The sequence below is a fragment of the Pisolithus orientalis genome (genome assembly GCF_024613125.1).
Source record: "Pisolithus orientalis strain OTSU chromosome Unknown F5J12scaffold_32, whole genome shotgun sequence".
Lineage (NCBI taxonomy): Eukaryota > Fungi > Basidiomycota > Agaricomycetes > Boletales > Pisolithaceae > Pisolithus > Pisolithus orientalis.
The window spans coordinates 299,253-437,143 of NW_026260813.1; the positions used below are offsets into that span (position 1 = coordinate 299,253).

Below are 137,891 nucleotides of genomic sequence, written 5' to 3' on the forward strand. Positions count from 1 at the left end.
TATCCAGAGTGGGCTATGCTTCATGCAGAAACTGGTAAATCCATCAGAAAATTCATCTTTGAACAGATCTTGTGCCACTGGGGTGCAGTTGCAGAGATTGTTACAGATAATGGTGGACCCTATGTCCTCACCCTTGACTGGCTTTCCAAGACCTCCAGAATTCGCCACATTTGTATCTCCCCCTATAACTCACAAGCTAATGGAGTTGTTGAGTGATGGCATTTCAATGTGAGGGAGGCATTGGTGAGAAGTTGTGGAGGAGAGGTGTCAAAGTGGTCAGAAGTTGCTCCTGTGGTATTCTGGGCAGAGAGGGTTATGATTCACAAGGCAACCAGGTTTTCTCCATTCTACATGGCTCATGGTGTCAAACCTAGACTCCCTTTTGACCTTGCTGAGGTGACATTCTTAGCCCCTTTTGAGGCAGAATTGTTCTCAATGACAGAACTCATCACTCACCATGCTCATCAACTTCAGAAATGTCCAGAAGACCTCACCTGCATTCATGATCTAGTGCTTAAATCCCACTTTGCCTCTGTCAAAGATTTTGTCACTCACTTCGAACATACAATCAAAGACTTCAACTTTGAACCAGGGTCACTCATCCATGTGTGGAATTCATGTATCAAGTGAGAGCTTGATCACAAGACCAAACCGCAGTACCTAGGCCAAATGATTGTCATCCATTGCACTAAAGGAGGCTTGTACATCCTTGTGGAATTAGATGGTGCTGTGTCCAAATTCCATTTTGCCACCTTCCATCTTTACCCCTATTTCCCATGGAACACCTCTTGTATCAAAGTCATGCAGTTGCCTGGAATTTCTGCATGCAACTTGGATCGCCTGGAAGATGATTTGCTACCAGACCCCACACTCACTGGCATCCCTGTGGATGAGTCAGATGAGTAGCATATCTCTCTCTACCCTTTTTGTTTCTTTTCTTTTCTCTCTCTTTTTCCATCTTTGTCTCATATAAAGCAAAACTGTCTCCACTCACAAGAAAACAGTCATCTATCCAAAAAAAAATTCTGCTCATCTCTCTCTTGTCTCTTGTCTCTCACCGATTCATTCTCTTGTCCTGCTCCTTGTCAAGTCTGGGCCTACTCCGACCAACTCTGATGCTGGATGAGGTCTGGGGAGAGGTTCAGAAGCAAGTCCAACAGAAGGAACTGAACTCTGACTGGTGAAGTGTTGGCAGGAATGGAGTCCACTGAGATAAGGGCAGAGAAAAGTGAGGGCATTGGGTTTAGCTCATGTGCTACCCCCTTGCATGATCTCAGCCCTCATATTTCAGAGGGAGAGTACAGATGGACAGATGGAGGTAACTCTGACAGACAGAAGACAGAGACAGAGGGAGTAGGAACTAAGTTGATATTTGTACTGAAGAACAGTGGAGTATGGTACATGCTTTTATACTACTACAGAGGTACAGTAACTGGAATCAGAACTGACATATGGAGACTCATAAAACTTCAAGTAAAATTTCCTAGACAACAAATGAAGGGTAGATGGAGGACATATGAATATCCCAAAGAGGAAACAGTCCAGGCACTGGACCATGCAGTGCACATGCTGCAGAGTCCCTGACCACACACTGTCAGGGAGAAGTCCAAAGGGTAGTCACATGACTCCTCAGAGAATGGCCTGCATGGTCCAGTAGGAGAGCAGTACAAGTCTGACAGCAGTTGGAGCAGAGATGACTTGCAAATGTCAGGGGGCAGGCAGAGTTGGTGCAGAGTGAGCAAATGACTGGCAGAAAGGGGTGCAGAGTGAGTGAGGACTTAGGATGAACACACAGTCATGACAGTACCCCCCCCCTTAGGGCCTGATCCCCTGAAGGCCACATGTACGAGACAAGATCAACATGAGTTGATCATTTGAAACTATTTTGATGCCTCAAGGATAATGGCTTTAGCTGCAGTGGAGCTTCATTGGAGTTTGAAGTACTGCTTAAAAAACATGTGTCAGGATACTGAACATTTGTCCTTTCCTCCCATCATCATGCCTTCCCAGTGCCAGAGCAAAACCCTCCAACCAACCCCTGGTCACATCTGTGACTATTCCCAAGTCACAGATGAAGAGCTGGTCATCCTGACCAATGACTCCACCAACACTGAGCAAGAGAAGTCCACAGAGAAGGCACACTGATGAGAGGAGGCTGAGCAGAGGGAGAAAGAGTGCAAGGCAGAACACAAGGCCAAGCATGAGGAGGCCAAGAGGCAGGAGGCAGAGGAGGAGAGACTGGAGGCAGAGTGGAGGAAGAGAGCAGAGGAGGAAGAGGAGGCTCAAAGGATGAAGGTGGCAGAGGAGGAGGCAGAAAGACAGAGGCAGAGGGTCCAGGCTTGGCAGGATGAGGCCACACAGAGGTGAGTAGCAGACTACTGCAAGTCAGGTGGAGCTGACTTGTACTTGTTACTTTATCTTCACTTTAGATTAAGTGGCATGGTGTATGATGTCAACACCACCCAGAAGGTCCCTGGGACCTCTGTGGTGGTCACTGTGACCAGGTGGCCCCCCTGCACTCACTGCATAGTGAGTCTGATGGCAGGACAGTGAAAACCAGGACAGGGCAAGACCAGGGCCTGTGTGCTCTGCCACAAGAAGAAAAAGGTGTGTAGCTGGACAAGGGAGGATGCAGTGGCAGGACTGTTGCAGAAGAGAGTGGGGACAGGGAGTTCCTGAGGGGAGAAGAAGAAGCTGCAAGGGAAGGGGAAGGAGAGAGCAACAGAGACCAAAGAGGTGGATGATGAGTGGGAGGTAGGTGGAGAAGATGATGAGGAGCCAGAGACACCATGTGAGGAACCCTCAGGAGTGGGGGTCTCCTCCTGGTGGGCAGAGTGAGAGTGGGAGCAGGAGTGGCAGCTGCAGGCTGCAGAGAGGTATGTAGAGGCGCATGAGAAGGCTGTGACAGCCTTCGAGAGGATGGCAAGGGCAGCAGAGTGGATGGTGGAGGCTGCAGAGTGGACAGCCCATGAGTGGGGGCTGTACTGTGAGTGGGCAGAATGGGCAGAGATGAGGAGGAGGGAGGATGCACATGAGGCCAGGATGGCTGAGTTCGAGTGCACAGGAGGAGGATGGAAGAGGCCTCAGTTGGAGGTGGCAGAGGACAGGAACAAGGAAGTGGATGAGGGCATGGAGGGGGACAATGAGGAGGAGGAAGAAGTCAGAGGAGAGCAGGCAGGTGGCAGAGAACAAGCAATGGAAGAGTAGGGTAGTTTTCTTTTTTTTTTTGTCTTTTTGTTTTTTAGTTTGTATATTTTTGTACTACTACAAAATAGACTTGTGACCTTGTTTGTGATTCTGAGAAGTGAAATGGATAAGTGGAGAAAACTCTAAAGTACTTAAGGTAGTTCAGTAAGGGGCAGAGTTGGCCCACAGAGGAAGGTTGTATGGGCAGAGTACCATGGCAGAGGTTGATACAGGCCAGGTTTGTGCAGATATCATTTGTGGAAAGCAGAGACTATGTTGGAAGCATGACCTAGCTCAGTTGCAAGCAACCAAGAGGTTTCTTTGTTGGTGTTCTCATAACCAGCCCAGTGGACTAGATACAAGAGTTGACAGTGGTGGTGATGGCAGTCCACCTTAGAGTTGAGTATCTCTGATACTTCATACTCAAGGTCACCATCAACATCCACCAGCAGAGGTGGAGGTTGTTGTTGGTTTGGGAAAGGGTTAGCTGCTGTGGCTTCCAGTTGTGAGACATGGAAGACTGGATGTACTGAGCACATAGAATGAGGGAGCTTAAGGGTGATGGAGTGCATACCTGGCCTGGCCAAGATGGTGAACAGACCTAAGTACTTTTTAGAGAGTTTTTCCAAAGGACAAGCAGAGCAGAAGTACTTGGCTTTGACATAGGCTTGTTCTCCAACCTTAAACTCAGGTGGAGGTATGTGTCTGGCATCTGCTGGACCCTGGTAGCACTGCTGAGCAGCAGACATTTTGGAGCAGAGGAAGTCATGAAGGGTGGAGAGCTCAACAACATAGTCATGAGCCCTTGGAGAGGTGAAGTCTTGGTCAGGGACCACAGACAGGTTTGGGTGGTATCCTTTGTTAGTGAAGAAGGGAGAAACTCCAGTTGTCACACTTGGTGCATTGTTGAAAGTGAACTCTGCTAGAGGTAACAGCTCAGCCCAGTTGTCTTGTTGGTAGTTGCAGTAGACACAAAGTTACTGCTCGAGGGTCTGGTTCATTTGCTCAGTCTGGCCATTGCCTTCTGGGTGGTAACCCAAAGTGAAGTGAAGATGCACATCAAGGGCCTTTCCTAGAGAGCAGAAGAAGTGTGAGATGAACTCAGGACCTCTGTCAGAGGTGACATTAGCTGGCACTCCATGCTTGGAGAAGACATGGGTAAGGAAGAGCTTAGCAAGTTTGGCAGAGGTGATGGAGTCATGGGTGGGGATGAACATGGCTTGCTTTGAGAGGCAGTCCACTACCATGAGTATGGTGGAGTATCCATTGGAGTTGGGGAGGTGTTTGATGAAGTCCATGGAGATGGAGTTCCAAGGTCTCTCTGGGATAGGGAGTTGCTTCAGTAGAGCATAAGGGTGGTGATGTGGAGTTTTGCTCTGTCCACAGGCAGTGCAGGACCTGACATATTCTTTCACATCGGAGCAGAGCTTAGGTCACATGTAATCCCTGTGGACAAGTTCTAGGGTGCAGTTTTGCCTGAAATGGCCTGCTAGAGGATGGTCATGCTTGAACCAAAGCACTCAAAGGTGGAGGTCATCAATGTCAGGGACAAAGATGTGACCATCAAGGTGGAGTAGACCATCAGAGTCCAGGGACCACTGAGGCTTAGTCAGAGTTGGAAGATGGCTGGCAGAGACAGGGTTGGATGGTAGGGAGGAGATGATGTCAGAGTGCAAGCACTCAACATCGAAGACCATGGCAGCACAGAGCATGGGTGCCATGAGGGTAGTGGTATGGAGGGACAATGCAAGTTGCTCCTGTGTAAACATAGGGCAGAGATTGTGAGGATTTACCTGCACATAGTCCCTATCCCCCCTTTTTGGGTAGACATCCCAACATTGCATAAGTGTGTCAGGTTTGGCTCCCAGGCAGCCAGGTCAGAAGTGGATGGAAAGGTTAAACTGTGAAAGGTACTCCAACCAGCAGGCCTGTCAATGAGTGAGCACCTTAGAGGTGGAGAAATACTCAAAGTTTTTGTGGTCCATCACCATGTTGACAGGTAAGGCAGAACCCTCTAGGTAATGCTGCCAATGGCAGAAGGCCTCAAAGATAGCCAACAGCTCCTTGTCATGGGTATTGTAGTTGAGTTCTGGCATGGTCATGGTACAGGAGTAGAAAGTGACTGGGTGGAGTTCACTGTCAGAGCAGGTGATTGACAAAATGCCAGCAATGGCATAGTTGGAGGTATCAGTTTCAACTGTAAGTGGAGCATCAGGAACCCAGTGTGTGAGGACAGGAGCAGAGCTGAAGGCATCCTTCAGGTGGAGCAAGGCAGAGCAACACTCCTCAGAAAAGTTCCAAGGAGCACCCTTTTGCATGAGGTGAGTGAGTGGAATGACGATGTCAGAGTAGTTATTAAGGAATCATCTGTAGAAGTTTGTGAAGCCAAGGAAAGATTGGATGTCTCACACCTTCCACAGCTCAGGCCAGTCACAGACTGCCTGATCCTTCTCAGCAGACATGGTGAGACTGGAGGGAGAAAGAACATAACCAAGGTACTCAATGGAGTTGGAGTGAAACTTGCACTTCTCCAGCTTGGCATAAAGACCATGCTTTTGAAGGTGGTGGAGTACCTCTTTTACATGTTCACAGTGCAACTCCACATCCTGCAAATAAATTAGGATGTCATTGAGGTATACCATGATGCAGACATTGAGCATGTCTGCAACAATGCTATTAATGAATCACTGGAAAGCCACAGGCACATTAGTCAGACTGAATGGCATTGCCTGCCACTCGTAAGAACCATAATGAGTGTGGAAAGCCATTTTCCATTCATCTCCATCTGTGATGTGGACTAGATGATAGGCATGGTGGAGGTTGATCTTGGTGTAGACTTTAGTGTGGCTTGGGGAGTCAAGTAGGTCAGAGATGAGTGGCAGTGGATAGCAATCTTTTTTCATGATTTTATTGAGTCCTTGATAGTCTACACAGAGGTGGAGTGAACCATCCTTCTTCTTTACAAAGAGGACAGGGGCACCATGAGTGGAGGTGGACTGCTTGATGAAACTGTAGCCAAGGTGCTTGTCAATGAAGGTGTGGAGAGCTTCAAGCTCTGGCAGAGACAGAGAGTAGATTGTGCCAATGGGAAGAGAAGCTCCTTCCTTGAGGTCAATCTTAAGATTGAACAAGCACTTCAGGTAACCAATTTCCATAAGCATTTAGGCTGAAGTTTTTCTATAAATCATCCAAGCTAAAAGCCACTCAGACCAGGTCATCCCAGGGACATCTGGCCATGTCCCAGGGCTATTTGCAGTGTGCAGGACCTGGGATGTCCCATAATCACAGCCCCCTGGTAATATATTTTGGGCTGTCCCATGGCTGCCTTAGGTGTCAGGGGTCCTCAACTGCAAAAGTGCAGCTCACACCCACATTGGAATGCCAGCTTTCAATCACAAACACATTGCTGTTATGATCATCATCCAGACAATGAGCATACCTATCAAACTGGGGGGATGGATGAAAACATTACCCTCCCAAAAAAACACTTGCTATACATATTAAGTGATATATGAAGACTACTGGGCAATGAGCATGTTTGTGTGATGCCATCTGCAGAATTGTGCAATGTGAATGAAGGTGAACCTGTCAATTACTAAAGGTTAATGGATTCAGAATCCCCCCAATAGTATTGTAAGTTCTTGCATTTGTTACAACAGTCACTCCTTACTAGGATCACTACTTTTGTTTCCAACTTACAGTTGAGGTGCATACATACATACATACATAGTATCAAAATGATTCTATTGTGGGGGATGAGCATGTGAGTGCCCCACTGGCATAGGATGCTATATGATCTAATTGGCATGGGGCCCCATGCCCAGGACAGTGGGATGCCCCTTGATAGCTTTGGAGGCCACTGTGAGACATCCCCCCCCTTCCATAGGCCAGTGGGATGTCCCATGATAGCTTCAGAGGCTACTGTAGGACATCCAACCCCCCTTCCATAGGCCAATGGGATGGCCCATGGTAGCTTTGGAAGCTACTGTGGGACATTCCACCCCCCCTTCCAGAGGTCAGTGGGATGTCCCATGATAGCTTCAGAGGCTACTGTGGGACATCCCATCCCCCTTCCATAGGCCAATGGGATGTCCCATAGTAGCTTTGGAAGCTACAGTGGGATGTCCTATGATAGCTTCAGAGGCTACCATGGGACATCCCATCCCCCTTCCATAGGCCAATGGGATGTCCCATGGTAGCTTTGGAAGCTACTGTGGGATGTCCAGTGAAAGCTTCAGAGGCTACTGTGGGACATCCCACCCCCTTTCTTGAGGCCAGTAGCATGTTTCATCATTTGGAGGTTACTTGGGGCCATCCCCCCAATTCTGCATACTCCTGGTATATTAAAATACCTCAGACACCATGGGAACTCATCTAATGAATTTTTCAGAGACATACAAGACTAGCTTTACTACCTATGTGGTCTTTTACTTGGAGATGATGGGAGATCCATATCTAATACATCTAATTCCCAGTCATCTGCCCATGAAAACTCTGTCAATGACATCTCACTGAACTGTTGGTGATATTCATCTGCAAGAGCAAATTCCTCAGCAACACACAACAAGTCATCATCAAGCACTTCATCATCCCCATCATCATTTTCAGATTCCAAGTCCTCCCATCCCACCTCTTCATTTCTGTCCATGTCCATGATGAGTGGTGCATAATCCATATTCCTCCATTCTTCAACCCTTGCCTCCCAGCTCTCATCAGCACCTCCTGGAAAGTCCCTCAATTTTTCCTGCCACAGGAGACTCAGACTTGCTAATGCTGAAGCCCTGCAGTCCAGTTCATATGCAAGATCTGCACCTGATTTTCATTCAATTGTCTTAATACATTCAATGACACAACAGCTCTCTTACCTGCATCCACTCTGCATTTCTCCAGCCATCTCCATTCTTTTGAGTGCCATTCCATCAAGCTTTTTCTTTCATACAGGAGCCTCCTTTCCTCCTCCTCACACCTCTTCAGCTCAAGGAGTGACCTGATCCCCAAGCACACCCTTTCATCAGCTAACCAAGCTGGTGGCAATCCCACAGAATCATCCTGAAGACCAATATCCTGCCAGATATCATCATCCACATCTAGTTTGAACAAACCATCCCTTTGGATCAGTATAGGTGCTATGGCCCCTTGAGGGGCTCTCCCCTGGTGGATGAGAGCTACCAACTGCAAACACAAATTATTGTAGGAGGTAGAAAGCTTGACAATTCCAGGTTCTTGTCGCTGGACAGATCCTTCCACATGGATTTGAAGTTTTTGTTCTTCAAAGCAGTCAACCACAAGAGGCAAATGCTTAAGAGCACCACTTACCACTAACTGTCTGGTGGTAAGACAATTCTAGTCTCTCTAATTCAAACTTTCATTGACACAGATGGTCTCAGATATGCTTCTTGATTGCCAATGTATGCATACACAGCTGAATGCTTTGAATTCAATCAACTTATAAATCTAGAAGAGGAAGAACCACCAGCCTGAAGAAAAGAACTATTCTGGAGCCTGGAAAGCTCTGAAAACCCATCTATTCCAAGGCTTGCCCTCTGTCTTTGTGAAGCTTGTTTGAAATGCATAATCTTTTTGTGACACTTGGCTATCTGTATATTTAAATTTGTCATATCAGCTCCTCCTTGGAGAAGACCCTTCTCCAGTTCATCTAGTCTGGCATCATAAGTTTCCAGTGATTTCTGAGTTGCCATCATTTGCATTATAAAATTTTCTGTGGCTTTTGCAGAGTACCCTTAATTTACTGTCAGCTCACAGCAAGAGGAATCACTTATACAGGAAGCTTATGAGATGCTGGCTTGGTTTGTACTGAAACCTGAGCCTCCCATTCAGCTTGAAGTGTCTGAATATTGATTCCAGATTTTCTTAGACCCTTTTTTGCAGAAGCCTTTTTTTCTTGACAGTGGTTCCAGTGCTGCAAAAGCCACTGGCCAAGACCAGTAAGACTCTTCATGTCAAGATAGTGCACCTAGGAGTCAATGACAAAGAGGTGTTGATGATACTGAATAAAATATTAGCCTGCATTTTGTGACACAACTAACTGCATACCCCAGAAACTTGCAGAGATGGTATTAGTGGCTTAATTGAACTCCACAATCACTCACAACCCTCTCCATCAGAAAGTCCAAACCCTTCTCATTTCCAAGGGTGATAGATGAGCTGGCAAGCCCATTGATGACCAAAGGCATGAAAGACTGATATAGCAAAAGAAATTCAGGGCAGAAATGGCCCAAGGTAGCCCCACTTTCTGCAGCTCTGTTCAAGCTGACAGCCTATGTCATATAACAGCCCAATGTGAAAATCATCAGGGAGGTGACTGAATAATGATTTGATAAGGGCAAGTGCATAGTGTTGCTTCTCCCCTGCTGAAGTCATGTTGGCAAGGTGAATAACACAATCATGATGACAGAGTAGGGCCATAACTCCAGTATCTGAAAAGAATTGGGTACTTGCCTATACCACCATCAGAATATTGCAGACAGGTTAAATGATTAAGCTCACTTTCTGATGTCTCTCATCAGCTGCAGTGAAGGATTCATTACAACCCTTGAGGACTGATGGTGGTATCCTCATGCCCTGCTCAAATCTATCCTCATCTCCACAATTCTTCTTAGAAGACTGACCACTCCTCTTTTGCATTGATTCCTTTGTCCTTCTCAAACCTTCAACCTCACATTCCATAGTATCAATGTCTTCTTGTGACAGAAAAACTGAACCTGTAGGGTTTACTGGATCATCCTGTTGACTTCTTCTATGTTTCTGGGTAAAGCAAGCATCAATGCAAACAATTGCATCAGGATCAGAGGAGCTAGGACCCAAGACTATTTAGTAACATAGGATTATGTATGTGCACCAAGAAACATACCTATTATTATTTTTCCAGTTGTGACTACCAAAGCACAATGGACAATGCTTTTGTAGGTATTCTGAAGGCCATGTCCTTGAGCTTGAGACATCTGGAGGGTGGTGAGAGGATGATGGAACTGCAGGGAGGATGTCAGCTGGTGGGGTTGCAGCACTTTCCAGGTGTTGTTGAACATATTCATCAACTGAGATTTCCAGGATGCAATACCAGTGGTATGCATTACTAAACCTTCGACATATACCTTCCTGTAAGTATCATTAGCAAAAATCATTAATAGATATGGATGGAAATAGTTAAAAGCATGCATTGACTTAATAAACACAGCACAAGATCAGATCTGCAGACATGTGCACATTCATACAACCACAGTGCAATCATTCATTAGACACAAACAACAAAGTCCCAATAGGTTAGACATACACAAAACTGTAGTCTCATAATCACAACATAAATGAAAACAGTGGATACAGATAATATAATCATTGGGACAGAATTCAGACACAAACCTTTATGTCTATCTTGTAGCCCATGCTAGCAAGATATGCTTCAAGGGACTTGCACCATGCAGAAATGTTTGGGGGCATGCACATAAAGACCTGCCTGACCAGACTCAGAAGCTGTAAACTGACAGCAAGGGTTGGCCCCAGTGGCGCAGATGGAAAGTACCCCATCTGCAGGAGCTGAAGTGCTGCCAGTGCACATGGACAGACAGCAAGATCAACCATTTGCAAACCTGGCACAAGACATATGTCTAAGTAGAGAGGAACACATGCAATAAAATCTTACCATTGAAACTAACACAAAGAACCTTCAACTGTCAAGAAATGCAACTACACTCTGGTTGCTCATAGTCAATGTGGTGCTGGAAATCTCTAGAGAGCCATTGATATGCCAAGATAGGGCTTGATAAGTGAGGGGATGGTTTCAGACAACCACCACTGCCATTGTCTCATTTTCTTGTGAGCATTGCAGGACAGCGAGGATGGTGGGACAAAAAAGTCATCATGACTGACATGTAGCCCCTCCATTAGACAATACAAATGGGCAGGGGCAAACTCATCCTCAGATGGGAGGCAAGCTCCTGTGAGGGGAGGGGAGTTCATAGCAGAAGCAGTGCAGAGGGCTGAAGTCCCATGAGGTGGCTGTGTTAAACTGCAATGCCCAGGCAAAGTGACCAGATGTTCAATGGGAAGGTAAAAATTGGCTGTGCCCAGCATGCAGTGTGGCAGCTCAACCTGGTCATGGTCAACAAGTACTGCTTGACCCCCAGAGGAATGCAAGTCAGAGACTGGTATGGGGGGAGGATGACTCCCAGAGGCACACAAGTCAGAGGTCATGGGAATTGAGGAACAGTAATTCCAAAACTTCCTTGGGCAATGAAATGACATCTGGAATGTTGATCAGTTCTCTAGCCAGGGAGAGACGACAATCCAGCAACACCAAGTTGGAGGACTGTGACCAGAACACCTAATTCTAGTCCACTGGTCATCAGCACCAAGCCTGCCATGAGCATGTCTGGTTAGCTGGCAGTGATAGATGAAAGCTGACCTTTTGATACATGATAGGCAAGAACAATGACACAGACAAGGGGTGAAAATGATGCAGATTTTACAGTAACTACAAGTACATAGCCACATAATTATGCTTGTGGGGGACAGGGGGGAAGTGTGGATGATGATGCAGATGATAATGCAGATGATGACAGGAATAAGTGGCTATTGCCCAAGCTGCAAATACTGCGAGGATTTTTCGGAATAAGATGGAGGATGATAGGGAAATGACCAAAGTTATCAAAGAATGACTGCATGTAAAATAATGCAAGCCATTTTTCCACTGCATAAACATGCACTGGTGAGGCTGATGATGGAAGTGAGGTTCCCAAATCTGGCAGAAACCCTGGCCACAAAGTGAGCAACATCCAGAACCTCTCAACATATTCCAGCTTCATTTGGGGTTCTAGTGAGGCCAGACCTCGATCCTTAACCAGGAAGGGTTCAGCAAACATGGTAAGCTCCAAATCTCCTGGGAAGATCTGCATAAAAATTTAGTAAATGGATTCTTTTGAGGTGCAAGGAAAAAACTTACCTGACAGACTTGGTCCAGCTGCTCAGATTCCACACTTGACCAGAGGGTGGGCACCAGCAGACAGTCCAGGGCGACCAGCTCAAAGCAGAAATTGTGCTTGTACAGGTCCCAGAGAATCTTGCCCATTGTTGCTGAGTCAATGGTAGTGAGGTCTGTGAGATCAATTGTAATGTTGCAGAACTGCACATGACTCAGTACATCATGCTGAACCTTCATGATCTCTGGACCAAAGATATCAGCAGCTTCATGTATTTGGTTCCCAGAAAAACTGATTGAAATACAGTCAGGAATTGTGTTAACACACCACAAATGGGGAATGACAGGGGATGCATCCAGATCAGCAAGTCACATGATCCAACCTGCTTGGGCCACCAACCAATTCCAGAGGTACCTCTGCCTCCACTCCAAGGACTTGCCTCTCATAAACTGGCATGAATTCTCTTGGGGTCCTTGTTGACATCAGTAAGTGCAGCATTCCACAAGTAAATGTGAGTGGGGAAGGCAGGATCATCAAAATCCTGTGTCAAGTCGACATTTGGAGCAGTGGAAGTCTTGGCCTTCTTTGAACCTGCAGAATTATCTGAGCAAATGGTTGTAAGCATAAAGATCTTGATCAGTAACAAAACACCCACAAGGACCACTGTGATGTTTAGCCCTATCTGTTCTGACAACTCCTGAGGCAGAGCCTGGCATGCTGGAACTTGCAGTATTCAAGGCCACTGAGCCAGAGGTTGTGGAAGTCGACACCATGGGAATTGGGTCTGGCCAAGGCACTGCAAATTGCTCAAGACCCACTACTGGAGCTTCATGGGTGTGGACATGCATAGGATTGCCAGGGTAATACCACCTAGCATTCCACTTGAGCATTTGGCTGACCTCAAACTCATCTGGGGTAGTGATAATGCCCTCTTGGCATGTAATGTCAACCTCATGATGTATCTTCATATCCTTTGGCACTAACTCTGGCTTCCAGACTAGCCATATGGGGATGCATGCTTCAAAGAGTCACTTGCAGACATCAGGATCTGTGGTAAATGCACCCATCCAACACTGTCTTGCATTAAAAAATGGGCCAGAAGGGGGGGTAATTTTTATCTCAAGGGAGTCTACCATAGTGTAAATATCCAGACAAAGATGTTGGAAGAGTGCAACTAGGACCACCATATCATGGTGAATGGGAGTTGCTATGGAATTGTCAACTATTGAAATATCAGACAATGAGATATCATACCTTCAGACGCATGAGAGACCTTCAACATTGCCTAATCCATATGTGCACCCAGAGAGGTCCTTCATCATCAGGGTTCTTTGGTGGCCAGTTCTTTGCCTGCTCTTCTAGTCACTTATACATGATTTCCAGATGCTTCCACTTGTCTGGATGAACCCTACCAACCCTGAATTCTGATCCTCTCTCCAAGGCGAAGTCTTCCAGCACATTCCTAATGTTCTGCCACATCCAAGACCATGTCAGGTCATCCTGATAGACCGCATGTCGAGGGATACATCCAGCCCACATATAATGCTCAGCATATAGTTGAGGCCACTGGAAACAGTTGATGTGGCCAAATCAGCTGTCATGGCAGAGTGTGATTGTCCTCCCCTTGAAGAGAAATGGTTTGGGAATGAAGTCAGCATTAGGAGAGGTGATCCAGTGGTCATTATATTTCGCAAGAATGCATGCATTGAAGGCACCATAATTCCCTGAAAGAGAATGCATTGGTTATGAGCCACATTAGGTTAAATAATAGAGCACACCATCACCCAGTTGGGTTGCTGCTGTGACCTGTTGAGTGTGTTCTTGAGGCATATCAATCCTATAAATGAAATAAGAACTGAAATATGCAGCATCTTAGTACAGATTCCACTACAGGGTCAATAAAAATGTGCCCAGGAGATAAGAGGCATTTGAAGGGGGGAGGAGATAAATAAAGCAATATGGCTATAGTAGAATTGTTGAAGCATGCCCTGGCACCAAGTCAGAGTACCAGCCACAACATGGAGTCACATCATCCAACATTCCTCTGACAACACTAGCATTGCTGGTATCTGTGAGACTGTCAAGGGGGAGATAAATGAGAAAACAAGTGGATCACGCATCTACATGGTATATAGAACCTTGCACCCAATGAAGATTTCATGCACAGATGCTGGGCACACAGTCTTCAATGCCCTGAGTTGTGCTATGCAAGGTAGTGCCTCCACAAAATGGAGTCTCATCCATGTGACTGGTACCACAAGCATGCCAAGTTTACTGAGATAGGCACCAAACCTATCTCAGCACTCAAAGGGCACCAAACCCTTCGAATCCTGGTGGAGGAATGCACCAAACATTCCTCTCTGCAACATGAATTGATAAAAAGAAAGAAGAAAGAAGAACTCACCTTAGACAGTAGCATGAAGGTGGTCATGGATTAAGACACATGGATCATTTGAAGGGCTTGCAAAAGAAGTGCAACAAGTGCAGTGAGCATGTGATCATTACTGCATTAAGTCAGAGCTGACTTAGCATGAAAAATTTGCTGTCAGTGTGTGTGGACTATTTGGTGGTGGCAGTGCCATGGCAATGTTACAATGCTGCCAGTATGCAGTCAGGTTCATGCATGTGGGGCAGGCTCATTGGTGCCTGAACCTAATATATAACATATGTTGTAATGCCCCCATGTTCAATTCACAGAGTCCCAGAGGAAATACCGACAAATTAATTGTCATAGGTGTGTACTTAGTAACCAAACATACACGATGTTGACATGTTCACACACTTCTTTCCCTTCTCTACTCTCCACTCTCCACTCTCATTATCAATCCTACACCAGGGGAACACTTGGTGCCCTTGATGGCTCTCAAAGGCTTGGAGCCTTTGAGAGTCATCTTGGTATGGATTGGCTGTTGGTTGTGCAGACAAGACTCCATCTCATGGAGGCACTACTTTGTATAGTGCAACTCAGGGTGTTGAAGACTGCCAGCTTTCCTTGGCTACCCTGGAGTCCATCTTTTACTTCCCAAATGAGACTCAGCTGTTCATGTTACCTGCTGGTGAGTTCGAGGCTTGCATCTCCCTTAGACATTAATCAAGTTTCTCTTCACTTTCTCAAACTTCCTGATCAACACTACATTCTCTCCATCATCTGTTAAGGTTGACATTTGTCCTTGGCTGCCCCCATCTCTGCCTTCTCCTTCTCAGACAAGACTCTGTTCACTTTGCCCATTGGTGAGTTCAAGGTTTGCATCTCCCTTCCTTGGCTGATTTCCAATTGTCTTTGTATAGGGACACCAATCAGGTTTCTCTTGCTTACTTTCTTACTTTCCTGGTTAAGGCAGCATTCTCTCTGTCATCTATTAAGGCCAATAGTTTTCCATGGCTACCCCCAGCTCTGCCTTGTCCATCTGAGACAAGACTCCTTCACTTTTCCTGCTGGTGAGTTTGAGGCTTGCATCTCCCCCTTCCTTTGCTGATCTCTGATCATCTTTGTATAGGGATGCTAATCAGGTTTCTCTTTCTCGCTTTCTTACTTTCTTGGTTAATGCAGCATTCTCTCCATTATCTATTAAGGCTGATGGTTTGCTGTGGCTACCCCCAGTTCTGTCTTCTCCTTCCAATACTAGAGTCTTTTCAATTTGCCCACCAGTGAGTTCGAGGCTTGCATCTCCCTTCCTTCACTGAGCTCCAACCACCTTTGTGTGGAGATGCTAATCAGGTTTCTCTTCTTTGCTTTCTTACTTTCATGGTCAACAGTATGTTCTCTTCAACATCTATTATGCCAGGGGAACATTTGGTGCATCCCCCACCAAGTGCCAGGGGCTTGGTGCCCTTGGCAGCTCTCAAAGGCTTGGAGCTTTTGAAAGTCATCTCAGTATGGATATACCCTAAACTCTACCTTTTCATTTCCCAAGGATATTCTGTTCATTTTACAAGCTGGTGAGTTCGAGGCTCACTTGTTTCCTCAGTTCCTGATCCCCAATTACACCTGTGTAGGGATGCTAATTAAGTCTTCCTGTCCTTCCTAGTCTTGTCTCTGCTTCCATCATAGGAGCCATGAACGAGTAAGTGTTTAGCCTTTGCATCTATTCTGTTAGTTATATTCTTTACCTGGGGCACACAATGATCCATTTAATGAGAGTGTAATTATGACATCTCTACAGACCATGCATGCAGGATTCATTGAGGTGGATCCTATGTGTTATTCCATGGCTGCTAACAAATGGGGAAGAAGAACCTTCTGTTGGAGATCTGCCTATTGACTTGCAATATTGTCTGTGTTTCTCTCCCTCTCCCTTCCAACCCTCATCTCACAATGTGCCAGCCACCCTCACTTGATAATGGGTGAAGCATGAGCACCATCAACCTAAGTGCATGATTTTCTAACCACTGTCTGATAGCTAATGTTCAAGGGTTATGCAGGCACTCTAATCACTATTGTTTCGCATCTTGAACTGAGCACAGTCGATGCTGCAACCCTTGCCAACATCCTACTTTCAAGATCCCAGTGTGAAGGTGGGCAATTTTCCAAGATTTTTGTTCCTTGACAGTAATCATCTCCCATAGCACCATCATTTCCATCGAGTTTGGCTCCCTCAACATCGTCATCCTGTCAGGAGGGCACTGCTGCGGTCCCTTTCCTCCCCTTTTCCCCCATCAGACTGGAGGCCCCCACTCCCCCTGTATCAATCCATCTAACATCTGCTGACACCCCTGACTCTGCCACTGTTCTTGTCCATGGACATCTGGACATGGAACCAAGGGATCCATCCCTGGCAGATGAGTGTTGGCATACTTCAACTGGAGTATTTTTCATGGTGACCCTGTAAACATACCTGTTTTGTATAAAGCTTTGCTTTTTATTTTTAATTCTTAATTTGGCTCAAGTGTAACCAACAACATGACTACTAACAGATTTTCCACCTAGTGCAGGTAAGTGGAGATATCGCAAATACAAAGGTTTCAAGATTGGGATTTGTTCATGGATGTGTTGTTACTGACCTCCATCCATTCTTGCCCCGACCATTTGGCATTGGTTGTCCACAAGAGTTGAGGGCTTGGTGCCCTTGGGGGTTTGGAGCCTTCGAAGGCTCTCATCAATTGCATCTATGAGACCCTTGGGAACAGAGTCATGGCATCATCCAAGCCTTTCCATTCACCATCATCACATGTGTATCATATTACTAAGTGGTACATATTCCCTGTGTCTTGGTTGTTGCATCTTCCTTACTGTTCTCTTGCTGTTCTGGCATTTACTGATGTTTCATTGTCAATTGCACACATGAAACCCACACAAACAGAGCTCATCTTCTGAGGCTCTCCATTTACTGCCATTGCACATGTATTCCATTACCAAGTGGCATTTATTCCCTCTGTTTTGGGCCTTCAGGGGTTCGAGTCTCTGCTTATTAGCAATGTATTTCCTCTGTTTTCATTATTACATCTTCCATTCTGCTCACTACCATTGCATGCATATGTTATTACGAAGTGGTACATACTCTTTCTGTATTGGTTGTTGTATATTCCTTATGGTTTGTTCCACCTGGTATTTATCACGATATGGCATGACACCAATCTTCTTTTCTGATATTTTCCTTTTGTTCCACTCACTACTCATGTAATAACCACAAGCATCATTATTCCATCCCAACAACCTGCCATTTTACTGAATAACTCCATGGGTTTTTTTATGTCAGGTAAGGCATGACTTTACTTAAATACCTCATCTGACCACTTTTCCCCTCCTCCCCCATCATTCTTGACATGCCTCACATGCCAAAAGGTGTTGACCAAGTCATGGATGACTCTATGGATTTGCACACCTGGGTTCTTTGAAACCACAAAATCCCCACCACAAAGATGGCCCCTCCACCAGAGGTAAGTTAGTTATCTTGTCACCATCGATCCCATCTGACCTCTGCCTTCACAGATCAAAAAAGACAAGCCCAAGCCCTGGCACACAGTACAACTGCCTGAAGGATGGAAAGAACATATGTTCAGTCTCCACTGACAGGAGGAGATCACTCACTCCTAGTGTCTCTGTGTCCTCCCAAAATTCCACTACCCCGATCTTGCAGGAAGACCAGGTCAAGGGTGCTCCAATGGAGGAGGATGCTGGTGAGGCTGAGGCCAAGGAGGTTGAGGTCAACATTCAAGCTGATGAGGGCAGTCAATGTCCTGATGATGGGGCTAGTCAACTTCTGGATGATGAAGGTTCTTTTTTTTTTGAATATTTTCTCATTCTCTCACAGTTCTGTAGATGTTGCATTGTTATATCCTTGACTCTGGGGTTTGGTGCCCCCCACTTCTCTCATCTGACTGTGGGTTCAGTGCCCAATGGTCTAAAGCTAGGCGCTTTGGATCCTCATGAGAGTTGCCAAGTGTCCTGTGTCATTTTCACTTTTTTTTCTAGACACTTTGTTATCCTTTGATGTGTCTTTTGTCACACTTCAATGTATTCTCTTCTGATATTGATGTGCTCATAGTAGATGAGGACAGTTCTGAATCATCACTTCCTCCATCTTTGCCACCAGCTGAAAACTCCAGTTCTGATGCCAAGGATGAGTTTCCCCCCACATTGTCCTGGTCACTGTGTGGAACACAAACCTAAAAGCAAGGGCAAAAGTAGGGCTATGGATGTTGACAACAGTGATATAGTGAGTCAGGATGATCATGAACCCACCCAGAACACAAAATTTAAGAAGACTGGGAACTTGTCCTGTGCTGCTCTTGATGAGATACATGACTCTGTGGCCAAAGTCAAGGCAAAAGCAGAAGAACTTGGATGTAGACATGGCAAGTCTCCTCATGACATCCTTGTTGCTGCTGGGCTCAGTGTCAAACCATCTCACACAAAGCTCAATGAGGCCAATCTCTTCTGCTTGTGGTATTGGGCCACCCAACCAAAACCTGATGGTGGTATGCATGCCCTTGTCACAGATTTTCTTTTATAACATTCTTCCCAGCCAACTGAAACACAGTCAACAATATCATTACAGTGGAGTACAACCAACTCATGAAAGATATCCCCAAAGATGACACTGCAGCAAGAAAGGAGAAGTTGAAGGCTGTTTATGAATGTAGCAAGAGCTCCTCAGCAGTGCCCACTAACAAATCAGTCAAGTCCATTGCAGTCAGAGTCCACAATGCGAAGATGCAGTTCTCCAGATTGGTAAGTGGTTGTAAGTGGGTGGATGGGGGGCAGATCTTACTGTCAAGCAGGCTGAAGTGTGGTGAGCTCTTGAAGAAATCAAAATTGCCAGAGTTGTGATGTACATTGGACAAGACCCTGCAGGATGCCAGACCTCTGGCATATTTGGTGGTTCCGAATATCATATGAAAGTACATCAATGATTGTGCCATTGATGTTTGGGGACTTATGAACAAGTACACTGCAATATTTAAGTAAGTGATGTTACACATATCTTACTTGGACTCATTGCAATTAGGTGTCTCTGAGATGGTAATGGTACTGAAGCTGGGTTATTAGGGGCGAGTGCTTCTGCCAGTTCAGCTGTGGCATTGGAGTTGCATTGTTGAATGAAGGAGATGCCAAGAGATTGCAACTGCTGGGTATTTGGATCTATGATAAAGGAGAAGTTGATAATGGTGCTCAAAGATCTACACAGTATGTATTTCTAATATTCTGTATATTCTCTTCTAATTGTCTTCCCATAAGTGACACATGGGGTCAAAGTTGGTGATCCCCAGAAAATCATTTGGCAGTGGCTTCTTGAGTTTGTTAGGAGGAACTCTCTCATCATAATCAACTGGCTGCTTGGGGTGCCTCCACCAGGCCCTGGTTTTGAGTACAAGAAACTCAAAGCTGACACTCTCCACCAACTTGTGGTACCTTATCTGCAGAGAAAGCTAGGCTCGATGTACAATGGACAATCTGATGATGACGATGACAAGAAAAATGATCATCTGGATGGTGTGCTGGAGGTCAAAATCAAACCCTGGAATGAAGGTATTGTGTACATTTTTTGTCTAACTGATCACTGACCATTTTTGCAGATGTCATCAGCATAGGGGATGCACACCCATTAAAGGGAGAGATTGCACTGGTCAAGGCTCCTGATGGCACAGTTTTGTGCAAGGTGTCTGATGATCCTGAGTGGCAGAAGTCTCATGAAGAAGGGGATCCAGGTATGGTGGCACCTCATGCACTGAGCAGAATCCTGTTTCCATCACACAAGTGGCCTTGTGTGGAGGTGATGGATAATGACACAGTTCCTCATGAGGTGAGTCAATCCACTCAACCTTTGGTGTCTACTAATGTTCCCCAAGGCTTCACACTCTGACCACCAAATGCCCCTGCATGAAAAAGGCAGGGATGCATGCCCCATCACTGGTGACCATGGTGTAGTGGTTTACCCTGCTGCATTTTGGTCAAAACTAACAGGTGACATGCACAGGATGCACTTCATGACCCACCAGCACACACAAGCTGCAAGAACACTCGAGAGTCTGGTCAATCTGAGTGCCCCTTGCCAGCTCAGTGCTATGGGGTGAGGTCTGGACATACCAGTTGGTTAAAAGACTAATGGAGGACTGCACAGGATCTGCATCATGATGCTGTCCCAAGCCATTCACACCTGCAGGACCCTGGCCCTTCTCAGCAGTTTCCACTATCTTGACATTATGAGGTGAGTATCCCAGGCATTCTGCTTCTTGAAGGAGACCAATAGGATGTCCTGCAGGACCCTCATTATGACTGTGCCAACTATCATGATCCTGGCCCCTCCAATGTTCCCTACAATGTTTGTGATTTGATCCTTCATTGTCACATTTTGTTTAGCTTCTCTATAGGTATTACCACCTGCCTGTCATGGTTCAGGGCATTTCCCTCCATCCTGTCAGACATATCACATACCATCTCACCCTGACCATCATATTTACCATGATGCTCCATATATCTCTGACTACTACCCTGCAGCCCAGCCCACAGCACAGCAATGGGTTGACAGAGGTAGTGCTGCACAGTATGAGGACGAATTTCCTGAGGATTACTTAGATTATTAGTCTCCTCAGTATTTTCTTTAGAAATACATGTTTGTTTTTCCATGATAGGGTGAGCAATGAATGAATGAAATCTCTCAGTTCTCTGTCATTTTGAATGCAAGAGCATTTGTGTCTGCTTGACTGTTATTTTGTTACCTCCTGTGGCCACACTGCCATATTGCTGCTCACTTGATCTACCAATGAATTTTCTACTGATCGACATTCTACAGGGAAGATGCATCTACTCAAAATACTGTACTCTTGTTTGAAGAGTTTGAGCTGCAGGGAGCTGGGTCAAAAGGACATTTGTGGTGAAGCTTGGAGGCCACACCTACAGATAAAGGGGCCTCCAGCAATGGGGAGGGGATATGGTGACATTAAGCAAGTGTTGATGTGGTGATCACTGACTGACAACTCTCCTAGTGTCACTGTGTCCAATGGCCAGGGGCTCCGGTGAATTCTGCAGCCTGTTTTCCTGTGTACTTTATCTATATTTTATTACTGTGATCAAGTAAGTGTTTTTCCCTGGTGAGTTGAGGGAACTGAGTGGAATTCAAATGGAATTGACATGATTATCTTGATATTGCCCAAGTCCCTTTAATCTGAAGTACTGCTAACCTTGCCTCAACACCACTTTCAATCCTTGCTTTCCAACCTTCCCACCCCCCTCACCATGTGGAAAAACCCTACCTGTCAAACTTGAAGGAAATTGAGTTTTGAGTGTTTTTATTCCCCTCAAAATTCAGGCCATCTACCCATTATTTCAGGGAAACATCTTATGCTTACTAATCAGGTGTTGTTATCATCATCAGGATACTACAGTTCTATGTTACATGCAAGCAGTGTAGAGCTGCAGAGGCTGACTTCTGGATTTATTTTGGTCTTGTCTGGGTTCTCTCATTAACTTTGCCCCATAAACATTGTTCAATGCTTTTTCTAAGAGCCTATTTTTGTGTTGAGAATTAATCTACCTGCATTGCTACTAAAACAGGTCTATCTTTTATCAGACCCACCATGTTGTTACCATTTGCAGCTGCACAATTTGCCCCCATTTAATCTGTGACATTGGCCCTTCACTGTGCTCTGTGAGTTAGTATGAAAAGTAGATAACATTACCTGTGCAATATGTCAATACAGACCTGCATGGTGGATCTGGTTGTCTTGAAGCTGCCACAAAATTGATTTGAGAGCATTTTGGTATTCTGACATATGTATAGTACATGGACATCCTACTGGCCTCTATGGAGAAGGGTGGAATGTCCAACTGGCCTTCAGAGGGGGGAGTGGGATGTCCCACAGTAGCTTCCAAAGCTACCATGGGACATTCCATTGGCCTATGGAAGGGGGGGTGGGATGTCCCACAGTATCCTCCAAAGCTATCATGGGACATCCCACTGGCCTCCAGAGAGGGGGGGGGATGTCCCACAGTAGCCTCCAAAGCTATCATGGGATGTCCAATAGTAGTCTCCAAAGCTATCATGGGACATCCCACTGTCTATGGAAAGGGGGTTGGGATGTCCCATAGTAGCCTCCAAAGCTAGCATGGGACATCCCACTGGCCTCCAGAAGAGGAGGGTGGGATGTCCCACAGTAGCCTCCAAAGCTATCATGGGACATCCCACTGTCTATGGAAAGGGGGTTGGGATGTCCCATAGTAGCCTCCAAAGCCAGCATGGGACATCCCACTGACCTCCAGAGAGGAGGGTGAGATGTCCCACAGTAGCCTCCAAAGCTATCATGGAACATCCCACTGACCTCTGGAATGAGGGTTGGGATGTTTCACAGTAGCTTCAGAAGCTATCATGGGACATACCACTGGCCTCCAGAGAAGGGGGTGGCATGTCCCATGGTAGCATCTGATGCTCTCATGGGACATCTCACTGACCTCCACAGAGGGGGTTGGGATGTCCCAAAGTAGCCTCCAAAGCTATCATGGGGCATCCCACTGGCCTCCAGAGAGGAGGATGGGATGTCCCACAGTAGCCTCCAAAGCTATCATGGGACATCCCACTGGCCTCCAGAGAGGGGGGTGGGATGTCCCACAGTAGCCTCCAAAGCTATCATGGGACCTCCCACTGGCCTTCAAAAATGGGGGGTGGATGTCCCATCATTGCCTCTTGGTTGTTCTACATAGATGACCTTGATGAACATGTGACTAAAGGTGGGATTGAACCAGCACTCTCCTGGGTGTTGACCTTGTGGTTTAATCACTGAGCTATATGGTTTGAGTACTAATGTCAGTTGCTTTGGGGTTAGATCAGAACTTTGGGAATAATTGTCCATGAAGAGTAATGCACAGAATGCACCATCTCCAACAGACTTCAGTGGCCTTTGGCAACACAAGTCCACCCTTCCTTTGAGAATCAACAAAGTTCAGTTTTCTGCCCATCCTGGCTGGATAGGTACTTGAAGCACATGGTGGTCCACTGGAGGGCCTTACAGCCCAGGGTCATAATGGGACAGTAGGGTTCTCACATGCTTGTGCCCCACAATTGTGTCATGTATTGTGCTACAATCTATTCCTTGGCTGGGAAGGTCTTCCACTCATCCTCATTCAATGCATTTAGTATGATCTTATTAATGTGTACTCCTTCTATAAGCAATGGAACTTACTCATAGGACAGTGCTGAATCTGTTAAAATTTATACAATGATGCAAGGCTCACATCCAGAAGTATTGTATGATTCTGGAGATGACACCTCACAATTGCACTGATTTCCCACCTCAAATCTGTGCATAATAAGTGTACCAAATGGTTTTGGAAAATCAGTGGCTGCCACATACATAGGCCCCTACTTTTCCAGGTATTTTCATCATCCTAGATGATTGTGATAGCTATGGTTTCTTGGTCAGAAGTGGGATTTCAGTGTGAATATGAGCTGCACTTTTGCAGTTGAGGACCCCTGGCACCTAAGGCAGCCATGGGACAGCCCAAAATATATTACCAGGGGGCTGGGATTATGGGACATCCCAGGTCCTGCGCACTGCAAATAGCCCTGGGACATGGCCAGATGTCCTTGGGATGACCTGGTCTGAGTGGCTTTTAGCTTGGATGATTTGTAGAAAAACTTCAGCCTAAATGCTTATGAAAATTGGTTACCTGAAGTGGAATGAGCAGTGTGGCAGAAGTTCAGTAGCCTTGTCTTTACTAAAGACATTGGCAAACTTGTGATACTCAGGAGGGCCAAGGAGAGGTCAGGAGACAGAGAAGAAGCAGAGGACACACAAAGCTTCACATCATCAGCAGAGAGCTGTAAGCAGAACTGTCTAGAGCCAGGGAGAGCACAGGCTCTGACATACACAGCAGCATTGATGAGTGAGACAAGCAGAGCAGAGTGTGGTGAGTCTGTCAGAGGTGCAGACAGAACTGCAGATGGAGTGGAGGTCACAGCAGAAGGTGATGAAGGCACCTGGGGTGTTGGCATTCCCTGTAATGATGGTTTGAACAATATACTGCCCAGTACCCAGTCAATCAACAGATTGAAGTGGGTGAGCCAGTTGTGTCCTAATACCAGCAAACATGAAGAATCCAACAGAGTAACATAAAATGAAACAGAGTTGACATTGCCAGAAGGAAAGTGGAGGGAAAGATCTACTTCTTGGGAAATGACAGCATTTGTACTACCATCAAACAAGCAGAGCAGAACTGGTGGAGAAATGGAGGAAACAGGAATAGCATATTTTTTGATTATGGATGGGTCTACAAAACAATGAGAAAAGCCAGAATCAATCAATGCAGAAAAAGTATCAACAGAGTAATCAAGAAGAGTTACAGATGGAAGTAATGAATTGGGACTAGAGAGAGCAGACACATTGAGTCAGATGTCCAGTTGTGCACAGTTGGGATCAACACTTCCTCCAGGCTGTGCGAGCTCCCTGGAGGAGCAGACTAATTTTTTGGCTCTGCCTTCCCCATGGGGGGAGGAGGCAGAATTCCAGCCATAGCTGCATGCACTTTGGCTGTGTGAGAGGTAGACTTGGGACAGTCCTTAGCAGAGTGGCCAGCCTCACCACAGAAGAGGCAGAGGTTGTTCTTCATCCTATGCTGGCATTCAGCAGAGGTGAGTTTGCCATCCTTGCCCAGAAGATGGGCAATATTGGACTTGGATGCATTGGACTTGGGCAGATCTTTCTGTTTGCCCTTGCCCTTGGTGTCAGACCTTGGAGTGGAGGTGGAGGACAACAATTTAGACTTGTTGTTGGAGCTGGAAGGCTGTGACTTGTCAGTGGTGGACTTGGTGGTGTGCAAGATCTCTGCTTTATGCTCCCAGTAGCATGCATCGATGGTCTGAGCAAGTTTGTGGAGTTATGTGAGGGTAGAAGGTTTTCCTACATGAGCAATCTCATCCTTGATATGGTCTGGAAGTCTGCTATAAAAGCAGTGGCAGAGTGCACTGATACTGTTGTCTTTGACCTGTGAAGCCCAGCAATTGAACTCCATGATATATTTGGTAATTTGAGAACCATCTTTCATAGTGAGGTTTTCAAGTTGTTGGATGGCATCCACTATGGCATCATGCAGACCAAAATTAGTTGTGAGCTCTTGTAAGAACTTGTGATAGTTGTCCATCCAGAGCAGGCAGTCATAATTGTCGGGGTTTAGTAGGTCTGGCTTGAACCAAGCCAGAGCCATACCCTTAAGATAAGACTGAGCAAAGGTAACCTTCACTCTGTCAGAGCAGAATGTGCAGGGGCAGTCTTGGAAGTTCAGCTCACATTGTATGAGGAACTTGTGGAGTTTCTTAGGGTCAGAGCCATCAAAAGTGTCAGGCTCGCAGACTTTGGTTTTCAGAGTGGAGTCCCCAGTGTGTGAACTAGACTGCACAAGTGCATGGACAGCTCTAGCAAGAGCTACAAGGGGATCCTCTGGCAGTTCAGCTGGGTCTTTGGGGATATCCCCATCACTGCTGCCCCTGCCATTGGGATCACCATCAGGGTCATCAGGGTTGGGTCCATCATCTCGGTTACAAGGAGACAGAGTATGGAAAGTGGTTGGATGGAGGTCAGAGTGACCAGCTTGCAAAGCACTTTCACCTTCAGCACAAGAGTGGCATTGAGCAGAGAATGATTGGAACTGTTCAATGATGGAAGGGAGTTGACATGGATTAGCTAGTGCAACAGCGAGGTTCTCAGTGACCTCTCTCTGGGATTGAGCTCGAGTTCTCATAATGGTGTAAGTTTTTTGGAAGACAGAAAATGAGATTGTACAAGTGCAAGTACAAATATACTGTCAAGTCCAGGCCTACTCCCACCAACTCCAATGCTGGATGAGGTCTGGGGAGAGGTTCAGAAGCAAGTCCAACAGAAGGAACTGAACTCAAACTGGCAAAGTGTTGGCAGGAACAAAGTCCACTGAGTTAAGGGCAGAGTGAAGTGAGGGCATCAGGTTTAGCTCATGTGCTACCCCCTTGCATGATCTCAGCCCTTGTATTTCAGAGGGAGAGTACAGACAGACAGACAGAGGTAACTCCAACAGACAGAAGACAGAGATAGAGGGAGTAGGAACTAAGTCAATATTCCTACTGAAGAACAGCAGAGTACAGTACATGCTTTTATACTACTACAGAGGTACAGTAACTGGAATTGGAACTGACATATGGAGACTCATAAAACTTCAAGTAAAATTTCCTAGATGACAAATGAAGGGTAGACAGAGGACATATGAATGGGTAACACAGAATATCCCAAAGAGGAAACAGTCCAGGTGCTAGACCATGCAGTGCATGTGCTGCAGAGTCCCTGACCATGCACTGTCAGGGAGAAGTCCGAAGGGTAGTCACATGACTCCTCAGAGAACAGCCCATGCAGTCTGGTAGGAGAGCAGTACAAGTCCAACAGCAGTCAGAGTGGAGATGACTTGTAAACATCAGGGGGCAGGTGGAGTTGGTGTGGAGTGAGCTAATGACTGGCAGAAAGGGGTGTGGAGTGAGTGAGGACTTAGGATGAACACATGGTCATGACACTCCTTACTTAATGATAATTCTGTTCAAAATACCCAAAGACACATCTAAAACAATTCCACAGTCTGTTTACACTACTGTACATGTACTTACATATCCTTGAGCTGATCCTTCACCCTCTTCAGCTCCTCATGTCACCCCTGAACTGCACCGATCTGCTGCTCTACTTGTGTAGCCAACAGCCCCAGCATCTGATGGATCTGGGTCAGCTTGAACTCTTCATTGTCTGCCCTGTTCTCCAGAAGTCAAATGCACTCAGCAAGAGCCCTGCACATAGTCATATCACCCAGGTTTGTGACTGGTGGAGTTTCTTCGACTGGGGGAACTTTGGACAGGTCCTCTGCACTGACATCAGGTGCAGGTGGATTGTCCAATAATCCAGTCAGTCTACCAAAGAGTCCACCATCACCAAGGTCTCCCAGATTGTCCATAGGTGGCAGAGTTGGCTCAGGGTGAGGTCAAGGTGCAGGGGTTGCTGACAGAAGGAAAAGAGGTGGTCAAGGTGTGGGAGGAGGCAAGTTTGAGGTCAAAGGGGGACTAGCATGAGGTGTTGGGTGCCTGGGAGTTGGTTTGGAGTTTTGCCTAGGGGGTGGTTTGTGAGCAGGGATTCGAAGTTTCAGCCCAGTCATTGCTGGAGTTTCAGTCATCACCATCACTGTTACTGACTTGGTCCATTTGTGCGACAACCCAGCAGCTGTCTCTCCACTACCAGTGTTCTTGTGCTGTGTTATGGTTCAGTGCCCTCATTCTTCATGTCATGATCAGCTTGTACTCACCTTCCTACCCACTCTGAGTAACCAGCTGCACTTCCACTTGGCCTGCCTGCATTGCTCACATGACTCCCCAGGTGGCCCTTTGCACTCTGCATCTACCTTTGTGTACTCCCTGCATGGAAGGTTGGCTTCAGGTGCTGGAGTGCCAGTTTTCAATGGGTCTGGGTTAGGTGGGCAGTCACCTTCATCATTCTCCAGCTCATTGACTTCATCTGTGGCCTGCAGAGTTTTTCTGAATGTTAGCCATCGTTCTTGGAGTCTCCTGGAGGGTAGGATGTACCTTTTCCTTACTCTTCCCCTTGCCTGTACTATCTGTCTGTGGCCTCACTTGTCCTCCAGTCCCCCTTGAAGACTCCCCTGCTCCAGTGTCACTGGGCATGCAGCTTTGACCTTCACCTATTGCCATTGCTGCCTGTCTGCATGTGCACATAGAAGGTTCTCTTGTCAACCTCTCTGCCTCGAGCTGCACCCTCAACTCTACCCTCTCCTGGTAGTCTTCAAAGATGTTGTCAATGTGGATCCAACTCTGCTCCACTGGGCACTGGAGGTCAGTGATGGTGATGGCACCTGGGACTAGAAGGTTTTGGCACATTGCAGATTCCTTGGTGTAGTCATGCATGCACTTGTTGTGAACCTTTGGTATGGAAATTCTGTTGTCATCAATGTATCTCTACCATGAGTGAATGCTGGCCTGCAGAACTCTGTCAAAGCACAACACACTACCATGGAAAGGTTTACTCACCCATGTCTTGTCCCAGTCCTCCACCCATGCATAGATGGTCTCCAAACTCTCCTCTGGCCATGGTGCCACCTTGATCAGGTCCCAGACATGCCCTAGAGCTGCAGCGAGTGCCATGGTTGCCTGGTCCCTCATGCTGAACACAGGGTGCATGTTGTTGACAGAGTAAGCTTGCATGGTAGTTGGGAAAGGAAGCAAGAATCTGAGAGCAGGATGGTGGGGTAACAAGGATGAATCTGATGATGAGACAGTTTCTGGGTGAGTTTTTTTTTCTGCAGGGCTGTTGCTGATGCATTATCCATGTGCAGAGTTTTTGCTCACACATGGTGCATGGCCAAACACGAGCCATCTTTGTCTACATCACCTGCCAAATCTCTGCCACCCTTCTGTCATGACTCAATGACCTCTGACTGAGGACAGTCAGCATTTGAAGACCCTGGGAGGTGTAGGGAAGTGGTATACTCCCTGAGGCCGAAATAGGGATGCCAACACCAAAATTCTGCCATTACCAAAGTTGACCCCTATCAGAGTTCCACATCTGTCATCTTCAGAATTATTGCATCAGCCTTGTGCATCAGCCTTGTGTGCCACCCCACCTGTTGAACCTTCAGAGCTCCCCTGTCCATCAATAACACACACCAGTCATTGTCCCAGAATTCCATGTCAACATCAACCTGACATATGTCTATCCAGAATTCCATAGTCATATTGCCTCATCCTTTGCCTCACCATGTAGCTGGGAAATCATGCAGATCATCAGTAATAAACTCTGGTTACCCCTCTCGTTCCTTTCCCACAAATCTTTCTCTGCAATGCAAGAACCCCTTTGCATCTACAGCCTCTATCCTTCATGTATGCTACTCTATGGTATGTGGTAGGCTTGTTCTGTTGAAAGATACCCATCTTTCCCTTTTGTTTCTCTTAGTTACAGCTTTTCAGTTTGTTTTCACATGATTCTGTAGTGCATTGACATCTGTCATGTCTCCCTTTATTTTTCAGAATTTTTACTTCACCTGCCCCACATTATCCCAATCAGTACCTTACTCTCCATGTACTATATAATTCCACCTCAGCAACAGAAAAATACCACCCATCTTTTGGAGTCACTATCCAAGTCATTTGTGTGTCTAAGTGTTCAAAGTGTCTGCTGCGTCCTCTGTGTCTACTGTGTCATCTGTGTTTCTAGCATCAATCTGCATCTACTGTGTCTTTCGTGTCCCCCATGTATCTGTGTCTTGCCTTTGTGTCTCACAAGTCTCAGAATTACTTCCTCATGCCAAGATCATCACTTGGAATTTTGTAAACAAGTCTATTTGGACCCAAATCATCTACAACACTGCAGAATTAAATTCCATGCCCTACATTCAACTTCCTGATCAACTCTACCATTGCATTCTATGTCTCCTTCCTACTCAGCACCCCTTGGGTCGAGCCTAGGGATTACCCTACAGTTTTCCCCCTAATTGCATGCTACCCAGAGGTAGTGTCCCACATCAGAATAGAACATCATCAGGCAGGGCATCAGTGGGTTGGGTGTCTGCTGGGAAGCAATCTGTGAACTCCACCTTAAGTCACATGTCACATTTGGTCAGTTCTTCGATAGCAGCAAGGGCCTCAATGCAATGTTGTACTGTGCCAATGATATCTACCCCACAGACTGGGGTGGACACTACCTCCACAATTTCACAATACTTTGGCAAAATGCTTTGCAACTCTGTAAGAACCTCACTCTTAATTTTCTTAACAGTCTGGATGGAGGGAGTCACTGGTGGGGGAGAACACACAGAGACTGGTGGGTTTATTAAGTCATAGCCAGTATCTTTACTAATACAAGTATGGAGAGTGTGATTGATAACAAACTCAATATGGGATAGGAATGGAAGGCCCAACAGAAGTGGGGTACACAGCCCAGGTGTGATAATGGCACAAATGGAGTGTGAGCAAAAACATGAATCAGGAGAAAGGCAAGACAGGGTAACATAGCTTCCCAATGACATGACCTCCCTGTCACCAGAAGAAAGGGTGACCAACACATTAAGAGACTTGTGCAATTGATCATGCCAGGGACCAAGCTTCATGGCAAGGGACTCATCAATCAGTACTAGATGAGAACCACTGTCAATAAGCGCTTTTACAGGGAGAGGGAAGGTCACATTAGGTCCTTCAAGAAGACAGGACCAGTGGAGATGGGGGACAGAAAGAGGGGCAACATACTCTTCGCCCAAGTCTGTTCCATCCCCAAGAGTGGCAGAGGGCATGATGACTGCAATAGTGTCCACATCATCTTCCTCTGAGATGTGGGAACACTTCAGAGCTGGTTCATCTTCCACAACTGCCATGATGGGCTTTGCAGCTTCAACATCAGCTTCAACATCAGCAGCAGTCAGCACCTTATAATTCTTCATGTCTGGGAAGTCATTGGGACAGTTGTGTGTGGTGTGGTTCTGGAAAAGATGGTGACACTTGAAACAGCCTGAATTGTCATGGAGAAGCTGATGTTCCTCAATGGTAAGGGCAGGCAGGCACATGTGAGTATGGCCATCTGGCCCCTTCAAGTTTGAAGTTGCAGTATTAACCAAACAGCTTGGCTGGAAGGGTTTCCTCTGGAGGGCTGCATTGAGCTTTGCAGCATCATGGACACATTTCTCATCAAGAAGGTGAACCAGATTGAGCCAGGCTTGGAACTGCTTCTCATGATGAGAACTCATCAAATGATACTCTGCAGTAAGATCAGGATGCATGTGAGACTCTAAATGGAAGTGGAGGTGCTCTTCAGTGAGATGAAACTTGCTTCCTCACAACAAGACATTCAGACTTTCTACTTCAACAGCCCATAGGTGAAAGGCCTTATTACCCTGCATTGATGACAACATCTTTTGCTGGATAGCCTCCGCCCAGTCACTGGGGAGCCAATACAAGCAGACCTCATCCATAAACTCTGAGAAGGTGAGGGCAGTAAGGTGACTGCTGTTGTTGCTGATCCAATCCTGTATGCACAGATCCAGGAGATGGCCAACAACCTTGGTGACTTGGATGTCCTCTGCTATGTTTTTCAACCAGAAGTAATTTTCACAACCCAACTCCCAGCTTCACAACCCTTCTGGGGTGATATCTCCCACTGTCAAGAAGGGAGGAGTCTTGCCAGGAGTGGTGTTTTCACATTGCACTGTCTGAGCCTGTGTTGAGGACATCACAATGGTAGGGAGGACAACAGTAAAACTTGGATGATGAGGAGCTATTCATGGAAGTGGGAGACAGTGGTAACAAGGAGATATGTGAAGGAGAGATGGACAGAGATGGGGTGATGCCAGGTGAGACCATGAGCAGTGATGTAGGTGGCAGGGGAGGAGAGGCAGCAGATGACAGAGACAGCAAAGATGAAGACAGCAGTGATGACAACAGTGTCATGGATGGAGGGTTATTCCCTCAACTATGAGTAGTCAAGGGTATGGGGACAGAGGGGATGCAACAAGATGGCAGTTTGACACCTCTGCTAGGCATTCACATGTGCTATGGCACATTCAAAAAAAGTGGAACTCACCATGGAGAGGTGAGCACACTCAACAGATCACAACAACAACAGAACATGGACAGGCATGTGGATTTGAGCAATCAAGCATATATGCTGATACAAGATGATGGACAGAGAGAGAAGGGGAAGAAAGAGAGATATGACCCATGGACACAGACAGCACCAGTATATATACCCTCAGAGTCCAAACAGTGCAACACAGGAGGGATCTGCATGCCCGGACGAAAGCGTGATAGGAGGTGCGATAGTGTGACATGTTAGCATGAGCGACGTTGGTAAGCATACACTTACACTAATCACACCAATGCGCCGGCCACTTCGTTGCATTACAAGACACTTGGTGTACTCCGTTCACCCGACACATGTAACGTGGATATCAGCAAGGCGATCCCTGTAGGTGGGCTAGTACAGCAACCTTAGTTGCAGTGAATCTGGGAAACCGATAGCTCGTTGAATTGGTCGATATGTCCATCTGGACGACTTGCAACTGGGCGAAGATACTTGCCATAACGCCAGCCCGATGACAGGCAAGTACTATCTCATTCGTCTATCACTCAATTCTCAGATCATCACACCGATTCTGTGGTTTCGTAGGTGATCTATCTTAAGAAATCGAGGAGGCAGCGAGGTAAACCTCGCTGTCAATCTCAACGTCCTTGGCGCCGCAGATCAATTCGTTTTCCTTCCACATAAGATCATCGAAGACCCAGAATCAGCCTTTTTTCCATGTTCTTGACTGTGAGTAATCTGGGGTCGAAGCATCGGTGACACGCTAATCAGACATGACGGAAAGGTCCTTCTTCGGCGTAGAGGGTAAATGCGAAATTGGGGAATTAGGTTAGGATAAATTCACAAGAAAGATGCCTCCTGGTGACGCAAACAGGGAGATGTGAGGAGTTATTTCCAGGTTCCTTTGATGGTTGAATAACGGTGGCAATGAGCTAAGGATGTCTGGAGACAGTGCAGGCGGAGGATCATCCGCCAAGGAGTGCTTGGACACCAATGCCTTTGGAAGACTTAGCGGGGACGATGGGGCTGCAGGGGGAAAAGATGTTAACATGGGCAGGCGATTCTCTCAAGTGAGTTGATAGTGAGGAACTTTTCGTCAAGTTCTGTCCGACGTGCAAAGAGGAACAGGAAGTCGAGGGGCCTGAAGTAGCTGAAGAACATGGCAAATGCCTTGACGAGGGGAGACGGAAGAGTTGGATCCTCTTGATCATGATCATTAATATCCCGCATGTAGCTAATTGCGCGTTGATAATTGTAGTACCCAAATCTGGGACAAACAAGACGCCCGCGACCTCTTGAAGGTGAATCTGGTGCAATAGGAGGTGACTTCCCCGCCGATGCAACAAGAGCGCTGTCACATGTTCTGTGGCGCTTGTCGACCACATCCACACAAATTGGAATGTCGCAGATGAGAGAATCATAGAATGCAGCAGCAGCAGCATCAGCTACAGTGGTTGTGCGAGGCTGGCTATCTGCACTGTAATACTGACGATAGTATGTAGCGGTGAAAAATGCTCCGTCCATGTGTTTTTCACGCCGCACAACTCGGTCGAAGTGTTGAAAATCTGCGTGGGTAGGTGAGGTCGGTGATTTACCTCGTGTGCGTCGATTTGAGGGGGAGGGCCAGGGACACCAGTTGTGTCAATTGAGACGGAGCGATGCACCAAGAACGGAGTAAGAGGCGTTGAATCAGTACATCTCGTAGGCGAGTGCATCCTCCTCTGCAGTCTATAATTGCGTGGTTAGACCATGGGGTGCAATCCTTGTCCCTTTTGGATATTTTAACAGACTGCGGAAGTGAATCTGAATCTGGGTCCGGGTACCGAGTACGTTTTGGTGACGAGGTGAAGCTACCGTGAGCAAGGACCGTGGTCCGTAATGACCACGTACCGCGGGTCGAAGCGGACGATACTTCTCCCGTAAATAGGATCGACACAGCTGCACTCTCAACAGCTACCACAGCTGGCTTAGACATCACAGCCTACGGCAAATGGGTAGGACTGGATGACGTCGGAGAAAAACAGGGAAAACAACAGCTGGGCTTGGTGCTCCATAAGACACTGTTAGGTTGTCATAATCAAACGACTTTGGGATGTCACATTAGCCCCACTTTGCCTCCCAAAGCCAAGCTGTACTTACACGTTATCGGTGGAGGGCAATTGTAGAGCTCCGAGCATATCGTAGGTAGGACCATCCGTGCCATCACAAAACTTTTCTTCCATCTCGTGTTTCATCGTACCATCACGATCCTGTGTCTGCGCCCCGGCCAACTGCGAAGTGGCGAGGCTGCCCTTCCCGTCAACTTCTTTACAAAGGTCGCTGTAACTGGAAGTTCATTTTTCGTTACCCGCGAATTCGCATCTCAGCCTCCGATCCAAGTTCAGCGAGGAAGTCTGGTACATAGGAGAGCTCACTGAGTAGACCTTTGGTCGAAGGGAACATGGTTGCGTGACTATCAGGCATCCTCTTATCTGTAGAGTACGCCCGGGGATCTATGGCACAACCGTAAACAAGGTGGGACGGCGCCGATGTCTTTTAGTGGCATACTTATCGTGCTGATCAGCGTGATGAGCAGAGGGACCTGCCCTGTAGCGTTGTCGATTCATGTCTTCCATATCTTTGCGCAGACTGGCCTACCTGTGCAATCAATATCCTGTGTTTGATGCGGCAGGTCCTTGCGAGTACTTGCCATCATTTCCCCACACGCACATCGAATCTTAGATCCGAGCGCCCTCCCATCAGCCTGGCTCGTGCCAGGTGCATGCAGGTGCACGTTCAGACCACTGCAGAGAAACTTGCAAACGTGACTGTTTTCAGCTGCTTTTCCACAGCCGTTGCCAGAGGCGTTTGGCCTACATACTTTTAGGGCGACTTGTTCAGTTTAATCTTGATGCACTTTCTCATCAACTACTTGATGAACTTGCCGGTGGCGCCCATCCGGTCATGTTTGAAGAGATCTGAGACTCTGCTCGGGTGATTCCACTAACTATTCATTCGTCCAACCCCTCCAATCGCGTGCTTCTTGGTTATCTCCTTCTCGCTCTGTAATATTGCAATCTGTGCTCCTGTTGATGCACGAAAAATTTTCCGACACGCCAATTAACCCTCCGAGTGATAACCCTGCTATCGCAAAACACAAGCTCCAATTCAACATGTCATCAGAATTGTCGTATGGGACCTGGAAACGCAAAGTCCACAACAGAGGGAGCAAGTTTCGCGTCGCAATGTCGCACTTGCCCACTGAAGTGCTCGTTTGACAGAGACTGACATGAATAGATAAGGATACCGTAACCCATTGGATGATGACATGTGTCCCACTTGGTCACTTTTGGGCGCTAATAGGATCCTTATCGGACGACCAGTTTCCCCCGCTATGAAGTCTGCACCTGTGCCAACTAGTTTAAACAAGGCCAGTCCCGATGCTCGTGCAACTCCTTTTAACCCACCCTGAGTCACGTCTCCCACTTCACCACCTTCTCGTTCCGCACTCTCCATGGCTCTTGTCCAGTCCCCTCGGTCCTCCCTCTTCTCACTCCGCGATCCCTCAGTCCGCGATTCGTTCGTGAGTGCCATCGGCAACTGCCAGCCCTGGACTTTAAACTTCTAACTCTGCTCTCGCTTCAGATGTCGTCTGGAAGAGGAGGTTCTGGGAACATCCGTCGCCCGTCAGTGGGGCGCAGCTCACAACCATCCACGGATGCCTCCGACGCCATCTCCTTACGCGAAAAAGAAGGCTCTTCGAGCAGGGTGGGTTCATCCACTTCCGAAGTGCCCACTCTTATAACGGGAACATCCACAGTTTGTTTCTGTCGGTCGGGGCGGGTCCGGAAACATCCAACCACCTTCACCGGACCTAGCGGATCACCCTTTAACCGCCGCCATACTCAGCGAGCATAGGGAGACGGAAAATCGTTATGAACAACAGATTCGCAAACATCACGCAGAGTCGAAGGTGGTGGTGAGTCCGATTTGTGACTACCCTATATGTGATTTTTCTTCATGGAATTATTCTTAGGCATCTTCCGGGAGGGGAGGCATGGGCAACATCAATAACAGCCGTCGCTCAAAGTCAAGACCCCCTTGTTCCACTTCGGGTCGGAAAGGACGCCGCCAATCCTCCGAGCACACGGGTATTGACGCACTGTGAGTTTTTTTTGTGCGATTTCCGCTATTCCCATCGGGTAATCTCGATTTTGACCTTTAATTTCCAGCCATTTAATCAATAGTGAAAGTCTTACGAACGTCACGCTGGACGTCAGGGCCGAGGGGAGTTCGAGGTGTCGTGCTGAGTTCGGAGATAGTGCTCCGTGTTCCCCTACGTCACAAAACTTCCAACAAAGATCTAGGAAAAAGCGGAGCTTTCTCAAAATTTGGAAAAGACCTTCTCATCTGCGACAATTTGTTCCCCCTCTTGAACGCATCGACACCACCAACGATGATGACCAGAAAGATTCAGACTCGTCACTGGACTATCACAGTCTCCCTCTAGCCAGTACGAGTCGTCACTCCGGAGATGGAGCCTCAACAATTTCATCGTATTCTTCCTCCACGTCAAGGAGCATTATCTCAAGTCATATGAGTGTGCAATCCTTGCCGACACTTCCCGAAAATCGCGAGTATGTTTCTTTTTTGGATTTATGATATATACCTCCTGCAGGATCGTTTTCTGCTCTTTTAGTGTATTACTTACTGTATTGCCGTCTGACTATATTGTTGACTGTTCTAAATTGTTTAGGCAGGGTTCGGGTTCGTGGTCTGTTCTTGTTTGAAAGCCGTCTTTCTCAGATCGGCGCTGTGCCGGATCATTTGTAAGACGAGCGCTGTCATTTGTTTGCTATCTATGACGCCCTAGATTTTGTTCCCGCAGATCTGTGGTATCTTGTCCCTTCTCTGGAATTCCCGTTCCGTCTTCTCGACGATACGGACACTAGTATTACCGTCCCTCCGTTTTTTCATCCATCATGTTTCGCGGAGTTGCTGGAGTTCGCCCCATTCACCAGAATTCTTTCCTCATTGCTGCATAACCTCGCACAGCATGGGTGGAAGGTGATTGTGCGACTCTCGGAGCTTGCTATATACCTGTACAGGAAGTGTGCTTCGTACGATTGATGTAATACTGCTCTATGTAAGCGCTGGGCACTGTTATCATCATCATTTATCATACCTGGTTAGCCTCGTTCCCAGCGCAAGGCTCGAAGTGAATAGTTTCTCGCTACCCCAAGTATGGCGAAATGGAAGTGTCTAGGAGCAACATAAATGACGTCTTCGACTGGTCCCACTAACCAGGTATGCACAGTTGGATGGCATGCGGCACTAACTAGTGAACTTGAACAATGAGTAGAGCGTACATAATAATCCCTACAAGTGGAATGAGATCAATTCCGATCGTCTGTGCCTTTACGGTATAGAGGAAAGGATGTCGAAAGATCCTGAGTCATTGGATGATGACTCACGCAATTGCTTGACGCAGGGCCGGCGCAGGTGCCTCATTGAAGTCGTCTTATCTGTCGTGGTTCGTCGGCCCGTGGCGTCACGGTCCCTCCCGGCCATGTCAGGACGGGGTCGGGTGCAGTAAATAGACGCCGATATGCACTCCTATTTTCACGGCGATAACATCCAATATCTGTGGCGGGCTCGACATTCGCCACAAACCTGAATCTCTCAATGATATTGACAGATGCACATGCGTGAACTCTTCGGGATATCCGGGAGGTGATAATATATATGGATTTGCCAAGATCGATAATAGGTGTTATCTCAGAATAAGTGGTGATCGACCGTGCCTTTGAAGTACACCGAGGATCCGGCTTCGAGTTAAGTAGAGGTTCCACGTGGAAGCACCCTAAAGCACCCCACAGCACTAGTGCGGGTGCCGTAAGCGAAGTTTTTTCTCGAGATGTCCCTAGGGTCATCAGGGACTCCCTGAGTCGCGTCGCGAGACCAGGACGTATTAGGATTAACAAGTGGAGACAGACCCTGCCTTTAGAATGAACCGAGACTCCTTCGAGCTGGAGGTTACGTGGAAACACTATAAAGCACTCCACAGTACTAGTGCAGGTGTCATAAGCAAGGGATTCACCGTTATTGGGGAAATTGAGATCTCCCTAGGGTCTTCAGGGACGCATCGCGAGGGCAGAACCACTGTTTCCCTGCATGCAAGGAAGTTTACCAGTGTTAGGAACCACATATATAGTATGTTTACTAAAAGCTTACAAGACCTACGGTCATACCGGGATCATGTTGAGGGTTTAATATTCACACAGTAGCACGACAGGCAACAGCCCAAGTGTGAGGTGCTCCAACTGAATGCTAGGGCACTAACCAGTGCGACAATGTTCTATACCAACAGGGGCAATGGTATTACCAAACTATTAGCGTCCGCCGCGATCTGTGGTCAGCTCGCCACTGGCAGTCGTGACAATGAGTAAACACTCAAGGTACCCACTGAGTCAGCAGCTCGAGTGCTGCAGATAACTGGAGAGCAATGATATTTGCTGCCAGCCCCAGGCACACACCCCTTGATATAAATACATATTTGAGTTTGGCAACAGGTGGTAAAAAGGAGGTCACTTACCTCAGTGAGGGACAGAAATTGAGAAGATACGACCCGTTTTGTCGAGGTCCCAGGCTTAAGTACGGCTTTGATATCCATTGACAGGCACGATGATAGTGGTTCCCAAGAATCCCCTCTCAATGAGAAGAGCGTCTCCAGCCACTGCTACGGCAGAAACCCGTCCCCTGTGAGGAATGACCAATGGTTCTTACCCCTAAATCACCAACCCTGACGCCTCGAAATCATAAATGCGACTTTCTGACATACCTGTTCCCACCGCCGCCCGCCGCCGCTGGACCCAAGTTATGCCAGAAAGGTCAGAGGCATTATGCGAGAATCCATATACACTCCGTTACAACTCACAAGATGTATCTCGCTTCCTGTCGAGGATGCGCTCGGGGGCACTCGGGGTGCGTGAATTCTGACATATCTTTCGGAAGACGAGCTCGGATTGGATAGTGTCTACAACAGTGTAACCTTGAGGAGGTTTTGTATTAAACCGCGTCCACTGAACGGCGCAGACCTGTGAGGCGTGGCTTTGAATGAAAGCAGCAAGACGGCGCTCGTAATATCGCAGTGATCATAACAGAGACCGCCAGTGGCTGAGAATAGTCTGTGCCAATGGTTAGTTTGGTCCGGGTCAGTGTCACCCCATTTCAACTACTGCTTTCCAGAAAACGATTGACGTTCGTTGCTAGTGGGAATCCCCCCGGCGAATCCCAACTCCGTTCTTACCTTTCCGGTGGCGTACACCGCGCGATTGCCGAGTATGTTTGCGAAGCAGCTGGATGTTACGAACATTAAGCATCTATGTATGTGCACGATCTCCGGGACATAATAGTGTTGACAGACAGCAGTATCTTCAAAAGCACTGCAACCCACGTTCTAAATGACCCAAAGGCGAACCTGATATCTGTGCCCCCAAAAATCTCTGAGCGCGTTATGCTACAGAGTAGGTCTTGATTATCGTAGAGACGCTAAATATTGCTGTTTCGAGGTTCATAAAAATTTAAGTGATGACAGAGAACTCGTTGACCTTCATCACTTACCGTTTCAGCATCGGCCACAGCTGCCTTGAACAGAGCAACCTGTTTCCAACATTCCAAGGGTGTCGATTCGTTCGACCTTTTCGTCGAAGTAAGACTTTGTAGGCACAAACGCATATTTTGAGGAAGTAACGAACGAGAGACATACCTATAACACGATACGACCGCTTCACCTGCCTCCTTCACCGAGGGAAAGTCTCCGAGCTGACGTCGCGCTTGGTATCTATCCACTTTCGCCCTAATCTCCTCCAAATCACCAATGAGCGTCGCACTGTTCTTCGGCGGCGCTTCGCCTTCACCCTGAGCAACGCCGCCGCCATCTCCCGAAACCGAGTCAATCTCACGGTCGAGGTTTTCTCTCTCCAGAACCCGCTGAATTTCCTGCTGCACTTTCTCCTCCTCCGCACGAAGTGTCTGTATCTCGGCTCGGATGCGTGATCGTATGTGGTTGTCCAGGGCGGATTGTCGCTCTGGTGTCGTCTCGGGTGATGCCACACGGTCTGAGAGATAGTCCACTACATCCTGAGAGAACTTTTTGTCGTCCGGAGAGGGCAGTAAGAGTAAGAGAACACGGGCTAGTTAGTAAGAAGGGAATGAATGGCAGGTTTTAATAAGAAATACCTCTACGGGTGTTCCGCTGTGAATAACTTTTGGCGCAGCGGCATCTGTTTTAGACTGGGAAGCACCCATTTTTGTATTTTAGGTTGTTATTGGGACACTACGAAAGTCCAAGGCTGACGGTTGTACTCGTCGGAACACATTCGGAGGAACCGTGGCATGTACTGTCGCTTACCAACTTGCTAGCCTCCCCCACTTGTTGGCCAGTTTTTCAGAATGATGACTTCTTCCCTAACAACAAATTTTCTGTATGGCCACATGCAACAATATATGTATCCTTAGGTACTGCGAAGTTGAATGACATTAATCCATGAAGTATTTGTTGAGATAGCAAAAACAATGTGACAAGCAGAAGAATCACGCCTGTGATGGTCATGCCGAACCATGCCGAAGCGGAGTATGAATTATCTAATTCCGTAGCTCTGCGCCATTCGCCAGTCATAGCAGTTATTAGGACAGCGCAGGTGGCCCCTAAGATGGGTCGGGAGAGGACTGAGCAGGCATCTCAGGCCCCTGACCGTGAAAGGCGGATCCAAGCTGCCATCTCGGGGGTTGCCAATGGGTTGTACAAATCCTACAGAACAGCTGCAAAGGCTGAGGGGGTAAATTTTATCTAACCATGTTATCAAGGATTAATCTTGGGCTGACGAGGGTTGCAGGTTGTTCGGCAGACCTTGATGATTCAGGTGAATGGCCACTGTAAAACCCGAGACAAAGCGTTCACCAAACTTCAGCTTCTGACCCCTATACAAGAGGAAACACTCGTTGATTGGTGCCGACTGAACTCCAGTAGTGCTACCCCCCTCCACTTCACAAATCTCCGTGCTCAAGCATTACAGGTGTGTGGTAAACACCCTGGAAAGAATTGGCCGCGGCGCTTTCTCATATATTCAGCCTAATGATCCCTCGTTTGATACTGCACATTACTAGCATCATCATATAGCTTCTACTAATAGAGATTCCGTCTACTTAGCACAACATAGCCTATAGATTTCACTACTATTTTGCGCCATGCAGCTTCCGGCGGGATTTCAAGTGTGACCGTGCGTTACTTGTTGTGACATTTGTGTGACGGCCAACAAGTGGGGGAGGCTAGCAAGTTGGTAAGCGACAGTAGTAGCACCTGCCAATTTTGGCTAAGGTATCCAGACATCACGTGAAGCCTACGGGTCCGAACGACTTGGTCGAAATTTCCAGGAGTCACAACGGCAGTACTAAACGGTCAAGGCTAAAATTGACGTATGTACAACGGTATCTGCACAAAAACCTCTTATTCTCCTGAGGAAACTTTTTTAACTCAGTGAATAATCATCTATTCGCATGCCTCGAATAATACTTGTGGCCATGATCGAGGAGCCTAAACAAAGGAGTCGACACACACTCTGACTACGCAGGCACTCGTTGCAAGGAGGAACTTACCAGTCTGGTTCGATTTCCGTTAGAATCTTGATTCTAGTATTTCACGTTCATATATTAGATATGTACCTTAAACAGAGTAAAAGTCAAAGCCTCACTGATTTTTCTTAGTTTCTTCCATTTCATGGAAGACGACCCAACCCGACCGCGGCTTTCTCGTAAAAAGCACCGAGTTTGGATGAACATACAAGACCTGAGAAGAAAAAAACCAAAGAAAACGACATGAAACGAAACGGCGTATGGATTCCCATCCACTTACCCTGTCTCCTTTAACTAAGCGGTAAGTCCCATCCGCCATCCACCTCGCGCAATTCCGCCAGTACCCGCTGACCAAACACTGCCGCAATCGTTTCGCATCCCCTTCGCAGCTTTGCGTTGGCAATCCGAATCGTTGCATGTATCTTTTCAGCTGTGAACGAATCGAGACGGCTCTGGACATTGCGCGAAAGTTGAGCGCGTGGGCTTTGCACCATGAGGATGATTTTCCGTATTTTGTGAATGCGTTGTAGGCTATAAATATTGTTCGAGTGGAGTTCGGTAAGACGGTGGGTAGAGGTATATAAAAAAAGACATGAAAGCAGACCGTTGAGCAGAGTTAGATGATCCTAAGGAAGCATGTGAGGATGGATAAATTGTAAACTTGAATGGGTGACTCACCCCTTCTTCGGCTGTGAATTTTCGTCGTTCCAGTTCTGCAAGGGCACCTTGCGACCCATCTGGGATCACGAAAACGTCCTTTGCGTTTCACCGTCAATTACTGCCCCTACGGGGCAAGGGAGAGGCCAGAAATACCTGGACAGATGTCATAGCTGCAATAGTCAAAATCTCTTCGCCGCACGTAAACTCTTTCGAGGCGTATAACTTTCCAGAGCAGACGGTTAAGTGCAAACTGATAACAAGCACAGTTAGCTGCGTACCATACGAGCCAGTGCCATCTCTACCGGCCATTCTGCAGCTTGCTGACCAAACACAGTCAACCGCCCGTCTTCACCTACCATGCCAGCAGCTACCAGACCTTCTAGAGCACGAAGAACACTCTCGGCAGGTGGAGAAGTCACCCACTCGAACTTCATCAAGTCGTCTATTCCAAGTGATTTCAGCTGCAAGATAGGTGTGGTCATTTCAGAGCGCGTTATTTCGGGTGGTGTACTGGCCGAGAGAGTTGCAAGGAAGGACTCGGGGTATAACCGATAACAAATCCCTGGTGATGTTCTACCAGCACGACCGGCTCTCTGCGTGGCCGACGCCAGCGAAACTGGGACTGTCGATAATGATGAGAGAAGGGATGTTGGATTATAGGTGCGGATCTAAGTGACCGTGAAGAAACACGACAGCGCGAGCATAGCATGAGAACGAACTTTGACGAAACCACAGTCAACCACGAACTTCACACCGTCAATTGTGACGCTAGCCTAGAAAATTCTTCAGCAAGGGGGAAATGTATGTAGGTGATTCCCAAATGAACGAACCTCGGCAATGTTGGTAGAAGCGATGACTTTGCGCGTGTTACGTTCAGCTGGGAAAAACACCCTCAGTTGTTCTTCGCTAGTCAAACCTGAGTGCAGAGCCAGAGGTATGATTTCTGTTCCACCACGGCGTTGACTATGCCAGTTTGACTATATGATTTGTCTTCTTCGAAGAGAAAAGAGAAAGGGAACGTGCGTACGTGGGTATAAGTTCCGTGAGTTCCTCCAAAAATCGCTCGATATCCTCCCTGCCAGTGAGAAACACCAGTACATCTCCAGACGCGTTGTGCTACAATGGATTTTGTAAGCGACCCAGTGAGACATCGAGCTTGTAACAAGAAAGGAATGAAAAAACCTGTTGATTGATGTTCCAGACTACATCGACAGCGGCGCGAACGTAGTCAGGAGCTGGTTCTTGCAGATACGCAACCTCGACGGGATGTGCTCTTCCCTCCAGGCTGACTATAATCGCTTCGTCGGGTGAGGTGTTTGAACAGAAGTACTCGTGGAAAGCTCGCGCGTCGAGCGTCGCAGACGATACGATGAGACGGAGACTGAGACGTTTTCTTCGAATCCTGGGGGTCACACATAGGTGGTGAATCGTGATTGTCGCGTCGGATTTAGAGTACAAACGTTACTTTTTTAGTATGCCGAGAAGTAGGTCGGTGTAAAGACTTCTTTCGTGAGCTTCGTCGATCTGAGTCAAAAGCTGTAAGGAGAAGAAACACAAAAGGGATGTTGTACGCACCATTATTACACTATACCGCGTCAACAAAGGATCGATGAGGATTTCCCGGAAAAGCATCCCATCAGTCATGTATCGTATACGCGTTTTTTCCTTGTCACTGACATCCTCGAAGCGAATGGTGTACCCAACCTAGCTTGCAGTATTAATTAGGACGAGTACGCACGGAAAAGTACCCACCTCCTCTCCTAGGACGGTTCCGACCTCCTGTGCGACGCGAGTTGCGACTGACGTTGCTGCTACTCTCCGCGGCTGGGTACATGCGATCACATTCCCTTCGGATGCCCAGCCTGATTCTAGGAGGTACTGTGGAAGCTCTTTCCGAGATCACGTTGAATACTGCTCTGTTCCGATACACCGATAATTACTTACGCGTCGTTTTCCCGGATCCCGTTTGGCCCACTACGATGGTAACACCGTATTGTTGGATGCAATGCAGGAGCTTTTCACCTGTAACACCGTGAATAAGACCGTAACAAAGGGACGTTAAGTGAAGACAGACGATGTTTTGCAATGGGGAGACTCCGGCGTTGGGCCTGTATGGAAAGCGAGCCTTGGGCAGGGGCAGATTGGACAAGAGTGCCCTCCTCCTGTGTGGCTCTGTCGAGACTGCTTCCCGGCGCGACTGTCCCCGGTTTCCAGAATGTCAAGGAAGACATCGCAGTTGTCGATGTCAAAGTAGTCTTGTGCAGTTCAAGGTGCACGCGCCGGGGTGTACACGAACCACAACATGGACGCCTGCAGGGAGGATCTGCCAAAGGTGTCGATCGAAACAGAACAAGATTGGAAACGCATCCAAAACAACTTGTCCGAAGCTCTGTCGGCACGACTGGACAAGGAGCTCGAGTCGCGCGGAAACCCTGGTGACAAGGAGGCCATCTTACCGCACATCGACCAGGTGTGTATGTGTCTCCGTTCTTGCCTATCTCTTGACATCAAGGAAGTAATAAAAGACAGTTTCTAGAGACGCTCTTCGACATAGCTCGCCCTAATTTACGTATCAATGGTCGGACGACGGACTCGGAACCAACTCAAGATGACGACGTAGAACCGTTTGACGAGGCATTGGATCGGTATATCTGGTCACTCTCCGACCAGAGATTAAAGTGGGACAAGGACGTCGCGGCGCGAAGGAGGACGCGTCCCAAAGAAGTAGAGAGGCTGATATCTGACACCCTCGCTCAGCACGACTCGGTGGAGCTGGACGTGGCTCAGGAGGACCCAACGTATGATGTTCCAGGTAAGTCATCTTACCCATCTCGGGACTGCGAAGCGGGGCACTAACCCACGACCTTACGACCTGTTAGACAAACCGTTCGACCCAGAGCCTCAGGAAGTGTTTAGTAGTGCGGCATCGCTTACAGCGCAGCTATCCCAGGTGAGTCTCGTGCCTGAGGAGTGTGCATAGTTCTCAAGCGTGTGCTAGTCGATATCCCTACAACACGAACGCGCCATAAGAGCAAAGTCGGTTTTCCAAGAAATAAAAGTCCTCAAGTCATGAGGATTGCCATCAAGATACTCGCGCGTGCACGACCCAGAACTTCGACAGATTCATCGCGTTTTTTGCACCTGCCACACCTTCCCCTAGCGGTCGAACGTTGGTTGTCGATTCATCACTTGTTACCAGCTTAACTTGATTTGATGTTCACGCTTGGCCTGGCTCCTTCACGTTCACCAGCTGGCTAGGTGCTCATCACGCCAATGGATTGACTTGGTATATAAACACATAGTTTCGTTTGTAATGTATGTGTTACAATAGGACATGGTGGGAGAACCGCACCTATGCATTCTTGGGCAACTTAATTTGAAAGATGCCTGCAAAGTCAGACAACAGGCGTCTGTAGATATTGCATGGATGGTGCATATCAATGTGGAGGCGCAGTGACTTCGGGGGTAACGGTTCCATGCAGTCCCATGCGCGAGAGGGCACCGCAGGTGATGCCTGCTGGGAATGCGGCAACCTGGAGATACTGTCGTCAAGGTTAAATTGAGGTGACGCGTTTGGGCAGGCTTACCAAATTGGCTCGTTTAAAAGTTTCGGTGCGACTCTCCCAAGACTCTGATATACGAGTGAGCGGTTTGAACGTGTTGTCTTGGAGTGCGAACGTGCCATGTTGTAGGACGTGTCAGTAACACATGTAGCCGGCAAGGTTTGGGGGTGACTACGGGCGCGGTGATTTGTTCGTAGATTGTGTGCTTAGCATGAGATCCATAGTTCCTTGAGGTGAACTTGATTGTGTCGAGCGAGTCAGCGGAGAGGGGTCAGTACTGCCAGTCTCGACACAATTTATACAGACAGATACATATTATCAAGAGGAGGCGGCGGAATGACTTTTCCGAGCAGTTGGCCCTGCGTGCAATCCGATGGCTTCTAGTCTGGACCGGACTCCCTCGTCCTCCTCGTCAACATACGAGTGCGGACGTGCAGTGCTGCTGCCCTGCTGCTGTCCTGTGGCTTTGCAACGACGGGGGGCGGAGGCACGAACCGAGCTTGTGCCATTTCGTGTTCGATCTTGGTCGTGCGGGCTGCTTCTGCTGCAGAGAATGTCCAGAGTGCGTTGACTGCCTCGGTGACGAGACAGTCCACAGTGGCGGGTCTGCTCGTGATACTTGCCCAGTGACGTGCTCGGCCCGGCGTCAAGCCCTAATTGGGCCGGGCCGAGCTGAGCCGTGAGGATTGCCTGCGGGCCCGGCTCCGGGATTAGTCAGTTGTGTGGTCGAAGAGGCTCGACGAGTTCACTCAGGAAGGGGGAAACGCAAGTCTTATATCGAAGGACAGGGCTACCTCGATATGTAACGAACGGCAATATGACGGAGGCTACCTTGCATCTTCTCGGTCCCTCTCTGAATCACCACATCCAAGTCTTTGATGCTCACAGTGGCGAATCTTGAACATCAGTGCCGTTGTTGATACCACTTGGCAAGAGGAAACGATCGTCACCCAGCAACAATGGCGTCCCGTGTCGTTCGACAAAGCTGCCAAGTCCACTGTTGATGAGCCCTCTGGTGCACCGAAGACAACGTTCTCTCACCCACCCTCTTTGCCACACCTGTCCCCCCTCTCTCCAACCATTTTGTTTTCCTTCACTACCATCTCAACAGCCATCTCACGACACACTCTCAATCTTATCTTTCGCCTGATCCACCGCCTGCTGCGAATGCAGATCGAGTCGAGCGTGTATCTCGCTCGTTTTCACGTCATGTTTCCCGCTTTTCGGAGTAGTGATACTCCTCAACGTCAGCTCCCTGTCAATACTTGGTTTGTTTGAATTTCTCCGGCGGCTCTGGAGACATTCGCATTTTTGTAGGAAGGCCGCCTTCGAGGCCATGTTGTCGTATCATACGCATTCCAGGACCGTTCCCCTCATTTTTCCGATTTTAATCCTCCTCTCTGAGTCCTTTCCAGGGACGCTTCAATTGCCAAATGGCCGTTGTCGAGATGACCATTTTAGTGGTCAGAGGGCTGCAGGACACTTGTGTATAGTTCAGAATCAGGTGCTCTGATCAGGGTGATTGTTTTTCTCCATGTTTTTCTAGGTATTCTCCGGCGTCTTCTGCAGGTTTGTGTCAACCGCCTCCCTTCTCCCCTCCTCCAAGTGTTACCTTTATGATGTCGTGTGGCCGTGTCTCGCCCATTTCGTCGCCGTTCCTCTCGCTTTTTGGGGATGTAATACTACTTGTCGAGAGATATGGAATGGTATGTAGAAAATTACATTTGCTGCAGTGGATCCGGAGATGTTCTCCATTTTCCAGTTGGAGGCATCTTTGGACGGCTTTGCGAATATCTCGGGATCAGAGGCTCGGATTCACACAATTCCTTTTGCGCCGCATTCGTCGTGTTCTCTGCTGCTGTTCCCTCTGGGTTCACGTTGTTTCGAACACCTGGCATTGTTCGAGAGTCTTCCCCCCTCGCCATGGCACTACCTTGGATGGTGTCTGAGCTGTAGCTCTCCCATTTTGTGGGCTGTTTTGGGAAGTAGTAATTCTTGACAAGGGCTTTTGAATAATCTATCTTACATCAAATGTAGGTAGTATGAAGCAAGCTATGGCCTCAGGATGAGCCGAGCCATGGCTTGGCTTTTTTAGGGGTTCACGGCTTGGCCCAAGGATATCTGAGGAGTGAGCTCCAGAAACTGAGCCCAAGCCTTGGCTTTCAGGCTGGACTGAGCTGGCACAATCATTTACCTGTGCACTAACCAGCATTGGAGTTTGTTAGGTTTGCACAAGCTTGATGATAGCCCAATGAAACAATGAGTAGCATTGTTGATTGCAAGAGTTTGTAAATACATGTGTTTGTCAATACTAGATATAATACATTCATGAAATCAACCAACAGTCTTTAAACACCTATGCCATTTGTCCCCATGAACCATGTGGCTCATGTCCAGCTCTGTACAGCAATCTTTTGGAATCACAGCCACATTGCAACTCGAGTAAAATGGCCTCCAGAATGTTGGAGGTAACCAAAGTAGCAATCTTCCCTCTGGACCTCTCATCCAGCCATCTGGATGAAGCTTCACTGGTTCAAACAGTTCCTCAACATGCTGTGGCTGGAAGCCATCAAGGAGTTGTTCACTGTCATGTAATGCATGTGAGAGAACTGATGAAAAGCAGATTTGGGGAGTTCCAAAGGCTAGAAAGTACTTTCAGTAAAAGTGACCATGAGCAATAGCTGGAATGTGCTTACCATTTGCATTACATGCAGGTATTTTCAAATTCTGGTGATGGGTGATAATGTCCTCATATTTCTGAGTGTTCCATGTCCTAATAGTGGAGTCATAGGAGCCTGAGGCAATTCTTGTGCCATCAAGGGAGAATGCAAGTGTAGACAATGGACCAGTGTGGCTCTGGGGAAGGCAGTATAACTGCTCATGACTTTCAGTGTCCCAGACCCTCATAGTCTTGTCAGATGACCCTGAAACAATTCTCTTGCCATCAGGGGAGAATATAACTGAATGGACCCATCCAGTATGCCCCTGAAGAGGGTTACCAATCTGTGCACTCCTCTCAGCATCCCACACCCTCACAGTCTTGTCATCTGACCCTGAGATGATCATCTTTCCATCAGGGGAGAATGCAACTGATTTGATCCAATTTGTATGCCCCTCAAGGGGGCAACCAATCTGCATACCTCTCTGAGCATCCCATATCCTCACAGTCTTGTCAGATGACCCTGAGACAATCCTCTCACTATCAGGGGAGAATGCAACTGATTTGACCCAATTGGAATGCCCCTCAAAGGGGGAACCAATCTGCACACCTCTCTCAGTATCCCAAACCCTCAAAGTCATGTCAGATGACCCTGAGACAATCCTCTTGCCATCAGGGGAGAATGCAGTTGACCTGACTAACCCAGTATGCCCCTGAAGAGGGGTACCAATTTGTGTACTCCTCTCAGCATCCCATACCCTCAGAGTCTTGTCATCTGACCCTGAGACAATCCTCTTGCCATCAGGGGAGAATGCAACTGCTTTGACCCATTCAGTATGCCCCTCAAGGGGACAACCAATCTGCATACCCCTTTCTGCATCCCAGATCCTCACAGTCTTGTCAGATGACCCTGAGACAATCCTCCTTCCATCAGGGGAGAATGCAACTGACTCAACCCAACCAACATGCCTATGAATAGAGCTGCCAATCTGCAAACTCCTCTCAACATCCCAGACCCTCACAGTCTTGTCTGCTGACCCTGAGACAATCCTCTCTCCATGAGGGGAGAATGCAACTGAAAGGACCCCATGAGTATGCCCCAGAAGAGGGCAGCCAATCTCCACACCACTCTTGGAATCCCAGATCCTCACAATGTTGTCCTTTGACCCCAAGACAATCCTTTGGCCATCAGGGGAGAATGCAACTGTAGACACTGGACCACTGTGGCCCTGGGAAAGGCAGAAGAGCTGCACACCTTCCTCAGTGTCCCAGAACCTTGTAGTCTTATCCTCTGAGCCTGAGACAATCCTCTTCCTATCAGAGGAGAATGTAACTGAATGGACTAAACCAGTATGCCCATGAAGAGGGCTGCCAATCTGCATGCCCTTCTCAGTATCCCAGACTCTCACAGTCTTGTCCTTTGACCCTGAGACAATCCTCTTCCCATCAGGGGAGAATGCCACTGATTTGACCCAATCAGTATGCCCCTGAAGAGGGCTACCAATCTGTACACCCCTCTCAGCATCCCAGATCCTGACAGTTGCATCATCTGACCCTGAGACAATCTTCATGCCATCAGGGGAGAATGCAACAGAGCCAACCCAATCAACATGCCCCTGAAGAGGGCTGCCAATCTGCACACCCCTTTCAGCATTCCAGACCCTCACAGTCTTGTCCTTTGACCCTGAGACAATCTTCTTGCCACCACAGGAGAATGCAACTGACAGGACCCAATCAGTATGCCCCTGAAGAGGGCTACCAACCTGTACACCCCTTTCAGCATCCCAAACCCTCACTGTCTTGTCACATGACCCAGAAACAATTCTCTTGCCATCAGGGGAGAATGCAACTGAATAAATTGCTGCAGCATGCCCCTCTAAGGACAGCTGGGCAGCCATCCACTCCCTAAGCCCCCCTACTGTAACTCCAACAAGGCCAGAGAACTTTGGCATCAGCACTTTTGCTAACCTTGTGTCTGAAGGAATGAATGGCAATGCAGATATGTAAAGATGTGGGGCACTGTGTGAGATTGCCCCACCAAAGTTCATAATGAACTTGATCTCATCTTGTACCATTCCTAATGCATCCTCAAAACTTGGCTGATCCTTTCAATATGACATTAGGAAATGCTATGTAAATCCAAGGGAAACTCACCAATAGCCATGATGCAGTATAGATGAGAGTGTCTACAGCTCTCCTAAATTCACCAATAACACTCAAAATCTCCAGCCAGAACAGAATTCTTTCACTCCCCACAATACTCCTCACCAACTCAGCAAGCACTGGGTCAAAGGTAGTCTTCTGCAGATGTTGGGCCCAGAATTGGCAAGAATAGGACAGTTGAGGTGTAATGTATTTGTTGATTCTTTCCTGTAAGCCAAGGACTTCGGAATTGCTGAAGTAGGAGCTTTCCAGTCTGCAAATGTTGAATTGCAGATCATTACAGAGAATCCGCAGTGAGGCCCAGGATAGGTCATATTGTTCAGAAGTGCTGATAAAATAGTCCCCACTTCGTGATTGGCTTGTCAGGAAATCGTAAAAAGACACGTGGAGGGGTCGAACAGGAGAAGAGTCATTAACACCAGCCAACACCGGTGCCATGAACTCCAGGATGACCGCGATATCATAGTGGTCCTCCTCGTTGGGAAAGTATTTTCGCATGAGCTGCAACGTCGACATGGGCAGGGGTATCAATGTCATCAGTATTTGTCCCATCACTGAGCGAAACCGCGCAAGGGATGCTGGAGGAATAGCAGTCTGCAAGATCGTGGTATACGTTTTGTCCAAAAGTGTCCCTCCCTCTCCAGATCGACGAGCCATCACGTCTTCAAAGCGTTCCCTGAGGGTCTGTCCAGCTCTTTTCCGCTTGATGAACTCGCAAGCCACACGTGCCCATTCGAACAGGCCACCTGATTTCTGAGTTATCTGATCTATCTCCTTGGGTCCAATGACATCCTCGAGGTGCGGGTGACGGAGTTCATTAGAAACGAATAGATGAATGTCGTGCTCAGCGGTTTCAAGGGGAACCTCATCCAAACAAGTTACAGTTAAGTGTTGGCAACCAGTGAAGGCGTCCTCAATATCCGGCAACAGCCTGGACGTCAAAAGAATGCGGAAATTTGGGGGGAGGTGAGCAGCCTCCTGTGACGCGAGAAGAGGCAGGATACGACTCCTGGATGTCTCCGGCCCACTTTCATCCAGCGCATCAATTACCATAACCACGTTGCCAACGATCACCCCGTTGACCTTGGACAAAGGTTTCAAAATGAGTCGCTGCCATTGCTGCATTACGTCCCGCGTAGTTTTGAGGGAGTAGTCCTTGGAGACGACATCAGCTAGTGCTCGCCGAAACGCCGGGTCACGGTCTGCCAGGTCGCGGGCGATGGTCGTCAGAATCTTCTCTTCACGATGTTCGGACAACCTGTCGCGCGTGAAGCAAAAGCAGGACCCGAGTCCGCCAGTATCCTTGATCCATGCAGCAATCGTATGCGCAATGACCGACTTTCCTCGTCCAGCTTGCCCCTGAAGCCACATGATACGAGGGGCGTTGGGCCTGGGGTCAGTGATCCAGTCAATGATGTGGCGCAAAATCTCTGTCCTCGTGCCATCGAGACATATCTTAGACGTATCAAGCCCTGCACCCTCAGCGTAGGCCATGCCTTCGAGGTTCAGGTCCTCCAATATGTGGTGGACGTTGATTTGAGTGTCCCGGGCTGTGCGGTCACGGTACTGCTGCATTAAATCATTCAGCGTCGTGGTGTAGTCGTCGATGATGGCCTGCGTCTTAGAGCCGATGTTCTTCCCTGTCCTTTTCCCTGAGAATGAACCGCATCAATATCTAGTGCCAAGAGGGGCACATTAAGACTCACAGAAACTCTTTGTTTTTGAGTAGTCTTTGATGAACTGCACGGCGTTGCTTATCACTCCAGCAATCTTCGCAAGAATATCTTTCATACTGTCGATATTGTTGATGGTATCTTCTTCGGCAAGAAATTCATAGACACCCCGGATCGTTTTCAAGAGGTCGGACACGGCCTTGTCTAGATTTGCTTGTTTAATGAGCAACTACGAGCCACCATGTGAGATGGCAAATGGATATGTGACTGGGAACACACCTGAGAAGCAGCTGTCAAGATTCCCAGCGCAATCTGGGCATAGGGGTGGACCTAAGACATGCATTCTATCATTGTATTAGATGAGCGGAAAAAATATATGCACATTGGAAAGGGTTGTGACGACTTCATTGAAAACTTTGAAAGGTTCGAGATAGGTATTGGTGAAGTTCTGGATGTCAGTGAATGCCGTGTTTGCATCGTTGATGATATTGGCAGTGCCTTCGCTGAGGTGTGGCATGGGAGCAATATTGTCGAATGCTTGGGCTGCATGATCGATGTCCTCTCCTACCGCAGGGACAGGTTTTAGTTCTTTTTTCGTTGCTGGTTTCTGCCCAATGTGACTGGTTAGTGCCAATTTTAGTCGGAAATAGGAGGTCACTTACGTCCTCCAATTGAACTGCCAGGGGTTGTCCCGGCTGCTCCTGTGTTCCCTCACCAGCACCGGTACCAACTGCCTCTGCCGCAACAGAACTTGGGGTACTGTTTGACTTACGCAAAAAGCGTCTTATCCTGGCAAGCGTTCCCCTGGCCGATGTTTCAGTCGGGGGAATGGCATCCCCAGCGGGGGCTTGCGACGATCGCTGCAGCCGTTTTTTCTTTGTTGTCAATGAACACCGTCGGTCAGAAACAACGAATTAGCGCACCGGTGACAAGTTAGATGTGGAATGGGATCTCCCAACTCCAAAGAGATGGCATTTCTTTGGATGCAGACGGGCCATCGAAAATAAGGATTTTTGGTAAATTGAATGATATGTGAGTTCTACTCAATGTTCCGTTCGACGAGGCTTGAAGAAGATCGCAAGTAGCTATTAGGGACATGCTGTGGACACGCCTAGTGGGTGTCAGTGGCATTATGTAATTCAGTGGTGTATGCGCAACCTGTACTACTGTCCGACATCCGTAGTACGTACTACCCCACGAGCAACGCGATCTCTACTACCGTGCGTCCGACATCCGCACGTCCACCTGCCCAACGACTGTACTGTGTATGTAAGAGATAACCTCAGTGATTCACACGGAAGAAAGTCGCGCTGCCATTATTTTCGCAAGCAGCTGTAACGAATGTGATACAATGGACGCGATGCGGGACTGTACCTATGTATTCTTGGGTAACTTGATTTGAAAGGTACCTGCAAAGTCACAGGTTCGCAGATATCGCACGAATGATGGGGAACTATGCAACATACAATGTGGAGGTGCAGTAATTTCCGGGGTGACGGTTCCATGCAGCCCCATGCGCGAGAGGGCACCGCGGATGATGCCTGCTGGGAAGGCAGCAGCCTAGAAACGCTGTCAAGGTCAAAATGAGGTGACATGTTTGGGTAGCCATACCAACTTGGCTCGTTTGAGAGTTTCGGCACGACCCTCCCAAGATGATATACGAGTGAGCGGTTTGAACGTGTTGTCTTGAAGCACAAACACACCCTGTAGGACGTGTCAACAGTGCATGAGGACAAGGTTTAGGGGTGACTACAGACGCGGTGATTTGTTCGTAGATTGTCGACCTGTTTGTCCCAGCACGAGACCCACAGTTCCTTGCAGATGAACTTGATCGCGTCGAGCGAGTCAGAGAAGAGGGGTCTGTCTCGACACAATCTACTCAGGACAGGTTATTATATCAAGTACGGGAGGACAACGTAGACATATGAATGACTTTTCTGCATAGTTGGCGCCTACGTGCAATCCGATAGCTTCTAGTCTGGACCGGACTCCCTCGTCCTCCTCGTCGACATACGAATGCGGACGTGCAGTGTTGCTGCCGACGCTGTCTTTGCTGCTGTGCTGAGGCTTTGCGACGGGGGGCGGAGGCACGAACCCAGCCTGTGCCATTTCGAGCTCGATCTTGGTTGCGCGGGCTGCTGCTACCGCAGAGGATGCCCGGAGTGCGCTGACTGCCTCGATGACGAGACAGTCCATCGCTGCGCCATCCACGTAGACGGCTGGCGGGTCTGCCAATGCTACGAGGCTCATGGTAGAGAGGTGCACGTGACTGGCGATTACAGGTTGCGCACTGACCAGACCACAGGCAGTGAAATGTCTGGGCTGATGGCGCTGTTCAACTCGACGACGGCGAGATTCCCTCCAGCGATGTCGATGTCGATGAACCCGCGAGACAGGCCATCCGATCCTCTGTCACGTCTCCGCTTTGCACTCGAAACAATGCCAGGCTCACGCAAATACGTCTTCACTCCAGCCACGCGTGCAGAGATTCTGTCTGAGCTCTACGATGCATTCTGGGGGCAATACGCTCACATGTTCCTGCCTCTGTCTAACTCGAGTCTCCCAATGCATGCCACCCTCAGCCAAGTGCAGGCCGAGCTCGGGTTTGCAGGTGCAGGCGCAGCAGAGGATCCTGTCATACCAGGTCGACCGTGTGGGCACATCTTCACAAAGGGAGAGAGCTGCTTCCGGTGCAAGTGCGCTGCCATCGATTTCTGCTCAGGGAGTTGTGTGAAACTCACGAATGTACTGCATATTTTTTCAGGGACTGTGCGCTCGACGAGAGTTGTGTTCTCTGCAACCGTTGCTTCCGCGCAAGCAGTCACGAGAACCATAACGTCAGTTTCTTCATAGCACAACAGTCCGGAGGATGTTGCGACTGCGGTGACCCAGAAGCATGGAGACAATCTCTACAATGTCCATATCACCCCGTCCTCCAGGAAGCAGAGGAGCTCTCCCATGCTGCCCTCAACACTCCAGATACTACTCCCAGAACCGCACCACGCTCCATATCAGAAGCTGAAATCCCTCCCGTCCCTAACTTTCCCTTCCGAGCACCTTGTCCTCCCGAACTGCGTGACATCATGGGCAGGACAATCGGCTATGCGCTGGACTTCCTCCTCGACACCCTCGACTATTCACCGGACGAGCCGACCATACCTGACAACGAAGCCGACCTCCGCCTACAGCCCTCTGCAGACCCGATGCAAAAAGACCAGTATTGCGTCATCTTGTGGAACGATGACAAACACTCGTTCGACGAGGTAATACAGCTTCTCTGTGACACCACTAACCGCGATCGCAAGGATGCAACGGCTATTGCTCATACCGTCGACGAACATGGTCGCGAGATCATCGACATGAATGCAAACGCCGGTCGTCTCCTCGAGATCGCCCTGATTATATCCAAGATTGAACTTGGAGTCACCGTCCGCAGAGCATACGACACCTTTCGCGAACAGGTCGCCATGGTCATCATCGAATGGCTCGTAGATCTCACCCGCAGTCGTCTCGGAGCCGACACCCTCGTCACAAGAGAGGTCATCGCAGCCGAATTGTTGTCTCCTAGACGTCGAGAGAGCAACATATATGGCTCTGGCCCTCAGATCCCTGACTTGTCAGCTGACGTTCCTGGTGCAGCGAGAATCGACTGGTTGTTTCTGTATCACACCAGGCTTTGGAAGAAGCCACGGATGTGTCTCAAGGAAATATACGCATCTATCTTGACACTCTCGCACCCCCACAAGATAGCCGTTGGTAGGAGCCCTCTCCTGTACTCGTTGACTTCCTCGACTGATCCTAGTCTTAGGCAGTCACTTTGCCGCCGTCTATCATCGCGTCATAGATGCATATCTCTTGGTAGATCGAGAGGCAGAGACGTCTATCAAGTATTTTGCCTTGCAGCTCTTCACGGTGCCTTCAGTCGCAAGCTACGTCGTGCGACACCATGACCTTGTCACACGACTCCTGAACATCATCATCAATTTCTTTACAAACCAAATTGCCGAGAAGCGCATCCTGAAGAACACCACTGCATCTACCGATGCCGGAGAGCTGGACGTCGAGAGTTTCCCATTCAAATCGAAGCGTTTCATGCCAGTGTTCAGCGACCTTCGTTACCTCTGCCACAACCAACCCGTGCAACGGCTCATTGCAAGTAACGTATCCTTCATACACAAATTCGCCAAGGTCTGCCAGCTGTTCATGTGTGTTCATCCCAATAAGCGTGCGGCGACCAGCCACGTAGAGTACGAGACGGATGCATGGATCAGTGTCTTCAACGTAACGTTGTCCTTGTCCCGGGTCATCAAGGTGTACGGCGAAGCATTTGCATGGGCCACCCCGTCACAACTTATAAATGCTATCACTACCGTGGTGCTCGAGATCATTACGGTATGTACGTTGAGCAACGACAAGCTCGACAAGAACAAGTTCTCGGCTCCTGCATTCCATTCTGTCGTCTTTGGTGACGCCGAGTACACGATCATCGAGTTCGATGTACTGGAGGAATGGGTCAGTTTCCACCACTCGTTGCACTGGCTCTTGGCGGAGCTGCTCAAACATGTCGATATCCTTTCGGAGGAGTCGTTATTGCAAGTTGGTGTTGCGAGCGTCAGGGATCTCTTTATGCGAATATCAACGGAGCCGATGATTTTGACCATGATTGATTTTCCGCTGCGAGGTAAGTTTTCTGGTCCAGTTGCGTGAACGGACCAAGATGAGGTTTGACTCGAAACAATCTAGTCCTCTCGATGGTGGCCCAGATTCGCTCGGGTCTTTGGGTACGCAACGGTTTCCCGATACGCGGACAACTTCTGCACTATCGCGATTTCATGCTTCGCGAGCTCTGCTACGATCAAGACTTGTTCATCCTCCAGACGTCTCTCATCATTTTGGATCCCAACACCGTCTTCGTCAGCATTCTGGACCGTTTTGGGCTTCTCCAGTTCTTCTGTGGCTCCGTCGTCCACCCCGTCTATGAGGGTGTACAGTTATCTAGTATGGTCGAGGAAGTACTCTACGTCATCATCACTCTCCTCACCGAGAAAGCGAGTGCATCGAAAATGCCACTCCCCGCGGCTGTTCGTCGTGAAATCATTCACGCTCTCGCGCCCGGCCCCTGTTCGTACACAGACCTCGTGAAGCGCGTCGCAGAGCGCTTCGTAGATGATGTCTGTTTTGAACACGTCCTGGCCGATGTGGCACACTTCCGAGCCCCTGAATCTACCTCGGACACGGGCACATATGAATTGAGGGATGAGTTATATGCCGAGGTCAACCCGTTCTATTACCACTATGCACGTAATCGACGGGAAGAAGTTGAGGGTGCCCTTCGCGCATGGTTGAAGAAAAAGACAGGCGAGACAGACCCCGTCGTCCTGCCTAAGCCGATCGGGATCGAACATGGCCCGTTCTCTATCCTTCCATCGTTGCTCGAGTCCGAGGTTCTTTTGCAGGTCATGTTCTATGCGATCTACAATATTCTTGCGCTTACTGAGGCCGCGGGGATGACACCCCCTTCGTCCGAGGCTATCCTCGACCAAGCGTTCTATCTTATCATGCTTGCACTCGTGGAGCGCGCTTCGGTTTTCAGTCATCTGGCAGCGATCAAGACGTTTGGTGATGATCACAAGAATCTCATCGATGTGATATGTGCGATGGAGCACAATGAGCATTTCAAGCCATATATGACCCGAATAGGTTGGATTCTTGGGGAGATCTCAAAGTTTGTTCCGGAAGAGGTGCAAGCGCGGCGGAAAGTTGTGGATGTGCCGGGGCCGGGTGCAGATGCGGAAAGTCTGCGAAAGCGCGCTGCGAAGGCCCGCCAGCAAGCGATCATGGCGCAGATGAAGGCGCAGCAGGCAAGCTTTGCTATCAACTTTGAGGACGAAGACGACGAGGATGATGAAGATGCCGCTACGTCGCCGGAGGAAAACGTATCGTATGGGTCTTGCATCGTGTGTCAAGAGGACCTCAACGAGAATCAACCCTTCGGAATGTTGGGCTTTATCCAACCGAGTCGACTGCTGCGGAAGCACCCTGACGGCCACAGCGCCTACTTGAGTGAGCTTATGTCGATGCCTTCGTCACTGGACCGGACGAATCAACCCGCCCACCCATCTACGTTCCCACCCGTTGGCCCAGACATGTACGAAGACGTCACGCATTTCCCGCCCAACTTTGGTGGTTTTCCATCGCTGTATACGCGTTTTGGTATACACACGTCTATGTGCGGTCATATGATGCATATGGAGTGTTTTTCGACATACAATGTATCCATTCGACAACGGCATCGCGCCTATATGATGCGAAACCATCCAGAGAACATACTTCGCAAGGAGTTCATATGCCCGCTGTGTAAGAGTCTAGGGAACGTCATTCTTCCCATATCCAGGCCGTCCACGACGCCACTCAGCAGTGTCCCCTTCCACGACTGGATCCGAGCTGCTGGTATATCCCTTCTCAAGTCCAAACCGGACCCTCTTATGGATTCCCTCCAATTCAGGAACGGCACGGGCGAGTTCGTCTTCTGGAGCGTTCAAGACCCCAACTATATGAATCACCTGCGACGCCCGGAAGTGATGGAGGCTCACAAGATGCTTGAAAGTTTTATGAGCGTAGTTAGGACTATATCTCAGCAGACGCGGCACCTCCGAGATCGACCGGAGCCAGAACAGGGAGAACGAGGCGCGGGGATCTATATCCCTGAAGAAGTGATTGGGTACACGATTTCCTCTATTGAGGTTGCCGCTCGTGGTACCACGGGTTCTTCTGCCGGCACCGGTACCATCGCCGATAGCTTGTCTGAGACGCAGCAACGAATGATTCGCGCGTTACTTGGTTGTCTTTCTGCCATTGCACGGTTGGAGTTGGAGGCAAGGCCAGATGGTGGTAGGGAATTGGTGAAGCAAACTATTGTTAAGCGGCTGCTGCCTGAATGGAGCCGCACGTCGCTCACGTCGTTCTCGTATCCCTTCCTTCTTCGCGACCCGCTCAGCGTTCTCGTGGAGACCGCGGCAGTCGCACCGGAAATGCTTCAGCACGTGCTCATTCTATGCTACTATGCCTGCTTAGCGCGCACTGTCGTCGGCATGGTATACGTACTCAACAAGGCGAGGTCGTGCAATGGTCTTCAGCCGGTCGTTCGCAGCCACCCGGAGCTATTTGGCGATGTCAAGATGTTCTTTATGTCCGTTGTACGGCACTCACCGATTTTCGAACATACCGCCACCCACGTGTTGGAGACGTTTGGAGAGGGACGTATCGAGAAGACGCTTTATGCGTTTACACTTCCGTTCCTTCGTCGGGCAGCGATCCTGTGTCGTTCGGTTCTCCCGAATGCATTCTCTTCGTCGTCGTCCCACTCCTCCCACCAAGACAACGAGTATAAGCGTCTCTTGTCGTTCCTCAACATCCCACCCTTGTCAGACCTGCCCAACCAAGACACGCTCCAAAACGCACTGTCAGGGTGGTGCGCACACTATGGCCACTCGCACGCAGCGTCGCAGCTCAACTGCGGTGTCGTCCTTGACTACCCAGCGGTGTACCGTATGGCGCGTCTCCCTGTCGTACTCGATAATCTGTTCAATGGACGCGAGAAGGTTATGAGGTGTGCGCGGTGTAATACTGTCCCCGTCGATGCCGCGATATGTTTGATTTGTGGGGTGACGTGCTGTATGTTGAGTAATTGTTGCATGGATATTGAATCGGGCGGACGAGGGGAGTGTAATATGCACACGCGAGAGTAAGTTTCTGGATTTCATTGATGTGTTTCTTTTTCTTCCTCGGCACATTTGGTGGGTTACTGACGGGTTGTTGTTTATATATATATATAGATGTGGTGGAGCTATCGGTCTATATTTTGTGGTGAAAAGATGCTCGGTGCTTTATCTCTACGCGAACAACGGGTCGTTTGGGCAGTCCCCGTATTTGGATGTTCATGGCGAAGTCGATATTTCTATGAGGTGAGTTCACATTTTCCCTTCCCACCTCATGCGCTGACCAAGTACCAATTATAGGCGAGGAAGACGACAATACATCCACTGGCTGAGGTGGGAAGAAATACGTAAAACGTGGCTTAATCACGGCATTCCTACCACCATTGCCCGCAAGTTGGAGAGCACCGTAGACAATGGTGGCTGGGAGACGCTCTGAGATAACAACTGTTTGTAATTAGATGTTTGTTTGTCTGCTTGCTTACATTTCTTTCTTTCTCTCCGTCATTTAGTAAAACTTGCAGCAGTTTGTAAGTCCTCCGTCCCTTGTATTAGCACGTTGTGTATTAGACAGCAGTAACATAAAGGATGTATCATGCATGGGATGTATGTTATATTTCACTCGTCACGGTAGAGATGGCGTTCTTCAATCGCGCAATGGTTCGTTCTGGACCAAGGACACTAATAATTTCAGGAATGCTTGGTCCAGTCTGAGAAACATCGGTCCGACCTAGTCAGAAACATGCACAAAATTATGGCGTACCTTCATTGCCGAAAGAGCATGACGAAGTGCGGTCATGAAGCTTTTCTGCTTGAGACCTGTAACCTTACACACGTCGTGAATGACCGTCGCGACGAGTGATATATCGCCGCTAGTAAAATCTTGGTCAACGAAACGAATGGTCGTTTCCAGTGCAAGTACTTTTCGAACGTTAGCCGTGGAAAAAACATAAAAACAGGAGCGGCAAAAGTATAGCTCACAGTAGTCGTCACTTGGAACAGATCTGATCATCGACATTGCATCTGACGATGCGTAGTCCGGATCCACGAAGAAGAAAGGTGTGAGCGATGGTACGTCAAAGACGTTGATTATTCGTCCCTAGAAAGCAGGTGGGTTCTTTCGATGACGGGATTTAAGCACACAAACACGTACTTGGAGCACGCGAATCACCTTCGCGATATAATCTGGCGTAGCATATTGGCTATAAAAAGAGATTGAAATGAAACCACACCATCAACAAATCCATCGGGACTAGAAGTCTAAGTACCTCGATGGGAATTCCGATTTGACGAGTTCGCGTATCCGGCGCGCATGATGTGCGGTTGCCTCGTCGTCCTTCCAGCTGCGCATTAGATGGTGCTTGTTCAGGTATTCGAGTTTGGCAGGGTCGAGTATGTTCCGGCGATGTGTCAGAGCGCTTAGGTCAAACTTGGCCACATAAGGGCTACGGTCAGGCCCAAATATCGAGAGATCCAGTAATACGTATATAGACACGCACATGGTGAACGAGTTCTGGGAGCGTCATAACCGCAGTACTGTCTGGGGCTTGAGAGTCACCAAAGGGAGCCGGTTTTTTGTTCGGGTTGTGCTGTGCCCCCCAGCCTGCCAACGCCAGCCAGTTGAGCAACGCTTCAGACTCCCACCCTCGTCGCTATCCATACAAAACAATTTAATTTGGGTGAGTAACCGGGGCGGGGGAAGGTGATGAAACCGGAGGCCTACGCACTGTGAAGTCAAGTACAGAGACGTTGCCTTTACGTTTCGACATTTTAGTACCGTCAGGGTTGAGTAGGATGGGGAGGTGTGCGAATTGTGGAGGTTTGAGTGACAGAGATGCATATAGATCCAGGTGCAATGGAAGAGAAGGAAGCCACTCCTAGTCGAAAATGAGAATGTCGATGGATGTATGCGCGTTAACAAATGATTGGAGAGAGCGTACCTCACCACGTAGCACATGTGTAATCCCCATCTCGTGGTCGTCCACGATGGAAGCGAGATGATAAGTAGGGAAGAGGTCAGACTTCAGAAGGACGGGGTCGGTCGGCAGCGACGCGTGTGCATCCCGGAGAGCGCCAAACACCAAGTCTGTCGCTACCTCACGTTCGGGCAGCCGATCATCCTAAGACCACTTTGAAGTGAGCAGCAGCAGCTATATAGGTTGAACGCTTGCAGAGAAAGACGTACGTTGAACCTCACTATGGAACTTTCACCTGCGCGTATACGCCGCGCCACTTCTTCTTCTGTGAGATGCAGACACTCCTTGTCGTACGTTGCGTTAGAACCTGTGCGAGCGAGCCGTTCCCTCGTGGATGCCAACTTGTCGGGAGAGCAGAAGCAGCGATAGGCGTGACCTGACTGTACAGTCAAGGACAAAATGTTACTTGTGATCATAATTGTTTTCTTGGACGTAAGTGGTAAACCACACGTACCTCAAGAAGTTTGTGGGCATACGTTCGATATAGATCCAACCGCTCGGACTGCCTCGGTGTCAGTCGACTCGAACCACCAGCTATGGAGATTGGGATTCGAGTACCTGATAGTATGGGCCGTGTGGACCATCCCGACCTGGCCCTTCAATCCGAAGGTCATCAGACACGAGATACAGAACTGCAAAGTTCGCGATTCCCCCTCACCGTAGTCATATTCCAAACCAGACCATTCTAACGCAGCTCGAATGCCGTCGACAGCACCGGTCACATAACGAGTCTATAGTCAATGAATGTTTATCAGAAAACGTAAAGTCTCCGTGAAAAACCGGCAACCCAAACCAAGGGCGTACGGGGTCGGTGTCTTCGATTCTAAGTATCCACTTTCCACCATGCTTCTTGGCATAGAGATGGTTATAAAGTGCTGTTCTGAGTCCACCGAGATGTAAAGCGCCAGTGGGCGAAGGTGCAAATCGCAAGAGTACCATGTGTATGGACAATTGCCGAGGTGCAAGCTCAAGTGTGCGACCCGTGTGTAACCGGGGTGACTGGTAATCTAATCTACATTCATAAACCTCAGAGAGACGGCAACGGCGCTTTGAAACGCCAGCCAGAGGATACCCAGTGCTACGATGACGAACACGTCGGGAACCACAGGTGATGCGGAATCGAAGCCCAGGACTTTTGTTCTGGCTTCCAGAGCCTCCAAACTCGCCCAGATCCAAACCAATATTGTGCTCGATGCCCTCCGGGCAGCGTTTCCGTCTCTTTCCTTCGATACGTCGTTCATGTCGACGGAGGGGGACAAAAATCAGTCACAGGCACTGTATTTACTCGGTGGGAAGGCACTTTGGACGAAGGAACTCGAGGTCGCACTGAAGGAGAAAACTGTAGACATCCTCGTCCATAGTCTGAAGGACGTCCCGACAGTCCTTCCTGATGGATGCGAGATCGGTGCTATCCTGGAAAGAGAGGATCCAGTCGATAGCCTGGTCGTGAAGCAGGGATTACCCTACAGGAGGCTGGAAGACTTGCCAGCCGGTAGCGTTGTTGGCACGAGCAGTGTGCGTCGAGTAGCTCAATTGCGCAGAGCCTTTCCAGGGTTACAATTCATGGATGTGGTGAGTGGGCTATCACCATCCTCTCGCCCATAATCACCCGGTGTATTGAAAACTATTGCAGAGAGGAAACCTGTAGGTCTCTAAGCCGTGTTATGGCTGGCCGCTCAATAGCGTATGATCTTTCAGTAACACTCGTCTTGCCAAATTGGACGCGGCGGACGGTCCATTCACAGCACTTATCCTCGCCAAAGCTGGTCTCGTACGCCTCGGATTGGGTGATCGCATCACAGATGATCTACATGCGCCAGTTCTTTACCATGCCGTATCCCAGGGAGCATTGGCTCTTGAAATCCGGACTGACGATTCTCAAATACGAGAACTCTGCGAGGCTCTGACACACCGCGAAACTCAGCTGAGATGTCTTGCTGAGCGTGCTATGCTGCGTAAATTGGAAGGAGGATGCAGTGTCCCCGTTGGAGTGACCACCTCGCTTACTCATGAGGAGAGTGGACCAGACGGATTGAAACAAAGTCTTTTGCACATCACAGGCTGCGTTACGTCGATCGACGGTTCTTTGCATGTTCAGGGGGCGCTGGCGGAGACGGTGCAGAACCCAGAAGAAGCGGAACAACTAGGTACTAGACTGGCAACTATATTGATCGACAATGGGGCTGGAGGAATTCTTGAGGATATCAGTCGGGACAGGGAGAAACGGGCAAGCGAAGCAAAGGAGAAAGAATGATAATGCATATCTGTATTGATAGTATATACATATCAATTCGTGTAACCAATCTACCCGCGGATGTCCACCTGAAATTCAACGATAGCGGCGATGAAAACCAGCGACGTTCAAGAATAACAAGAGTGTCGATCTACCTCCCCACGAGCGCCTGCAAGTCCCTTGGAAATGAACACGGACAGCAAGTGACTCTAAAGCAGGGAGGATTCAAAGACATTACTTCGCCCAAAAAAACTGGGAACGCAAATTTATACTGAGATATTTACACCTGTTTGTGCTCTTCCCGATCGGGATGTCCCCCGCACGACTATGATGACTCTTGACAAAGGTTGGAGCAGTACTGGTATGGCGTCCATTTCGGCTCGACGTCTACGCAAGGAGCTCAGCGAGATCAACATCGAAGGATGCCCAGCTGGTGTGTTTTGCCCATCTCCCACTTGGTTTTTGCGCCAATTCTACTCCAACGGATAGGCATCAAGCTCCTTAGCGCAGATAATTTCGACACTTGGTTGTTCTCTATAGAGGTCTTAGGCGAAAGTTTATACCAGGTATATATAATAACCGTCCTGACCCACACTCCTACTCATCATCTGACGTGCCTGCGCTCGCAAGGGAGAAGTTTTCAAACTCATGTTTCGCTTCGATGCCAATTACCCCATTTCGGCACCAGCTGTACAGTTTGTCGTAGATGAGACAAGAGAGGCGCCTATCCACCCAGTTCGTGAAATCATCCCTCATATTGGCCGTTTGCTCGTGGAACACTGACTCTGCGGGTGCAGCATATATATTCTAATGGACATGTAAGTGTTTATCGACACACTGACTTTGGAGAGCCTTTCCATTTTCCGAACGTATATAGATATGTGCATCTATCCTTGGGACTGAGTGGTCCCCGGTGTTGAGCGTGTCCGCTGTGTGCGTCACGCTTCAGAGCATGCTCGCATCTTGCAAGGTACGAGATACCTCATCTTTTCCCCTTGTGCTAGAGTAGAGAACCGTTCTCCAGGTCAAGGAACGGTGTGTATTCTCATCGATTCCGCCTCTGCGCAACCTGATGGCGTCATATCTAGGCCCGTGGATAACGACAGATATGTACGGACCGCGCCCGATAATCCCAAGAAGGTACGTGCCCTTTCTTTCCCTTGAAAATTCTCAGGGTTTATCCCACCTGCGCAGACGCGTTTCCAATATGACGGTGAGATTCGATCGGATACCATCAGCATGGCTCCACTCACTTCATTCTTTCGTTTTTCGGCCTAGATGACACGTGAGCCCACTATCCACTGTTGCACATTAGACATACTGAATCGACTTTTTTAGGGTGTAACTATATACTCTTGTGTAGAACAGACTTGCATGTCGAATCCTGTTAGCATTTGCACATACACAACTTTTATCTGGACAAGATTTCGAAAAAAAATAGTCCCCTGGTTTATGTGGTTCTGCCTTTTGTACCCAATGCAGTTGGTTGGTATGAGGTATATGTTCTATATACACTTCCCCGCCTTACTTTTGTTGTATTGGTTGGCTCTATAATCATGTGCATCAATACTCACAAGCAGAATGGTGATGAGTTATCAAGGAAAAGGGTGCCCAGGTTCATGGCATATTCCAGCCTTGGGATTCACTAATGTAGTGTTATGCCTTGCTTCACATTTCCCCCTTTCTGTTTGCTACCCCTGTCCATGACTGCCATGTATATTTTCCTTTATTCCTGGATGCTGTTAGGCCCAGGCCCCCAAACTCTTCGTGAGCAATGATCATACTTGACTGACCATTCTGGTCATGTGGGTTCTTGTGCCTTTTGGGAGTGGTTGTTTCTTTGGGGTATTGCATTCATCACACCTTTGAATGTTGGTCAGATGACTTTGATCCACATAATTGGACATGTGCATGTCATGGGCATTGGCATCTGTTGCTTGTATATTGACCTCACTGGTGTCAATGATGGTACAGCTCTCACTTATGAGTGTATATGATGAGAGTATGCCTTCAAGTGTGTTACTTGGCAGCATGATGTGCTGTTGGAGTCTACACCAATGTCATTGGTGTGTTGTGCTAGTTTGCTTCAAGAGTTTGTGGAACAGTGCCCATTCTTGATTACAAAGGACATGAGATTTATTGTGAATTATCACAAGGTGGTGTTGCATAGCAAGTTGTGATGGATGATGTCTTGATGCACTTTGCATTCATGAATGTACTGTTGTATGTCCATCACTGTTCTATGTCTTCCAAGAGCTAAGAATGGTGCAGTGTGGGAGTGGCCTTGTGCCAGTAATGCTACCAGCCATCACACCTGAGAGAAATGTTGCTCATGTCAGAGCTTTGCATTGACATGAGATGCAGGCCATATGTCTGACACCAACAGTAGGGAGGAGTGAGGAGCTACCCAGTTATCCTCCCTTCCAATCTCTGAGTGATAAGTTTGAAATCATCCATGATTGGAAGAACAACTTGTCCCTGCAACATCTTCAAGAGGATGTTTGTGTTGTGTGTGCACAACTGGTTCAATGTCATGATCTTGCAGGTGTTGTCCCTATGAAAGAAATGCTTTCCATGCTAACAAATGATTGGTTGCCTCCACAGTGTTGTCCTTGGATGTATGATATAGAGAAATATCATAATGAAGTTATGAGTATCTCAGCATATGAAGTAGTCACTGAGGTGGAAAACAATGGTGTGTAAAATTTATAGTATGGTAATTAGTAAGTGTGTTGACATTGGAATTTAATTCCAAGGGTTGGGGAGAAATTTTGAGCCCTCTGGGTGAAACTCTGGAATGCATTCTCAACACTTCCCCTCAATTGGAATGAAGTCTGAGTGCAGATGTGAAGTGTTTCACCTTGATGCTTGGTAAGGGTTTGGTAAGGGTATCAGCGACCATGTCATCAGTAGGACAATAAATTAAATGAAAGGAATGGTTTTCCACAGTGAAATGAATGAAATGGTATCATATATCGATGTGCTTGGTGTGAGCATGGTAGCTGCCATCCTTGGTGAGTGTGATGGCAGACTGGCTGTCAAAATACAGCAGGATAGGATGATTGAGTGGTTGGAAAACTTCCCTGATGAGTCATTGGAGCCACAAGCCCTCTTTGGCTGCATGAGTTGCTGTGATGTACTCTGCTTCTGCAGTTGAGAGCATGACAAGTTCTTGTTTCTGTGAAGCCCAACTAATAGCTTCTCCATCCAGTAGATATGCATATCCACTGATAGCCCATTGATGCTCCTGTGAAGCTCCATCTGCATCAGTATAGCCCTTGAGGCCTCATTCTGTATTTCTGAATGTCAAAGTGAGTGCTTTTGTGCCTGTGATATACCTGTAGGTTTGTTTTACAGCTTCCCAGTGAGCCATGTTGGGTGTGTTATTGAACTGCATGACTGTGGAGACAGCAAATGTGATGTCTGGGCATGTTCCAACAGTGAGGTGCATAAGGGGGCCTACAGCAGCATGGTAGGGCATGTTTTTCATGTGTGCAGCTTCTTCAGCTGGCTGCAGAATTTCTCCATGAGAGAGTTTTATTCCAGGGTCCATTGGAATTGCAGCAGGCTTGCAGTCAGTGAGGTTATATTTTGTCAGGATGGCCTCAATGTAGGACTGCTGGGATAGCAATATGGTGTGGGCTTCTCTGTTCCATGTCACCTTCATCCCAAGTAGCCAACTGATGGGCCCTAGGTCAGAGATTTTAAAACGAGTGCTTATCTCTCATTTGAATGAGTGAATTAACAATGGGGAACTGCCTGTTACAGTGCAGTCATTGACATGGCTGGCAAGAATGAGAATTTCTGGTCCTATGTGACCATAGAATACCCCCTAGTCTGCATGTGCCCTGGTGAGTCCAAGATCTGCAAGAGTGGCACATAGCTTCTGGTACCATCGAAGTGTGCCTTGTTTCAAGCTGTATAATGCAATGTTTAGCTTCCCAACTGGACAGGAAAAATTCTGCCCTACAGTGTAGCCCTCAGGGAGCTCCATGTAGATGTCTTTGCCATCTCCAAGTTTGCCATTTAGGAATGCCAAGTGGAAAGTGAATACATTGATATCTCAGTCATTGCATGCAGTGATTACTAGTATGGTGTGGAGAGATGCAAGTCTTGCAAGTGGGAGCATATGTTTTGTTGTAGTCAATGCCCTGGATCTGAGAGTAGCCCTTAGTGACTAGGTGGGCCTTGTACTTCTCAATTTCTCTGGTGGCATTGCATTTGATCTTGAAGACCCATTTGCATCCTACAATGTTTGCACCTTTGGGGCACTCAATGACATCCCAGGTATGCACTTCCTCTAGGTGCTTTAATTCCTCATTTATGGTGTTTTGCCACTTTGGCCAGTCAGCTTGGGGTTTTGCCTCATGTACTGTAGATGGGTCCAGCCCTTTGGCTTCAGCCATCCCTGCCACCATAGCATACACCATGTTGGTGTTGTCTTCATCAGCAGCTAGTTCATCATTGAATACATAGGTAGTGTTTTCTTGAGATTTTGGGCTGTTTGGGTTGCTATCACTCTCTCAGGAGCTCTTTTATGAAGTTGAGAGGGGTGTGTCCATCATGAGTGCCTTCCCCTGCACATAGGTGCCTCATATAGTCTGATTTCAAAGTAGCTGGCAAGTGGAATGATGAGGTTGAGGTGGAGGCATTTTGAAATTTTCTCCAAGTGGGTCTGAAATGAGTCTCAGAATTTCCTTGCAAAGCTCTGGAGTTTCATTTTGAGGCTTCAGAATTTCCTATTTGAGGCATCGGAATTCTCCTGCTCCCCCTCGAGCAGCACACCATGTGGTATGGACACATCTTGGTGCTTGAAAATGACACTTTGTTCAATTCCAATTGCTCATGTGTTGGGCCAGTAGATGCAGTGGCCATTGCTCTCAGGGTCAAATCCTACCCAGTGTCTGTCTTGGGCTTGCATGTCTAGTTTGGAGCCAGAGGTGTCATGGACCTTGACATGACATCCCCAGACTGGAATTTTTGAGAGGTCAGGTGGTCTTTGGTAGAGCATTTCATAGGGAGTTTTTGTGCCTAGATGGTGAGTTCGATGAGCAGTTTTTGAGCCAAGTCACATGCATAATGGCCTCCCCCCAGAAGTTCTTGGGTAGGCTGCTGGCATGAATTATTGCACATACTTGTAGTATTTCCTACTAGTATTCCCTCAGTAGTTTGTTCACTACTGAGGTAGCCTACAGATATTTCTACAATTCTGCAACTCCATTGTGTTTGGGGGTATCATGGACAGTTATGTGTCATTCTGTGCCTTGGGATTTCAGATGTTCTGAAAATTCTGCACTAAGGTACTCTCCCTGAGATCTGAGTGAAGTCACTTGACTTTGGTATTGAACTACATGTTCAGCCATGCTTTGTAGGCCTTGTATGACATGAAGGTCTTGGCTTTCATCTTCTGGAGGTACAGCTTGGTGTAGCAGGTGTGGTTGTCTGTGAATGATGTGTAGTACTGACTGTGGCCAGGGGTTTGGACTGGAGAAGGTCCCCAAAGATCTGTGTGGACCTCATTGCCTAGATTTTCATGGCAGGGTGGGTTGCACTCCTTCCTGATGGGCTTCTGAGTCACTTTGGCATATTTGCATGAATTGCATGCACCCATGGTGGAATGCACTTCGTCCAGTTTAATTCCACTGATTGTGCCATCTTTCAGCAGTGTGCTGGATGGCTTCAGGAGTGATGTGGCCAAGCCTGATGTGTATCTCCTCCATGGTGAGGGATTCTGTGGCCTTAGCTAGGCCTGAAAAGGCATGACGAGCTCATTTGAGACAGTAGAGCCCTTTTTGCATTGGAATTTCAGCTACTTTCTTTTTCTGAGCATCAAAAATTTGACAACACTTGTCTTGGAATAATGTGGCATACCCAGCAACATCAAGTTTGCTAACAGAAACAAGCATAGTTCCCATCTTGGGGGCATAGAGCATGTTCCTTGAGTTGAATGTGGGTTTGTGCAGTGCTGTTTTGGAGTGAGATTGCAAGGTCACCTTTCCTGATGGCATGGAAGGTGTGGTTGTCAGCAGCAGTAATAGGTTTGGGAATGATTGGCTTGTAGTTGAGGAATTTGCTGCAGTAGGAGGACATATGATGTGAAGCACCAGAGTCAAACAGGATGGTCTCCTCTGCAGAATTTAGGCTTTCACCTGTGAGCAGAGCATGATTGAAGGTGTTTGTGTATGCATCTTCTTTGTCAATAATGATGTCCTGGGTGTTTGGAATTTCTTCCTCCATAATTTCTGTGAACCAATCATCGTCCTGTAGGGTGTGCTAGCCAGACTCCATTGGGTTTGGAGTCAGCACTGGTCTGTGCACTTGAGCTGGCTGTTGCACTGGCCACAGTGGCCTGCTTTTCCAGAGCCTTTTTCCTTCTTTTTCCCTTTGCCTTTGTTCTGGAACCACTTGGGCACTTGCCCAGCTTTTCCACCACCCTCTTCCCAGCATTGGTCTTGTACATGACCTTTCTTTCCACAATTTTCACAAGTGGACTTCTTTCCATCCTTCACTGAATAGGCTGTATCTTCAGAATTTCCAGAGTTTCCAGAATTCCCTCTCTTCATCTGCATTTGGTGCCTATCATATTCATTGGAAATTACTTTGATTATAAAATCTGGAGATAGGTCCTTTTGCATGACTGGGGCCAAAGATGTCATAGCTGCAAGGTTGGAGTTGTACAAAGCAGGAAGTGAACTGAGAATGATTGCTGTGAAGTCATCATCTGTGATAGACTGTCCAAGTGCAGCAAGTTGTTCACACAGTGCATGCATCTTGTCAAAGTGAGCACAGACATTGCCTTTTTCCACACAGTGGGATTCTTGGAGTTTTCTCTGAAGATTGAGTGTGACAATGTGAGAGCAGTTTTGGAAAAGGTCAGTGAGGACACCCCACACACTCTTCACAGTCTCTTCCTTCAGAACTTGAAGGAATAGGGATTCCAGGAGTGACACAGCAATCACTTGCTTGACATATCCATCATCCTTTGCCCATTGCCAGAGTTTTTCTGGGTATTCACTGACAAGTTTTTGCTCTGTGGCTGTGGGCTTCCAGGAGGAGTCTTTTCCCACTGAAGGGTCCTCCAGTTTTGCATCCAAGCTGGTCAGGTGTCCAATCAGCCCTTTTGAACTGATGGCCCATTCAACCTGAGCCTTGTAATATAGCCAGTTGCTTCTGTCTGCATTTAGGGTTGGGACTTGTAAGGAATGATTGTCTTTTGCCATAGTGGGTATTCTTGCTGTGTAATAACTCTTTCAGAATTAGAGCATGAGAGTGGGGCTCATAACCTAATGAAGTTATGAGTATCTCAGTGTATGAAGTAGTCACTGTATTAGTACCTAATGAAGGTATGAGTTTCTACACTATGTCAGTACCAAGTAAATGAGCAGGAATCTAGCTGTACTCACCTCAGTGTATGAAGTAGTCACTGAGGTGGAAAACAACAATGTGGAAAATTTATAGTATGGTAATTAGTAAGCACATTGACATCAGAATTTAATTCTGAGGGTTGGGGAGAAATTCTGAGCCCTCTGGGTGAAACTCTGAGAGGCTACCATAACTCTGGAACACATTCTCAACATATCATGGGGCCTATATCTGATGCCTTTGAACAAATGTGTCATCTTCCACCCAACATAAAGCTTTGAGAGGAATGTGAATGTAGCCTTTGTCAACTTGTAGAACACTGTTCCCAAGCAATTCTGCATAAACTTTACCATAAATCTGTAAAATTGAACACTGATTTTGTGGACTCTGACTCCATACACTATGTAATATAAATCATGTGTGCCCTGTCCCTGCATCCAGGAGTGTCCAGAGGGCTTTATATTTATACTTTTATTTTTGCACCTCTTTCCTGTCTGTGGTCTGTTGTTCTGGCTGACATTTGATCATGTGACCCATCTTGTGTGCACAATATGGATGGTTATGCCACCATACTTGCTACAGTGGATGTCCACACCATCAAACTCCATATTGAATTGTCATGACTTTGTTCTTGCTTTTCATGTGTAATGGATGCTTCTTCTTATCTTATCTTATCTTATCTTATCTTATTGTACAGCATCATCTGATTGGCACTAAGTAGTTCTCATCTGCTCCTTCTTCTAGATTCTTCTGGACTTGCACACATGCGCTTCCCTTATGGTAACCCTTGATGTCACCAGTGACATCATGAACACTGCCACAGCTACATGCTGCTTACATGCATAGGGTAGTCTGTATTATATAAGGACACAATACAATGCCTAGAGATTCCATTCAAGTTCTCTTTTGGACTGTGCTCTAAAGCCTTGAGTTTTGTACTTTCCCTTTTGAGTGATGGTAGGATCTCCTGAGAGCCTCAGCATAAGGGTTATCTCACTAGAACTCAAATCTACACCCTCCATTGCCCTGGTCTGAACCATTATCTAGATGAACTGGATAACAAGTCAATGCTTTCCTCTAAGGTTTCAGACTGAGTTCTGCAGAAGTGGGGCTGTTTATTCAACATCATATTCATCAGCAATCTGTCCATCAGCTAGCCTGAATCAGCCTGAACCAGCATGAACCAGCCAGACTTCCAGAGCTTCCAGAAAGGTACCCCTCCAGCCAGGATTGGACAGTCAGATTCCCCAGCAGTCCCAGCTTGCCAAACTCCTAGTTTTCTGGAAAGTTCCCTCTTGTCAAGGCTGGTTCTCCTCAGTCTTACTGGGGGATCAAAGGATCATATAGGGAGTAACTGATGTGTAGCAAAGGCCAAAAGGGGTGGCTGACACATATTGGTTTTGTTGAAGGGTGGCCAATGTAGGCCAATGAGACAGGGGCTGCACCAAGGGTGTCTGATGCAGGCCAATGATTTAGAGGTTTGGCCAACTGCCAGAAGTCAAGGCTGATCAAAAGAGGCACTACCAAAGGTAGGCTAGTATGAGGAGTGTCTTAGGTCAAATACAAACTGAGGTCTCTACAATGCTAAGTACAAGGTTATATACTAAGTACAGAGTGATGCTTGGCAAGTTGGGGTACTGAGAGCAGAGTGTGGACACACCCTGATGATCCAAAATGCCATTAATTGCAGGATTAGGTAAGTTCATAAGTCAGAATAGTAAACAGAGTAAAGCCAGAAGCTAGGTTACCTGGCAGTGTAGCAGTGTGGGGCAGTGCAGTATGGTTCAGTTGGGGAAGCTCAGTGGTAACTCTGGGCTGACAGGAGTGTCAGAGGATTGCTGGGAAATTGGAGTGACTCAGGAATGATCAGAGAAGGTCAGGATGTGTTGGTGAGACACCTGGCTGCCTTTGGCAGGCTTGAGTCACATTGGCAAGGTGCACTATGAGTAGGGGTATCGTGATATAATGTAGGTTGGAAGGGCATCAGGCAGGCCCCTAGGCCTGTCAGAAGGTGATTGGAAGGGCTGTAGTGCTGTTAGAATGGCTCTAGAGGGGTTCCAGAAGTGGTTTGGTGTCATGGATATGACACTTTTCCTAAGCTCCTGGATGGTGCACTACCAAGTACTATGCATTTACTCATCAAAAGTGGATACTACTAATCATCTCCTAATCACACTTTACATTCACAAAGGAATGATGGGTAGACTTTCTGCTATATTGCTCAAACAATTACTACTATGACAATACTACACTTTGGCTAACCAAACCAGTCAAAGTGTGGAGTATAGGGCTATTCCATACTACTACCAACTTGTGGTAATCAAATTGGTAGCAGTTTATTAGCCCATTAGCCAACAATCCTAATCAACTACACTTCTTAGGTAATCAAAGAAGTGTACTCTAGGCCCACACAATACTATGAATTTATAGTAATCAAATAGGCAGTAGTCAGATTAGTCCTATAGTAGGAAAAGGAAATTGTTTGGTCAGCTTTGTACCCTTGTGTGAGTTTTAGTGTCCACGATTGCATGTCATTTTTGGGCATTTGGTGGACTTAAAATTGTTTTGGAGGCTTAGTGGCTGTGCCACATTATGCAATTTCCTAATCATCACTATGCTTTTTTGCCAATCAAACTTTACTCTTCCCTTACTAGTTGCACTATATGTACATATTTGTTAGTGAAAAAATATGACCACTACATTACAAAACGCTAGAGTTTTGTTAGTCAAATATGTACACAACACCTCACTTATTTGGTAGTCAAAAAAGTGGACACTACACAACAAACACTACACTTGCTTTGTACTCACTTTTTTGACTACAAAATGTGTAAGGTTTTGTTGCAAAGTGTGACTAGGAAATGCATCATAATGTTTGACTTGCAGAAAAGTGTGGTGATGAGTTGGATTTTGTGTGGTGGGGCACAGTCACTAAGCCTTGAAATGTTTCCAAGTCCACAAAATGCCCAAAAACATGAAACTGTGAACACCAAAAGTCACCTTTCACATTGTCATGACCATGCCCAGACCACCCTAAACCAGCTCTACCCCAGTCTTGACCAGTCTCATCCAACCCTTGCCCTGGTCCCAGCCTTAACCCTTCAACCCAGAAACATGTTAACTTGTGAGGCACTGCTAGGCAGTGCCCAATCAAGTTGTTCACTCAGTTGGTACTGGGCTGGTGTAATACCTGGCCCAGCCACTAGTCCTGCCCCAGTTCCTGGTAATCCTTTGTTCATAGTCTTGCTTGATAATGTTCTTTGTAACACTACTTACCAATCTGTTTACCAATCATTGCTGTACCAGCACAGACTGGTCTCCAGTGCTATGTTACACTTAGGTTACTTCTAGTATTTAAGCCATAGGATAATCTGTTTTAGCCTCAGTCTGAAATCAACTTAGTCTTGTCATAACCCAGTCCCCTCTGTCCTCTGTCTTCTGTCTCTCAACTGGACTACAGCCCATGCAAGGGGATAGCACTGCACCATCAGTCACTAAGTCCAACAGTCCAACCCTTTAGTATCTTGTATTACCCTCTGACCCCCTGACTGGACTCTGGACTGGCTTTGGACTGGTAAAGACCTGGACTTAACAGTATTTCAGACTCACACTTGTGTGGGTCACCACCCTTCTGTCCAAGTCTCAGCAATACTTTCTCAGCATGCCTACCCAAACCAGAACTCAAGTGGCATGGGCACTGTGCTACCACCAACCCAGATTCCACCTCAGCAGTCAACTTGTGCTGTGCTGCTACCCTGGTGTCCTTAGGGACAGCCAGAAGGTTGCCCAGTGAAGTCAACAACTTCAGGGGTTTCTCAGCCCATAAATCCACTACTCCCACTTCTAATTGACCTCCTGCACCCACTAATGATCTGGATGATGAACTGGACCCAGATGAACCAGATGATTTCAATCCTGGTGGTGATCCCAGTGATGATGGTCCTGGCAACAATGGGCTGGGAGATGAACTGGACAATGATGATGAAGATCCCCTCCCAGAAGATGATGTCAAGCCTGGTGTAACCATGCTTGATAATCTTGCCAAAGCCATTGAGCTTCTCACATGCAATGCCCACACTGGCTCTGAGTCCTCTTCTAGAACCAAATTGCATGAACCAGACACCTTTGATGGGACAGACCCAAAGAAGCTATGCACTTTTCTTATCCAGTGTGAACTCAACTTCCAGGACTGGCCCTGGGCCTTTCAAAGTGACCAGGCTAAGGTCACCTTCGTGCAGTCATTCCTGAAAGGGATGGCCCTCAAGTGGTTTGAACTGGACCTACTTGGGACTGAAGACCCAGAGGACTGGCCTTGTTGGATGGACTCTTGGAAGGAGTTCATTATAGAACTCCAAACCACCTTTGGATCTCATGACCCAGTGGCCAATGCTGAAAGCCAGCTAGATCACCCCCAAATGAAAGATAACCACCAGGTCAACAAGTATGTGGTTGAGTTCAACCAGCTTGCCTCACAAGTCTGGGGATACAGTGATGACACCCTGCACCACTTCTTCTACACTGGTCTCCCCAACCATATCAAAGATGAGGTCTGCCAGGTTGGCAAACCAAGAACCCTGCATGAGCTTCACCACCTAGCTCAGGAGATTGATGCACATTACTGGGAGTGCAAAGAGGAGGTTCAGTGATCCAGTAAGCACCAGGGGTCATCCTCTGGTAACAAGTCAACTCCCAACCCTGGACACCACAACCAGTCTAAGCCCAGTCAAGAGAAGTCCAAGGCCAGCAACAGTTCCAGAAATGGCAACTCCAGTAGCCAGCCCTTGTCCAAACCCACCTCAACCAGCCAGACCAGCTCTAACACACCCAAGCTGGACTCAAGCAAGTTGGGCAAAGACAGCAAGCTGACACCAGAGGAGCACAAGCATTGCAGAGACAACAATCTTTGCATGTTCTATGGGGGCACTGGACATTTTGCAGATAAGTGTCCCAAGAAAGCCAGGAAAGCCAAAGCTCACACTGTGGCCACCTCTGAGGCAGCACTGGCCTCAACCTCAGGCTCTGCCCTTGAGGCAAAAAAATAGGTAGCAGCTCTCAGGACTCTGCACAGACTGAGAGCTGTGTTGACTCCAGCTGTGCGCCCACAGAGGCTTGTTTCAATGCATCTGCTCTTTCTAATCCAAATTTGTTAACTCCCCATGTTTCCATTGTCAGTCACAATTTGCCCTGGTTTCATACACTAGTGGACTCTGGTTCCACACATAGCTTCATAGATAAAGATTTTGTTAATCAACACTCTTTTGCCCCTTACCCTGTGTCCCCTATCCAACTCTGGCTCTTTGATGGGTCATCAAGTTTTGTCATCACTCAAGCAGTAGATCTTTCAGTTCAGTTTTCAACCAGCAATGGCACCCCAGTAACCCTGTTTTTAGCCCAATTGGATTCTGAATGTAAGATAGTCCTTGGACATGACTGGCTCACCTGCTACAATCTGTTGATTGATTGGGTATTGAGCAGTCTAACTTTCTGGACATCTACAGGAGGAATGCCAACCCTGTTGACACCCCCTGCCACACTGGTCTTAACCAGTCTTCCCAAACCCAGTCTACCTGACCAACCCAACCCTGGCCCTGCACCATCTGTACCATCTGTTGATTCACTGGTTCACACCCCCCTGAAAGCCCCCCCTATTGCCCTGATCAATGCAGCTGCATATGTACACCCTTGCAAGCTAGAGGGATCTACCCAATTCCAACTTCATCTATGCCCACTGGACCCAGTCCTGGCCTGGTCTACCTCTACTAGTCCTCCACTGGACCTGGCCAGTGTACCAAAGGACTACCACAGCTTTGCTGACATCTTTAGCAAAGCCAAGGCATCTACTCTTCCCCCACACTGGGAGTACAACCTTAAGATTGAATTGGGAGAGGGTACTACACCACCCACTGGAACCATCTACTTGCTATCCCTGGTTGAGCTGCAAGCTCTCCAGGCCTTCATCGATGAAAACCTGACTACTGGTCTCATCTGGCCCACTTCTTCCCCCTATGCTGCACTGGTCCTCTTTGTAAAGAAGAAGGACAGTTCACTCTGGTTATGTGTTGACTTCTGGGGCCTTAACAAGCTCACCAAGAAAGACTGGTATCCTTTACCACTAATATCAGACCTACTAGACTCCCCTAGTTGCACCAAAATTTACACTAAAATCAACTTGATGCACATGTGCCACCTTGTCCAGATTGCACCTGGCAATGAGTGGAAAACAGCCTTTAGAACACACTATGGGTCTTATGAGTGGTTGGTGATGCCTTTTGATCTTACCAATGCCCCAGCCACCTTCCAGTGGCTCATCAATTCAATCTTTGTGGATATGCTAGATGTCTGCATCATTGTCTACCTAGATGACATCTTAATCTACTCTGGAGATGAGTCATCACACAAGCAGCATGTCTGGGAGGTTCTTTGCTGGCTCCAGTTACATGGCCTATATGCCAAACTGGAGAAATGCAAATTTCACTTGGACTCTGCAGAATATTTACATTACCACTTGTCCCCAGCCAGCCTTACCATGTCTTCAGAAAAGGTCAAAGCCATTTGTGACTGGCCTGAGCCCTGGAAGGTAAAGGACATTCAGTCCTTCCTGGGTTTCACCAATTTCTATTGCCAATTCATCTTTAACTACTCAGACATAGTGGTACCTTTAACCTGGTTGACACACAAAGGTGCTCCCTGGAATTTTTCTGAGGAGTGCCACCAGTCTTTCAACAAACTCAAGCAGGCCTTCACCACTGCCCTGGTCCTAACTCATTTCTCCCTGGATGCTCCTATTACTGTCAAGACTGATGCATCTGACTATGCCATAGCTGGTATTCTGTCCATCACAGGTGGTGATGGTCAAATCTGGCTGGTTGCATTCTACTCTCACACCTTAACAGCCCTGGAGTTAAATTATGACACTCATGATAAGGAATTGCTTGCAATCTTTGAGGCATTCCAGACATGGTGGCACTACTTAGAAGGGTCTGCAGTACTGGTTGATGTTGTCACTGATCACAAGAACCTGGAGTACTTCTCCACCTTGAAGGTTTTAATCTGGTGCCAGGCATGCTGGTCTGAGTTTTTGTCACAGGTCAATATGGTTATCCAGTTCAGACCTGGTAAACTCAGTGCTAAGCCTGACACCCTAACTAGATGATGGGACATCTACCCCAAAGAGGGGGATAGCAACTGTGCATGGGTCAACCCACAGAAGCTCAGACCAGTCTTCATGCAGGAACAGCTAGCCACCTCCCTGCATGCCACCTACCTTGAATACCCAGTCCCACATGCTGTTGCACTGATGGACATGGAGAAGTTATACAATGATATCCTTTCATCCCTACCCTCAGACCTGGTTGCCCAAGTCCAGTTCTCAGATACATCAGATTCCTGGTGGTCAGTTGATGACACCAGCTTCCTCCACCTAGATGGAAGAATCTATGTACTGGACTCTAACAACCTTTGCCTTCATGTCTTAAGGTTTAAACATGATCACCCCTTTTCTGGCCACTTTGGCCAAAACAGAACTTTAGAACTCATCCAGTGTGAATACACCTGGCCTGGCCTAAGGACATTTGTCAAAGACTATGTCTGGTCTTGTACTACCTGTGCCTGGGCCAAGGTACCCTGCCACTGGCCTTACAGCCTACTCAAGCAGCTCCCTGTGCCAGAGAAGCCATGGAATTCCATCTTGATGGATTTCATAGAGCAACTCCCAGCCTCAACTGGCTTTACTGCCATCTTCATCATAGTCAACTGGCTTTCAAAGCAAGCCATTTTCATACCTACTCATGACACCATCACAGCCCCTGAGCTTGCCAAGCTCTTCTTGATGCATGTATTCTCCAAGCATGGTGTACTGGCCCATGTAACCTCAGACTGGGGATCAGAGTTCATATCTCACTTCTTCTGGTCTCTAGGTAAAGCTCTAGACATGTGTCTACATTTCACCTCCAGGTATCACCCAGAGGGGGATGGTCAGACAGAGTGCACCAACCAGACCCTCAAACAATATCTCTAGGGTCTACTGTAACTACCAACAGGATAACTGGGCCAAGTTACTATCATTGGCTGAATTTGCTTACAATGATGCACCCAGCACTACAACTGGAGTATCACCCTTCTTTGCTAATAAGGGTTACCACCCTAATATCTCAGTCTTCCCTGATGCAATCTCACATCCAACCAGGCTTGTGATTACACAGTTGACTTAGATTCACTGCACCAAAAAGTGGGGGCTGTACAATGAGTGGGCAGAATGGGCAGAGATGAGGAGGGGAGGATGCATGCAAGGCCAAGATGGCTGAGTTCAAGTGTGAAGGAGGAGGATGGAAGAGGCCTCAGTCAGAGGTGGTGGAGGACAGGAACAAGGAAGTGGATGAGGGTGCAGAGGGGGATAATGAGGAAGAGGAAGAAGTTGGAGGAGAGCAGGAGGGTGGAGAAGAACAGGAGGGTGGCAGAGAACAAGTGATGGAAGAGTATGGTAGTTTTCTTTTTTTTGTTTGTTTGTTTGTTTGTTTGTTTGTTTGTATATTTTGTACTACTACAAAATAGAAGGTAGTTTGATAAGGGGCAGAGTTGGCCTGTGGAGGAAGGTTATGTGGGCAGAGTACTATGGCAGAGGTTGATATGGGCCAGGTTTGTGCAGACAGCATTCATGGAAAGCAGAGACTATGTTGGAAGTGTGGTCCAGCTCAGTTGCAAGCAACCAAGAGGTTTCTTCATTGGTGTTCTCGTAACCAGCCCAGAGTTGACAGTGGTGGTGATGGCAGTCCACCTTAGAGTTGAGTATCTCTGACACTTCATACTCAAGGTTGCCATTGACATCTACTGGCAGAGGCAGAGGTTGTTGTTAACTTGGGAAAGGGTTAGCTGCTGCAGCTTCCAGTTGTGAGACATGGAAGACTGGATGTACTGAGCACATAGAGTCAGGGAGCTTAAGGGTGATGGAGTGCATACCTGGCCTGGCCAAGATGGTGAATGGACCTAAATACTTTTCAGAGAGTTTTTCTGAAGGACAAGTGGAGTGGAAGTACTTGGCTTTGATGTAGGCCTGTTCTCTGACCTTGAACTCAGGTGGAGGTATGCATTTGGCATCTGCTGGACCCTGGTAGCACTGCTGAGCAGCAGACGTTTCAGAGCAGAGGAAGTCATGAAGGGTGGAGAGCTTGATGACATAGTTGTGAGCCCTTGGAGAGGTGAAGTTCTGGTCAGGGACCACAGACAGGTTTGGAAGATATCCCTTGTTAGTGAAGAAGGGAGAAACTCCAGTTGTTGCACTTGGTGCATTGTTGAAAGTGAACTCTGCTAGAGGTAACAGCTTGGCCCAATTGTCTTTTGGTAGTTACAGTAGACATGAAGGTACTGCTTGAGGGTCTGGTTCATTTGCTTGGTCTGGCCATTGCCTTCTGGGTGGTAACCTGAAGTGAAGTGAAGACACATATCCAGGGCCTTTCTTAGAGAGTGGAAGAAGTGTGAGATGAACTCAGGACCTTTGTCAGAGGTGACATTAGCCAGTACTCCATGCTTGGAGAAGACATGGGTAAGGAAGAGCTTAGCAAGTTTGGTGGAGGTGATGGAGTCATGGGTGGGGATGAAAACTGCCTGTTTTGAGAGGTGGTCCACTACCACAAGGATGGCAGAGTAGCCATTGGAGTTGGGGAGGTGTTCAATGAAGTCCATGGAGATGGAGTTCCAAGGTCTCCCTGGGATGGGGAGTTGCTTCAGTAGACCATAGGGGCAGTGCCACAGAGTTTTGTTCCATCCACAGGCAGTGCAGGACCTGATGTATTCTTTCATGTTGGAGTGGAGGTTAGGCCACACATAATCCCTGCAGATGAGTTCTAGGTTGCAGTTTTGCCCAAAATGGCCTGCTAGAGGATGGTCATGTTTGAACCAAAGCACTTGAAGGTGGAGGTCACCAATGTCAGGGACAAAGATGCAACTGTCAAGGCAGAGCAGACCATCAGAGTCCAGGGACCACCAAGGCTTAGTCAGAGTTGGGAGATGGCTGGTGGAGACAGGGTCAGATGGTAGGGCAGAGATGATGTCAGAGTGCAAGCATTCAACATTGAAGACCATGGCAGCATGGAGTACAGGCACCATGAGGGTGGTGGTATGGAGGGATGATGCAAGTTGTTCCTGTGTAAACATTGGGTGGAGATTGTGAGGATTTACCTGTGCATAGTCCCTATCCCCCCCTTTTGGGTAGATGCCCCAATGTCACATAAGTGCATTGGGTTTGGCTCCCAGGCAGCCAGGTCAGAAGTGGATGGAAAGGTTAAACTGTGAAAGGTACTCTGACCAGTGGGCCTGTTGATGAGTGAGGACCTTAGAGGTGGAGAAATACTCAAGGTTTTTGTGGTCTGTCACCATGTCAACAGGTAAGGTGGAACCCTCTAGGTAATGCCACCAATGGCAGAAGGCCTCAAAGATAGCCAACAGCTCCTTGTCATGGGTATTGTAGTTGAGTTCTGGCACAGTCATGGTGTGGGAGTAGAAAGCAGCTGGGCAGAGTTCACCATTGGAGCAGGTGATTGACAAAATGCCAGCAATGGCATAGACAGAGGTGTTGGTTTCAACTGTAAGCAGAGCATCAGGAACCCAGTGTGTGAGGACAGGAGTGGAGCTGAAGGCATCCTTCAGGTGGCTGGAAGGCAGAGTGACACTCCTTGGAAAAGTTCCAGGGAGCACCCTTTTGCATGAGGCAAGTGAGTGGAACAATGATGTTGGAGTAGTTATTAATGAATCATCTGTAGAAGTTTGTGAAGCCAGGGAAAGATTGGATGTCTTGCACCTTCTGTGGCTCAGGCCAGTTGCAGACTGCCTGAACCTTCTCAGCAGACATGGTGAGACCAGAGGGAGAAAGAACATAACCAAGGTACTTGACAGAGTCAGAGTGAAACTTGCACTTCTCCAGCTTGGCATAAAGACCATGCTTTCAAAGGTGGCAGAGTACCTCTTTTACATGTTCATGGTGCAACTCCACATCCTGCAAATAAACTAGGATGTCATTGAGGTACAACATGATGCAGATATTGAGCATGTCTGCAAAGATGCTATTAATGGATCACTGGAAAGCCACAGGCACATTAGACAGACTGAATGGCATTACCCACCACTTGTAAGAACCATAATGAGTGCAGAAAGCTGTTTTCCATTCATCTCCATCTGTGATGTGGACTAGATGATAGGCATGGCAGAGGTCAATCTTGGTGTAGACTTTAGCATGTCAGAGATGAGCAGCAGCAGATAGTGATCTTTTTTTGTGATTTTACTGAGTCCTCAATAGTCTACACAGAGGCAGAGTGAACCATCCTTCTTCTTTATGAAGAGGACAGGGGCACTGTGAGTGGAGGTGGACTGCTTGATGAAGCTGTAGCCAAGGTGCTCATCAATGAAGGTGTGGAGAGCTTCAAGCTCTGGTGGAGACAGAGAGTAGATCATGCCAATGGGCAGAGAAGCTCCTTCCTCAAGGTCAATCTCGAGATTGAATGAGCAGTGTGGTGGAAGTTCAGTAGCCTTGTCTTTACTAAAGACATTGGCAAACTTGTGATGCTCAGGAGGGACCGAGGAGAGGTCAGGAGGTGGAGAAGAAGCAGAGGATGCATGAAGCTTCACATCATCAGTGGAGAGCTGTAAGTGGAACTTTCTAGAGCCAGGGAGAGCACTGGCTCTGACATATGCAGCAGCATTGATGAGTGAGATGAGCAGAGTGGAGTGTGGCAAGTCTGTCAGAGGTGCAGACAGAACTGCAGATGGAGCAGGGGGTGTCAGATCTGGAGCAGAGGTTGCAGCAGAAGGAGATGAAGGCACCTGGGGTGTTGGCATTCCCTGTAACGATGGTTTGAATGATATACTCCCCAGTACCCAGTCAATTGACAAATTGAAGTGGGTGAGCCAGTTGTGTCCTAATACCAGCAAACATGAAGAATCCAATGGAGTAACAAAAAACAAAACAGAGTTGACATCACTGGAAGGAAAGCAGAGGGAAAGATCTACTTCTTGGGAAATGACAGCATTTGTACTACCATCAAACAAGCAGAGTGGAACTGGCAGAGAAATGGAGGAAACAGGAATAGCATATTTTTTGATTATGGATGGGTCTACAAAACAATGAGAAGAGCCAGAATTGATCAACACAGAAAAGGTATCAACAGAGTAATCAAGAAGAGTTACAGGCAGTAGTAACAAATTGGGACTAGAGAGAGCAGACATATTGAGTCAGATGTCTGGTTGCACACAGTTGGGATCAACACTTCCTCCAGGCTGTATGAGCTCCCTGGAGGAGTGGACTAATTTTTTGGCTCTGCCTTCTCTGCAGGCAGAGGAGGCAGAGTTCCAGCCATAGCTGCACACACTTTGGCTGCATGAGAGGTAGACTTGTGACAGTCCTTAGTGGAGTGGCCAGCCTCACCACAGAAGAAGCAGAGGTTGTTCTTCATCCTATGCTGGCATTCAGCAGAGGTGAGTTTGCCATCCTTGCCCAGAAGATGGGCATTATCAGACTTGGACACATCAGACTTGGGCAGATCTTTCTGTTTGCCCTTGCCCTTGGCATCAGACTTTGGAGTGGAGGTGGAGGACGATGATTTAGACTTGTTGTCAGAGCTGGAAGGCTGTGACTTGTCAGTGGCAGACCTGGTGGTGTGCAAGATCTCCACTTTATGCTCCCAGTAGCATGCATTGACAGTCTGAGTGAGCTCATGGAGTTGTGAAAGGGTAGAAGGTTTTCCTACATGGGTGATCTCATCCTTGATGCAGTCTGGAAGTCCACTATAAAAGTGGTGGTGGAGTGCACCAACACTGTAGTCTTTGACCTGTGAAGCCCAGTGATTGAACTCCATGACATATTTGGTAGTTTGAGAACCATCTTTCATAGTGAGGTTTTCAAGTTGTTGGACAGCATCCACTATGGCATCATGTGGACCAAAATTAGTTGTGAGCTCTTGTAAGAACTTGTGATAGTTGTCCATCCAGAGCAGGTGGTCATAATTGTCGGGGTTTAGTAGGTCTGGCTCAAACCAAGCCAGAGCCATACCCTTAAGATAAGACTGAGCAAAGGTAACCTTCACTCTGTTGGAGCAGAATGTGTGGGGGTGGTCTTGGAAGTTCAGCTCGCATTGTATGAGGAACTTGTGGAGTTTCTTAGGGTTGGAGCTGTCAAAAGTGTCAGGCTCACAGACTTTGGTTGTCAGAGTGGAGTCCCCAGTGTGCAAACTAGACTGCACAATTGCATGGACAGCTCTAGCAAGAGCTATGAGGGGATCCTCTGGCAGCTCAGCCAGGTCTTCAGGGATATCCCTGTCACTGCTGCCCCTGCCATCAGGATCACCATCAGGGTCATCAGGGTTGGGGTTGGGTCCATTGTCTCAGTTACAAGGAGATGGAGTATGGAAAGTGGTTGGGTGGAGGTCAGAGCAACCAGCTTGCAAAGCACTTTCACCTTCAGCACAAGAGTGGCATCAAGTGGAGAATGATTGGAACTGTTTGATGATGGAAGGGAGTTGATGCAGATTAGCTAGTGCAACAGTGAGGTTCTCAGTGACCTCTCTCTGGGATTGAGCTCAAGTTCTCATAATGGTGTAAGTTTTTTGGAAGACAGAAAACAAGATTGTACAAGTGTGAGTACAAATATACTGTCAAGTCTGGGCCTACTCTGACCAACTCCAACACTTGGCAAGGGCTGGGGAGGGGTTTGGAAGCAAGTCCAAAAGAAAGAACTGAACTCTGACTGGCACAGTGTTGGCAGGAATGAAGTCCACCAAGACAAAGGTGGAGCAGAGTGAGAGCATTGGGTTTGGCTTGTGTGCTACCCCCTTTGCATGATCTCAGCCCTCATATGTCAGGGGAGAGAAATAGATTGAAAATCAGAGATAACTCTGACAGGCAGAAGATGGAGACAGAGGGAGTAGGAACTCAGTTGATATTTGTACTGAGGAATGGCAGAGTATGATACATGCTTTTTTATACTACTGTGGAGGTACAGTAACCAGAATCAGAACTGACATACAGAGACCCAGAAATTTTCAAGTAAAACTTCCTAGATGACAAATGAAGGGTAGACAGAGGACATATGAACAGGTAACATAGAACATCCAGAAAAGGAAACAGTCCAGGTGCTGGACCATGCAGTGTGCATGCTGCAGAGTACCTGACTGTGTGATGTCAGGGAGGAGTCCAAAGGTAGTCACATGACCCCTCAGAGAACAGTCCATTTGGTCTGGCAGGAGAGCAACACAAGTCCAACAGCCATTGGAGCAGAGATGGCTCATACCTGACAGAAGTTGGGTGGAGTTGGTGCAGAGTGAGTGAATGACCAGTGGAAGAGGGTGTGGAGTGAGTCAGGACTTAGAGTGAACACACAGTTGTGACACAACCCTTTAGTATCTTGTATTACCCTCTGACCCCCTGACCAGACTCCAGACTGGCTTTAGACCAGTAAAGACCCAGACTTAACACACATTAGGGTACAAAGCTGACTAAACAATTGCCTTTTCCTACTGTAGGGGGTGGCATTCATTGCTACATGGGCTACTTCATCTACTACTTATTTGATTACACAAATTGGTGGTATTGTGCAGCCCTAGAGTGCACTTTTCAATTACCAAGGAAGTGTAGTTGATTAGGGAAATTGGCTAATTGGCTGATGATTTACTGCCAATTTGATTACCACAAGTGGGTTCAGTTCCTAAGAGGGGGATACTGTCACATTCCTGACTCTTGGACTCAAGCCTGGACCAGTCCAGGCCCTAGCCCCTATCTCCAGTCAAGTCTGGACCTACTTCAGCCTGGCTAACTCAACTCTGGCCCTAAATAACTCAACTCCAGCCCAGATAACTCACATCCAATGCTTTACCCCTATCTCCAGTCCACTCTGGCCTCTCAGCTTTGTGCTGCTCCACCCTGGTCCTCCAAGGTCTATGTCCAGGTAAACAAGGACATAACTCCAGTCTGTTTTCCTTTGTCTGTTCTATATCTAGTCTAGTTCCCTTTTTGTGTTCCTCACCATTGCTTACAATACTAAACCTGTGTCTGACTCTGTGAAGTATGGATTTACCCTTGGGTGACTGGGCTTCAAGACTGGGTGTCAGGGGCTAAGTCCAGGTGACCAGAGTCAAGGCCAGGAGACAGGGGCCAAGTCCAGTTGGACTGGAGTTAAGGCCAGGGGTCAGAGGTTAAGTCCAGAGGTCTGGACTTAAGACCAGGAGTGTGGGAATAAGACCAGTAGCATGGCAAAGTGACTGGTCTTGGAGTGCACACAGGGGGAAGCCAGTTCAGGGTTGGATCTACCTCCCTTGGTCTCAGCTTATGTGCTGTACCCTTATGCAAGCAGGGGAGAGGTCCAGGACAGGGGCCAGGGATAGCTTAAGGCTTGGCCTTTGCTATTGAGTAGACTTGAGGGGTAATATGGAGTTGAGGGTAATTGTCAAAGTTGCACAACACCCCTGACTTCCTCTTAGGGCAGAGTAGGAGCAGGTTGGGCTGCAGAGTACAGTGGTCAAAGTCTGAAGTGAATCTGACCACTGGGTGGTGAGATATGTGATGAACAAGGAGCAGAGGAGTATGGAGGAAAGTTTTGGAGACAGGTGTTGGAGTCAGAGGTTGGAGGTTAGATGAGAGAGTGTTGGGTTTAGCTAGTGCACTGCCCCTTGTGCAAGCTCAGCCCTTGTATTTCAGAGGTAGAGTGGACTCAGAGGAGTGGAGATGAAACTCTGGAGGGAACTCAGAGGGAGTCAGAAGTGGGAACTTTACTATCAATATTTATACTGATTACATCAGAGTACTATGCAGCCTTATATACAATGTAGGTCAAGGGCAGGCAGTGTAGAATGCAAGCCAATAAACATATAACAGGTTAGCAGTACCTCTGACACAAGGGATAGAGGATAGGGATGATGGGGACCTTTACTGAAAGGGAACTACTACAATGAGGGAGAGAGGGTAAATACCAAAGGAGTCAAAGAATGGAGAAAAACTGACACAAGGGCAGAATCCTATCTGGAATGCAGGGCTGCAAGTCTGACAGCCCACTGAGCCCACCAAGGCCTCAGAGGAGGCACAGATGAAGGTCTGGCCTCCATGAGTGGAGTTGAGCGGATTTGGTCAGAACATGGACAGGGGACCCCAGAGAGGTGTGCAGATGTGTTGGGGGGGTCAGAGGAGCATGGGAATGCATTGGAAGAGGGCAGAGAAAGGTTCCCAGGGTGTGGAAGAGGGTGAAGTAGATGTTAGGGGGATTATGTTGGTGTCATGGTCATGGCAGTAATACTGAGTTGATATTCTGACTGGAGTGCTATGAAGTATGTACATGGGTTAAATACATGAGGCCAGTCTGGGGTAACAAACATAAAGCTGGACTTGTTGATAAGCTATTAGGAAGATGATTAGCAAGAGAGGATAGCCACAGAGGCTGTGCTGAGACTGATAGTCAAAGTCTGGGTGACTGGCATAACTGGAGTCAGACACAGGTTTCATACCATAAGCAAGATCAGCAAAGGGGACTAGACTAAATATAGTACAAGCAATGGAAAACAGACTGGAGTTATGTCCAGGTGACCTGGACATGGACCTGGGAGGACCAGGGTGGAGCAGTGCAAGGCCAGGAGGCTGGAGTGGACTGGAGATAGGTGTAAAACACCAGACTTGAGTTATCTAGGCAAGAGTTGGGTTATCTAGGACCAGAGTTGTGTTGTCTGGGCTGAACTAGGACCAGACTTGACCAGAGATAGGGGCTAGGGGTCCGGACTGGACTGGGCTTGAGTCTGAGAGTCATGGATATGACAAACTTCAGTTATGTCAGTCACCCAGCCTTTGACTATTAGTCTTCCCACAGCCATTCTGGCTGTCCTCTCTTGCTAATCATCTTCCTAATAGCTTATCAACCAATCCAACTTTATGTTCATTACTCCAGACTGGCCTTGTGTATTTAACTCCTGCACTTACTTCATAACACCCCAGTCAGAATATCAACTAAGTATTACCCTCAACTCTGTATGTATTATCTTCTGAGTCTTCAATAGCAAAGGCTGAGCCTTAGCTATCCACTTCCCCTGTCCCAGACTGTAAGGTTATATGTGGGTTGTCTCAAGCTCATGCACATGAAGTGTACTGTATGGTATTCACACAGTAAGATGCAGAGACAAAAAGATGTATCTCTAAAATTTTTGAGACAATATTTATATATGAGGAGGCATGTGATACCTTGGTATCACATGCCCATACTAAGTAGTTCCTATTTTTGGGGAATAACCCCTAACACCCTGCCCTGCAGACCCAACCCAGGCTCAGAAAGTAAAGAAAAAGGAGAAAAGAAAGAGATGTGAAGAAAAGGGAAAGGTGACAATTTGTGCAAAGGTTAGGCTTCATGAACTAACACTTTGAGGGTTAGGCCTCAAAGTCCAAATGTAGAGAAAGGGTGTTGAACCCAATCCTTCAATCAGAGAGTTGAGTCTCCAGAGGGAACACTCCCTCACATTTTTGACCTATCCTCATCCTTGAACAGGTCATCAGTCATTTTGCCCTCCTCAGGCTCAGAGTCTTTAGCAGGGGGATTTCCCCTGACAGTGGATGCTCCCCCATGAGGACAGTGGGGAAGTCATAGATAAATGCCACAGAGGTGAATGTGGAGATGATCTGCTGATCATCAGCCCATAAGGGCGTGTGACCTGGAGGGACCTGGTTGATGGTGCAACCAATGGCTTGAGCCTGATGCTTGTACCACTCCCTCAATCTGACATTGCTTGGGGGGCAAGGTTTGGCAAAAGCTTCTTCAGGGGCTCAATTTTTGCCATGACCTGAGGGTTATTCTCCCCTCCATTTGCAACAATACCATTGACATACTCTTGACCTGCTTGTTGAACCCATTGCAGTGCATCATCAGTGTCATATATGCTGACCCCATTAGCAGCAAGATACACTGCAATCAAGGCCCTATCAGCTGAGGTGGTGAACTCACTGTCCCAGGGATGTGAAGTGCCTTTGACTGGGCTGACTTCTGCCCAGTTGAGGAGGGACTGATATTGTCCCCTTACCACAAGTAGGCAAGCCAACTTGCACATCCAGACATTTTGAGCCCTATGGCTCCAGGGAACTGGTGCCAGGTGCTCATAGAGGAGGAACCCTTGTACATTGTGCAGAGATGGAGGATCAGCCTCTGAATTGGAGTCATCTGGCCTGCTAGATGTCCCCAGTACCCCTGGGAGCATGGCCACAAGTGTGGACTCACTGTCTTTGCCCCAGCAAGGGCACCTCTGTTCTTTGTCAATGAACTCCCTCCAAGCTTCAACAGAGCTGTCAAGGGGAGGGGCATTTGATGGTAGCTTGGGGATACCCCTAGACTTCCCAGCAGAGGGCTTGGCCCCTTTTGCCTTGCAAGGAGGTTGTGTCCTCATGGAGGACTGAGTTTGGGAACTCAGCCCAGGCCTTTGTTCAGAGACCTGTTGAGTCTCATGTGGTTGAACTGCTATGTGGTCGATGAGAGCAGGGGCAGGAGTTGATCCTACATTGGGTGCTGGAGTCAAGCCCAAAGGAGCATCTGCTACCCACTCCTGCAGCACTGGAGCACCTCCAGAGGGGCCAGACATAGGTGGGGGTATCCCCACAGCAGATGCTTGCCCCTCCTCCCCTTGGGGTCAGACTGCCTTCCCCTTTTCTTTGAGAGCCTCTCTCCTCTTGTGAGATTTCTTGGAAGACCATGCAGGGGGCTTCCATTTGCTCAGTGCAAGGGTTATGACCTCATTCAACCCCAACTTGCATCTTTTCCACAAGTTGAGGTAAGTTATAAGGTCCTGTGCCTTTCAGACACAGGGAGCCTTATCTTCTGGCTCCTTTAATGCTCTCACATAGAGCTGGTGGATATCATCCATGGTGTTGAAGAGGGCAATGGGCCACAGGATGCTTCCTTCAAATTGTATGGCCCAGCCATATGGTCTCTTGCCCACTAATGTGTTGCATCACTATGGGCATATATCTGTATTTCAGTTTGAATGGGGCAAACCCCATAGAGCTGTTGATGCTTGAGTTTATTGCAAACTTGACCATTGGCAGCTTCAACACCCAGTCCCTCTGGTCTGGATGGACCATCAACCATAGCATCTGTGCTACATTGCATATGGCTCATTTGGACATGCTGTCTGTCTGCAGGTGAAATGCAGTTGACATTAGGAGCTTTGCTCCTAGCATTCTGTGCATCTCACACCAGAATGTCAATGTAAATTTTGTGTCTCTGGTAGCCCATACAAGCAGGCTACTTCTTTTATGAATATCCATGTGAGTTCCAGAGCTTGCACCTGGGACTACCAACAGGTAGTCATACCCTTTGCTCAGTGGGAATGGTCCCACAAAGTCCATTGCTATCAACCCCCATGGTTGTCTTGGCACAGGTAGATTGTGCAGTAATCCTGGAGGCCACTGATTGTTGGCCTTTGTTGTCTGACATATGGGGCAGGTTCTACAGAACCTGTCCACTTCTCAACTGAGTTTTGGCCACCAGCACCACCTGTGGATGTAATCCACTGTTCTCTTGGATCTGAAATGTCCCAGCATCCTGTGCACCTGGTCTATGACCTGTGCAATTATGACATTGCTCTTGTACTTTGTGTTGATGCACATTAAGTATATTTCTTACACCAGTAATATCTTACATAAGCACAGTCATTTTGGCACATTGTTTTTCCATCATGCACCTCAGTCTTCTCCCAATAGAAGCCTGAGGTGAGGTTCCTTTATTATGAGTTACAGCTATCTTACTGAAGCTATTTAGTATCCTCTCTTATTAGGTTAGTTGTACCTCAGTCTTCTCCCAATAGAAGCCTGAGTATCTTCTCTTATTAGTCTGTCACTACTCAGAAACACCCCTTCAGAACTTTGCATGTGGAAGGCACAGTATTTCCTCTCCACCATGATTTTTCATGTAAAGCAAACTGTCTCTCTCCTCAAATTGAGGGTGATATGACAGTTGTGCTAGTATCTTCATGAGCATAGGCTCATTCTTGTATCCCTTACAGATGGCATCCAGGAATTCTGCTGCATCTCCATAGGTTATTGGTGAGGTTTGTGAGGCCTCAGCAGATTCAAATATCAATGGATCCTCCTCTGCAATTGTGAGAGGTGGTTCCTTGTCATTCCTTTCTGCAGCAAAGGCCATCTCCTGAGCCTCCAGGATGTGGTTCTCCCATTTTTCCTTCAGCTGGTTACTCTTACAAAGAGTTCCTCCCTGCTCTTCCATTGCTGATATTCTCATCAGAGACATTGTCTCCTCCTTCCCCCTCATAGTAACAGGATAGGCAATCTGCCACTCAGTTCTCTGAGCCTTTGGCATATACTATGTTCACCTCAAAGTGCAACATATAATCTATCCACCAGACCTGTTGGCTTGACAGTTTTCATTGGGTTTTGAGGTATCCCAGGGCCTCATGGTCCGTCACTATTGTGAATTTAAACCCAAGGAGTTTATCCTCCCATTTCAGTAAAGCTTCAATTATTGCAAGGGTCTCTCACTCAAAGGTCCTATAGTTTTATTGAGCATTGCTCAGCTTTTTTGACATGAAGCCTGCTGGTTGGCAGGTTTTCCATTTGGGTCCTTGTCATATCCATGACTCTCAGACTCAATCCTGGTCCAGTCCAGACCCCTAGCCCCTAACTCCGGTCAGGTCAGGTCCTAGTCTGGCCCAGAAAACCCAACTCTGGCCCTAGGAAACCCAACTCTGGCCTAAATAACTTGAGTCCAGTGTTTTACCCCTATCTCCGGTCCATTCCAGCCTCCTGGCCTTGCACTGCTCCACCCCAGTCCTCCCAGGTCCATGTCTGGGTCATCTGGACATAGCTCTGGTCTGTTTTCCGATGTTTGTACTATATTTGATCTAGCCTGCTTGTCTGAACTTTGCTTACTGTACAAACCTGTGTCCAAACCCAGTTATGCTGGTCACCTGGACTTTGACTATTAGCCTTGGCACAGCCCCTATGGCTGTCCACACTCTTGCTAATCATCTTGCTAATAGCTTATTCACAAGTCTGGCTTCATGTTCATTATCCCAGACTGGCCTTGTGTATTTAACCCATGTACATACTTCATAGCACTCCAGTATTACCCTCAACTCTGTACTACACTCCAAGTCTACTCTATAGCTAAGGCCAAGCCTTAAGCTATCCCTGGCCCCTGTCCTGGACCTCTCCCCAGCTTGCATAAGGGTACATCACATAAGCTGAGACCAAGGGAGGTAGATCCAACCCTGGACTGGCTTCCCCCTGTGTGCACTCCAAGACCAGTCTGTCTCCCACACTACCAGCCTTGTTCCTGTGCTCCCAGTCTTAAGTCCAGTCCTCCAGACTTAACCCCTGACCTCCAGCCCTAACTCCAGTCCAACCAGACTGGGCCCCTGTCTCCCAGCCCTAACTTTGGTCACCCAAACTTAGCCCCTGTCACCTGATCTTGAAGCCCAGTCACCTGAGCATAAACCTGCACTTAACAGTCCTTGCCTGTACAGTGCACCTACTCTGTAGAGTGATGCATCACAGATGAGCCATATTGGCTCTTCCTTCCTTGGGTCTATTGGCCACAGTACTGGGTACTTGCAAGCCAGGTCCTTAATGAAGCATCAGTTGTGGATTTCCCTCCACAGGAATGGATGTCCATTCCTTTGTATCCCAGTTAGTGGCATTGTGTATGGTGAGATATCTGGCATAAACTGTGCCAGGTATTCTATGAGACCAATGAACTGTTGAACCTTGTTGAGTGACTTAGGTACTCTCCAGTTCCTAATTCAAGACATCTTGTCTCTATCTGCATGCATGCCCTTGGTGTTGATTATGTGCCCAAGGCAGTCGAGTTTCTTGGCATATAAGTCACACTTCTCCCTTTCAAGAAAGAAGTTGGCCTGACATAGTGTTTCAAACACTGGAGGTGCTGCTCATGCTCCTCCAGTGTATTGCTGTAGATGAATATATTGTCAAGGTAGATGTATACAAAATGTCCTATGTGATCTCTGAAGATCACAGTCATAAGGCATTGAAATATCACAGGGGCATTACAATCCCCCTGCTGCATGACTTGGCTTATAAAAGTGCTGTAAATTGTTGAGAAGGCTGTCTTCCAGACATCTTCAGGCTCAACACATACCTGTTTGTATGCATTTGACAAGTCAATCTTTGAGTGATGCTTTGCTCTTGCAATGTCCATCCTGATCTGGTCCTGATCAGGGAAGGGGTTACATCCCTTATTGTGTTTTCATTTCTTTTATGACAGTCAATGACTGTTTGTAGTTTGCCATTCTTTGGTATACACAGCATAGGTGTGGCTTGTGGGATGCTTTTCAGCACCCACCACTCTGCATCTGTGTACTGACAGATTTTATCTGACAGCTGTTGCTTCAGCACATCAACACAATGAGGCAAGTGGTATGAGTACCGCTTGTCCTTATTGATCATTGGAATCCTGTGGTTTACCCCCCACAAGGGAGGTAATTTTGGTTTGACACCTTCAAACCTTCATCTAAACTTTTTGAACCATCACTCCCTTAGGTGAGGTATATCTTTATCCCCCAACACTCTTTTTTGTATTGGTTTTATTACTGTGAGTGTAGGCTCACTTTTCAACTCTAACCACCCTCCCCCCTGCAAGCCCTCACAAGGCTGTGACAGCCTTGCAGGGCATGTCAGTCATTTGCTCAAGGAGGTAGTGGTGTTAGGGGGACATGGGTGCCCCTCTCTGGCGACCTCAGGCTCTGTGAGCATGAAAACCTTCTCACCTGCAATCATCATTGACTTTTCAGCAAAGTTGAGCACTACTTTATGCTGCCTAAGGAATGGGATTCCTAGAATACAGTGGTAGCAATTGATATTAGCCACATTGAAATAACAGTCAGTCTGATAGTGGCCCATCTTTATCATGGAGGGTCCTCCATGTGTAATTTTTGATCAGCTACCTATGCAGCCCAATTGCAGTGTAAGCTGCTGATCAAGTGGAAACACTTTCATCTTCATGACCTTGGCAAATGCTGGGCTCACAAAATTCCAGTGCTTCTGGTGTCAATCATCATGTAGGCTTTACAGCTATTTATGACAGTATCTATGTATATCCAACCCCAGACCAGCTTCCCCCTGTGTGTGCTCTTAGACTGGTCAGTTTCCCATGCTATGCTACCAGACTTGTTTCTGCACTCCTGGTCTTGACTCTGGACCACTGGACTTGGCCCCTGTCACCCAGACTTGAAGCCTGGTCACTTGAGGGTAAACCCATACTTGACAAGAAGGCATTAAGGTAGAAGTCATCATAAAGTTCCCATGAAGTCTCTGATGTGACACCCTGATTGACCATTTCTCCATATTTTGGTATGAGTTCAACTGCCTGTATAACATCCAATATTGGAATAATCATACTAACTCTGGACCAATTACCATTAGGATCAATGTTGAACATACAACAGACAGTGTACATTCCAATCTCAGGCTGGTCAGATGGTGTTGTTGTATATTCTGCCTTTCACATTATGCTTTCATCCACATAGTATTATGGTACACATTTAGCCATATTACATAATCATGTTTGTTTTTGTACTCAAGTAGCATAGTCACACCTCAGTTGGCTACTTAACCCAACTGAGGTGGGCACTTTCCACATTCTGTCCTTACACTCTGCTAATAGTCCTGTAGTATATATTCTACAGGTGTTGCCACAAAGGAAATACACTGGACATGGAGCAGTGGGTAAGAAAGGTCAGAGAGGAGGGCATTGCCTCTTGCAGTGAAATGATGAATGCCAACACACTTGTGATGACAGTGATAATGTGCATCTAGTTCATCATCTCCCAGTACCCACTTGCACCATTTAAGAACATGGTTGAAGAACCACTTGTGACAGGAATGAAGGATTTCACTGGCAAGGAAATTTGCAGGATTTGAAAAGTGCCTGCCTCACCAAAAGGGAAGCTGAACACCAGCAAGGTGACACTTCTTGGCCACAACTTGGAATTCCCAGATCTTCCAAGGATCTATATGCTCACTGGCAGGCAAGCATATGTCATGCAATGTCTTCAGTGTGAGCTGGCCATTGTAAAGTGTATGTCGAAATGCATCACCAAACTGGCTCTGTATAGCAGTGGTAATGGGCAACTTAGCAGACCTGGCAATACAGGTTGTCAACAAGTGACAAGGTTACATAAGAGGCCAGCAGACAAACCTCTGATGAACCTTAGATGAACCTTAGATGAACTGGCCTTTTTTCCTGCACTTCTGTTTATGACAGGTTATGTATCACCATTAGTATCTTTTCTTACCCCTTGTTCCTTGTTCTTATGAGCTTGTTTTCACATATATATACTTCACCTCTCTCACTTACAAAACCCTCAGTCATCTTGCCCATACTCAGGCAGTGGATGAGTTATTTCCTACTTAGTTTTTGTCAGGTTATGAGCCCCAAGGGCACATCCTAGCTCCTCACACAACACCAGATGACTCACACCCCCCATAATTTTCCCCACCCTGAAAATCCTTTGGCTTGCCAACCTACCAGCATAACAGGCACCCAAGCTTCACTACTTGAGATGTCAGCTACTACTAGCACCACTGCACTGACTTGCCCATACTAACAGGGCCAAACAATTATGAGATTTGGAAACTCTGAATCATTGTCCAACTTTGCCATGAAAAGGTCTTAGGGGTTGTACTAGGCACAGACCTCAAGCCTGGCTCAAGCCCAGTCACCAGTACCAGCACTGGCACATCTGCATCCAAGTCTGGCACAAACAACAGCATCCCCACTTCCACCCTGGACCCAGAGGAACTCTGGAAATGGACTGAATGCAATGAAATGGCACATGTCATCATACAAGATCAACTATCAGATGACCTCCTCATCAAAACCCAAAAACACACCACAGCAAAGTCCCTATATGATGTGCTGTTAGTGCTACATGAAGACTCAAACCTTGCCAGTGCCTACTATCTGTACTGGCAATTACTAGACTCCACCTGGGATGGCACAACCAGCATATCTGACCACATTGCTGGTATGAGGACCACAGAATCCCAGCTTGCCAGCATGAAGTTTGCTATTGACACCAAACTACTTGCATTCACTTTACTCAATTCACTACCAAAAACCCCAGAATGGAGCATGTTCACCTCTGCCATTATCAACACTGTTGAACCAGACAAATTGACCTTTGACATGGTAGAAACTTGCATCATGTCTGAGGCTGGCCAACTGACACTCTCTGGGGCAATGGAAACTGGCCTTAAGGCTCAAATAAAGGGGTCAACTGGAGACAAATGGTGTGAGCACCATCAAAGCTCTTGCCACAGCACTGACAACTGTTGGTCCTACCAAAAGTGGGTAAAGGAGCTGCAGAAGGGAAGGTCAGGTGGAGGACAAGCTAAGAAGGGCAAAAAGTCAAATATGGCTGAGATGCCACCAGACACCAATCCACTGGACTCTGCTCATGTAGCTACCACATTTGTGCTTACATATTGACTGAGCTGGCTCCTGGAAAAACCCCAAACATCATTATCAAATCTGGAGCCACATTGCACATGGCCCATCACTGGAAATGGTTCACTTCATTCAGGAAACTAAACCCTTGGTGATAGCTCTGCTGTTGAGGCCACTGTCATTGGTACAGTAACACTGCAAACCAAGGTTTCTGGCACAACAAATGATTTTATCCTCTCAGATGTCAGTTTTTTGACTTTAAGTTTTGATTACATAGTTTTGAGTTTAACAAAGTTTAAAATGCTGTGAGGTGCTTACTAATGCTTACATGGTATATCACATGGTCTATTTGATGATTTGTCATCATACAAACAATGCCAAACAATGAATTGGGACCATCAAGGCTCCCTCTTCTACCCCAACTCATGAAACCATCCTCCTGGTCCATTTGGGCCATTTTCTCAGAGTAATCCCCATAAATATTGGTGCCCACTACAGTAATGTCATCAGGGTATATGTACAACACAATCAAACCCTTAAAAAATCTGCTTTCAGTCATCCCTGTGCTGTTTCCCCCACCCATACCTGACATGTTCTGCAACTAATCAGTACTGAGAATGCTGAAAAAGCCATGATGGTTAATCTGGCACTCTAAAACATGACCAACAATCCAATCACCTCTTATCTGGTGGGTTTCCACCTCAAGGGTGCTGGGTTGAGGGCTAGGGTGAGCTGAAGACCTTCATTACAGTCCAGGTGCCCTGGGGGGGATAGTCCACTGAACTGCTAGGAAGGAGATTCCATCAATCCATCTGGGCCTGGGTATTACCTGTGGTCTTATATAACCAAATCACCCATTCCCAGTCATCCACAGTCAGCTGAGAGTGCAGTCTAGCCATGCTTCCCATGCCACCTGAAGTGCACAGGAATGTTTTGTCTCACCCCAGCATTGAAACTAATTGTACTGTGGTGAAAATGTACTGGTTAAAAGGTGTTTTGTTTGTTCATCATTTTCTGATGTGCCAGATTGACCTCCATGACATTTCCAGCTGTCTCAGTACTGATTAGGTGCAGAACATATCAGGTATGGGTGGGGGAAACAGCACAGGGATGACTGAAAGCAGAAGGGTTTGATTGTGTTGGACATATACCCTGATGACATTACTGTAGTGGGTACCAATATTTATGGGGATTACTCTGAGAAAATGGCCCAGATGGACCAGGAGGATGGTTTCATGAGTTGGGGTAGAAGAGAGAGCCTTGATGGTCCCAATTCATTGTTTGGCATTGTTTGTATGATGACAAATCATCAAATAGACCATGTGATATACCATGTAGGCATTAGTAAGCACCTCACAGCATTTTAAACTTTGTTAAACTCAAAACTATGTAATCAAAACTTAAAGTCAAAAAACTGACTGCAGGACATGTCATTTTTAAATGGCTGCTATTCTATCAATTCCTATCCAAATTACTTGATTCATGGACCAATAGAAAGCCAAGAGTAAGTACCCTATTTCATACACTCATGGTTTAGGGCTGGGGTTAGGGGTTATTGCATTGAGTCATAACTAATGTAAAACATACAAACATGGGGTCAGTTTTTTGAGCCACTGTATATGTACCTGACTTCAAGGTAACTCTCATCTCTGTAAACAAGTTTGCAAAGTCTGGTCTATCTGCATACTTCCCAGGGGACTCAAATACCTGCTCCATATACCAGGGAAGGCAACCAGTCATGACTGGCACTCACTGGCAAAACCTCTACCATGCAAACATGACCCCAGTCATACCAGCTGAGAGTGCACATGCCACAGTTGACATAAACTTGCTGCACCAGTGAATGGGACACATTTCCACCAACTGGCTCCAGCACATGACAAGAGAGGGCCAACTCCCAGGCATTGACACTTTGACTGGAGAACCAGAGTTCCATGAGCCTTGTACAACAGCAAAAATGAAGAAACTGCTGTTCAAGCCCACCAAAGGTCCTCACACCACCTGACCTTTCTAAATGGTACACACTGATGTTGGAGGCCCCATCACACCAGCCTCCAGGGAGGGCTACCAGTATTGGGTGGTGATAGTTGATGACTTCACACATTTCCCTTGGGTATACCACAAAAGCAAAGCCACAAAGGTCTACCAGCAGTGGAGGTCAAACATCAAAACTTACTTCCAGCAGGAGTTAGGAGAGGAGTCATTCACCACTGAGACTTTTGAGTACCTCTGGAGTGACAATGGTGGAGAGTTCACTGGTGCAAAGTCCTGGGAACAGCTCCAGTCTGATGGTGTCCAGCATGAGACCTCAGCACCAGACACCCCAGTGCAAAATGGACTTGCAGAGCACATGAACCAGACTTTGTCAACCCTGGCAAACACCATGCTTGAGGAGTCAAAGCTGCCAAAGTCTTTCTGGGCTGACACCATCGCCACAGCAGCCTATATTACTGCACAAAGTCCAGCTGAAGGCATCAAAGGACAAACACTGTATGAAGTGGTCTTCAACTGACAAGTGGATCCAACCATCTTCTGGAGTTTTGGATGCCCAGCATATGCACTAATTCCAAGGGACCAGTGGCCAGGAAAGTTCTACCCACATGCCCAAAAGGTCATCATGATTGGTTACACCCATGGACAACAAGCCTACAAACTCCTGGACCTACAGAAACACACTGTGTTCTCTAGCTGGCATGTGAGGTTAATGAGTCTGGTTCCCTCAGCCTTCTGGAGTTAAGGCCATGGACACCAGACCCCACTGGTGAACAGTGGGAGGGCCTTCTCCCACCACAACTCCACTGACCAGACCCTGGTTCTCCTGAAGAAGAGGAGGATGACATCAACCTGCCTCCACAATTACCAGAGCCAGTGGGAGCAGTGGGAGGAGATCCACCACCCCCACATATCAACCCACCAGTCCCAGAGGAAATGAATCCAGACCCTGGTTCAGGTGGCCACCCTCATACACTGGAACTGCAAGTCCAGTTACCAGAACCCCAGACTCCACCACAGCAAATACCCTGACCACCCAGATCACCACCACCTTGCCCAACTAGGATGGTGGCTAGCACATGTTGGAGTGCAAGGGAGAAAAGGCCAGCAGACAGAAACTGAGATTACTAGTGGACCTTAGATGATGAAGCAGCATGCTGATGTAGGAATAGGTAAATAGCTTAACCTAGAAATAGTAATTAATCAGTGGGCAAGAATATTGGTCAACCCAAAAGGGAGATTCTATGGTGTAAAATATGCATATTTATTTCTCGTGGCTGCACTGCCACACCACCACACCCATTTGACCACATCATTACCTTTTGCAGCCACACAGCCACACCACTGTGCTCATTCAACTGCGTTTTTATGTGTTGTGGCTGTGCAACTGCATCGCCACACCCACTCGACCACATTGTTGTTACCTTGTGCAGCTACACAACTATGTTATTGTATAATACATAGATGATATTTCCTGTGTAAACTCAGTACAAACCCTACACAATATGTCTACTCTCTGCTGCCCTTCCCACTGTAGAAATATCTGTAGCCTACCTCAGTAGTGAACAAACTGCTGAGTGTATTACTGTACCTGTAGGCTACTACAGGATGTCAGTATAGTAGAATGCTTGTAATATAAACAGACTTACCCTCAGTAGTGAACAAACTACTGAGGGAATACTAGTAGAAAATACTACAAGTATGTGCACTATTTCAGGTTATGAAAGCAGCCAAAACATCGCACAGTGGTTAAGTACCACAGGGGCACTTTATGTTCCAACACCCACTTCCCTATGCATCACTTCTGATAATGGCAGGTGTGATAGGGGAAAAATAAAATAAAAAGCAGACAACTTTTTGATGTTTCTATCTGGCCACTGTGTCCTCTTTAAGGTGCCATATGTGCCTACAACATATTCAAAACTCATAAGCTGTGGTGGGGTACTTCAGGTACAGTGACACAATCTCAGCTGGAAAATCATTTCCTAGGCATTCTGGTGCTAAGACTGTAATTGTACATGGTATAGTAGTTCCACTGAGTATATTGGCGCATAATTAGACCTGCTATCAAGTATCCAAGGGTTCCACAATAGCTGGAAAGGATGTCAGGCTTAAACAAAGAAGTGTCTGCATTTCTGATACACCTGATGTGGGCACTCAAAAAAGGCACCCCCTTGGAGGGGGCCTCTGTACCTATAACATACCAATACCTCAGTACATCAGGTGGATTCCTTGAGGTGTTATGCCATAATCTCCTCCTTCTGGTATTTAGGAGCTTTGTCAAGTTCCAGGGTATTTATTGTCAATGTAACTATCTAGAAAGGTTTGGAATACTCAGAAGAGTCCCCTACAACATCCCCAAGTCCATACCTGCAGGGGGGAATACTGGGAAAGTGAAATAGTCACTCAGGAAGCATGTGAAAAGGCACAAAAAATTGTGCAGATTCTCAAAACATATCAAAAACATGTAATAGTACACTGCACCACTCAGTGGAAGGTAGACTCAAGATTTTCACATCAGGTGTCAAGTCCAGGGTGGCCAGGTTCAAGACTGGACTGGAGACTGGTGAGAGTGCAAGGCCAAGGAGTTGGGAACAGAGAGGGGGCAGCAGTTGGATGGTGGACTGATTGGACATAGTGACTGGAGACACAGTGCTATTCCCTTGCAGGGGTTGCAGTCTGAGTCTGAGGCTAAGATGAGAGTCCAGGACTGAAGAAGTACAGGCCAAGTATCTATGAGCTTATATACTAGAGGTAGCTATAGTTCAGAGATTGGTAATGCTGGTCTCACAATGATTGATAATATGATTGGTAAGAACAGTATTAGTAAGGCATGACAAAGGTGACCAGAGACTGGGAGAGAGATGAGGGTGGGCCAGGGATGAGGCTGGGTCAGGCTCAACCAAAATGACACTTCATAGTAACACTGCATTGTAGTGCCACCCACTGTGAGGAATCTGCATTCCCTAGATGTGTAAGCCCCTATTATCAACCATTCTGTGGCTATCATTATGTCTCCATACTGCTTTCACCCACCACTGTTCACATGCTACCTTTCCACACCCTTTCACCCTCACACACTGCTATACCTGTGGTTACTTTGTTCTGGTCATTTCCTTTCCTTCAGACTCTTTCTTTTACCATGGTCTGTGTCTATGCTGCCTGCCTTGCAAACCACTGTGCATGAACTATGTATACTGCTTGCATTGCCAGTACTACACTGTGGAACACAGTGCAAATGCCACAAAACACTACCACTTCAAAGTGCTGAATCCTGCCTTCTAGTTTCAACAGTCCAAAATCCTTTGAGACAAGCAATTCATTCCCTTCATTTTATTGTTGTTATCTAAACCAACTAGCTCATGTTATACAGCTACTTGGATTTTCCTTACACCACACTAGACCAACTGGGGGTAGAGGTTTGGCAAGGCTGAGGCCAGACTGGGTGAATGTGAGGCTGAGTCTGGCCAGGGTCAAGACATGGCTATGACATCAGGTATGACTTCATACTACATATAGCAACATAATTTAACTACTTGAGTCACCATTCCCTGTCCTCCTGGTGCATCAATTATGATAATTGCAGCATAACTGTGATGCAAGACTGCCTAACTCCCTCCTACCAGTAGTGATGCATCAATGTAATAGTAATGCAGATCTGAGATCTCCCCCCCCCTTAGGAGTTTCTTTTCCACAAATCCCCACAGGTAATTTTCATTACTCCTCTGCATTTTATGTGATTACATAAGCATAAAAACACTGTAGGGAGTTGTATACTCCCTGAGGCTGAAGCAGGATACCATCAGTTAATTCCACCACCTCTAAGGCAAGCCCCTATCAGTGTTACCCAGTTTGTTGCCTTTGGAACTCTCTCTGCTTGTCACCACATGTATTCTCCTATCCCCTGTCAGCTTCAGAATTTCCCCTGGCCATCAACATGCCATCCAGAGCCATCAGAACATTGATCTGCAATTCTGCAATTGTGTCACCCTAGCCACTGCCCCACCATGTTACCAGTCAGTCTTGTCAGATGTCAGTAAAAAACTCTGGTTACCCCTGTTGCCCCAAATTCTATAAACCTTACTTCACATTCATATGCTCTTCCCTTCAGCACCACTGCCTCTCCCTACAAACTTTGCCTTTTGCATCTCACACTGTAGTACATCAGTATATCACTTTTGCTGGCCAGAGCTGTCCAGAGCTGTCCAGCACTGGACAGATTCCTTAGGACTACCAGCTCACAAAGTGGTCTACTGATGTATGCAATACCCTCATCCTGTGGAAGATGCCCATCCTTCCCTTTGCCTCCCTTGTTTACTACTTACCAGTCCAATTTCATATGTTCCTGTACTTCATTGATGTCTGACATGTCCACCTTTATTTTCTGGGATTTTAGTTTACCCAACCCACTTTATTCTGACTAATACCTGATACCTATACCCCATGTACTATATAATTCCATCTTGATGTTGGAATATTTGTGAGTCTAAGAGTTCCCAGAGTCTAAAGAGTCTATTTCCTCTACAGTGTCTACAGCATCCTCAGTGCCTCCTGCATCCTCTGCATTCACAAGTCCCTACTTGCATAACCCTCATCTCAGAAATACTGCCAAAAAGTCAAGAACACTGTTTGGAATTTCATATACCCAGCTTCTCTGTGTCTCATGCACTTACTGCCCCCCAGAATTAAATTCTGCAACTTACACCTGACTACCTACTTGCCTCTACAGTCATATTCTACTCCCTTTCCCACTCAGCACCCCTTGGGACAAGCCTAGAGGATTCCCTTCAGCTTTCCCCTTAGTCACATGCTTCCCAGAAGTTGTGTCACACAATGCACAGCCACTATTCCCAAAACATGTCCTCATTTTGCATGTGCCTGATATCCAACATTCCCACACACTGCCCTCATTGCCCTTAGCCTCCCCTTCCTTCCTGGGCGCTATCCCTGCCCTGTGGGCATTGCATATGATAGTTAAATGTACTATAATTGTATTAGACCATAAATAAATGCTTTTCTGCCCATCCTAATGGGCATAAATGGTTGGAAAGTGTGATGGGGGGAAAACTGACAAAGTTGACACCTTTTTGATATATTGGACACATCTATCTAGTTATTATGTCCCTTTAAAGGGGCCATGTGTGCCAACAACATATCAAAAGTTCATAGGCTGGGATGGGGTGCTCCAAGTGTAGTGGCACAATTGCCTCCTCCCTGTGTTACACCCTGGAAATATTTTTCTGTGCTTTGTGGCACTGGTAATGTAATTGGACATGGTGTAGTAGTTGAGTTTACAAAGGAAATATCATCTATATATTATACAATAACATGGTAGTGTAGCTGTGCAAGGTAACAGTGATGCAATCAAGTGGGTGTGGCAGTGCAGTTGCATGGCTGCAACACATAAAAACATGGTTGAATGTGCATGGTGGTGTGGCAGTGTGGCTGCAAAAGGTAATAACATGGTCAAATGGGCATGGTGGTGTGGCAGTGCGGTTGCAAAAGGTAATGACATGGTTGAATGGGCATGGTAGTGTGGCAGTGCAGCTGTGAAAAATAAATGTGCAGATTTTATGCCATAAGATTCTGTTTCAGAGTGATGGAGTCTAGTAAAAGTGTAAAAAATGCGAACTAGAAAGAATACTTAACTGTAGCTGTCCTCTACCTCTTTCCAGTCCTCCTGGCCCTTTGGGTACTCCCCAAAGTAATAAATCTGACATCAAAAACTTGCTGAATTACAAGACTATAACACCCTGCTGCTGAGGGCCTCTGACATGTATTTTTTTTAATGGCAAACTGAACTCACATGAACACAGCGCATGTGCTTAGTCAGCAACACAGCTGCTCACCACTAAGTCCAGTGATACAAACACACAAACAAAAGAAAGAAAGAAAACAAAAAGAAACCCTCAACCCCTCAACCCCTGACCAAAACAACTTCTCATAGGGAACTCAAACTTGATCCCTACACCAAAATCATCAAGAAGCACCATCCCCAGCTGAGCCTGAAATCCCAGGTGCCTTCCTGTCTGAACTACTAGACAATGACACTTTCTTTGCTGGAGTTGCAGGTACTGGTCCATCAAATGATCTTCCCCAGACTCTCGATGAAGCCTTCTCTTGACTGGATGGCCACCTCTGGAGATCAGCCTTGAAGAGGAACTACTTTCCCTGAATTCCAACCATGTGTATGAGACAGTCCCAGTCCCAGCTGGAGTTACCCCAATCACCTCAAAGCCAGTTTTCCAGATCAGGCATGATCAAGCAGGCATGATAGAGTGGTACAAACTCCAAATAGTTCCCTGTGGCTTCACCCAATGAGAGGGTGTAGACTATCAGGAGGTTTTTGCAGCAGTAGCAAACCTAGAGTCTGTGAGGATCATCATTGCACTGGCAGCAAAGCATAACCTGGAGTTGGTCCAAATGGATGTTTCCACTGCCTACCTAAATGGCAAGTTGGAGGAGGAATTATACATGTCCCCACCATCTGGAGTCCCAATACAACCAGGTTACTGTTGGTGGCTCAAGTGCTCCCTCTATGGACTTAAGCAGGCTGGCTGGACTTGGAACAAAACCCTTGACCATAAACTTAGTGAAATTGGCTTCACCTGGCTGGATGCTGAGACCTGCCTGTATGTTCTCCAAAAGGGCCAACAGGTTTGTTTCTTGGTGGTCTATGTGGATGATGCACTCTTGGCTGCAAGTTCCCAGAAATTCATGGATGAGGTAAAATCCACACTAGCATCATCTTTCAAGATGTGGGACCTTGGAGAGGCAAAGTACATCCTAGGATCAAACTCCAACATGACTGGCAAAACCAGACCATCACACTATCCCAGTCACAGTACATCTGGACTGTGTTAGAATGCACTGGCATGAAAAACTGCAAACTGGTGCACACCCCACTGCCACACAACCTAAAACTGACTGTGGCAAAACCAGAGGATGGACCACTGGTCCCAGAGGTAACCATTGAAGGCCAGTGCATGTCCTACCTAACTGTCATAGGCTCACTGATGTATGCCATGCTCAGAATGCAGCCAGACCTTGCATTCCCAGTTGGAGTACTCAGCCATTTCAGTGCAGTGTGGGGAGAACAATCTTCCTACACTAGGAATGTGTGTATAGTGTCAATTGGAGGTCTACTAAGTGTCTATAGACTCTGTGATAAAAGCAATGCAAATGCAACTGCTCCCAAGCATCTTTGACACCCTCCATGCTGCAGGTTGCCCAATACTCTACCCTCTTCAGTTGTGCCACTTCCCCTGCCATTGTGTGACCTCTAGACACTCCCCTTGGCCGTTGTGATGAGGTTCTGACACTTGTGACCACTTTCAGGCCACCTGCACTTGCTCACTTGTGCTCTTCAGACCTGCACTATCAGTTATGTAAGTGCATTTCTGTCACTCTCACCATCTTATTGTTCACTTCCCTTTGGACCACTTGCACTTCCTTGCACTTTCTTTATTTTAGTCACTCTTTTGATTGCTGATGTCATACTGGCCTCATGGCCATTATTACATTGATCTCACCTAATTCCCATCATTTCCTGTTGCTCTTTTCACTTTTGATGTCACTGAGTTCATAGTTGCATACTCTGCATGTAGCTACACTTATACCTGTCTGCATTGACAGGAAAATAACAATCTTGAAGCCCCCAGGTTAGAGACAGAGAGAGTGAGCAGAATAATGACATTGAGATGACCCCTTTCCTTTCCGCTGCCCAGTCCTGAGTTGTAGGCATATTTCCAACAGATTTCTAGGGGGCTTGAGGCTTGCACAGTCCTTAATCCATCGTGCTTTTCATTTACAGGTTGAGCAATGTGTGTGACTTGGTCACAGTCATTCCCTATCCCCCTCCTACTGCTAGATCAACTCCCCTTGGGTTGAACTCACCCCTTCAGATTGCCTATCCCTAGGCTGGAGCCCACAACCCCATACTAGGTAGCAGATTCCTGCTCCCCACAGCAGCACCCACTGAGACACACTGGGAGATGGCAAAGAGGGTCCTATACTACATGCAAACCACAAAGGACTTAGAGTTAGTCTATGATGGCTCAGACATCTCCATGGACATGGACTTGCATGGCTACACTGATGCCAAGTGGTCTGGAGACCCAGACACCTCCCAGTCCACATCTGGCTATGTGTTCATCTCAAACAATGGAGCCATTTCCAGGGCTAGCAAGCAGCAGTCAATGGTTGCTCTGTTAAGTACAGAGTCAGAGTACATTGGACTCAGCATTGCTGGCCAGCACCTCCAGTGGTTGTGAGGTTTCTATGAAATTGGACATCAGCAACCACAACCCACTGAACTCCTTTGTGACAACCAGGCTGCCATCATCTTGTGCTAGGACCCACAGTTCCAGGCCTGGACTAAGCATATACAGTGGAAATTGACAAGAACTAAATAGAAAATAGCTCAACCACTGCCTGAGTATGGGCAAGACAACTAGATTGTCCACCTAAATAGAAAATAGCTAACATACAATTAGTAAGGTGTAAAATGAATACAAGGGATAACCATACCTCAGCCACTGCCTGAGTATGGGCAAGATGACTGATGGTTTTGTAAGTGAGAGAAGTGAAGTATATATATGTGAAAATGAGCTTGTAAGAACAAGGGACAAGGGGTAAAAAATGGATACTAGTGGTGATACATAACCTGTCAAAAATAGAGGCACAGGAAAAAGGCCAGTTTGTCTAAGGTTCATCTAAGGTTCATCAGAGGTTCATCTGCTGGCCACTTATGTAACCTTGTCACTTGTTGACAGAAATACCATCATGTATGGGATGATCTTGTAGCAAATAAGGAAGCTGCTGTCCAGTATGTCCCAACTGGAGACATGGTAGCTGACATTCATGACCAAGGCTCTTACTCACAAACAACATTGGAAGTTCATCAAGGCTATGGGACTTCAACTTCACTGAAGTGGGAGTGTCAACAAGTGACAAGGTTACATAAGTGGCCAGTGGATGAACCTCTGATGAACCTTAGGTGAACCTTAGATGAACTGGCCTTTTTTCCCACACTTCTATTTTTGACAGGTTATGTATCACTACTAGTATCTTCTCTTACCCCTTGTTCCTTGTTCTTACAAGCTTGTTTTCACATATATATATACTTCACCTCTCTCACTTACAAAACCCTCAGTTGTCTTGCCCATACTCAGGCAGTGGCTGAGGTATAGTTATCCCTTGTATTTGTTTTACACTTTACTAATTGTATGTTAGTTATTTCCTACTTAGTTTTTGTCACAGGTAATGCATCAGATGACTTTATACAGTGATATTACATCTCAAAAAGCCCCCTGTCCACTTTTACCGTTCCTGTGTTGTAAGGAGAGAGATCTCCCTACTATTGGGTTTTGGTGCTAGTACTTTTTTTAAAAAATTTTAATGGATGTGAACACTAGAAAGGCAACTGACTAAGTCAGCCCCTTAGTAGCATGTAGGGAGTTGGGGTTTGCACCTAGGGGTTGTAGAAAGGAAGAAAAAACATAATCATATAATCATATAAAGCCCATAATATCACCCAGGGGAAATGCTTTATGCACCCTGGCTATGGTAGTGTGGGACTCTCCACCTTGTTGGTAGCTTTACCTACCATGCCCCAGAGGATGCTGAGGTGAAATACCCACTAAAACCCCTGACTTCCAAATCAAATTGTCTGGAAGATTCTCTTTGTTAAGTAAAGTGCTGCTCCAGGTTTTGACAATGGTATCTTGCTTTAAGCCTTTGCTACCATATCACTTGATGTCTGTTTGGAGGCAGTTAAATTTCAGTCTTAGGTTAATAGTGTGCACCCATTTATTATGGATTTCATATGGTGATAGTGTATTCTCATAGGTGCCTTTATTAATGACCCAATCACACCGCAGTTTCCATATAAGGTGTGCAGATTCCAGGGTTAGGGTCATGAACAGTCAGGAGTCACCAATCAATCTTCTCCCACAATTGCAGAAGACTGCAAGGCCAGTGCTGAGAATGGTGCCAAAGGCTATTTCAGGCCATTTGGCTCCATGCATTGACCACAAGCATTTTGCTAAAGGCCAAATTATGATTATGGCCAGGAAAGGTGAGTGTGTACATTCTATTTGTATGTGTGGCATTGATTCAGGTTCACTGCAGAAGATGCAGGCACCTCTTGCTTCATAGGATGGAATCCTGAGCCAGTACTTGCCAATTTTGTAGCATCCTTGGAGGCACTTCTGTAGGAAATTACAGATGTTTTTGGGTATGTCCTTGCTTCTTATGCTTTTCCAGATCTCTGCTTCAGATGGGGTGGTGCCTTGTAGTTTCCACACAGCATGTTGGGTTACAGCTAGGTTTATTTTCATTTGCCTATTTGCTCCTAGGTCATTCATGGAGTAGTGCATAATTAGGGTGTGGTGGAACATATGCTGCAACCCAGTGGACAGTTGTAACCCTCAGATGGAGAAGTGCAGGTTTATGGACACATCACAAGATGTCAGGGATGGGTAGGTGAGGGCTTCTTTAGCCAGAATGGATGCCACTGATCATATTAAGTGGGGGGTGTTTGTGCTCCAGGCTTGGAGGTGGGTGTGGGTGCTGCAATGGCACAGGGTTGCTACAAGGAAGCAGTATAGGTGGATGTCATCACAGTGGTACCCATCATTATCTTCATTTCTAGGTAGGTTAATGGTGAGGTTTTTAACAATTGATTCCAAGTTGATGTGGGCCAGTATGGGTACAAAGTGAGCTATTTTCCTGACTGATTCTAGTATAGTGCACAGGATACTGGTTTCACTTGTTGCATGGTCACTAATTGTGTGGAAAGCAATGTTTTGGGGGTCATTAGGTGCAAGGAAGGCACTATCACAGGAGACTCTTTCCCCATCCTCATTAATCTTGTGGATTGAACTGTATGAGATTTTGACTGTTGGGTGGGCTATGTCATCTGGTGCCTGCAGTTGGGCCATGTGGGAGCTCATTTGTGGGACTGGGGGGTGTAGTATGTGGAAGGAGTTTTCAATGGGGCCAGCCTCAGTGAGTGCCAGGTTGAAAGTCAGGGCACTTTTTTCTTCCAGGGATCTTCAGTTGTGAGCAATTTTGTCCAGTGATAAATCAGGATTCTTCTGGTTAGGAACAGGAGATGGCATCCATTTCTGGGGGATGCACTTAATGACATTCAGGGCTGTTTCCACACATTTGAAAGGTTTTAGGCACTTGGTGGTATCATGGAGGACATTGCAAGTTTTGCAGATGCATGATCCTAAGTGTCAGTGGGAGCCATTGAAGGGTGTATTGGCTAGGGTTCATATTTCACCAATGCTAGTTACAGTGAGGGACAAAAGTGTTGCAATGTTTGTGAGGTGTGACTTGCTGCTGATGTAGCTCAGGCTATTCTGCACAGATAATCATGATAACTATACCATTGGAAAGAGGTGACTCTAAGCTTTCCAGAGCACTAAGTTTCAGTCAAAACAAAGCAATACATGCCAAGATACACCCTATTCTTTCTGAAAAGTGCATTGCAATGCTTTTGTCCCTGACTGGTGAAAAGTGACCTTTTGATGGGATTAAGGGCATGAAGGATGGGAAAATATGATTACATAATAGACCACATGATCTTCCAGATGATTTGTCAGCATTTAAACAATGACAAATATTGGACTTGTACCATTAACCCTCCCTCTTTTACCACAACTCATGAAATCATCTCTCTAGCCCACATGGTCATTTTCTCAAGGAATTCTTATCAAATACTGGTGGCCACCACAGTGCCATCAGTATAGCATCCTCTCAGAACCATCAGTCCCTCAAAAAACCTGCTGTCAGTCATTCCCTGGACTGTTTCCCCCCCATGCCTGATGTGTTCTGGACTAATCAGTACTTGGAAGGCTGAGAATGTTTTGGAGGTCAATCTGGCACTTCAGAACATGATGGAAAAACCAGTCCCCTCTCATCCAATGCATTTGTTGCAGAGGCTTGCAGAATTTAGTGACTGATTCATGTTCCAGCCTTAGGAAGTATATGACTCCCTACACCTCCCAGGGACTTTGAAAGCTGACCATCCTCAGTCAGACTGAACTGAGACATGACAGAGATGAGCACAGAATATTGGCAGGCTTTACATAATAATGATGGCATGTGGCCAGAATTCTGCCTCATGCACAGAGTGGAATTCCACATTGTACAAGATGGCCCTGTGGAATTTAAACTCTCCCAGAAAGTGGCTCACCACTCATCAAACTTTCACTCCCCAGCTACACCCATATCCACTACCCAAGCCCATACCCAACCTTCAACATGCAAGCCTACTTGATCCACAATGCACAACTGGTATGCAGCATGAGGGACCAGGCAATCACCTTGCTGTCAGCAGCTCTAAGACACATTAGGGTGCTAATCAACACAGTGCCATGGCCTGAAGAGAGCTTAGAGGTGATATATGAATGGGTGGAGGACTGGGACCAGACTTGGGTGAGTGCACCAGAGACCCATGCAACATGACATGCTGACCATTCCCCTGGCTGGCATCTACTCATGGTGGAAGTACATTGACAAGAACAAGATCTCCATCCCAAAGGTGTGCAATGCCAACCTACATGACATGACTGAAGAATCCATGATACAGCAGAATGAGGTGATCCCAGCAGCTATAGCAATAGCAGATCTTTGGTGGCCAGAAGGGCAGCATAGATTCAACATCAACAACCTTGTTGAGGACTACCAGGAGCAGGTAGAGGAGAGAGCATGGTTGGAGGCCAAGATGTTGGCCAAGGCACCATCCATGCACACCCAGGGCCAAGCAGCAAGAGGTGAGGGTCAAAACCACATGCCAGAAGACACTGAAGGATACCCATCAAACAGAGCTGCACATTCAACAGGGGGGGGCTCTGGTAGCACAAGCAAGGGAAAAGGGAAACAGAAGGTGCATTCTACATCCTTGACAACCCCAAGTGTGAATGCTGACTTGAATGAAAATTCTGCAGGCCACCAGTGAGGAGGATGAGCTGGCTGACAATGTCAATGATGATGAGGGTGATGGTGAAGGCAAGCCAGGGCCTTCTGCAAAGGGACCTCACATGGCTGGAGACAATGAGCCCTGTGAGACATGTGCCCAGGCAAACCTCATGTGCATTGGGTAGCCAGAGTCATCCTGAAAACAGTGCAGGAAGGCAAAGCACAAGTGCATGTGCTCTCATGGAGTAGGAAGAAAGGTGAGTGCTGTACAGGTGAAATTCCACAAGGGAACAAGTTGACACCACCTTCAGCAAAAGAACTCCAGTACTGTTGGGGAGGCAGGGCTGTCCCACAAACAAGTCAAATCAATTATGACCTTGAAGGCAGCCCCTGTCAAGTATGGGTTTGCCCTCAGGTGACCAGGTTTCAAGACCAGGTGACAGGGGCTAGTCTGGGTGGCCAGAGTCAAGGCCAGGAGACATGGGCCAAGTCCAGTTGGACCAGAGTTAAGGCTGGAGGTCAGGGGCTAACTCTGGAGGACCAGAGTTAAGGCAGGAAGTGTGGGAACAAGGCTGGTAGCATGGGAAACCGACTGGTCTTGGAGTGCACACAGGGGAAAGCCAGTCTGGGGTTGGATCTACCTCCCTTGGTCTCAGCTTATGTGCTGTACCCTTATGCAAACCAGGGAGAGGTCTGGGACAGGGGCCAGGGACAGCTTAAGGCTCAGCCTTAGCTATAGAGTAGATTCAAGGGGTAATACAGAGTTGAGGGTAATACTAAATTGATATTCTGACTGAGGTGCTATGAAGTATGTACAGGGGTTAAATACATGAGGCTGGTCTGGAGTAATGAACATGAAGCTGGACATGTTAGTAAGCTATTAGGAAGATGATTACCAAGGGGCAGATAGCCACAGAAGCTGTGCCAAGGATAATAGCCAAAGTCCAGGTGACTGGCATGACTGGAGTCAGACACAGGATTTGTACAGTAAGCAGAGATCAGGCAAGAGGACTAAACTAAATATAGCACAAACTTTGGAGAACAGACTGGAGTTATGTCCAAGTGACCTGGACATGGACCTGGGAGGACTGGGATGGAGCAGCATGAGGCCGAGAGGCCCAAGGGGACCAGAGATAGGGGTAAAACACTGGACTTGAGTTATCTAGGCCAGAGTTAGGTTATATAGGGCCAGAGTTGGGTTTTCTAGGCCAGACTAGGACCAGGCTTGACTGGAGATAGGGGCTAGGGGGTCTGGACTGGACCAGGATTGAGCCCGAGAGTCATGGATATGACAGCCCCAGCAGAACCTGCAACTGGACCCACCAAGAAACTCACTCTGAAAATTCTGCCTTGAAAATGACAACCTGATCTGACACCCACACATTTGCCTACCCCAGAACCAAGTTCCTCCCCTTGTGATCCTTTGCCAACCCCTTGTCTCTTTTTCTGTGGGGCTACTCCAACACCTGGACCTTCATTCTCACCAGCCCCTGTCAATGAACCCCCCCCCCCCTGACACTCCCTTTCAACAAACCACAATTCAAGTTCAAGCCATTTTCCACGACTGCGACTGGCTTGTCAAATGAACCAGGAGGTGTCAAAGAGCCAGTCCAGAGCACCACTCCTTCAGTCACTGAAATTCCGGAGGTCAAAAACCCATGTGAGCAGTCAACAGTGAGCTTCATTGAACATCTGCAAGTGCTCAAGGTGAGAGCTGAGGACAAGGAATTCGAGCTGGAGCAGGTCTACTGGCTGCTGGAGATGTTGGCAAGGCAGGTAACACATCAGATCGAGACTGCACAGGCTAGACAGGAGGAGTTGTGAAGGTTGAAGGACAAACTCTGGGACCTGTAAATAGCATACTAGTGTCTGCAGATTATTTTTTTTGTACTCATATGTTCTGAAATCATAAGAGTCTTTCATGTGTCAGTATTAGTACTACAATAAGGGAAGGAAAAGTAAGACTTCTGAAGGTAAAAGTGTTGCTGAATTATTTTTTTTTGGCTCTTCTTGTGAACAGTGGGGATTTTATATATGAAACAAAATGGGTATTGATAAAAGAAAGAATGGAGAAAGGAAAGAAAGCAGGTAAAAAAAGACAGACTACTCATCTGATTGTCCAAATGGATGCCAGTGAGTGTAGGGTCTGGGAATGAATCATCTTCAAGGCAATCCAGGTCTTGCCTGGAAGTGCCAGTCAGCTGGGTGACTTTAATATGAGTGTTATTCTGTGGGAAATAGGGGTATAGACGAAAGGCAGCAAAGCAGAAATTCAAGACTGTGCCATCTAATTCCACAAGTATGTATGAGCTGCCTTTAGTGTGTCTGATGACAATCATAGGTTTTATGTAACATGGTTTGGTTTTCTGGTCAAGTTCTAGCTTGATGTGTGAATTTCATATGAGGATGAGTGACCCTGGTTCAAAGTTAAAGTCTTTGATAGAACATGTGAAATGATTGACAAATTCCTTGGCTGACACAAAGCAGGATTTTAGGACCAGATCATGGATGTAAGCAAGGTCCTCTGGATGTTTCTGGAGTTGGTGAGCACAGTGTGTGATGAGATCTGTGGTTGAGTAAAATTCTGCTTTGAAAGGGACTAAAAATGTTGCTTCAACTAGATCAAAAGGGAGTCTGGGTTCAATGTCATGAGCCATATAGAATGGAGAAAACCCAGTTGCCTTGTGGACCATAACCCTTTCTGCCCAAAATACTGCAGGGGGAACCTCTGACCACCTTGATGCTTCCCCACTGCAACCTTTTACCATTGCCTCCCTTACATCAAAATGCCACCATTTGACAACTCCATTAGCCTGTGAGTTATAAGGGGAGATGCATATGTGATGAATTCTGAAGGTCTTGAAGAGCCAGTCAAAAGCAAGGACATTGTTGCCCCATTATCTGTGACAATCTCTGCAATGGCACCCCAACAGCACAAAATCTGTTCAAAGATGAACTTTCCAATGGACTTGCCTGTCTTGGCATGAAACATAGCCCATTTGGGGTAACTGGTGAGTAAACAGTGGGCTTGGGTGACATAGTGAAAACTGTTTGACTTCAGCATTAAGAACATGTCCATATATGCCTTGTAGAATAGGGGTTTGGGAATGGCAATGACTGGTGGAATATGTATGTGATCCAATTGGTGGATCCAGCACTCATGGCATGATTTAACATACTAACAGATGTCCTGCTCTAGCATGGGCCACCAAAAGCAAGTCAGCAAATGCATGTGAGTCAAGAAGATACCCTTGTGCCCTAGGTCATCATGGGCCTTGCAGAGAATTCCAAGGTGTTTGTGTGGGGGAACGACTAGCTGATGCTGTCCCTGGGGATCCTTCCTCCACAGTTCCCCTCCTTTCATGAAATACTGAGTTGCAAGATGCACTAGGCTTTCCAATTCCACCTCTTCCAACCCTTCTGGCAATTTCTTTGTCTCCAACAACTCCTTCACCACTCTTATCCTCTCCTCTCTCTGCCTTGCTTTCTCTGACCTCAGAATTTCAGTCTCAAGAATTCTGGGCATCAATTCTTTGGTGGTAAAGATACCTAGACTCTGTAACAGGGGGAGAGATGAGTCTGACACAACACTCAGAATTTCCAAGGGGTAAGGTTGAGACTTGAAACATGCTTCTCTATGATTCAAGAGCTTGACTGTGAAAGCCCCACACTCATCTATCCAATCCTCATAGTCTTCATCTCCCTCCTCATCCTCTTCTGCTCTCAGCCTCCTCAAAAGGCTGTCTGGTGCTGTGTGCTTGTGTGCTGGAACATGTATGAGCTCAAGGTTGAACAGAAGAACTCTGGTGATCCAATGATTTATGGTTGTGTTAGGCTGTAGGTCAGGATTGTTAATCATCCCTTTGATGTACCATGCATCCACCTCAACAACTAAATTCTGCATGCTGAAAATATGAAGTCAGACATCATGCAAGGTGCAGAAAAGCCCAAATAGTTCTAGCTTAGCTTGGCTGTAGTGGCATTTGCAATCATTGTGAGTTATCAAGCCAAACCTAGCAGGGTAGCATTTGCCATCTTCCCCCTCCTGCATGAGGAGGTACCCAACAGCAATGTTAGAAGTGTCAACTGCTAAGATGACTTTCCTTTCAGAATTATAGTCAATAGTTTGCAATGCAGGGGACAAGACAATCGCCCAGTGGAGGTACTCCATGGTGTCCCTATGTTCATCATGGAATTCGAAGGGGACATCCTTCTTGGTCAGCTTGACAAGGGGATGGGCATGTTTGGCAAAGTCTTTGATGAAGATCCTGCAGTATGAGCAGAGACCTAAAAATCCATGTACTTCAGTAATAGTGGTGCTCAAGGTGGCTTTGGAAGTGCTCTGGAATCGCACTCTGACAGGCCACTGCTGCTATAAAATTTGACTCCAATGTACCATGCCCTGTGGCACTGCTTGACTAGCAATACATGGTAGTTACTTATCCTGGAAGATACATGTCAAATAACATATCAAACTCATATTAATGCATTGTACATGATCAATAAACATCTACCCATCATCCAAGAGCTACCAGATGCCCCGGAAATCTGTCTTCCAAGATCTGCTCAAACAGCTGGACAAGACTAGCCTTCATGTTGCAATAGCAAGGCTTGAAAATGCACAATGTGGAGTTGATGGTAGCAGCTTGGAATCTATGTCAACATCACTGAGTTCAGGCTCCAGCTCCCCACAACTCTCTTCTTCATCACTCCACCATTGCCAGTCACTCTGATCCTGTCAGATTTCGAATCCAGCACCTCCAATGACACAGACTCCACAGCTGAGCATGATGGGCATTATGCTCAGCTGCTAAATGCAATCATGGCTCTCAGAGATGAAGTAGAGCATGCATGTATCCTTGAGAGACCTGAGATGCCAATGATGCAGGCATCTCAGCTGTGCCTCTTCAAACATTTCACAGATCATTGGCCCCACCTGTTTTGAAAGCACCTTCATGTAGACCCACCAATTTTTGATCACATTCTGGATCAGATTAGTGGACACATGATATTCCAAAGCAATTCCGAAAACTGTCAGCTGGCAGTTGCAGTCCAGTTGGCAATCTTCCTTTTCTGTGCAGGGCATTATGGAAATGTGGCATCACCTGAGGATGTAGCACAGTGGGCCAGTGTTAGCATTGGCTCAGTTGTCAATTGTATGAACCATGTGATGGTAGCTATACTGGATGAGCACAATAGATTCATCAATATTCCATCTGAAGACTTGCAGGAGATGGAAAGGGTGTGGGTTTTCACTGAGTCACACACCTGTTCAGCATGGAGGAATAGCATGTTCACCACTGATGGTTCAAGTATTCCCCTCTTTGAGAAACCACATATCTTCAGGGAAATGATCTATGATAGAAAATCTAGGTACTCATTGAACTGCCAGGTGCGTACTCAAACACTGAGTGTGAACAGCAGAAGAAACTTACCATGATAGCTTATTGTTTTGCCACACAATCTTCTTGTTGTGGACTATGGACTTGGACATCCAGGAAGCATCCATGATGCATGGGCCTTCCAGGGGACTCACATCGCTTCAAACCCTATGCAGTTGATTCCACACCATCATTGGACATGGGTGGACAGTGCATACCCATTGGATATGTGGTGTGTTGTCCCCTTCAAAAAACCTAAAGGTGGGAGATTATCTCAAGATCAGAATGTGTGTAACAAGTACCTTTCAAAGGTACACACCTAGTTTTGCTGCAGTACATGGGCAGACAGCTTTGGAAGATCTGCATATGAGTTGAACATGCATTTGCTGCCTTGAAAGGGCGCTTTCAAAGCCTCTGTGAAGTGCACCTGAAAATCCAGACAGAGAAAGATATGAAAGTCATGATTTACTGGGTGCTTTTTTGCATCATCCTACACAACATGATCATCTGGTTTGAGGAGGAAATGGACAATATGATTGAGAATTCAACTGACTGGGCAGTCAATGAAGGAAGCAGCCTTGATGATGGGGATGGAATTGCTGCAGTGGAGGCTGTGGAGACTATTGGTCAGTGATTTCGAGCAAAGCTATTGGATCTGTTGTTTCAACATCTTGGACAGGAACAAACCCATTAATGGCAGTTGTAGGAGACAGTAGTATTAGCAAGATGAAAAAAATACATTCACCATATGTACATCTTGTGAGAATAGTGGAAACATGAATATGATGTGAGTACATAGTGGGAATGCACTGGAGATGGATACAGTGGGGAAGTGTGGGTAAAAGCTTGGCCACAACAAGATAAACCTATGCAGTGGGAGGGGTTGTGTCTGAATCATCCTTCATGAGTTTCACAAGCTCAATTTTGAGGCAAAGCATCTCTGCCTTGCTGTTGAAGGTGATTTCCTGGGCCTTCATCAGCTGGATGTCAAGTTTCTTCACCTCCAACTCCAATTCCATCTTAGTCACCATTTTCACCTACTCTTTCATCAATTCCTCCTTCCTACAAAGATATTCCATCTTGATCATATAGCATTTAGTCTTCCCAGAAGAAGAAGAAGCCACTAGCAACTCAGCTTCATGACTCAAGTCAATGACCTGGTCTTGAAGCTGAGACTTGCCATGTTTGGTTAGCATTGAACTTGGCTTTGTTGAACTTGTCTTTGATGATGAGTCCCAGAGGGACTGGCTAGGTTTTTGGGAAGAGCTACTGGAGGAGTCAGATGTTGTCATAGAGGCAATACTTGCAGATGAAGGAGGAGGGTGAAGATATGGCAAAGACTGAGAGAAGGCAATTCAGCTATCTGATGAAGGCATATGACCCCTTCACAGGAGGGAGAACCTAGAGGGGAAATGAGTGTCACTTGGCATTGAAGGCCATTGTAACTAGCAATAACTTATCAGTAAAATTCCATTAATGTTGCTCTGAATGAACATGAACATACCTCATCACCCTGCACAGATGCAGAGTCCATGTTGATGTTGGGGTACTCATCACCACCAGTCTGCTCATCCCCAAACCCTGGCATTTCCTCATCAAACCCAGCTCCACCATCTTCTTCACCCTCATTAGTGACTTCACCACCAGCTTGAGATGACATGTCCTCCTCAGCTTCCTCAAGTTCCCCCACTGTCCCCCCCACACCCATGCAATCACCTGCAATCTCAGCCCTGGAACCTGAAATGTTCTTCATACCAAGCATCTTGTTTTGGATAACTGCTAAGAAGCCCTCTGCATGGTTTTTGTTCAGCTCAGAGTTGAAGGGCTCAGGATTGAATGATGGGTTCCCCTGCCAAATGGAATGTAAGTTGTCATACCAAGGAAAACTGTTGAGAATGACATCTGTATGTACACATAAGCCCCTGCATTCTTGTACATTGGTCATGTAACATACCATGAAGGTTGGCAAATTTTGGATGGCCAGGTATGATGCCTTCCCCTGACTGTTTGAATCACACATGGCACTTTCAATAGCTTGCTTTCAGCCTAGATGATCATTAGTGAATCCTGGGTTTATCAGATGATCAGAGACTCACATATTGAGGCAGTTGCCCACACTGACTTGAAACTTGGCAGCACTTGCTGTGTACATGTCCTTGTAGACACTGTCATCCTCAAAAATGGCTTGGGCAATCATCACTTGGACCTCCTTCTTGTTGTGGCCCACTAGTCTCTCAGTCAAAGTAGATGATAATGATGGGGGTAAGTCACCTGAGCTTTTGTCACTGAAAAGAATCCTGCAGTTAGCAGGATGGCTAAGAAGCCACTGGACAAGTATTTCAGTACAAGGAGTATCCCAATTGATGTTTTTTGGCTGGGTACTTTCCATCAAGGAGTCAGCTGCCAGCTGCTTGTTGGATGCTGGGCCCTTCCCTTTACTCCCACTCCCAGGTACTTGTGAGGACAATCCACCACCAGTAGTCACAGTTACAGAAGGCCTTCCTCAACAAGCTTGTCCACTCAATGAAGCCATGGGTTTTGATAAGAGTGACTGCAGGCGAGCAGACTGTTGAGGGTGTTGTCAATAGGGAGGCATAATCTTCAAACTCTGTCATGGCATTGCTCTTGAATTTGCCACTTCCAGAGCACTTCCAAAGCCACCTTGAGTGCCACTAATGTTTGTGCAGTAAGGCCAATCTTTAATCTTCTGGACTTTAGTTTCATCCAGAATTCTACCCTTGAATGAGCCTTGTGCCCAACCACTATAATGGACAGTGTTGTTATGCTCAACCGAAGTCAAGATGTAGGGAGAGCTCAAATGCAGACTATGGTTTCTACTGAACAAACAGCTGCAGTAACTTCTGTAAATGACAGAGGATTTGGGACAACACTGGTAAGAGTGGTCCTGGTCAGGGACACTGAGGGTGAAGTTCTGAGAATGCTGCATATGATTGAGCAGCTCAAGTCTGGGTTTCCAGGACTTGAGCTGGCAGACTAAATACTGTACAAGAAGTGGATCATGAGGCATCTGCATGTAACAAGGTAACTATGCCATTGGTTGAGCAATGGCAACACATGTTCTACACATGTAATGAGAGGATAACACCAGTGGTGGAAATAAGGAGCCTGTCAGATAAATGAGAAGATGGCTTGAAAAGGAAGGACAGTCCAACAGATCAAACACAAGGTAAACATGAGGAGAAAAAGAGTAAACAAGGGTGAAATGTAACATTACACCCCTGTTAAGCCTTGAAGTCTCTGACTTCAATTTACTCTCTGTAAGGTTCTCCAGTCATATTACTGATGGTGGAGTTGTCAAAGTCAAAGTTGTTATCATATAAATTGTCATCCTCGCTCCTGATGAGGGTACGATCATCTACCACTCCAGGGGTAGAGAGTCTTTCTTGTAAGGTGTGATGGGGGCATAGCGATGGGCATTGGGCCCGAGTATGACCAGGGCAAGTGGCATGACAAAGGGGGCATTCATAGAGCCCACAGTTGATGTGGATGTGCCCAAGTTGACAACAGACATAACACGTTTGATGATAACATGGATCAGAAGGGGTGAGAGGATGATCAGCCTCAGTCATAGCATTCAAAACAGGGGATGGAGGTAGTTGGGCAAGAGTCTTGACAATATTCAGAGTGTAGCTGAGCTCAGCTCTGGAGATGCCAAAAGCGGTCTCAGGGTCTACCTCAGACAGAGAGTCATGAGACTTGCAAGGTTGTGGGTTAGTGCCTGACAGACAACAGGCATGAGGTCGATCAGCTCTTCTAAGAGAGTGAGATGAGCAGGAGGAACAGGAGGACAACAGTGATGACACTGGAGGAGAGGATGACATGGATGAAACCAGGGGAGAGGTTGCAGTCAAAGGTCTTCTAGACCCAGGAGGGGGAGGGGCAATCAATGTGGGATGCTGTTGAACATTGTAAATAAGATCTGCTCCTCCTAAAACATCAAAAAGTCAAAGGAGCAGGGGAACTTGTTCATAAGTGATTTCATTAAGGATGGTGCAGGTGGGGGACAGAAGAGGGTTTTGGCAGTTCATGTATCTAGACAGTTCTTCAAGCTGAAGGGCTTGAATGGTGGCATGGTAGACAAGGTCAAGAGGAGAGTTCTCATCAACCTCATGATAGACAGTGCTGATGACAGCAGGATCAGCAATGAAAAGCCAGTAGGAAGTGGTCATTTGATCTCCAGTGGGTTGTTGTTGGCAACGAGCAAACAGAGTGTGGTGACAAGAGGGTTCATGAGGGTAAGTGTAATGATGAGGAGGCATTTCAACAGAGAGTTTTCTGACAGTACAAGTAGTTTGTCAAGTGGGTTGTTTCTGAAGGGGGAAGTCCTTAGGGAGCCATTTTTTATATGTGGAGAGTGTATTGTCCATGTGTGCCAGGTGTGTCTCTTTCTGCGATGAGTTTTCGGAAGAAGGGTAACCTTTCCATTTGATTAAGAAGGCATGTCCACAGCTGGATCTTTTATGGCCAACTATCGCCTCTACCTCATATTCTTCTTCTTCATCAATCAAATCAGGGGGTGGAGCTGGAAAGTTCAGTCTGTGGACATTGTTTTTGCGATAGGGCAATAAGAGGGAAGCATGGAAGACATTATGTATCTTCCATCATGTGGGAACTGCAAGGCAGTAGGTGATCAGAGATAAGACCTCAGAAACAACAAAGGGTCCTTCTCTTTTGGGAGAAATCTTTCTGTTTTTGTAGGAACACTTTAAGTTCCAAGCCTCAAGCCAGACCTTATCTCCTTTCTGGAATGGGGAGAAGGGTTGTGACGAGTGGTTCTTCATTACATTTCTGGCTAGATCATGTGCCACTAAGGCCTCTTCTCTAGCTTTTCAGAGTTCATTGAGTCTGGACTTGGTGGTGGGAAGGTGGGTTTCCATGATAAGGGACAGAAGTGGTTTCAGTTCATATCCATACATGAGGTAGAACAGGGATTGATTTGTGATGGAATGAGGACAGTGGTTATGTGCAAATTCTGCCATGGGAAGGTTGTCCACCCACAAAGTGGGATCATTCTGGCAAAAGATTTGGAGATAGGTTTCTACCTCCTGGTTAACATGCTCCATTTCTCCATCAGTTTGAGGATGATATGCCATTGACAAGGCAAGGGAATACCCAAGGAGGGAGGCAAGTTCTTTTGCAAATGCAGAGGTGAACTGGGGTCCTCTATCAGATATAATTTTGTCATACAACCTGAAATGGGAGTAGACTTTCTTGAAAAACAGGGCCATGATGTCAGCAGCAGAGGCAGTCTTCCTCATGGGTATTAAAATCACCCCCTTTGTAAGCCCATGGTCTACCATGACCAAAAGGGAGTCATAGGTTTTCAAAAGAGGAAAGTCAGTGATCAGATCACAAGAGATCTGTTGGAAGGGGCATGTCAAGGTCAAGGGGATGGGTGTAAGGGGTGGTGTCATCAGGTGCATGTTAACTTTATTTTGCTGGCACACTGCACAACCTTCAACATACTTGTGGACAAAGGAAGGAAGTCTGCCCACCAGAACTCAGATGAGACAAGCTGGCAGGTTTTCAGGACACCAGGGTGTCCAGCAGAAGGGTGGTCATGGTGATTGGACACCACAGTTCAGCAAAGAGAGGGGTCGTCTGTGATATAAACCTGGTTTTTATAGAGTAACACTCCATTATCAAAACACCAATCAGAGAGATGGGACTTAAATGGGAGTGGAATATCGATATTTTCTGTGGCATGAAGTGCTGTTTGTACCACAGGGTCTTTCATGGAAGAAGTTGCCACCTTTTCAGTGAGGTTCATGTTGATGAGGTTGACAAGCAGTGTCTAAGGAAGGAGGGTAACTCCTTTGTTGTCTTCATCATCGTCAGGAATATGGTCAGGTCAGCATGACAACACATCAGGGTTTTGAAGTAGGTCAAGCTTTTGTGGTCAGTGAATACCTTGACCAGGAATGGTGATCCATGGAGATAATGTCTCCAAGCCTTCAGACCTCAAATAACCCCTAGTAAATCTCTATCATAGATGTTGCAGTTCCATTCAGCAGGGTTAAATGACTGGGAGAGGAAGGCACAGGGTTGCCACTGGCCATTTGAGTCGTCTTGAAGGAGAATGCCTCCAGTTGTGTACTTGGATGCATTGGTAGTTATGGCAAACAGCTGATACATGTCAGGCATCCAAAGAGTTGGTTGTGCCATGAAGACTCGTTTCAGAATGTCAAAGGTGGTTTGACACCTTTTTGACCAATCCCAAGTGACCATTTTCTTGGTAAGGTCTGTCAGGGGGTGAGCAATGTCCAAGTAGCACAGAACAAATCTTCTGTAGAAGTTTGCAAATCCTAAAAAGGATCACACATCTTTGACCTTTTTTGGGACGGGCCATTCAGTGATACCTTGGACCTTAACAGGGTCCATGGCAATGATATTTTCCTTGATGATCATCCCAAGGTATTCAACCTTGGTCAGATCAAAGTGACACTTTTCTAATTTGAGAGGAAGTGACAACTCTTTCATTCATTCAAGAACTTGGTGAGTTCTTTGTTTGTGTTCTTTGGGATTGGTAGAAAAGATGAGGAGATCATCCATATAGACAATCAACCATCCTTCAGTGATCATGTCACAGAATGAGTTGTTCATGAAGCATTGGAAGGTGGTGGGGGAGTTGCACAGCCCGAAGAACATGACAGTCAGTTCAAAAAGCCCCTTGTGCATGATGAATGCAGCTTTCCATTGGTCTCCTTCTTTGATACAGACATTGTTATAGCCCAATCATATGTCCATCTTTGTAAAGATGGATGCTCCCTTGAGTTTATTGATGAGATCTGAAATGAGGGGAAGGGGATAGGCATCCTTCACTGTGTTCTTGTTCAGATATTGATAGTCCTGGCAGGGACGGAGGGAGCCATCTTTCTTTCCTACAAAGAAGAAGGGTGCAGCTTGAGGGGACTTTGAGGGGCAGATCTTCCCTTCTCGAGGATTTTCTTCAATGAACTTTTCAGTGGACTCTCTTTCAAAGGGAAAGAGCAGGTATGCTTTAGCCACCTTGTGGACGAAGTCCTCAGCAAGGTTGATAGCATGATTGTAAGGTTGTGATGGAGGAAGAACTCCATCAGAGGGTTTCTTGAAAACTGAGGCAAACTCTTTGTAGTCCTCTGGAAGGACAGCCTTCAGTTTCTTTTTGTGCTCCTCTTGGGCCAACTCAGTGGCTGTGGTGATCTTTCAAAGAAGACTATTGTTCAGATTGATCTTCTTTGCTTCCTTGCTTCCTCTATGAGTTTTCCAACCAACATTACAAAGTGTGCACAGATGGTTTCATCTTCAGGTTCTTCATAATCCATAAACTTGTTAATCCCCTTCTTTCCCCTTCTTTTCAATCGGGGACACAAAATTTATGACAGGTTCTCTGACCACAACAGAAGAGAAGTTGTGCTTTTGTTCTTTAGACCTGTTGGTCTTTTCATCAATGGAGAGGGTTCCCATTCTCCAGTCAATGATGGGGTTGTTTTCTTGCAGCCAAGGGAGGCCCAGGATGATGTTTTCTGTTCCACAATTGATGACATGGAAGAAGGTTTGATGGATGACTCCTTCAACCTTAAAGTAGAGAGTGGTGGAGGACAGGATTTTTCCCTTGGAGTTTTGGGTTCCATCCACATTTTTTGCAAGGATGGGTTCAGCAAGTCATTGAGTAGTGATTCAATGCTTTCACACAAATCCCCAGTCAATACAGGAAATTCCTGCACCAGAATCAACCAGTGTGGCAGTTTTGATGACTTTTTCAGTTCCTTCTGATGTGTAAAGGGTGATGGGAATTTGCATAGTACATTCTGGAGTGGAAGATACCAGTACAGGCATAACAGAAATGGAACTGTCCTTAGTTTTGGGAACTTCTGGCATCAACACAGAGTTCCCTTTTAAAAACCCTGTCCTAATGCTCTAGCAATGTTTACTAGAGCGATAGATGGACCAGCGACTTTTTATTCATTGTCACTTTCTTCAACCTCCACAATTTTGTGGATTTTCTTCACTCTTTTCTGGGGAATCTTCCCTTTTTCAGGACATTCTCGAGAGAGATGCCCTTTGTTTTCACAGCCAAAACACCTTCCTTCCTTGATGTGACAGTCTCTTTCTTCTTTGGAGAGTCTCACTCCATCCATGTCCATAGCATTTGGATCTTTTTCTTTGGTGGGGTTGTTCTTGGGGTAGAACATCCTCTTTTCTTTCTTTCTGGAAAGTTCGTTTACCTTCCTCCACTTTGCATTGAATTTTTGTGCTTGGGTGTACCACTCAGTGATCTTGGTGGGAGTGGTTTCCATCATGTGGATTCAGTTTGTGATGAAGGGTTTGAGTCCTTGTGAGAAGAAATCGATCAATGCAATGTCTTCCATGATGGTTGAGTTGGCAGCAGTGGTTCTGAAATCAGTGATGTATTGCTCCACTGATTCTTTCTGTTTCATGGTGCATAACTTGGTAATAGCAGCACTGGCGGTGTCAGAGGAGGTGAAAGAACTTTTAAAGTCTTTCATAAAATCAGCAAAGGTGCTGAAGCTCAGGGGGTTCTTTTCCAGAGAAGTTTTCTGGAAGGTGGCTGCCCAGGAATGGGCAACACCTTTCTTCATATATGACAGGGCATAGACAACCTTTTTGGTGTCACTGCCATAAATTTCTTCATTTACCAGGAGATAGGTCTGTACAGAATACAGCCAACTCATGGCATTCTTCTGGTCACCATCAAAATCAGATGGGGCACCAATCTTCAATCCTGTGGCTTTGGTGGTGACAGCACCAACCATTGCCTTTGACAATGAACCTGGACATCATATTCAGTGGTAGAGGTGGGGGTGTAGGAAAAGTGGTGGCAGGTACTGGTGGGATGGGAGTACCGAGTGTAGCAAGGGACTGGGTGAAGAGGTTCAAGAGGATTCCAGAGGTGAATGCTCTATCTGGTTGTTCAGGTTCATTGGAGGAGGTGTCAGTGACAGTGCTCTCCTGTTCCTCATCAGATGATGATTCTTCACAAGTGGGTTGCAACAGTGCCCAACATTGATTGTTTCAGGGGTTTGTGGTGGTGCACTAAACAGTGACCAATTTGGCCAAAGGCTGGTAGACTTGAGCTTTTGTTATGCTTGACCAAAGTCAAGATGTAGGGAGAGCTCAAATGCAGACTATGGTTTCTACTGAGCAAATGGCTGCAGTAACCTCTGTAAACAACAGAGGATTTGGGACAACACCAGTAAGAGTGGTCCTGGTTAGGGACACTGAGGGCAAAGTTCTGAGAATGCTGCATATGATTGAGCAGCTCAAGTCTGGGTTTCCAGGACTTGAGCCAGTGTGAGTCAAAGTGTGGTTCAGTGGTGAAAACCAACCAAGACCAACACAAAAGACAAAAAGAGCAAGTGGTGGTGTGCCTATGCAGTACCTAGATGGTAGAACCTTTGACCTGGGTGGGTTTTTGCAAGCTACAACACTCAAGGACAAGTGCTGAGGGTTGGGGGTGCTCCTGATGAAGAGGGAGCAAGAATGCAATAGAAAGCAATAGGGTAGACTGCTTTCAGCCTACAGAAGGATGGATGGCAACTTAATTTGATGTTCTAAGCTGCACTGAGCTCAGGGAGGGCCTGGAGTGAAGTATATTGATGATATACAAGGATAAGAAGTAGACAATAGTTAGACCCTTAATAAAGTCTCAACTATCAAAGCTGCTGAATGAATTACTGAGTGATGATAAAATGCAAGCAAGAGGGGCTCTCTGACATCTTCTTTTTTTTTTTTTGCTATCTAAGTACAGTGATTTATATACAGTACAGGGGTGTTTCCCTTGGAAAACAAGGTGCAAACACTTGGTAAGTGATTGGTAACTGATGAGTAAGGAATGTAAGCAATGGGTAATCATCTTGGAAAGCATTGGTAAGGATTAGAAAGCCAAAAGGCAAAGAATCAGTAAGCAAAGTCAAAAGATTGGTAAGTATTGGCAATAGGTGAGTCAGAGACAGTCAGAATGTCAAAGTATGAGTCAAGTAATGTCAGGAACTGGGAAAGCGCACTGGAATCACATTAGGGGGAGGCTGTGCATGTCACATCTCAAAGAGATCACTTCTAGGCCAAGGTGGGATGACAGAGAGGCAGCACTGATCTGATGCCAATATAGTACATCCAAAAGTGGACAGGGTGAGTCAGATGTCAACAGGGGTCAAGCTTTGGGGGTCTGTGGGGTGACAGGAGCATAGGGGATCGCAACTTTCCCCCCCAAACCATCCTCTCAGTGAAGCAAATAAAAACTTCATGAACAAGGCTCTGTTGGAAGAGAGGATGAAGGGGGAGTGTCTTCTGCTGTATCTTGCAACAAGGAGGCAAGATGTGCATCATACTTGTCATGGATGCAATCAGGGAGAGTGGAGAACAGTAGATTATACTGTAGCTGTCACAATCTTGGAAGAATGATGGATGAGACTGGTATGAAGACATTGCAGGGAGCAGGGAGGAAGGATCCATATGCTTCTTGGACTGGAGAGACCTGAAACAACCACATAAGACCTTTCCAAGCAAATGACAGACCTGAGGCAACCAAAGAACATCCTCCTAGAGGTCACTACTGACAAAAAGAACACACTGCCCAAGCTGGATGGGCTGAGAGGGCACAGACAAGGGTGGGATGTACCAGGATGCTTCAGGATGGAATCTGGTAGGAATTCCTGGCAGATATATGTAGCCATGGTCCCTAGCAAAGGGGACAAGCAAAATGACTGATGTGGCAGTGGCCATATCAGAAGAATTTAGTGAAATAAGTGTCTTTTGGAGGGAGTGCTGTAGAAATGTGTGTAGTGTGCAAATCCTTTCCAATTTTGGAAGGTAAGATTGTGTGGCTGAGCACTACAAGCGAGTGTGGGAATGGTCTCAGTATCTGCAGAAATGGCAGAGATATGTTGAAAACCAGAATGCTGTACACAGGTGCTTAAGAATTTTAACCAGTGCTTAACTCACTCCCTGTCTTTTTCTTTGCACTGATGACTCATTCTTGTGTGAGGGATGACTGCCAACATTTCTGGCTGCCCTTCTTCACATGAGGGCTATGGTCTTCACCTCCACTCATCAGTTGTATCCATGTCCACCTCACCAAACACCTTTGGTGTGTGACACCAGCAGACTAAATACTGTACAAGAAGCGGATCATGAGGCATCTGCATGTAATGAGGTAACTATGCCATTGGTTGAGAAATGGCGACACATGTTCTACACATATAACAAGAGGATAATGCCAGTGGTGGAAATAAGGAGCTGTCAGATCAACGAGAAGATGGCTTGAAAAGGAAGGACAGTCCAATGGATCAAACACAAGGTAAACATGAGGAGAAAAAGAGTAAACAAGGGTGAAACATAACAGGTGTGGCAATGACACATTTCTTTGCTGACATGGTGGCTCCAGCATGATGCAGATGGTGTAAGACTTGGTTGACATTCTGCAGGTGCTCCCAGATGAAGTGTCTAATCCCAGAATTCTGTGGAATCGTTTCATAGGTCCCATCTGGATTTTGGTAGCAGGATTTGGGGCCTTTGATAGGACAGTCATTGATAAAGGGAATGGTGACTTCCAGAATTTCATCCTTCAAAATCCAACAGATGTCCCCATGGAAAATCTGGACAGCATTTGTGTAGCCCATAGGAAGTTTGGTGAGTCAAAGGGTACTGATAGGAGTTTGGAAGGTAGTGAGGTTGTGGTAATCATCATGTATGGTGCAATGATCATATCTGACCATAAGATCTGAAATTCCATAGACCAAATGGCAAGCAAAGGCTTCAGTGATCAAATCAACAAAGGAGGGAATGGCTAAGTCCTGGATAGAAACAGCATTTAGAGGTTGTAAGTCATGGATGAGGCACAGAGATTTTCTGTCCTTCTTGACTATGCAGAACCATTTTGAGCAATTGGACAAAGTAGATCATTCATAAACCCCTGTGGAAATCTTTTCTTTGATGATGTTAATGACTTCATGGAAAATAGCAGGAGGAATGGGAATATTTCACTTGATCCAAGGCTTGTGAGCTAGCATAGGTATCTTCAGGGGTGGGAACATGTCCTCTTGAAAGGTCCCTCTTTCCAAAGCATCCAAAGCAAAGGAAGCCTCTTGCTCCCTGACCAACCATTGTACAAGGTCTAATTCTGTAGGCCAAAGGAACCTTGCCAGGTCCAGATTGAGCTCATCAGCTCTTTCCTGAGTAAACCTGGAACCTGGCATGAACGGTGGGGGATGAGTAGGTAAAACAGGCAGATCTGCCAGTGGGTCTTTGGCCTCCTGATGCTCTACCCAGAATTCTGCAGGCATTGATGTCAGTACTGGCCTCACCTTCCTCACTACAGGTTTGTACTTTAAGACACAATAAATGGGATTGAACTGATAAGTAGAGTGTAAGGCAGAGATTGTCAGTGGAGAAATGGTAGTAGCAGTCAAAAATAAGAAAGGGTCAGTCGGAGAAATGGAACTAGTATCAAAGGGATTGATTGGGGGTGTACTGTTGCCTCGTAAATCATAGATAAATGCTGCAGCAGGATATATAGCAACATCTGTGGGCAAAAACATGGTAGACTTCAAAGGGTATAAAGGTGGATCAGAAACATAAAGTGAACACACAGAGAAAGCACAATCCTGGTCTCCTCACAGATTGTATGAGTCCTCAACCAATATTAAAAACCCTGTTCAGGTGGATTCATGTGGAAACACATTTGTTTTTGCACGAAGAAGTCTTCTTCATCTTCAGAATTTATGAAACATGGAAGAGGTTGCAGTCTGTTGTGAGGTCATGTCAGAATTAAAACTTGTTTCCTGGAATTGGGGTTGTGGATTTCTAGAGACTGTTCTCCATCAGGGAAATCATGAAGGATGCTGGAGAGTAGGCAGAAGAAGGGTCAACCAAGCAGTAAGTCAAAAGGTGTGCAATCAACAACTTGGATTTGTAGATGGGCCTCAACATTTCCTATGCACAAGGTGGCATTCTCTATGACCCCAAGGGTGCTTTCTTTGGATTGGTTAGTGGCCTCCAGAGTCATAGTCATGTCAGTACAGAGGGGGGCCTCTAAGGCTTCCCACAACTCCCATTGCAAGGCCACTACCTGACATCTGCTGTCCAGGATACATTTGACATGAAGTTTGTCCATCAAGATTCTGTCAACAGCATGTAAGGGAGCCATAGTGAGGCCTATGCACTTCCCTTCTGTGTCTCTGACCCAGTACTGCTCATAGGACACCCAGGCAAGCTGAGGGTGTTGCATCTGATGTGGTTTCTAAACTCCTGGTCATTATCTTCTTTGTTGCAACCAGTTCTCTGACCTGCTTGTGAATCTCTAGGCTGACAGCTAGTAGGTCTTTAGTGGAGATTTCCATCTTTGTGTCTAAGACCTGGTTTACTGATCTGCTTGGTCACTGCAGCCTCATCAAAGCTGCTTTGGTAATGGAATTGAGGTGTGGAATTTGTAGGCAGCTCAAGCTTCCAGAGATCTGTAAGATTAGGAGCAACTGGAGTTTTTCCAGCTGCTGAGGCTTCCAAAGATGAGGTCAGGGTTAGCTGGAGTGGGATTACTGACTGGGGTAGGGGCCACTGGGATGTCAACAGATGCTAGGGACTGCTAGTGCCAGCCTTTGATCACAAACCAGGACTTCTACACTGTTGAAGTGAGCTGTCTTCTTTTTTTATATAGCATTCTTCAACTCTTCTACTTGTGCATAAGCCCTTGCTAAGGCTCATTGGTCCTCTTCATCAGCATCCTCCTCTAGGTCTTCATCAACTAGATAGGAGGAGGGGTGTAAGTCAACTTGGTATTCCAACACATCTCCATTGCTGAAGAACATTGTGCTGACAAGGTGGGGAGGTGTATTGTGCCCATGGGACAAGGATGACTGCTGACTGGGTCGCTGAACTGAGATGAGGTTTGCTGAGGCAATGATCAAGTCGCACATGGTGAGGAAGTTATTGATCTTTTCCTTGAAATTACAACCTGCAGCTGTCCTGGGAATGTCAGAGCCATCTGGCATGAAAACTCTTCCCCCAATCAGGGAGCATTTCCCAGCTTGTACATATTCATGACACAGCATACACTCTGCAGTTCTGTGGCCATCTGTTCCTCTGCAGAAGAAACACTGTGGATCAAAGGAATGATGGAATTGGCCTTCTTGACCTTGTTGAGGAGGCAGGGCAGGAACAGGTTGCTGAGTGACATGAACATACTCTCATTTCAAGATAGTAGGAACAGTTGGTGCAAGGAAGATGGAGCAGAATTCTGGGGAAACAGGTGCTGATGAATCTGGCTGAGGGAGGTTTTGTTTGGCCCCACTGAGCAGGTAGTTGGCATGTGTATAGACTGTATCAAACTCCCAGGGTTCATTGATGTCATGATCTAGGTCAGAGAGTTGCAATCACATGAACAAGGAATTCTGAAACCTTGGGGGAAACCCCTCAAGGAATTTCTTGTTGATGTAGTCCTCAGGGAGTTTCTTCTTCTTCTGGACAAGGCCTAGAATGCATCAGAATTCTCAGACATATTTCCCAAGATCTTCCAGTGATCCCATTGGTTTTTGAACTTGATGGTAGAGTAAGGTTTTGAGGTTGGCTTTAGTATAGCAATGATCTTTCACTGAGGCACCTGGATAGTAGTTCAGGAGTTTTTTGGAAAACACATCCCAGTCATTGAAGCCATCAGTTGTGGCATCTAAGGTGGACCAAAACTCTGCCTTGTTGTGGTCACTGAACTGACTTCTGGATTGCTTGCAGATTGCTTGTAAGTACATGGGGGTTTATATACTGTGGGAGGAGCACAGCTTGTGACAAACAAGGCACAAATGCTTGGTAAGTAATGAGTAAGGACTGAGTAATCATGATGAGTAAGCAAGAAATGAGGAGTAAGCAAGCAAAGAAGATTGGTAAGTATTGGCAATAAATGAGTCAAGGACAGTCAAAATATCACAGAATGAGTCAAATAAAGTCAGAAACTGAGTAAGCACACTGATATCACATTAGGGGGTGGCAATGCAAGTCAGATCGTGGCAGAGACTTCTCTAGATCCAAAGATGGCATGACAGATGGATAGTGTTTCCAGATAGGGAAGTATTAATTCCAGAATTGAAGGGCATGAGTCAGGCATCAAAGGGGCTAGGGCATTGGGGGTCTGTGGGGCAATGGGAGCATAAGTTATCATGTCTCCCACCCTTTCATCCTCTCAGCAAAGTTAACAAAAGCTTCATGAACAGGGCTCTGATGGAGGAGGAGGAGAAGGGGGGATGTCTTCTGCTGGATCTTGCAGTAAGAAGGCAAGATGCATGTCATACTCATCATGAATGTGATCAGGGAGGCTGGAGAACAGTAGACTATGCTGCAACTGTTGCAATGCAGGAAGAATGATGGACAAGATTGGAATAAAGATGGTGCAGGGAGCAGGGAGGAACGATCCATATGCTTCATCAACTGGGGAGACCAAAACAACCACATAAGACCTTTCTAACCAAGTGACAGACCTGAGGTGACCAAAGAATGTCCTTCTGGAAGTCATACTGACAAGGAGAACACACTGACCAAGCTGCATGGGATGTGACAGGGCTGACAATGATGGGATGAACCAGGGGGCTTCAGGACAGAAGCTGGGGATGCTGGCAGATATACATAGCCACTGTCTCTGGCAAATGAGACAAGTAAGATGATTGATGATGAGGTGGCCATGATTGATGGACTTAGTGAAATGAGCATCTGATGGATGGAGTGCTGTAGAAATGTGTAGGGTGTGAGGATCCTCTCCAAATTTGGAAGGCAGAACTGCATGGCTGAGCACTTTAAGCAAGTGTGAGAATGGAATCAATATCTTTGGAAATGGTGGAGATATGACAAAAACCAGAATGCTGTACACAGGCATGTCAAGTTTGGGTTGTCCAGGTTGAGACCAGACTGGAGACCAAGGGGTTTGGATCAGAAGGAAAGATGAAGATACAGAGGGGTGGACTGATTGGACTTAGCAACTGAGGTTACAGTGCTATTCCCTTGCATGGGTCTCAGTCTGAGTCTGAGTCTGAGGTGAGGTTATCAGAGTAACTTTGTTGATTTCAGACTGTGGGAGTACAGGCTGAGTATCTAAGACTTTATATACTAGAAGTAGCTATAGTATGGAGACCAGTAATGCCAGTCTCACAAAGATTGCTAAGATGATTGGTAAGAATGGTATTAGTAAGGTATGACTAAGGTAGTGGAGACTGGGACAGGGCAGACTGGGGACAAGACCAGGCAGAGATCAACCAAAGTGACACACACTGCAAAGCAGTGTTCATTGTGCTAGGACATCTGGGGATAAGGATTCTGGTGAGGCCAAGGCCAGACTGAACAAGTGTGAGACTGAGTCCTGGCTGGGGTCAAGGCATGACTATGACACCTACCTTCAAGAACTACAACCCCATTGAAAAGAGTTTTAATGTTGGTAAGTGTCTGGGGCTACTTCCATCATGGACAAATACACTGATCATTTGTGTAGTCAAAGCATTCCTTCACAGGTGTTGCCAAAGATTGGAAAGCAGTACAACACCACTGGATAACCTTATTGCACTCTGTATGGAAGCAGTGACACCTGAGAAAGCTCAAGGGTGGTATCAAGATTCAGGATATTTCTGATCATCACACAAGTTCCCACATACCACAAATATATTGCTGAAAGTAGGGTAAACAAAAAATGAAAGTGTTAATGGCAAGTATGTGAGAGGCTGAAAGGACATTAAAGGCTCAGAGTGATATGGTAAGCAAAATGAATGACAATGGTGGGGTATCCATATGGGGGAGGGGAGGATCTGAAAACAAGCACTTAGAGGTATCCTGCCTTCACCAAGGCTCTGTACTTCTTCTCAGCTCAGACAACTCAATTCCACTCACAAGGACAAAACCCAGCAACTTTGATGTCCTCTTTCTCAACATCTTGCAACCTGTCACTCACCTGGTATCCCAATTTCTCCAAGCCATGGAGATGGAAAGGGAGGCATCATGTAAATGGGTTGATGCTGCCCTGGGGCTCCTAAAAGAGAACCAAATGGATTTGTTGGGGTAGCTGGTGGCTGTGTGGCAACTGTAGGGGTGGAAGCATCCTTGATGACCTGGTCTGGACCAAAAAACCTTGAGTTAAGGGGGGGAACTCAAGAGTCTGTTGCTTTCTTGAGCTATGTACATCAGAACTGTATGTTGAATTTATCAAATTACTAGTGGAAGACATACAATTGCATGTGCCCACACTTTCTCAAGAGTAGGGATAAGTTCATAATGTCTATCAGTGGGACCATGGTGAAAGCAGCACAGATTTGGGTGGCAATCACAAAGACCTATGGGGTAAGTGTCCTGGAGTTGCTGTACAATTGGAGCCAGTTTCTTATCAAGTGAGACCTAACAACAGCTGAGGTAGGTATTGTTCAGTGTGCTTCAGACTTACAGTACATTTTGAGGAGGATGGCTTGTCCTTGCCCAACAGGGCTTCAGATGTGGTGACAGACTTCACAGCCCAGGGCTAGAGACATGAACTGAGTTAGAACCATGACAGTTTTCCAACTTAGGCTCTTACTGGAAGCTGTGCTTCACCATCTGTTGGCTTTGCCATCTTAATAAACAGATTTCCTGCTGCTCTCAATGATGAAGCTTTCAAATGAGATATCATGTACTCAAAGCCTTCCTCACTTGTGAGGGGCAATGAGTCCACCTTCACAGTCCAGCTCACAGAGAACTGCCACACCATTCTGTCAACCACTAAACACACAGGTGATTTGGCATAGACCTGCTTTGCTAAGAGTGTGAGGAAATCATCCCATGAAAGATCAAACAAGAACATGCAGGGCCCAAGGACAACAGGAGCTTGCTCCTGGTACTTGATAGTCCCACCATGACCCTTCACAATCACAGGGTCAACCTGAACCTCAACAAAAAGTGGACAGTGTGTCAAGGGGGGTGGAGGCACTTCAGCAGGTACCTGAACCTTTCTGGGGTGACCCCAAACCTTCTTCTGGACAGGTTTGGGACAAGGGGAGAGTAATTCTGGCAAGGAGATGCCAGGACTTGCACTGAGTCTTGCAAGCTTCTTCCAAGCAGGATGGGAGAACTTATCTGATGGTGAGCATGCCCATTTCAATGCTTTTGCAGGAGTACAGATCTTCAAGCTGGGCTTATGCTTGGAAGCAATAACCTCTGTGGGAGAAGTTTCAACCAAGCAGTGAGAAACCAAAGCAAGCAGGCTGCAGCATCAATGGGGATGCCCACAATGCACCACTGCTCACCAGACTTACCTCACATCTGGCAAATTTCCTCATCTGTCAACTCATCAAGCTCATCAAGCTTGCCAGGGCCATCATTACTGGAGTCTACAGCACCATTGTTGATGATCTCAAACTCTGAACTCTGGCTAACATGGTTACTCTCATCTCCTTGAGAAAAGTTGGTAATGGCACTGAAATCCCCCTTGAAGCCATCAAAGCTGTTATCAGACATAATTATCAAGCAAAAGGAAGGACTGGAAATGAGTGTGAGACATCATAGAGAGGCTGAATCCCACAAGATGATTTTTCTGATTTTTTCGATTTTTTTCATTTTTAATGCATGTTTGTGCCACTCAGACAAGAATTTCCAAAATGGTTGTAGAGTGAGAACTAAGAAAATCAACAAAACAAAAGAACTCCCCCACATTGACTTGGGCTTTGGGCATACCCAATTATTGCCAAAGCACATGAGGTGATGGCAACAGAGAGCAAGACAGTCACAACTGTGCCCCCTGGTCTCACTCTCACTTCCTTCCTCTGGGTGTAATGATACACAAAATCTCATGTGAAAAGATGCTTGGACTAGATTTTGGTGGCAAAAGGTGGCTCACCAACTGCTTCATCCTTTCAACCCACCGCTTTGTGGAGTGGTGGAGTATGTTGCTACCCATATTCATCCAGTGGGTTTGAATATGTTGTGTAAGCAGGAAATAATTGGGCAGGTTGTGGAAAGTGGTGGGTTGACTGTTGAAGAAAATATTATCAATATTGCAGTTGAAGCAGTTCATTCATATTTTGATACATTGTAACCTGTGTCATACAACTTAATCACTTGGTTACTCCTGCCAGGCTGTAGAAACATCTGTAGGCTACCACAGAGAGATGATCCAGGCTGGACCCAATATGAGTCCTTGCCATGCATGGGTTTGTGGATGGGCAAGAAGCTACACTAAAAAACTAGATCATGCAGAGAGAATCATCATCCAAGACCATGAGGTAATTGGTGCTATGAGTCTAATGTGGAGCCTTATTCAGTCTGTGGTGCCACTTGAGATTACTGAGCATGTGATGAGGTGCTTGGTGGATACATTTCTTCCAACCATTGCAACAAGGGATGTTAAGGCAGGTGAGTACCAATCAGTTAAGATCTTATATCAGCAACTTGACAAAATTTCTGAAAGCCTGATTTCCTTCTGACATGCTGAGGATCTGAGAAACTGAAGTTCTGATTTCACATCTGATATTCTTATGACCTGAGAAAATCTGATATCAGAAATTATCAGAAGTTCTCAGATTTTGTCAGACCATCAGACCACAAATTCAGAACATTAGAATTTCAGATATCAGGTTTGTCAGATCATCAGAATGTCAGAAGTGAAAATCAGAGCTCTAGAAACAAAATTAGTGTTTCAGAAAATTTGTACAAGTTGCTGATGTATCACATCTGTTTACACTGTATTTATAGGCTCTGGGTTTCAGATTTTATTAGATGGGCAAAGCATGCCCCTCCCAAGACCTATCTTGCTTGTGGCTATGTTGCATATTGTCAAGTCTGAGATTCTGGGGACAAGACTGGTCTGGAGTCCAGTAGTAGCATGAGACTGAGAGACTGGGAAACAGATGGGAAACAGGGGGAAACAGAAGACAGAGGGTGGACTGGTTGGACTTAGCAACTGAGAGTGCAGTGCTATTCCCTGTTGTGGGCTACAGTCTGAGTCTGAGGCTGAGACAGGATTTCAGATGAGACTTAGTTGATTTCAGACTGAGGGTAGAGGCTGAGTAAGACATGTTTTTTTTTTTTGGTTAGGTAGGAGGAAAACTCATAAGTGAGTACCGGTTGTCAGCTCCGGTGATGTCAGGTTGGGGTAACCGTGCTAGGAACAGCATTGCGCTCAAGGCATCGAAGGGGCCTGACTGACTAAAAACCTCCCGGTCAATAACACAGACCCTGACAAGGGGACTGCTGACCGCACAGGGAGCCAATCCAGAGGGGTCAAAACGGTCGTACGCCACATGTCCTGGTGCGCCTTTGCCACCCTCTTTGGGGGATTACCTCTGATTTGTATACAAAGGTGTCAGGATTAAGCAAGGTGTCTGGCCGAATATCTATGCCAACGGAAACCTCCTGCAGCAGGGCCTAGACCAAACAGCTCCCTTCAGTGCCCCGGGGTTGTA

At 46.9% G+C, this 137,891-nt stretch overlaps 25 protein-coding genes across 25 annotated transcripts; 13 read left to right on the top strand and 12 right to left on the bottom strand.

The window, feature by feature from the left end:
* Positions 1–8,118: 8,118 nt before the first annotated feature.
* Positions 8,119–8,551, bottom strand: F5J12DRAFT_695330 (uncharacterized protein; the record flags this gene model as incomplete). The annotated part of the gene is made up of 2 exons (XM_051740428.1): positions 8,119–8,453; positions 8,503–8,551. Coding segments are annotated over 2 exons (384 nt in total), but the record flags the coding sequence as incomplete, so codon positions are not given.
* Positions 8,552–9,405: 854 nt separating this feature from the next.
* On the bottom strand, positions 9,406–10,728 carry F5J12DRAFT_725050 (uncharacterized protein; the record flags this gene model as incomplete). Its single annotated transcript, XM_051741586.1, has 4 exons — positions 9,406–9,645; positions 9,694–10,000; positions 10,058–10,302; positions 10,564–10,728. The coding sequence occupies 4 exons, from the start codon at positions 10,726–10,728 to the stop codon at positions 9,406–9,408; spliced, it is 957 nt and encodes a 318-aa protein (XP_051597135.1).
* Positions 10,729–11,807: 1,079 nt separating this feature from the next.
* Positions 11,808–12,259, bottom strand: F5J12DRAFT_709432 (uncharacterized protein; the record flags this gene model as incomplete). Its single annotated transcript, XM_051740618.1, has 2 exons — positions 11,808–12,089; positions 12,143–12,259. Coding segments are annotated over 2 exons (399 nt in total), but the record flags the coding sequence as incomplete, so codon positions are not given.
* A 2,088-nt stretch (positions 12,260–14,347) lies between these two features.
* Positions 14,348–16,948, top strand: F5J12DRAFT_785060 (uncharacterized protein; the record flags this gene model as incomplete). Its single annotated transcript, XM_051743164.1, has 16 exons — positions 14,348–14,542; positions 14,578–14,605; positions 14,669–14,722; positions 14,817–14,853; positions 14,956–15,014; positions 15,041–15,175; positions 15,324–15,350; positions 15,408–15,420; positions 15,484–15,557; positions 15,617–15,629; positions 15,693–15,767; positions 15,876–16,058; positions 16,148–16,183; positions 16,283–16,392; positions 16,542–16,634; positions 16,686–16,948. 16 exons carry the CDS (start codon positions 14,348–14,350, stop codon positions 16,946–16,948), a joined length of 1,395 nt encoding a protein of 464 aa, XP_051597137.1.
* A 971-nt stretch (positions 16,949–17,919) lies between these two features.
* Positions 17,920–21,143, top strand: F5J12DRAFT_785061 (uncharacterized protein; the record flags this gene model as incomplete). The annotated part of the gene is made up of 15 exons (XM_051743165.1): positions 17,920–17,996; positions 18,049–18,332; positions 18,450–18,499; positions 18,608–18,775; positions 18,806–19,037; positions 19,100–19,290; positions 19,462–19,523; positions 19,609–19,727; positions 19,798–20,088; positions 20,136–20,362; positions 20,409–20,629; positions 20,723–20,767; positions 20,822–20,881; positions 20,920–20,930; positions 21,058–21,143. 15 exons carry the CDS (start codon positions 17,920–17,922, stop codon positions 21,141–21,143), a joined length of 2,124 nt encoding a protein of 707 aa, XP_051597138.1.
* Positions 21,144–22,125: 982 nt separating this feature from the next.
* F5J12DRAFT_785062 (uncharacterized protein) lies at positions 22,126–23,575 on the bottom strand (the record flags this gene model as incomplete). Its single annotated transcript, XM_051743166.1, has 8 exons — positions 22,126–22,205; positions 22,262–22,289; positions 22,330–22,562; positions 22,813–22,854; positions 22,878–22,919; positions 23,008–23,179; positions 23,253–23,337; positions 23,529–23,575. The coding sequence occupies 8 exons, from the start codon at positions 23,573–23,575 to the stop codon at positions 22,126–22,128; spliced, it is 729 nt and encodes a 242-aa protein (XP_051597139.1).
* A 4,004-nt stretch (positions 23,576–27,579) lies between these two features.
* F5J12DRAFT_785063 (uncharacterized protein) lies at positions 27,580–29,301 on the bottom strand (the record flags this gene model as incomplete). Its single annotated transcript, XM_051743167.1, has 7 exons — positions 27,580–27,804; positions 27,859–28,074; positions 28,136–28,489; positions 28,598–28,796; positions 28,999–29,093; positions 29,191–29,212; positions 29,234–29,301. The coding sequence occupies 7 exons, from the start codon at positions 29,299–29,301 to the stop codon at positions 27,580–27,582; spliced, it is 1,179 nt and encodes a 392-aa protein (XP_051597140.1).
* Positions 29,302–35,493: 6,192 nt separating this feature from the next.
* Positions 35,494–36,932, top strand: F5J12DRAFT_330383 (uncharacterized protein). Its single transcript, XM_051738928.1, has 5 exons — positions 35,494–35,697; positions 35,760–35,882; positions 35,935–36,093; positions 36,151–36,278; positions 36,347–36,932. The coding sequence occupies exons 1-5, from the start codon at positions 35,629–35,631 to the stop codon at positions 36,774–36,776; spliced, it is 909 nt and encodes a 302-aa protein (XP_051597141.1). The 5' UTR covers positions 35,494–35,628; the 3' UTR covers positions 36,777–36,932.
* A 2,733-nt stretch (positions 36,933–39,665) lies between these two features.
* On the bottom strand, positions 39,666–40,424 carry F5J12DRAFT_725138 (uncharacterized protein; the record flags this gene model as incomplete). The annotated part of the gene is made up of 3 exons (XM_051741598.1): positions 39,666–39,813; positions 39,883–40,265; positions 40,356–40,424. The coding sequence occupies 3 exons, from the start codon at positions 40,422–40,424 to the stop codon at positions 39,666–39,668; spliced, it is 600 nt and encodes a 199-aa protein (XP_051597142.1).
* A 384-nt stretch (positions 40,425–40,808) lies between these two features.
* On the top strand, positions 40,809–41,439 carry F5J12DRAFT_850720 (uncharacterized protein). Its single transcript, XM_051746522.1, has 2 exons — positions 40,809–40,954; positions 41,012–41,439. The coding sequence occupies exons 1-2, from the start codon at positions 40,829–40,831 to the stop codon at positions 41,249–41,251; spliced, it is 366 nt and encodes a 121-aa protein (XP_051597143.1). The 5' UTR covers positions 40,809–40,828; the 3' UTR covers positions 41,252–41,439.
* A 423-nt stretch (positions 41,440–41,862) lies between these two features.
* F5J12DRAFT_725020 (P-loop containing nucleoside triphosphate hydrolase protein) lies at positions 41,863–44,638 on the bottom strand (the record flags this gene model as incomplete). The annotated part of the gene is made up of 15 exons (XM_051741583.1): positions 41,863–41,961; positions 42,028–42,278; positions 42,352–42,373; positions 42,426–42,503; positions 42,561–42,629; positions 42,686–43,075; positions 43,127–43,180; positions 43,238–43,370; positions 43,435–43,523; positions 43,590–43,809; positions 43,873–43,931; positions 43,983–44,111; positions 44,160–44,296; positions 44,352–44,429; positions 44,482–44,638. 15 exons carry the CDS (start codon positions 44,636–44,638, stop codon positions 41,863–41,865), a joined length of 1,965 nt encoding a protein of 654 aa, XP_051597144.1.
* A 71-nt stretch (positions 44,639–44,709) lies between these two features.
* Positions 44,710–45,480, top strand: F5J12DRAFT_895708 (uncharacterized protein; the record flags this gene model as incomplete). The annotated part of the gene is made up of 4 exons (XM_051747856.1): positions 44,710–44,877; positions 44,937–45,219; positions 45,287–45,357; positions 45,406–45,480. 4 exons carry the CDS (start codon positions 44,710–44,712, stop codon positions 45,478–45,480), a joined length of 597 nt encoding a protein of 198 aa, XP_051597145.1.
* Positions 45,481–45,844: 364 nt separating this feature from the next.
* F5J12DRAFT_725137 (uncharacterized protein) lies at positions 45,845–46,090 on the bottom strand (the record flags this gene model as incomplete). Its single annotated transcript, XM_051741597.1, has 2 exons — positions 45,845–45,940; positions 45,995–46,090. Coding segments are annotated over 2 exons (192 nt in total), but the record flags the coding sequence as incomplete, so codon positions are not given.
* A 6,519-nt stretch (positions 46,091–52,609) lies between these two features.
* Positions 52,610–53,559, top strand: F5J12DRAFT_850746 (uncharacterized protein). The gene is made up of 5 exons (XM_051746523.1): positions 52,610–52,694; positions 52,745–52,795; positions 52,848–53,072; positions 53,128–53,325; positions 53,389–53,559. The coding sequence occupies exons 3-5, from the start codon at positions 53,000–53,002 to the stop codon at positions 53,400–53,402; spliced, it is 285 nt and encodes a 94-aa protein (XP_051597147.1). The 5' UTR covers positions 52,610–52,694; positions 52,745–52,795; positions 52,848–52,999; the 3' UTR covers positions 53,403–53,559.
* On the bottom strand, positions 53,560–54,751 carry F5J12DRAFT_850749 (NO signaling/Golgi transport ligand-binding domain-containing protein). Its single transcript, XM_051746524.1, has 5 exons — positions 54,399–54,751; positions 54,223–54,340; positions 54,077–54,169; positions 53,932–54,025; positions 53,560–53,874 (listed from the first exon to the last, which is right to left on the bottom strand). The coding sequence occupies exons 1-5, from the start codon at positions 54,713–54,715 to the stop codon at positions 53,840–53,842; spliced, it is 657 nt and encodes a 218-aa protein (XP_051597148.1). The 5' UTR covers positions 54,716–54,751; the 3' UTR covers positions 53,560–53,839.
* F5J12DRAFT_850752 (uncharacterized protein) lies at positions 54,748–60,652 on the top strand. Its single transcript, XM_051746525.1, has 6 exons — positions 54,748–55,161; positions 55,230–56,221; positions 56,274–57,146; positions 57,209–60,209; positions 60,301–60,429; positions 60,484–60,652. The coding sequence occupies exons 1-6, from the start codon at positions 54,779–54,781 to the stop codon at positions 60,617–60,619; spliced, it is 5,514 nt and encodes a 1,837-aa protein (XP_051597149.1). The 5' UTR covers positions 54,748–54,778; the 3' UTR covers positions 60,620–60,652.
* A 139-nt stretch (positions 60,653–60,791) lies between these two features.
* Positions 60,792–63,095, bottom strand: F5J12DRAFT_906926 (uncharacterized protein; the record flags this gene model as incomplete). The annotated part of the gene is made up of 12 exons (XM_051748844.1): positions 60,792–60,890; positions 60,944–61,279; positions 61,334–61,382; positions 61,449–61,609; positions 61,680–61,832; positions 61,908–62,057; positions 62,121–62,300; positions 62,366–62,536; positions 62,611–62,658; positions 62,715–62,752; positions 62,815–62,887; positions 62,961–63,095. 12 exons carry the CDS (start codon positions 63,093–63,095, stop codon positions 60,792–60,794), a joined length of 1,593 nt encoding a protein of 530 aa, XP_051597150.1.
* A 60-nt stretch (positions 63,096–63,155) lies between these two features.
* On the top strand, positions 63,156–64,432 carry F5J12DRAFT_850771 (porphobilinogen deaminase, dipyromethane cofactor binding domain-containing protein). Its single transcript, XM_051746526.1, has 3 exons — positions 63,156–63,728; positions 63,790–63,800; positions 63,855–64,432. The coding sequence occupies exons 1-3, from the start codon at positions 63,240–63,242 to the stop codon at positions 64,408–64,410; spliced, it is 1,056 nt and encodes a 351-aa protein (XP_051597151.1). The 5' UTR covers positions 63,156–63,239; the 3' UTR covers positions 64,411–64,432.
* A 320-nt stretch (positions 64,433–64,752) lies between these two features.
* F5J12DRAFT_725056 (ubiquitin-conjugating enzyme/RWD-like protein) lies at positions 64,753–65,667 on the top strand (the record flags this gene model as incomplete). Its single annotated transcript, XM_051741588.1, has 8 exons — positions 64,753–64,822; positions 64,879–64,955; positions 65,020–65,124; positions 65,187–65,207; positions 65,267–65,359; positions 65,414–65,424; positions 65,478–65,529; positions 65,584–65,667. The coding sequence occupies 8 exons, from the start codon at positions 64,753–64,755 to the stop codon at positions 65,665–65,667; spliced, it is 513 nt and encodes a 170-aa protein (XP_051597152.1).
* Positions 65,668–89,474: 23,807 nt separating this feature from the next.
* Positions 89,475–90,332, bottom strand: F5J12DRAFT_895719 (uncharacterized protein; the record flags this gene model as incomplete). Its single annotated transcript, XM_051747857.1, has 1 exon — positions 89,475–90,332. One exon carries the CDS (start codon positions 90,330–90,332, stop codon positions 89,475–89,477), a length of 858 nt encoding a protein of 285 aa, XP_051597153.1.
* Positions 90,333–98,795: 8,463 nt separating this feature from the next.
* On the top strand, positions 98,796–99,017 carry F5J12DRAFT_725121 (uncharacterized protein; the record flags this gene model as incomplete). The annotated part of the gene is made up of 1 exon (XM_051741595.1): positions 98,796–99,017. A coding segment is annotated over one exon (222 nt), but the record flags the coding sequence as incomplete, so codon positions are not given.
* Positions 99,018–109,672: 10,655 nt separating this feature from the next.
* On the top strand, positions 109,673–110,400 carry F5J12DRAFT_785078 (uncharacterized protein; the record flags this gene model as incomplete). Its single annotated transcript, XM_051743168.1, has 4 exons — positions 109,673–109,725; positions 109,825–109,884; positions 109,924–110,176; positions 110,353–110,400. The coding sequence occupies 4 exons, from the start codon at positions 109,673–109,675 to the stop codon at positions 110,398–110,400; spliced, it is 414 nt and encodes a 137-aa protein (XP_051597155.1).
* Positions 110,401–111,481: 1,081 nt separating this feature from the next.
* On the top strand, positions 111,482–112,281 carry F5J12DRAFT_895723 (uncharacterized protein; the record flags this gene model as incomplete). Its single annotated transcript, XM_051747858.1, has 3 exons — positions 111,482–111,613; positions 111,687–112,064; positions 112,126–112,281. The coding sequence occupies 3 exons, from the start codon at positions 111,482–111,484 to the stop codon at positions 112,279–112,281; spliced, it is 666 nt and encodes a 221-aa protein (XP_051597156.1).
* Positions 112,282–134,667: 22,386 nt separating this feature from the next.
* On the bottom strand, positions 134,668–135,295 carry F5J12DRAFT_725007 (uncharacterized protein; the record flags this gene model as incomplete). The annotated part of the gene is made up of 3 exons (XM_051741581.1): positions 134,668–134,856; positions 134,903–134,977; positions 135,032–135,295. The coding sequence occupies 3 exons, from the start codon at positions 135,293–135,295 to the stop codon at positions 134,668–134,670; spliced, it is 528 nt and encodes a 175-aa protein (XP_051597157.1).
* Positions 135,296–136,598: 1,303 nt separating this feature from the next.
* On the top strand, positions 136,599–136,835 carry F5J12DRAFT_679732 (uncharacterized protein; the record flags this gene model as incomplete). The annotated part of the gene is made up of 1 exon (XM_051740227.1): positions 136,599–136,835. A coding segment is annotated over one exon (237 nt), but the record flags the coding sequence as incomplete, so codon positions are not given.
* Positions 136,836–137,891: the final 1,056 nt, after the last annotated feature.

Excerpts from the sequence above, each read along its gene's own strand:
- F5J12DRAFT_330383 (XM_051738928.1), top strand. The coding sequence starts at position 35,629 with ATGGCTCTTGTCCAGTCCCCTCGGTCCTCCCTCTTCTCACTCCGCGAT. Across the intron at positions 35,698-35,759 it reads CCTCAGTCCGCGATTCGTTC|ATGTCGTCTGGAAGAGGAGG; the intron begins GTGAGTGCCATC and ends CTCTCGCTTCAG. Across the intron at positions 36,094-36,150 it reads ACGCAGAGTCGAAGGTGGTG|GCATCTTCCGGGAGGGGAGG; the intron begins GTGAGTCCGATT and ends AATTATTCTTAG.
- F5J12DRAFT_850720 (XM_051746522.1), top strand. The coding sequence starts at position 40,829 with ATGGGTCGGGAGAGGACTGAGCAGGCATCTCAGGCCCCTGACCGTGAA. Across the intron at positions 40,955-41,011 it reads CAGCTGCAAAGGCTGAGGGG|GTTGTTCGGCAGACCTTGAT; the intron begins GTAAATTTTATC and ends CGAGGGTTGCAG.
- F5J12DRAFT_850746 (XM_051746523.1), top strand. The coding sequence starts at position 53,000 with ATGCTTGGGCTGCATGATCGATGTCCTCTCCTACCGCAGGGACAGGTT. Across the intron at positions 53,073-53,127 it reads TCTTTTTTCGTTGCTGGTTT|GTCCTCCAATTGAACTGCCA; the intron begins CTGCCCAATGTG and ends GAGGTCACTTAC.
- F5J12DRAFT_850749 (XM_051746524.1), bottom strand. The coding sequence starts at position 54,715 with ATGAGCCTCGTAGCATTGGCAGACCCGCCAGCCGTCTACGTGGATGGC. Across the intron at positions 54,026-54,076 it reads CTCTCAAACGAGCCAAGTTG|GCTGCTGCCTTCCCAGCAGG; the intron begins GTATGGCTACCC and ends CAGCGTTTCTAG. Across the intron at positions 53,875-53,931 it reads AATTACTGCACCTCCACATT|GTACCTTTCAAATCAAGTTA; the intron begins GTATGTTGCATA and ends GTGACTTTGCAG.
- F5J12DRAFT_850752 (XM_051746525.1), top strand. The coding sequence starts at position 54,779 with ATGTCTGGGCTGATGGCGCTGTTCAACTCGACGACGGCGAGATTCCCT. Across the intron at positions 56,222-56,273 it reads CCCCCACAAGATAGCCGTTG|GCAGTCACTTTGCCGCCGTC; the intron begins GTAGGAGCCCTC and ends TCCTAGTCTTAG. Across the intron at positions 60,210-60,300 it reads TGTAATATGCACACGCGAGA|ATGTGGTGGAGCTATCGGTC; the intron begins GTAAGTTTCTGG and ends ATATATATATAG.
- F5J12DRAFT_850771 (XM_051746526.1), top strand. The coding sequence starts at position 63,240 with ATGACGAACACGTCGGGAACCACAGGTGATGCGGAATCGAAGCCCAGG.